Genomic DNA, 144,179 nt, shown 5'->3' on the forward strand with positions numbered 1-144,179 from the left:
AAATTACTAAATTTTTGGTGATATATTGTGATAACACAAGTGCTATAAAAATATCCAATAATAATGTGATGCACACAAAGACTAAGCACATTACAATTAAGTATCATTATTTATGGGAGATAGTGCAAGACAAAGAAGTAAGACTGGAATATGTGAATACAAAGGAATAGATAGATGATATATTCATAAAGGCACTACCTAAGGATTCATTTTTATATCTAAGAGGTAAGTTAGGGGTCAATCCCCTATTTGAAGAAAAAAAAGAACAGATGTAGCATTGCATCAATTTTTATGATCAGAATATCTTATAGATTGATGTAGGAGGTTGCACTTTAGGAACCACCAAAAGTTGTGAAAAGAAGGATAATAGTATGAGTTGATAAAATTGAAAGAAGACACGTGGTGATATAGCCAAAAAAAAAATAGTTCAAAGATCAATTATTACAAAAGATAAAGAGGGAAATGTGTACTAGGAAGGATGTCTTTGACATTGTTGTCAAAGAGAGCGAAGATGAATGTCAAGTTACCATCCAATGTCAAAGAGGGAGCTTATACAGTTGGTATCACAAAGAGAAGTATAGAGAAGAAAAGATGTATTACTAAGGATATTGATGAAGACCTAATAAAAAATTTACCATCACATGGTAACTAAAGGTGTTTCCATCAATGCTAAAGAGGTAGATAGTTGGAAACTACAATAGGAACAATTATTATGTCATCATTTTTGTCTAACCTTATTGGTAGGACTTTTTCTAATAGTATAGAGTGTTATATTAGTTGATTGATGATAAAAAGAGAGATAGTAAAGATGAACTACTAAAGTGTTGATTCAAGAGGAACAAGTATGATGGAACTATAAAGAGCACTTGATCAATTAGTATTTGACAAGATAAAGTGTTTTTTGACCATTGTATTAAGTAAAGAAGAAAAAAATGAGTTGAAGAGTAAATGAGATAATTGATAGAAGTCGAGAAGTTGAGTAAAATATGAGTTTGACTGAGTGGAAAGTTACTAGGCCAATGAAGAAGTTTAGCATTACTGAGCACAAGATTAAGGAACTTAAGTTATAGCTGAGAAAAATAGTATTAGCCAAGTGATGGTAATGACTGAGCAATATGAAGGTAAACTAAAGTAATGACTAAGGATAGTGATGGTTGAGAAAATCTAGTGTAAACTAAATGAGACAAATTAGTAGTGACCAAGCTACCTAGTGATGACTGAGTGTGAGAAAATTAATATTTTGTAAGAGAATCAATATTTGAAACATACACAATTAAATTTATGGATTGGTCAAAACATGTAAAATATAAGGACTAATGAGATGGATTATTTATTGCTAAATTGAGTTTGTCAAGCAATATAAGGCTAGGATTCAATGAGAAGTTTCTAGAAGTTTCAAGGAAGAAGGACAAAATGATGGACACATTCAATGAATGTGATCAATCTTAAGATCTATGGTTATGTTTAAGTGGAAAAGGTTTAAACCTAGCTATATAAGGAGACATGAGAGATTATGTACAAGGACTTTGGTTGGAAAAATTATGAAGAATTTGTGTAGAACAGAGTTAGAGAGGAAAAGTAATAAGTTGGTCAAAGAGGGATTGCTTGAAGAGTTGCCAAGTAGATCAGAAATCAGAGATGAAGAATGTGATCAAGTCCACTCAATGAACCAGGAATGACCTAAATGGAGATCTGAATATGAAAAGTGGGTTGTATTTTATTAAATCAACTTAGCTATAACTAAATAACCATTGTGGTAGTAAAATTCTTTAATCAAGGTTGACCTAATAGTCATATTATAAATCCTTTAATCAAGGTAGAATTTTGATGGAATTTTCTAAAGACTGGTAACAAGGCCACTCCTAATAGGTTGATTAAATACTTAAATGGGGTCACACCTAATAGTGTGTTTTGTAACCTTCAATAGGGTTGGCTCTTAACTGAGCTCACTTTAGAAGGGTGAAAAGTAGTAGCATGTTACTTGGTGGTTTTTTCCAATTTGGGTTTCCATGTTACATCCTAGTGTCGTACATGTTTGAATGTTGTTTTCATGTTTCATATTATTTATTGTTATATGTTTTTGTTATTTGACCTACACTAAAAAGAGAACTAAGTGTTGATATGAATAAGTTGGATTATTGATGAATTTTTATATTGGTCGAGTGGATTTATGAGTGTAATTTAATTGTTTGAAGTTGCTAAAAGTGGAACTAGTACATTTGGACCTTAGATAATTGATTCACCCCCCAGTTATTCTAATCATTGTAACATATCCCCACTAGTTTTTTTCCTTTTGATCAAGGGTTTCCCTAGTTGATACACGGGTATTATTGTGCATGGTTATATTTATATGGTTAAATCATCTTTTATTCATATATTTCATAATTAATAAAGATATCAATAATTGTTTTAGTTTCATAACGTATTCACCCTCCCCCCCCCCCTTCTTTTCCCCCCTCTTAGTTATCTTGTTGGACTTTTCTTTCTAACAAGTTCAACCCTATATTCTTATGTGGATGTATAAGTTTTGGCAAATTTTATTTCTCTTCATTTTGACCTTTGGTTCACAGGTCATATTTTTGTCATAACAAGTCTTCATGTTGTACTAGTATGTTTCTGGATTCGATTGTGTTAAGATTTTTACCATCAAAATCTTAACACAATCGAATCCAGAAACATACTAGTACAATATAATGGATTGTGGAAATTTGTTCTCTTTAATTAAGTCTTCATGTATAAAATTTAAAACTCTTCTTTTTTAGGTGGAGCTTAATGTTTAGCTTAAAATACTTGTTCAATAACTACAAATTACCTATGCCTAAGATTTTGAAAGATTGAAAAAATGAATGTAAAGGAGGAGGAGCTAAGGTCTTAAGGGTTCATGTATCAGAGGTAGAGGATTAAGTTGTGAACTATTGAAACTATTTTGGATTTTTGAGAAAGGAAAAAAAGAAGGTAGGTGTGGACAACCATTAATTTTTATTTATAGGGTTTGAATTGAGATTTTTAGAGATGTTTTAATTGCAATTGTCTTTTTCAATTCTATTTGTGTATCTATTAAATGTCTAAAGTTTGTACCGCATAGTGGTGAATTCCATACTTTTGATTCTAGAATTTTTGAGTTCAAGTTATAAATGGACTAGGGAGGGTTCTATAGTACTTGTTTTCTAACTTTACTTTGTAATTTGTCAAAAACAAAACCTTTTGTATTGATTATGGACAAATTTGTGGTTGAGCAAGAAATAGGTGCTTTGACATAATACTCCAAAAAATACTTAGTGCAACTATTGCCTTTAATTAGAAGATTAAATACCTAAATATTATGTTGAGAAAAAGCTCAACTTAGTTGTTGCTTCAGCTTTACACATGGAATAGAGGTCATTATCACTTGTTTTTTAACTTTTATGGATAATTTCCATGTAACACTATTCTAAGTTGGGATTATAAATAAATATAAAATTAATAGAAATTCTTCATCATCTTTATTGTTCCACTCATTGATATAATCCAATTGATTTGATGTATTTCCATATGTCTTATACTAACTATCTTCCTTGGGGCTTCAATATTATCTAAATTGTATGAGGATGACATGCCTAAATTTATGGAAGAATAATTTTTGGGATAATTCAAAAAACAAATTCGAAATCATCTATCATGAGTTTTTTGTGGACGTTTGAGAGAAGACTAGGAGTTATTGGAGGTCTAGTGTGGATTTTATATGATAAGTGAGGAGTTTCTCTAAGAAGGTTCTTGATAGATGTGGCTTCTGGAAGGTTGTCTTCTTAGATTCAAATGTTGGTGGCTACATCATTTTGTTTTTCTTGTATGATAGCTTATTTATTCTCTTAAGATGTTCTTTGTCAAAACAACATGGGTATGGATAGTATGGCAAGAGCATATTTTTGGATGGTATTGCCTAATAGTGATTTTTAAAATTACTGACAAGGTGAAAACTTGGCTTTCATTGGTTAACAAAAGGTGGGAAGTTTGGTCCAATTTTTTGACATGATGGTTTTTTACCTGATAGCCCTCCCTTATTGGTATGACAAGACAAAGACGCATTGATGCCACAATGAAGACTATTAGTGCCAAAACAGAGATTTTCGATGTTAGGATAGGGACTATTGATGACACTTTTGTGTGTAGTGTATTGGGAAGAAATAGTTGTTATTTCCATTTGTTTCTATTTAGGGGGGAGAATTTCTATTTGGCTTTTATGTGTATTGTGACTTGATTGAAATTAGTTCTTGTATTTATTTCACTTTTTATCTTGTACTCAGTAATGATTGGAATTTTTTTTAATGGATTTTCCCTCCATGAACTATGTTGGCTCTCAAAATTGATGCCATGATTTTGAGCACCATTGAGAAATTTGAGCCCTATAAAAGCTTTTTGATGAGACTGTACCTGACTATACTTTTGAGCCCCATTAGGTGTTTAATGTTTCTAACACCATCCATTCAGCCTTTCCACATGTTTCATGAAGTTAAATTGTGAGTCTGAGTCATTCTGTGAAGTCTCGTTTTGAGCAAATTTCAAATCTTCTTTTTCACCCTAGTGTCAAACAATGACAAGAGGTTGTGGTTGTCATTGAATATCTCATACCTAGAAATGTTTCATGACTTTATACTTTGGGAGTATTTAGTGTTCATATCCAAGAATCTATGTTTCATATTTTGAGTTGTTTCGAGTCCGTATGACTAGGTTTTGAATCCCTCAAAGTTGGTCATTTAATATTGTCATGCTGATGCAATTAGTTCAAAATTCTAGGAAGCCCTATTTGATGAGTTATAATTTTGACCTAGTTGACCCAAATGTTGAAATTCATGTTGTGTTGTATTGTAGGCATCAGAGAATTGTTATGTTTCAAGTTTCATCTCATGAAAAATCCATTTGATCAGTTTTCAAACGTGATTCCAAATGCAATTTCTATCTTTTTACTAGTGTCAAGTTTTGCAGAGTTGTCAGTAGCCCTGTTCATGGTGTTGTATCTCAAAATCCATGATAGGTGAGATTGAATGGATTGTACAACTATCTTGTACTCAAAAAATACTTTAAGTGTGCCAGTTTTCACATCTTGACGAATCTGTCTGCACACTTTCCTAGGCCATTTCCATTTGCAAAAAACATTTTTCTGCCATTGTTTCAATCTGCAAAATTTGAGTAGCCCACTTTGACCACTTGCCATTTTTTTCCTTGTTATTCGACATATTCCCAAATCACAGATTCATACTCTCCTCATGACAGTAAACCAACGTCCCAATTTTTGTGCCCATAAGTGTCAATTTTCCTAGTTTTCAAAGCCAAATTTGAACATTTTTTATTACTTTCTAACATGTTTTATTGCAAGCAGTTCTAAAAGGGAAACTTTGATAGTTGCTATCTTTCAACCGAGACTTCATCATAAGCAAAGATTCAATAGGGTAGGAGTATGCGGAACAAAGAATTAGTGTGCCAGTTTTCAGAGCCTGGTCAGGTGTTTTGGTTAGTTTTTAAGGCCAATCAAAGGACCTCCTCGCACAAAGTAGACAAGTTGCAGAAAGAGGTGAAAATGAGTTTTAAAAGTCGAACCAATGGTATAGATTATTTTCAATTAGAGTCAAGTGTTCAATGGATCAGTTTGATTGTTTGAGTGTTTGAAAATTAAAAAAAATTTAGCCAGGCCCACTTTGGAGCCTAGCTAAATTCATCACATTTGTGACAATATTGAGGATTGTGGAGATATCTTGTGTGTGTAAGGAATCTACACAAGCCAAATTTCAAGAAATTTATGGTTAGATCTTTAGAAACAAAGGAAAGAAAAGAACTCAAGAGTCTAATGATTGTTACATGGTAGCCGAACATCAAGAAGACTCCTAGGAGAGGTAAAAGAATGGCCAGAATAATGTCAATGAGATTTTTCCTCCTGATGTATCTCAAAACAATTCAGCAATACGAACTAAAAGGATAGCTCTAAATGGAGATCAAACCACACAGAAGGTCTGAGAGCTCTAATAGTTTGATAAAAACAATTCATTATTTTATACAATATTGTTGGTATTACGATTGCAACATTGAAGAATGCTACTAATATGCTTGTCACAAGGTGAAACTAGTACTTTTTAATTAGAATAAAAAATGGGGATTGCAAATATGCTTATTCAAACTCCCATAGGTGAAAGCACTATTGAGGAAAAGTTCAAGATTGATCTCATGACACCTCTCAAAGAGTCTTCTTTTGATACAGATGATGACAACTTACTAGTTGTTGTCAGCTATGTGCTATTGAAGTACTGTTACTACTATTTTAGAAGCCATGTCAATCAGGGTAAAGGAAGAAAGGCAATCGAAAAAGTCAGAAAATGAGTTAAGGATGGAAAAGATAGAAAAGAAATATGAAAAGAGAGAGGAAGGAGGAGAGAAAATCTTAGAGGATGTCGGCTTGGTAATGAAAGAGGAATGCAATTCTTTTTGTTCACAAACATTGTTTGTGAATAAGCAAGAGAGTTGAAACCTGAAGCGCCCTTCCATATCAAATAGGGTGTTCCACACATTAGAGTAGGTAGTAAGGAGGAAAATAAAGAAAGTGTTTTTGTTTGTTAGCATGGATGAGCAGTAGAAAGAATGCCCAATTTTTTAAGGTGTCAGTAATGAAGGCTCAACAACTATACTCTCCTCTGCCTATATTCTCCCAGCTCATGCCCATTCTCAATGTATTTCTCACTGCCCACCACTTTACCAACACCAGAGTTGACTTGATTTATGGTCGGTTTGCAATTGAAAATATGGTTTATTCTACTGGATGGCAGCAATAGACTTGGAGGCAAAGAAGCCAATGATAGGATGAAGGGGAAACTCACTTAATACATCACAAGGAAGCCACTTCCTAAACATTGGAACACCCATGACATAAATAAATGAATCCACCAGCTAAAGAGGGTCCACACATAAATAGGGGAGTCCAAGTCAAATTAGAGAAGACCCTATGCAAGTGTTAAAACAAGTCCACACATTTAGAAATAGGTGTTTAGCAATGAAAGGAAGCTCAAGCATCAGATAAATAGTGAAGATGCCATGTAGGGCACCCATATCTACAGACCCAAAGGAGCTTCAATAGCAGGATATCATCCAACCAAGCTACTAGTCAAATGTAGAGTTGTGCTAAGTATGTAGAGTTCCCATGTCCATCAAATAAAAGTCATGTCAATGAAAAATAGAAACGCCCATATGCAAAGCCATGCAGTTGAAGCTGTGATAGTTCTAAAAACTTAATCCTAGATTGATCGTGGGTGGGCATTTTTCATTGTTTAAATACTAAAAGACATAATAAGTTAAATTTCTTAAGATAAGGGCTTTTGTAAGCCACAAACTCGCTTGGGCCCTCACAGCTGACCTAGTGATGTTAGCATGACATTAGTGACAATTTTAAACAAAGATGCAAAAATGATGATGTGGTGACAAAAGCTCAGATTTTGACACATGGCAGGATCAACAATAGGCACATTCTCGCTTCAAGAAGTTGCAGGGTAGTTAAGAATTGTGGGAATGTGGGACGCCACCATGTGGCAAGTGGGTCTGGCTCAGAGATGGGGTGACGATCTGGTCAAAGTGACAGGTCAAAAAATGAAAACATGACATGTGGCATCTATTAGGAATATCGTAAAGTGACAAGTGGTAGCATGCAAGTCTACAGAACCCTGAAATGAAGCTGTCAGAATTTGCCATGTGGCGAGATCTGACAGCTGGCGCTTGCCAGCAAAACAAAGTTGCAGGATCGTTAAGAAATGTGAGCAAGCAGGTGAGCGCCACATGGTGATGAGGTGTTAGGTCAATCAATTAGAGGCTACCGTGTGGCACTCGATCAAAGAAGAGTTGATTTGGATAGGAAAAGGAGAGAAATTTGAAAAGGCATAATTGTTAATATTTTAATTGTTCTCCTAAACGTGCAGACCTCCAAAATCAAATTTGAAAATTTGATATAATTTTCTATAGTTCTAACCATAGGGTCTTTTAAATTTTTCAAATTGATCTTTTTAATGACTCTAGCATGAATGGGAACCCAATTTTCAGAGGGCCATAACCTGGCTATTTTTTTTTATCAAAAACTGGCACTCCAATATACCACCAGAACTAGGAAGAGATGAACTTTTTGAATATGAGGTCAGATTCTACATAGGTCTTCACTAGTTCATGCTATAGGTCAATTTTTGTTTCTTAGGGCATTGGCAATAGAATAGGCAAATTTGGTCATTGATCATCAGTAGTGGTTAAGAGGCAGATATAAGAGTTTGTTGGAGCTTGATGGTAAAGAAAATCGACTCTAAAAGGTTTTCTTGTTTTTTGGAGGCCATTTCAACTAGTTTTTACCTTTTACCTTGAGTTCACTTTTACTTCAGAATTAGTTATGATCTTTCATCATGACATTTCTGAGATATTTGATGCCTCTAAAAGAAAATTGAAAAAGGGATCTAATAGGTACTTGAGGAGAGATTGGAGAGAGTCTTTTTATGGCAAAAAGGGGGAATTTCATGTGGACAAATGTCGATGACAGATTCAATCCAAGAATCCATTTCTCTATATCAATCTCTTTCTTTGTTGTGAGACCATTGGTTCTAGTTTCTAGGAAGAAAAATTTCAGTGCTATGAGACCATTTTTCTAGTATTTTGACATGTTTCCTTGACTATGACACCATTTCTTTAGCATAATCCTCTCATGTGAATAGCAGTAGTGCAGATAATATAGCAAGTTCTGATATGTTAGGTGTTTTCATGTTTTAATTTTATGCATTTGAATGTATAGTTTCAAGGAAATGAATACATATGAGCAATAATCTCACTAGTTTCATTATAGTTCTTGTCTCCTATCTCAGTAATTTGTAAGTCTTATGTTGTCTTGGAACAAAGATCTAAGATCCATTTGCATCCCCTTCAGGTTGTATGTTTGATTTATTTTGCTATTGGACCAAAGGGCCAAGTAAATGCTTGATATGTTTAACAAGGTTACTGGTTACTTGAGAAGGATATTTTGTGAGAATGAGATCCGAATGAACACTGATGTCTGAATCACAAGGTGATTAGATAGATCTAATGTCTAGGTATACGAAATATGTCTTGATGTCACGGATGTATGTTTTGAATTCATGGAAATGCCCAATGGATTACGCACTAATCAGTTATAGGATCACTTGTTATACTTCTACATATTTGAGATTGTGTTGAATCAACATCATTAATCAAACATTTCCCCTTTCATGTTGAAAGTTATTCAATGTTAACCTGCACTTAGCTTTCCATTTTCATGAGTTATGTTCTTAGCTATTTCATGCTTGTGATTCCTGGTTAAGTATAGAAGATTTAGGGGTTTTCATCTGCTATTCTGGATTATGATTATGTTCATTGCACTGGTCACATAATTGGATCCTAAGAGGTTCACCCACCTAGGTTTTGTAGAGCTTGAAGTGTAGAACGAGTGTAGCCTTATAGTTGGCCCAGGTTCTTGGTAAATTGTGTCCATTATAAGTCTGATAGTGTTTTACAATGAATAAGTCTTAAGCTTGAAGAATGTCAAGTTTCATTTCATCTAGTATGCAACCTATTGTATATGCTACTTTAGTATGTTAGAAACACTACATTAAAACAATCAAAAAGCATTTGTATACTAATTTAACGTAACTTCATGAGAGACAAAGTGAAGTCCTCAAATCAGAATATGAGCCATGGATAGGCTCTCTCAATGAGGATGATCACTTGATGTAGAGGTGTATCTAATAGCTAAGATGACTTGATTATGTATGTATGCTCAAATGCTCAAATGGGCTTCGATGGAGGATTTTTGATAGATTTTGGTGAATGGATTTGATGTAAAAATGGCTTCTCAAAATGGCATTATGGCTTTACTTTCTAGATTGTGTTAAAATGGCTTGGGAGAGGATTCCTTAAATAGGCAAAGGGCTTGAGGGACCAAGGGCTAAGATGCAAGGATGGGAAAAAGCTTATGGAAGGTTTAGATTGAATGAGAGGAGAGCACATGGATTATACTTCCTTATAGTCAATTAGGGAGTGACACATGTCATAGGGTCATTGGTTAGAGCAAGAGGGGTTGAAGGGTCCACAAAGGAGGCTCAAAGCTCATAAAGACCCTCATAATGGCTTGTAAGAGCAATGAATGGGCTTGTAAGAGTCATTTATGGCTTTGTGGGCTTCATAAAGTTTTATGGTTGGGATATTTTGAGGGGATAGACTTTGGTTTGGCTTAGGAAAGTCTTAAGCTTGTTTAAGATTGTGCAAATGATTAAGGGTAGTATTAGAGATGGCTTAGGATTAGATTAGGGATGTTAGAGATGGGCAAGTGGATGGCATTTAATGAGGGTGGGTGAAGGAGGAGTCATTTGTTAACTTTGGCTTGGGTTAGTAAGTCTTAACCCATGTTTAAGGAATGTGACAAGGTTAGGAGGGGATTAGGATTAGGATTAAAGATAAGGATTAACATCTTCTAGAAGAGTCTAGGCTTAGGCTTTGGATGAGGATGAAGACTTTCTAGAAGAGTCTAGAACTTCCTAGGATGAGGATAAATAATGTTTTATTTATTTCAAGGGTTTGGGTTGAGGAGATATTTATTAAAATATTTTTAATAAACATGAGGATTAATATTTAATCTTAATTAAATATTTTGAGTTGGGATTAGGGGTAGGAAATGATGGGATTAGCCTTTAATCGAAATTAAAGAAGGATTAGAAGATTTTGGAAGAGGTTAGTGGTCTTAAGGAAATTGGCCAAGTTTTGGGCAAAAAATAAATAAATTATTTATTTTGGGATTTTTGGTCAATTTATTAATTAAATAATTAATAAATAAGGAAATAATGTTTAAATAAGATTTAAAAAATTTTGGGAGGGATTCCTTAATTAAATATTTTTAATTAAGATAAAGAGATTTAATGACATAAAAACAATTTAATTAATTAAATAATTAATTAATTAATTAATGATGATGTCATCAGAAACTTTTTCAAAAAATAAAAATACTTTATTTTTTAAAGGATTTTTAGGTGTCTACATTTTGCCCCTCTTTGATGTGATGCCGCAAGTGGCATGGCATCAAAGATAAAAAAAAATAAGATGCCCAAGTCTAGAGCAGAAGAGCAGAGAATGGACTACGAGATGCCCCCTCAAGAAGGCAGCGAGGAGAGAAAGTGAGGCTCGACAATTTCTTGAAAAATAAAAGAATCTGGGATGACCAAGGAGACTCAGATTGGCAAAGAGAAGGGGCTGAATTATCTCAAACTCTCACTACAGGAGAATGAGAAAGGGAGAATCAGAGGCACAAGAGTAAATAAGCTTAAGACTTCAAGGGAGATGGAGGATTAAGGAGCAGAGTGCCATAAAAAGGAATCTAGGATAAGGGAAGGGATGATGGGATGAGATAAAGTTGAAGCAACAGGATTTCAAAGAGTCAGATTGATGGAAGATGGGTGTCGGAGATCCCTAGGACTAGGATTGTGTATCTCAAAAGATGAGGCTTGGTGGATTGATTTGATGGGTGGATTCCTAAGACTAGGATTGTGGATCCCTAAAGCTAAGAGTGATGATTGATTCTGAGAGATACAATTGCATATGCTAGGGTAGGAGAGATGGATGTTGGATATGGATGGTGGATAATGGAGATGAAGGGAATCCATTGAAGCTTTTTGAGCAGGGGGGTACTTCAAAGAGAAGTACCACCATGTAGTTGATCACTAGATTTGCTATAGGACTTTTGGTTAATTGCCAAGGTTACCAAGAATGTCAAGGCTATGTCACCAAATTTTTAGAGTAATGACGAACTAACTCAAAACAAACACACAAGGATTGCCCTAGCATCACACATGAAACCCAGAGGAAACAGTGTGGAACTGACACTGGGTAACCCACAAGCAAAAAAAGAAACAAACGAAAGACTTGATCAAAATCATATGCTCAGAGTGCCCCATTCGCAGCATACCATGATATGGAAGATCATGGCAACCTTGAGGAAGAAACAAAAATATTGCTTGGAAAAGATATGTGAAGACCCAGAAGGGAAGATTCCAAATCAAAAGAAAGCAAAAATCCAAAAGAGAACCGTTTGCCAATGAGATGGGTAGGACGAGATACTAACGGACCAAGATCAAACATGAGGAAAGCTATATCCTGCAAGGATCTATCAGAGAGCACCTAAGCTAGTGGATTTGGACGAGTGATGCACTTGGAAAGTTGAACTAAGAAGGATAACACTTTGATGACAAGAGATCTAGCTAAAGGATGCAGTGGAATAGGTAAACAAGATTTGTGCAATGTGTACAAGATGTTGATCAAGGGTGAACTGACACGAAAGCTGGATAGATACAATGGTACTAAGCTAAAGAGGATGTACAAGCTAATAGACCAAGATATGTTACAAATGTTCAAGGTTGTTCATGTTGTAGTTTTTGTGAAATGGAAATGTTTGTGAAGGGTGGGATGTCTATAATAGTTGATAGGTAGATAGGTAGATGGTTTGCGAAAAGCTTAAGTGAAAATGGGGTTCTTTGTGTGCATGTGATAGGATACAAACTAGGATACAAGCTTTGGTATATAATACAAGCTAGAATATGGTACAAGCTTTGGACAAGAATTGGATATACAAGGTATGATACAAGGGATGATACAAGATTTACAAGCTGGGGTACAAGATTTACAAGCTATATAGGAGGTATTTACAAGCTTCATTATATTTTGGATATTTGGTTGGAACACCAAGGGAACAAGCAGGTGTTTTATGGGATGGTGGGTGAATGGATGAGGGATAGGATAGTGATAGATAATGGATTAGTCTTAGTATACAAGGTGCCTGAATTACCAGGTTTTCACCAAGGTACCTATCCAAGGTGCTTGAATTGTCAAGTTTTCACCATTGGACGCTTATTTCTGTTTACAATTTTTTTTTTTTTTTTGTATTCTCAAAAGCTGGGTATACCAAGGATCTTCAAGCATAAAACTTCTTCAGATGAATGATGTTAGTAGGATCATTCAAAAGTTCTCCTTCTAGTGTAGATAGCTAATAGGCTCCAGAGCCAAAGGAGGTAGTGACAACATAAGGACCAAGCCATGTAGGTTCAAACTTGCCTTTCTTTTCTCGATCAGCTTGGACTTTCATATTTTCTTTGAGGACCATGTCGCCCAGTTGAAAGTGTCATGGAAGCACCTTCTTGTTGAAATTCCTTTTGAGATGAGTTTGATAGACTATGAGATGATCATAGTCTTGTTGTCACTTCTCGTCCAAGAGATCTAGCTAGGTGAGCTGAGCTACTCTGTATTCCTCATCTGATATTTTCTCTTGAAAAGATATGCACAAGGAGAGAAGTTCAACCTCTATGGGTAGTACTGCTTCGGCACCATAGACTAAGGAGTATGGAGTTGTGCCTATGGATGTATGGAAGGAAGTTCAATAGGCCCATAGGGCTGGATTTATTTGTAGGTGCCAATCATGGATGAAATCATTGACAACTTTCTTTAGAATTTTAAGGAGGGTTTTGTTAGTTGTCTCTACCTGGCTGTTACCTTGTGGGAAATATGGGCTAAAAAAGTGGTAATGGATGTGGAGGGAAGTGCATAATTCTTCCATGTTGAGATTTTCAAAGTTACCTTTGTGGTCGGTGAAGATGGTGGATGGGATATTGAAGCAAAAAACAATGTGGTACAAGATGAAATTGGAGACCTGAACTCCTGTACCTGAGACTAGGGGGATTGCTTCCACCCATTTAGTGAAATAGTTTGTAGTTGTTATTATCCATTTATGTCCATCAAATGAGAGAGGTGTGGTAGTTCCAACTAGATCAAGGCCCCAACAAGAGAAAGGGAAAGGTGGTGCAATAGGTTGTAGATCCTGTGCTCAAGCATGCATAAGATTTGCATGCTATTGACATAGGAGACACTTTCTAACAAAGTCACAAGAGTCTTCTTCAATGGTAGGCCAATACTAGCCTGCTCTAAGGATGTGTCACACGAGGACAATACCACTTGTGTGGGCACTGCAAAGTCTGGAGCATACTTCTTTTAACACTATCATGGCCTCATTTTCATCTAAACATCGAGAGAGAGTATCATGATAACCCTGAAGATATAGGGTATTGGCTATGATAACATAGTGAGATGATTTTTGGATAAATTTTTGGTGTTGGGTACATGTGAGGTGAGGGGAGATGATACCATCTTTAAAGTAAGCATGAATCTCATGGTAACAAGGGGATTGGGGACCAACCAAGATACAAACACAGTTTGAGTCATCATTCGCATAGGTAGGTGTGAGGAGCTACTCGACTAAAAAATCATACTGCGTATTCACTTGGAGAATTTCCAAGAGCAAGCTGATAGTAGCCATAGTGTCTACTGCTTTGTTCGACATTCGAGGCACTTGTGTAAACTGAAGCTTTCTAAAATGTTGGGTTAGTTGATCAACTAACTCTTTTTAGGGTAATATCTTTTCATCTTTGGTTTGATATTCATTTAGGGCTTGCTTGATGATGAGCTGAGAATCACCAAAGATTTGTAACTTAGTGATGTTCCATTCTACAACTATCTTTAATCCTGCCATGAGAGCCTCATATTCAGCTATATTGTTGGTGCTAGGGAATTGTAGCTTGAAGGCTTTTGGAATGTAATCTCCTTCAAGTGTGACCAACAATATTCTTGCCCCTGATCCATGAGATGTATATGAGCCATCAAAATAAAGTTTTCATGGGGGATGTTCTTCAATTAGATAGATATGCTCATCTGGAAATTCTTTGATCAAAGGATATGTATCTACTAGAGGCGCATCAACTAGGTGATCTACTATAGCTTTCCCTTTGATTGCCTTTCTATCCATATACTAGATGTCAAATTTGCTAAGGAGCACAACCCATTTGGCCAAATGACCTGTAAGTGTTGTTCTAGAGAACATATACTTGAGAGGGTCGATCTTGGAGACTAGTTGGATGGTATGACTTAGCATGTAGTGGCAAAGCTTTTGAGTATAGAAAACAACTGCCAAACAAGCTTTTTCCATAGGAGTATAATTGAGTTCATAACCAAATAGGGTTCTACTGATGTAGTAGATGGCTCTTTCTCTGTCCTAGTCATCAAGCTATGCTAGAAGTGCCCCTAGAGCAGTAGGCATTGCTGATATGTACAAGATCAAGGGACAACCAGGAACTGGTGGAACCAAGATAGGGTGATTGATGAGATACTGCTTGAGATGATCGAAGCTACATTGACATAAAGGATCTGACTTGAAGTTTTCATCCTTCTTCAGTAAATGTGCAAATGGTGTACACTTATCTGTGGAGATGAAGCATTGAACGGATTGAAGCTTTCCCTGAAGAGTGCGAAGCTGTTGCAGTGTCTGGGGAGGAGGCATGTCTAAGATAGCCTTGACCTTCTTGGGGTCGATCTCTATACCTCATTTAGAAACTATAAAGCCTAGAAGCTTGGCAGATGTGACCCCAAAGACACATTTCTTGAGATTCAGCATGAGATGATATTTGGCTAACCTATCAAAGACTTTCTCCAGGTCAGCAAGATGATCCATGAACGTGTGAGATTTAACCAAGATATCATCTACATAATCCTCCAAAATGCTATTGATAAGATCATGGAAAATGGTTGTCATAGCTCTTTGATAGGTAGCCCCAGCATTCTTTAGGCCAAAAGGCATCATGTTGTAGCAAAAGGTTCCCCAAGGGGTAGTGAATGCTATCTTATGCTGATCCTCTTCTGCAATCTTGACTTGATTATACCCAGAAAATCAATCCATGAGGGATAGAATTTCATGTCCAACTGTAAGGTCTAGAATAATATCTATGTTGGGTAAGGGAAAATAATCTTTTGGACAAGCTTTGTTAAGATCTTTGATATCAGTGCAGATTTTGATGTCACTGGAAGGCTTAGTGACGGGGACCATGGTGGAGATCCACTCTAAGTAGTCGATAGGTTAGATAACCTTAGCAGCTAACATTCTTTCTAATTCAGCTTTGACCAGTAATGCCACATTGGGGTGCATTTTTCTAAGCTTTTGTCTGACAGGCTTGATCTTTGGATCGACTGCAAGATGATGAATTACAAGCTTCGAATCAAGTCCTGGCATGTCCTAATATGACCATGCAAATCAGCCAATGTTCTCTCTTAAGAACTCAAAGAGGAAGTCAGCTTGGTCTTGTGATAGGGATGCAGCAATGTGAACAAGTCTGGGGATCTCAGAAGAACCAATGTTGACTTCTCTAGTATCCTCAATTAGAATAGAAGACACCTCTGGTCAATTATCTTGAGGAGGCAATGCTAAATCCTCATGTTCTTCTTGTGACTCTAGATTTTCTTGCTAAGCGGTTCTCTTCACTACCTTAGCTAGTCCTAGATTCACCTTAGTTCCAGTTTTGGGTGTATCAAAACTAGGTTGGGGATTTTCTCCAAAATACCCCTTGGGATCTAGTTTATAGATATAGGTAGAATCTGGCTTTGTTTGCTTGTGAGGAGTTTACGCTCCCATGAATCTCAGAAGTGCTTCCTCTAATGTGAACTCATCAATGTGTATGATGGTTGGTTGGACCCAATCTATGAGTTGTGGATGGGCGATTGGTAGGTCAATGAAATGGATGGATAGTTCTTGGAGAATAGATTCTTTGAGGAAGATTTGGTATCGAATATCGTTATAGGCTCTCTTTTCAACTTCCTCGGGAATGTCTTCAATTTTGACAAGGTCGCGATGAATGTTTAAAAAAGTGTGGCCATTCTGATTGGTGCCCCTAGTTGTGGGTATGCCAAAGCCAAGACCTGACTTCGATTCCCACTTGTGTGCATTGATGGGGTACTGCATGCCTCTTTCTTCTAGTCCTAGACCACCACCTTGATAGTTCCATTTGTCAGTGATGAGCTTATGTTCTTAGGGATACTTCTGGCTGAAGTGATCAAGGCATGCTTGATTTCTTGGAGGTGCATCCTTATGTAACCAATTGTTGATATCTAGAGTGAGCTCCTCATGAAGAGGGATTTTTGAGGATACAAAGGTTGTTGGGCTAAACTATTTGTATCAAGGAGGTGGAATCTCCTTAGCTTTGTGATATGTAGATCATCCATGGGTGTGTAGATCAAGTGGGAGTGCCCTGATAGCAAATGCGTCTGACAGACTATACTCTCTATAGCCTTTGTTATTGATCTTCACGATAGATAGGGTGGAGGCAAGGATGGTTTCTTGGTCATTACAATGTGGGATGAGTTGTCAATGGTTGTTCCAATATCAATTCTAGGGCAATGGTATGTAAATGAAGCTTCAACCGCATTGTAATAAGAAAAGGGTTTTGGATTGGCATGGATGGTTACCTCAGTTCCCTAATGCAAAAATTTGATGCACTGATGGTAAGTGGATGGAATGACTTGCATGGCATGAATCCATGGGAAATTGAGGAGGATGTTAAATGGTAGGTTTAGATCAATAACATGGCAGAGTGTTTCTTGGATGATTGGCCCAACCTTGATTGGCAACAAAATAGTTCCTTATGTGGTTCTTTCCAAGTTGTCATAAGCTTTGATGGTGATAACCTCATTGATGATATTCGCCTCAGTATGCCTAGCTTGTTTTATGAAATTTAGGGTGCAAATATTCAAGGCTGATCCATTATCTATCATTACTCTTTTTACGAAAAAATTGGATACCATGATGGCTATGCGAAGTGGAAGGGTGTGATCTAGCTCGACCATGGGTATGTCAGTGGGTTTGAATGATAGGGCACATGAGGAAGATAGGTGTCCAATGAGATTACAAAAATCAGTAGCATTGATATCTGAAGGGACATGGTATTCTATGAGATCACTGTCAAGGATGTTTTTGTACATAGGACTAGTGCAAAGAAGGTCTAAAATGGAGATTTGGGCTGGCATGTTCCCAAGGTGTTCCAAGATATTGTATTGGCTTTTGGATGGAGCTGATGATACTACTGGGGTTGATAGTGCTGATGGGATTGATGGGGCTACGATGTTCAATATTGCTCTTCTAGTGGTGACTGCACACTCATTTTTTGGGCCTTGGATATTGATAACATTGATAGAAGGCTCTTTTTCAGATATACAACCGATGAAGCTACCATAGTCTATGTAGGATGAAGTGTGATCATTGTTCTTCCCATGCTGTTGGTTTGGCTGGCAGTTTTTGGCATTGTTGTTGTTGGTTTGGATAGGTGCTTTTCCAAGATTTTGGTTGTTGTGAGGAGGAAAAGTATTTTGATAGATCTGTAAGCTTGCATTGGGAGAGGTTTGGGCACCAACGGTGATTTCTTTCCAACCAATGAGGTCCTGGACATAATCTTTCAGTTTCATGCATTTGAGGGTGGTGTGACCTTTTACCCTATGAAATTTTCAGTACTCATTATCTTTGTACCATGTAGCTTTGGATTGGCTTTGGTCAATTTATTGGGTAGGAGGAAATTTGATGAGGTTTTCCCTAGTCAATTTCTCAAAAATGACATCCAATGGCTCACCAAGGGGTGTATAGTTTCTAGGTGTAGGTTGGAACTTAGGCTTTGGTCCTGTAGCTACATTGATGGCATTAGCTTGATTGCTAGACCCTTGAAAATTGGGTCTTGGATTGTGGCTTTGATACCTTTGGTGATTCTGCTATTGGTAGTTGATAGCTTATTGATTGTTTGATTGATACGGTGGGTTGGACTGATTTTGGGAAGGACCAACAATATTCACATGTCTCGTATTAGTAACCCCATCTATTGCAATGTGCTTGTTTTTGTTCCAATACCTAGACTTGTCATTTGAATGTGTTTGATTTTGGTTGGCTTCCTTGTAAATCTTGACCACACCATCTTTAATGAGTATTCCTTTCTCTTTGATATCTTTGTAGGTCTGCAAATAGTTCATGGTCATGTGGTGAGCCAACCTAGGATGGGCATTATCAATAAACATTTTCACCAAATGGTGCTCTGGCAAGGTGCAAGATATGCGGGTGGTAAGGGTTTTCCATCTTTGTAGATATTTAGGAAGGCTTTCTCCACCTTTTTGCTTAGTGTGGACAAGATCAACTACTGATAGTTCTATTTTGACAAGATGGGCATATTGGGCTACAAATGCCTCAAACAATTCAAAAAAGTTTTTAATTGTGCCATATGGGATTCTACAAAAAAATTCAAGAGCTGGTTCGACCAACCTTTTGGGAAAGAGATGCAAGAGGAAGATGTTACTGTATGTCACTTCTTGGCAGTGCATGTAAAATTCTTTGATATGTGTGACAGGGTCTCCTTTTCCTCTAAATTTGTCAAAATTGAGTATCTCAAAGTGTTTGGGAAATGGTGTCATGGTAATGGCTCTGTCAAATGGGTAAGGACACACATTCTCAAACTTGAAGGTTTTTGGATCATTTCCCTCCTAGATGTTCTTCAAAGTTGTCTTCATGGCTTCCCATTCTGAATTAATGGGTGATGGCTGGGGTGCCCCCAATGTAGGAGTGCCCTGAGGTAGGTATGTGCTAGATGGGGCAATGGAATATGGATGGCTTTGAGGTATGGGCTAGTAGGGATTTTACATGGCTTGGGCAACTGAATGGTGGATGATGGGTTGCTGAGGTGGAGGTGGCACATATTGTTGCATGTGTTGTGAGGCTTGTTGTTGATATTGGATTTGAGGTTAGGAACATAAGTTAGTTGTGGGATAAATGGATTTCTTTATGGAGGTAAGGTATAAGATGGTTGTGAAGCTTGGGGAAAGGATCAGGGAGCTTGTGGAACTTGACTTTGGATTTGAGGAGTTTGACCAATATATGTGGGTTGTGCCCCCATTTGGGAAGGTATCTGCATGGAAAAAGAGGCCAAGTAATTGGTGGTTGGTGGTGGTTGATTTCCTCCTAGAAGTGGCATAAAAAAATAGTTAGTAATAGGATGTGGTGGGAATTGAAAGCTTAGAAATGGAACTGATGGGGTTTGATAGCTTGGTGGATGGATTTGAAAGCTTGGTAGAGTGGTGGCAGGAGCTTGGGTCACTTGAGAGCTTGGCAGAACATTGGTAGTAGCTTGTGGGGTTTGATATCTTTTTGGAGTGAGGGTAGTAGCTTGTGGATTTGTGGATGATGGCACTGAGCTCCAAGGACCTAGTGGAAATGATGGAATTGTGCTTTGAGCTTAGGTAAACAAGCTAGGGGTGATGAAAGGTTGATTACTTGGCCCCATGGGTGGCATCCCGATTGTATATTGCTGAAGTTGGCCAAAGATGCTAGCACTAATTTGGGAGATGGGTGGATTTGGAAGGTTGGGTTGGAGAGTAGCAATAGCAATAGTGAAGGGAGTGAATGATGAGATTTTTTTGGTAAAGGGGGTTTGGGATGGAGTGGTATGGACCAATGGTGGAGTGGTGGTGGCTGGATTGGCTTGCGGAAGGGTGATTTCAACTTGAGTGGAGGCTGGTATGTTTGGGTATGTTGGATCATAAGGATTGGCTTGAGGCTCTTCTTTTGTCACATATTGAGGATAATCTAAATCATAAGAGGTTATTGGGAGTGGTAGTTGTCCAAATAATGGTTGAGATGGATCTAATAAGGGAGGAGGTCTTCCAAAGTCAAAGGCTCCTATATTGTCCCTTTGAAAGTTAGCAATGATTGTTTCTTTGTTCTTGTCTATAATGGCATTCACCAATACTGAATTTCCTAGTTGGTTCATGAAAGCTTCAATGTCAATAGGTGATGGTATAGTGTTCTCTGGGCTAAAGGATGGTTGAGTTCTCAAGGGGAGTGATGTTTTTTGATCCAAATGATAGGGTTCCATTGTTTGTTTCTTCTTCTTGGCTAAGCGAGTGACGGGTGGCATGAAAATGTTCCTAGGGATGAGATGCAACAATGATGATGGATGCAAAGGGGGAAGGCTTTTCTATGCAAATGATTTCCTAGTTTGAGACAAAGCTATATGACAAACCTAAAGAGGATTGGGTTGGGGATTCTAACTTCAAAGATATGTTGCCAAAGCATGAAAGGTTTGCTTTCCTATGTGCAAGCTTGGTGGTGATTGTGTCAACTTTAAGGATAGACTGATGATCCTTTAGGAAAAATACGAGATTGACCACTTGTGGATCCCAACCTTTGGCTCAAGGTGATGAGAGATAACAAGTGACAAAGCTAGATAACCCTAGACAAAGCTCTATCAGAGGGATAACCTCAGTGAGGCTGGTGGATTTGCAATATGGTAGGAATGGAAAACCTTTGGCAAGGTGACAATAATTTTGAAGGCTTGGATGTGAAAATTAGGCTTTTTGGGATGCTAGATAGGTTTGAGAGGATTGATTTGATTCTAAGGCAAAGACCTAGATGAGATGGATGAGCTAAAATGATTTAAAGGGATAACCTAGAATGGTTGGCTTTCCTACAAAGATAACTATAAAGTGAAACTTATGCAAGAAGATGTGGAAAAACAAGGGGGCCTAATCATAGAAATTATGCCTAGTTGGTAAGACATAAGTAGGGTTGACTCCTAGATGCTTGTTAAATCTGATAGTGTGATCTAACTAGGTGTCCTAATAGGTTTTGTCGGCCGCTTTATCTTCTGCCTTGTGGAGTTTGGCGATTCGAGGGCTTGGTGTTACTTCATTTCTCTTGGCTGAAATTTCTTGGTATGCCTGAGAGGGCTTGAATTTGGCTTTGTGAAACTTTTGTTTGGGTTTGGGTTGTTTTGACATAAATTCCTAAATCTGTTTGGCTTTGAGAGATTGTGGTTGTTTTGCTTCAACTTGTCCAACTTCTAAAATAGGCAGTGACTATACTAAGTGTGCCCTAAGCTAGGATTGACCAAGTTTGGAAAACATTCATTCAACAAGTAAAAGATCAAGCAATAGATAGGAACAACCAGACAGAATTTTTTGATTCTTAGAATGTGATACATGCATCAAGGAGTGTGTATATTCTACAAATGTTTCAATCAGTCTCTTCAAACACATTAACATCCTAGATAGTTGTCTAAAAGGTTGACAGTTGGTTTAGCTAGGGAGTCCTCAATATACCCAAGGTACATGAGGCCCAAATCCATAGATGAAACCAAAATAATGTCACATAGCCGAGAGGAGTGGTAACCCACTTCTCCTCTTTCACTTCTCAAGGGTATAAAGTTCCTTGAGGCTTAGCCCAAGTGATAGAATTTTGATCCCAAGAGAGGTGTCTTGGATTCACCTCCCGATCTTTATACTCTGCTGGAATGCTGGAGTTGAGGTCATCCCAAGGGGTGATGAAATCCCCAAGTAGGCCTCCTAAAAGCTAAGACAAGATTTTGGATCCTAATCTTATGCACCCAAGATGGCCTCGAAAGATGACAAGGGGAGAGAAGACTTGGATGATCTTGGGCTAAAAGACAGAGTTCTTTTCCAACTGACGTTTTAAGTTTTCTGATCTAGACCTTTTGAAAACACACGTGATTTAAGATGCAAAGGTTCAATTCCAATTTGAAATGCACCAACTAAAGAGATGTGATCGAAGAATGAATACACCAAGAAGATTTAGGGTTAACAAAAAGTAAACTCGCGTTCTTGAAGGCCCTCCATGTCAAGTATCGATTGATTTTCTTTAAGGCATTCAAGATTGAGTGTGAGTTTGTTTTAAGCCCAAAACAAATATGTGTGTAAAGCTCAATTTCAAGCGCATGCTCGAAGGCCCTCCACATCAAGATTTGTTCAATTTTTATGCCCAAATGACGTGTTAGCGAGACTAATGTGCATTCAAGAAATTTTTTATCTTAGAAAAACTAATAAAAACTCAAGTGAGTGGAATTTGATTTTTGTGGAGCACTTAACACCTTCTTAGGTATATCCATCCATCCCCATATATGGTGCTGATATTGCAACCAATGGTTAGAATGATGGGTGATTAAAGAGGGTGAGTCCAACAACAAATTCACTTAAAGTGTCTTTATTTGTTTTTATAACTTAGAAAGTTTCTAAAATGTAGATTCTTTTTATGCCCCAAAAGATGAAGTGTGAGATATTGTAATGATTAATTGACCTTTTGCATTCAAGATTGGAATTTTTTTTTAATCATGCATTTATAAAATAAAAACAAACTTGATTTTAATCCATGGAACTCAAGAGTGATTTTAGCAACATGCATTCAAAGACAAGTGATTAAACATTCAAGTTTTTTCCTTTGAGCATTCAAGATTGAGATTTTGTGTGTTGTTTTAAGAACTTTGAAGTGCTTTGTTTTTACCTTAGATCATTCAAGATTGTTTTGGACTCAAAAGTGAAAATGACTTTTTGGACTTTGGTTTTCATTCAAGATTTTGTGTTCTAGTTTGCATGTTTTAAGCCTAAAAAAATGATATTCCTAGATTGTTTTGATGCATGAAAAACCTAAGAAACATTCAAGATTTTGCAACAAGACATTTTTTTGGAACAAATAACAAAGATTTTTAGGACAATTTTGGCAACCATTTAGGACTCTTAGTTTTCATGAGATTTTTAAAAGAACTTTAAAATATTTGCAAATGAGTTTCATTTTATCCTTGATTGATGATTTGAGTTTGATTTTAGAGTTTAGTGTGCACTTAGTGTTGATTTTGAACCTTTTGAAATGAAAACTTGAAGTTCTTTTTAAATTCCCAAAAATTAAATGTTCCTAACTTTGCATGAATGCATCTAAAACCTTGATGTTGCAAGGATGAAAATGATTGGATTGGTTTAGTTTCACTTGTTAAAATTTTTATTTTTTTTTTGCAAATTTTTAGTTTTTAATGGATTTAAGTATGATTTGGGGGTTCATTTTTAAGCACTTAAAAAAAAGTGTGTATGATTTTGCTTCCTAAAAAAAAAGGCCAAGATCCCTCAAGAAGAAGAAGAAGAAGTAGATGGAATAGAAGAAGAATATAGACAAGAAGAGGAAGAAGAATTCCAAGTGCTTCATCCACCTATAAGCTTGAAAAATCTACAAACATTATGAGATAGACTATGAGTTCCTTTGTCTTCTTCATGCTCATGTGGACTTACAAAACCAATTTATACAATCCTACCAATCACAAAAATAAGAAAAATTAGCCAAAATCAAAAAATGACATACAAAACTTGACTAAAAAAGCTAATGAAGATGACCCATGCGGGGTCCCACCAGGCGTGCCAAAATGTATATGCTACTTTAGTATGTTAGAAACACTAAATTAAAACAATCAAAAATCATTTGCATACTAATTTAACATAACTTCATGAGAGACAAAGTGAAGTCCTCAAATGAGAATATGAGCCATGGATAGGCTCTCTCAATGAGAATGATCACTTGATGTAGAGGTGTGTCTAATAGCTAAGATGACTTGATTATGTATGTATGCTCAAATGCTCAAATGGGCTTCAATGGAGGATTTTTGATAGATTTTGGTGAATGGATTTGATGTAAAAATGGCTTCTCAAAATGGCATTATGGCTTTACTTTCTAGATTGTGTTAAAATGGCTTGGCAGAGGATTCCTTAAATAGGCAAAGGGCTTGCAGGACCAAGGGCTAGGATGCAAGGATGGGAAAAAGCTTATGGAAGGTTTAGATTGAATGAGAGGAGAGCACATGGATTATGCTTCCTTACAGTCAATCAGGGAGTGACACATGTCACAGGGTCATTGGTTAGAGAAGAGGGGTTGAGGGGTCAACAAAGGAGGCTCAAAGCTCATAAAGACCCTCATAATGGCTTGTAAGAGCAATGAATGGGCTTGTAAGAGTCATTTATGGCTTTGTGGGCTTCATAAAGTTTTATGGTTGGGATATTTTGAGGGGATAGACTTTGGCTTGGCTTACGAAAGTCTTAAGCTTGTTTAAGATTGTGCAAATGATTAAGGGTAGGATTAGAGATGGATTAGGATTAGATTAGGGATGTTAGAGATGGGCAAGTGGATGGCATTTAATGAGGGTGGGTGAAGGAGGAGATATTTGTTAACTTTGGCTTGGGTTAGCAAGTCTTAACCCATGTTTAGGGAATGTGACAAGGTTAGGAGGAGATTAAAATTAGGATTAAAGATAAGGATTGACATCTTCTAGAAGAGTCTAGGCTTTGGATGAGGATGAAGACTTTTTAGAAGAGTCTAGAACTTCGTAGGATGAGGATAAATAAGGTTTTTAGGAAATAAATAAAGTTTTATTTATTTCAAGGGTTTGGGTTGAGGAGATATTTATTAAAATATTTTTAATAAATATGAAGATTAATATTTAATCTTAATTAAATATTTTGGGTTGGGATTAGGGGTAGGAAATGATGGGATTAGCCTTTAATCAAAATTAAAGAAGGATTAGAAGATTTTGGAAGAGGTTAGTGGTCTTAAGGAAATTGGCCAAGTTTTGGGCAAAAAATAAATAAATTATTTATTTTGGAATTTTTGGTCAATTTATTAATTAAATAATTAATAAATAAGGAAATAATGTTTAAATAAGATTTAAACATTTTTGGGAGGGATTCCTTAATTAAATATTTTTAATTAAGATAAAGAGATTTAATGACATAAAAATAAATAAATTAATTAATTAATAAATGATGATGTCATCAGGAACTTTTTCAAAAAATAAAAATACTTTATTTTCTAAAGGATTTTTAGGTGTCTACACCTATTAGTGAAAGTTTTAGATCTGTTTCTACCAAGTAGTATATGCCATTAAATTTTAATGGTATTCATGGTTTCTTGAATACTATGCCCTATAATCACAAAAAGTATTTACCTAAGTTTAGTGGGAACCATGAAACTTTAGCCATTCATCATGTTCAGTTGTTTACTGACTTGGTTGGTGATTATGAAATTTCTCATGAAGACATTCATATGAAGTTGTTTGTTCAGACTTTGGAAGGGGATGCTAGGGATTGGTTTTCTTTTTTGCTAGCATGCTCAATTTCATCTTGGGATGAATTAATTTTAGCCTTCATGAAGTAGTTTGGGGAAAGAGTAAGCATCTCTGATCATTTTGATAGGTTCTTGAAAATCCAAATAAGGAATGGTGAGTTAGTTCCTAACTTTAATATCAGATATGCAAAGGTTATAAATGATATTCCTAAAAGTCATAAGTTGGATGATCAAGTGTGTCTAGTTGTTTATTTTGATGCATTTGATAAGAAGATGAGCTACCTATTGAGAGATAAGGAACCTAAGACTTTGCATCAGGCATTCATGACAGTGATAGAGATTGAAAACAATATAAAATATGGCTTAACCAAGAGTCACTTCTCTAGGAATGTTTGCTGACAAGATGAGGTACAAAGCACCAATCAATGTCATAAGGAGTGTTTGATATCAGATCAGCAAATAAGTACCCCTTCTGTTGTAAGTAATCTTGTTGAAAGTTTAGAATTAAAAACATGTGCAAATGAAGACTCTCTATTGCAAAGAGAATCTGATCCTTTTATTGTTGAAAATAGTGCATAAGTTGGTAATATTATAGCAGTAGAAGATAAAGTTAGTTCACTTGATGAGTTATATATGCTAGATTTAAATCCAATCATTCATTCTCCCATTGGTGATTCACTTTATGTTGAAAACATAATGAATCAGGAAGAGGAAAGGTATTCATCTCAGTATGAGGATGAAGAGGCTAGAGCTCATGTGTTTAGTGACAATAGTGAATTTGTTGATCCAATGTATTGTGAAGAAGCATCATGTGAAGATAATGATGAGAGTTGTTGTTCAAGTCAAGAAGAGGACAGTGCTAGTATATTTTTGTCTTCATGTGAATCGAATGTAAATTGGGAAGAAGAAAGCAATGATGAAAGTTGTAACTCTTATGCTAGTAGAGGTATGAGTTCTTTTCTTAAATTTGAAAGTGAATTTTCAGTTCAGAATTGTGCAAATCAGTTTGAGGTTGAAAGTTATGAAGAAGACTTGTCTACACAATATGAGGATAAAAGGATTATTTATAACAAAGAATTGATTAGTTGTGTCAACAAATGTCTTTAGGATACATGCAGTGATAATTAGTAGATGGATTATTCTAAGGCTAATGCATCTGCACCTATTGGTAAGATAAATGATAATTTGTTTGCAAGACATCTAAATCACCTTGATGGAGACTATGCAAATAATATTGATTCATATTTTGCATGCTTTGTTGATGGAGTTAATGGTTTTTCTTCGAGTGATGATTCTGATTTTTCTTCACATGCTGAAAGCCTTCGTGAAGATGAAATGGGTAATGAATTTAAAGTGTACACTAATGCTCTATATGATGAAAATCATGATGATGATCAGCCCATTTTTTGTCAAAATATTCAAAGAAGGTCATTACATGAAGTTATTAATCCTTTGTTTGAAGAAAATATGGACGGTTCAGATTTAGTTGAGGATTATTATGATGATGAAACCTTGTCTTAGTGCTGTAAGAGATCAAAATGTTCTTCTTTCAAGTTTGATAGTGAAACTGATGATTATGTTACATCTGATGAGGTAAATGACAAGGTGCTTGATGAAGGTGTTATTGAAAATCAGCATGCACTTTGTAATGAATTGTATGATGAATACTCTAATGCGAAGACTAATCTATTTGCTGATTATGAAGAACCATTTAAAGATTATGGATTAGCTTCATATTCTAATATGGATGACACGTGTGAATACCAGTTAAATTATTCCTCAAAATACCATCTGGATATGTGTAAGGAAACACAATTTCAAGGTATCTGTGACTCATTTCCCCAACTTGAGTATGAAGCCTTCATATTCAAAGTTGATAGCATGCATGAATTATTAAATGAAGAGGATTTTCAATTTCATTTTGATATGTTTGAGCATTTTGATTAGTACTTTCATAATAAGCAAGTGGTTGAAAATGAAGTAAGTTTTTACATGCATTATGGAAGTAAGGATGTAGGTTCAATTTTGCTAAGTTGTGAGATTCGAGATGTGTATCTAATTGGTGAAACTAATAGAAGTAATTTTAGTTTACCTCATGAAAGTTCATATGAGAATCATGTTTATGATAGAGGTAAACAACTTTGTTGAAGTTCAATGGCCCGAGGCCATCATTTGTACATAATCTTAGTGGTAGTTTCTTGCTTTCAATAAAGTTGTTCGAGAGAAGTTCTGCTATCAATTGTGTGGTTTGCTTCTCCCAAAGATCTGAAATCTTGCCATGCCCACAAGGGACATGCATCTCCAGATAGAGCCACTATTGGCGCTCAAAATTGTAGCCATGATTTTGAGCACCATTGAGAAATTTGAGCCCTATAAAAGCTTTTTGACAAGACTGTACCTGGCTATACTTTTGAGCCTCGTGAGGTGTTTAATATTTCTAACACCATCCATTCAGCGTGTCCACATGTTTCATGAAGCTAAATTGTGATTCAAAGTCATTATGTGAAGTCTCATTTTGAGCAAATTTCAAATATGCTTTTTCACCTTAGTGACAAACAATGACAAGAGGTTGTGTTTGTCATTGAATATCTCATACCTAGATATGTTTCATGACTTACTGCTTTGGAAGTATATAGTTTCCATATTTAAGAACCTATGTTTAATATTTTGAGTTGTTTTGAGTCTGTTTGACTAGGGCTTGAATCCCTCAAAGTTCGTGATTTAATATTGTCATGCTGATGCAATTAGTTCAAAATTCTAAGAAGCCCTGTTTGACGAGTTATAATTTTGACCCAGTTGACCCAAATGTTGAAATTCATGTTGTGTTGCATTGTAGGCATTAGATACTTGTTATGTTTCAAGTTTCATCTCATGAAAAATATGTTTGATCAGTTTTCAAACGTGATTCCAAACGTAATTTCTATCTTTTTACTGGTGTCAAGAAGTGCAGAGTTGTCAGTAGCCCTATTCATGATGTTGTATCTCAAAATCCATGATAGGTGAGATTGAATGGATTGTACAATTATCTTGTACTCAGAAAATATTTTAAGTGTGCCAATTTTCACATCTTGATGAATCTATTTGCACATTTTCCCAGGTCATTTCCATTTGCAAAAAACATTTTCTGCCATTGTTTCAATCTGCAAAATTTGGGTAGCCCACTTTGACCGCTCACCATTTTCGCACTGTTATTGGTCATGTTTCCAAATCATAGATTCATACTCTCCTCATGACAGTGAACCAAAGTCCCAATTTTTGTGTCCCCAAGTGTCAGTTTTCCCAGTTCTCAAAGCCAAATTTGAACGTGTTTTATTACTTTCTGACATGTTTTCTTGTAGGCAGTTCTAAAAGGGCAACTGCAACAGTCGATATCTTTTGACTAAGAATTTGTCATAAGACAAGATTTGATATGCTAGGACTATGCAGAACAAAGAATCAGTGTGCCAATTTTCAAAGCCTGGTCAAGTGTTTTGTTCAATTTTTAAGGCCAGTCAAAGGACCTCCTAGCACAAAGTAGACAAGTTGCAAAAAGAGGTGAAAATGAGTTTTAAAAGTTGAACCAATGGTATACATTATTTCTAATAAGAGTCAAGTGTTCAATGAATCAGTTTGACAGTTTGGGTGTTTGAAAATGGAATTTTTTTAGCCAGACCACTAGTACATTTGACCCTATTTTTTGACCAAAAATTTTGACCATCTATTAAAATGGGGTCAAATTGGTCAGAATAGGCAAGAAAAAATGTCTTTTTTTAAAAATTCATGCCCGTGTTGGTCGAAATTCCGACCAACACAGGCTTGTTATGTTAAAATCAAATTTTTTTTTATTTCACATAGGTTAACTTGCATGGGTTGCGAGTGGAACTGTAGTTCGTCTATTTGGAGGACGGGCTCATAAACTGCAGAGGGTGAGAAGTCCTTCGATTGGAGTGGCCGAAGAAAGGTAACATTCATTTCCCAGCCATACACTATAGAGAAACATGGATATGGGTGGGCTGGGAAGAAAATTTGGCCTTGCAGAAGATAACAAGGTTATCAAGAAAGCCGAGGATCTGAGACGTAATGTGCATTTTATTCTTCCACTTTTATTGTGTTATGTTTATCTAAGAAATGCGTCAAATTTAGTGCAATTTTTATCATCTAGAATACAATTTATTGGGAATATTCATCATTGAGCCCTTTTTTAACCCCTTTTCATCCACAAGGCGAGGTTTGCAAATCAGTTCTCTGCTTTGAACTCGTTGCTACAAAGTAATTTTTCTTGAACCTTATTCAGATGGGTTCATCTAATTTTACATTGAAAAGGATCGGGTCATTTCTCAAATTTATAGCATAATATTTACAACAAAGATCATACCACATGCTGACAGTGAGATAATATAACACTGGGTCAAATCTTATTAATGTCATCTATCCTCGCCATTACACTGCATTCCTCAGGACTGGATCTATGTTGTCTAGGAAGAAATAATTTAACAAGAGGAGAAATTTTTCCTTGAACATTAGATGATTCCCACTGCTTACCCTTCATGGATTTCCAGTTCTCATTCTTTATGATTTTATTAGAAAAATTGCAACAATGACATTTAATTTGCAATGATTGAATACATTGTTTGTATAGATTACAAGTTCCCTTTGACAAATAGAAGGCCATTAGGCTAAGTGGCATGCCTGAGAAGGCATATACCAGATCTTTGAATGCAATACAAAATGCACTTGGAGTCAAGTAGGTTAATTATCTAAATCAAATCAGTTGCTCAGGTAGGTTAATTATCTAAATCAAATCTAAATACAGGACTCTTTGGGCAGACCCAATCAATCTAAGACGTTTGAATGAATTAAATGATTTTCATATGACTTGAACGTGTAGACATGACATTTGGGGAAGGGGGCTAATAAGTGTAAACCTGAGATATATCATGTCTTCCATGAATGTGATGTGATTACAATGAATACTTTTCTGATCTTTAACAAATTGACTTTGTTTCTGCAAGTGACCATTCAGCGATCAAACTTGGTGAAGATGAAAAAAACCTTATCAAAAACAATAATAATGGGTCCTTTATCAAATGACTTTCTCTTCATGATATTTTAATGGTTTGTGATTCATCAAGGCTCGTGCTATCGTCCATTGTCTTACTATATTATAAGTGATGAAGATGATTGCTTGCATCCAAATTCATATAGGATGGTTTTGTTTTTTATTTAAAGTTGGTTATAATGCATATATTGGAGATACGCCTCTTTTGATCTTATAGTCAATATCATTGAGAAATATTTGGTTTTGCAATGGTAATGCATCCTGAGGATTTGTAAAAAGTTTTAACAAATATTCAGTAGGAAATTTTGAGTATAAATTGTATAAGTTAATAAAACAATTATATATATAATATCATTTTTTTCAATACGAATTATATATTTGTATTATGAGTTGTCTAATTTTTTGACCTACCTAACTCCAAGTTGAATGATTTTGAACAATCCTACTAGACTCAAGTTTTGTTTCAAGCCTTGGACCTCAATATCATAAGAGAACAGAAATCATGCTCTTCAAGACTTTTGGCAAATAGATACTTTTTAATCTTTGACTCTTAGAAAAAGAATTTCAACCTAAAACTCATGATCATATATCAAATAACTAAAAGAATTATGTGAATTTAATATAAAATCTTCCAACAACAAAAATAAATAAATAAATTAGTGATTAATTATTATAAAATATTATAATCAAATATATGTTTTAAACCATACTAAAATTCTAGGAAACCTAAAATAGACATTTAGATTGCCCAACAGAGGTACTTGTAAAATAAGAGTTATTGCTCAAGAAAGATTTCATTTCAACAATCTCGTATATAAAATATGAGGAGTCAATTGAAAACTATATACAATAAAGAAAGCATTGGCTTGATCAAAGCATCATCAGAGCCATTTCTTACTCTTACCAGTAACACTTTTTATAATTACAACATATAAAACATACTAGCTTTCCCAAATCTATTTGGGCAGTTGAAAGATTTATGAAATGCTAATTAATGTCACTTTTTGAAAATGGAGTAGAATAGCACAAGAGTGAATGTGATAGGAGTGACAAAAATAGTTGTGGGCACTTTGGCAATGAGAATGCTAGCCCATTTCACCATTATAGCCTCTACAGGCACTGTTACACTCATTACTATTGTTTTTGATAAGGTTTCTTTCATCTTCAATAAGTTCGATCCCTGAATGATAGCTTGTAGAAACATAGTCAATTTGTTAAAGATTAGAAAAGTATTCATTGTAATCAAATGTCACGTCTACACTTTCAAGTCATATGAAAATCATTTGATTCATTCAAACATCTTAGATTGATTGGGTCTGCCCAAAGAGTCTTGTCTTTAGATTCAATTTAGATAATTAACCTACTTGACTCCAGTTTGGATGTCTTAATTTGAATGCACGGCCAAAGCTAGACATCTGAGAACTTGGAATCTAGTTTGGATGTCTTAGATTGATTGGGTCTGCCCAAAGAGTCTTGTCTTTGTAAGTTCTATTTTCCTTGACTCAGTTTTCAGCTCTCAAATGGTCTGTTTACTTAAAATTCGGACCTTTTGCAACTTATTGGTCAAATATTTATATAGTGCTCTATGGAACTTGAGAAACTAGGTTTCCTTAGTTCAGATTTCAGGACCCAAATGGTTTGTTTTCTTGGATTTCCAATCTTTTGAAATTTATGGCTCAAAGGCTTATAGTATGCTCTGTGCTTGGGGAAATTATTAGGGTGGGTATAATGATTTCATTAGAGTAAGGCCTAAGGGCATACCAAATGAAATCTTATTCTCTTATACTTTGACCTTGAGCTCTTTGATAAGTGTGGGGTTAGCATATGATCTCTGAGTCTTGTCAGCCCAAAATCATGATCGAATATGCAATTCTAATATTAACCTTATACAAATACAAAGAAAGATTTATAGCTGCTCTACTAGAGTCTCGGAGATCAAGTGCTGATTTTGGTCATCCAGTGTTCACTGCAGTAGCTTTTTACCTATGTGCAAGAAGAAATAAGGTTTGTTTGTACTTGCATACTTCAAGCTTGTTATTAGGCCAATAATAACTTGATGCAGGAGCATCCAGAGGTATAAGGGCAATCCTGTGTCACCCAAAAAATGTACTTAGACTTAGTTTCCATTTTATGTGTTTTCATTTTTGGACACCCATTTGGGTCAAACAAAGGTTCCAACTCTCACAGTTCAACTATCAGTGTGCTAGAAAATCTTGAAAAAATAGGAGCATGCAATTTGGCTATCATTTTGGTGACCTAGAAGGTGTGAATTGGCCAGATGAATGTAATCATGATTTAGAGCATTCCAGAAAAAGAATCAGGTCAATAGGCCCCATGGTTTGAAAGTTATTGCAATTTTTCAGGTTTTGGGAACCTCCTAAGAATGCTTCAAAGTTAGGTTAGGGGCATTAAATGACCTTCAAAAGGGCCAAAATGGAGGATGAGAAAAGCTGGTCCATAGGGCTATAGAGTGCTTCAAGAGCTTTCCAAAAATGTAAACGGTTCGTCAATCAGAGCTACGGTTCAAAAGTTATGCCTCTCGGAAGTTCGGTTACCATTTCTGGATTCTTCTAGATTTGCGCTGACTTCTACCGCAGCTTCTAGAACCTTCTATTTGGTTGGTGGATGCCTACTAGCACTTTCTAGAATGTACTCCTAGTCCTTAACCCTCTGGGGTCTATTTAAGGAGATTTTTGGCATTGTAAAAGGCAGTTCGGAGTGGAGTTTGAGAAGAGGTACTGAAAGGAGAAATTATCTCTAGATTTATGCTATTGTAAGCCCTTAGGGCATGTTTTGAAGTTTATTTTCCTATACTATTGTACTAGATTATTTTCTCAGTTAATATAATTCTCCCTTTTCTGTTGTGTCCATTTTTTTCTTGGGTTGTGTCCCCATCAAGTGGTATTAGAGCAGGTTTTCCTGAGTGTGTAGATAGAGTGCTGACTGTGAGGTAGTTTGCACCAGGACTGTGTGGTTTTGGGTTTGAGTTAAGAAGATGCCTCCACGAAGAGAGCATGGTGGAAGAGCCAAAGCTATTAATCCTGAAGAGGTTAGATCCCTCCAAAGGCAGGTACAGGCATTGCAAGAGGAGCTCCGTAGAGGAGCAAATGTTGCCACAGGTGATGACAGTGAGGATGACAATGAAGAAGAAGTAATGGAACCAGAAGGGGAATTTGATGGCGAAGTTCTAAATCATGCAGAGGAAATGCTTTTTAGGGCCATTACTAAGTTTGGGAAAAGACCCACAATTGAAGTGGGTGTATTTTCAGGAAATCTAAAACCAGATGAGTTGATCGATTGGATCAATGAACTGGAAGAATACTTTGAGTATGAGAATATTAGGGACCCAGATAGGGTTAAGTTTGCAAAGGCCAAACTGAAAGGCCATGTCAAAATTTTGTGGCAAGAGGTTCAACTGGAAAGAAACAGAAGAGGAAAGGATAAGATCACAAGATGGGATCGCATGGTGGACGAATTGAAGAAGCAATTCATTCCTGTGAACTATGAGCTTGATTTGTTTAAGAAGATGCATGGGTTAAAACAAGCAGGAAGATCCGTCCAAGAATATACAAAGGAATTTTACCAACTCTTGATTAGAGCAGGACATGTAGAAGTAAATAAGGATAAGGTTGCTCGTTATATCAGTGGGTTGTGACCTAGCATCCAGGAGGAATTAAGTCTGGTAAGAATGACCAGCGTTGAAGAGGCATACCAGTTTTCCCTACGAGTTGAAGAGAAGCTAAATAAAAGGTTTGAAGGAAGACAAAGAGGGCGCGGTCAAGGAGGAAGGGGAAGTGGTAGATCATCTGGAGGCTGCAATGAAACCCAAAAGAAAAATGAAGATGAGGGTACTAGCAGGAACCAGAGGAATGAGGGTTTCAACCGCTCCTGTGACCAAGACTTTAGAAATTAGAGAGGAAGAGGTAGAGGACGTGGACAAGGAAGAGGAGGATTCTGTGGTACCTGTTTCCATTGCAATGAAGAAGGTCATCATGCCTTTGAATGCCCTCAATGACAAGGAAGGATAGGTAGGAGAACTGAGGGCCAAGCTAGGGTTGCTCATGTGGATGAGGATGCACAATCATCACATTCAGAGGATGCAAAAAGAGGAGAGACCTTGGTAAATGAAAGAGTCCTACTAAGTGGTGAGATTGAACTAGGACAATGGAGGAGTTTGTTCCATACCAGATGCAAGTGTGAGGATAAATGTTGTGATGTGATCATTGATGGTGGTAGCACTGATAACTTGGTATCAGAAGAGATGGTCTCTAAGCTGAAGCTCAAGAGGGAGAAACATCCCCAGCCCTATCGGATTGCTTGGGTAAAAGATGATCATAAGGTCCTGGTAAGTGAACAATGTTTAGTAAAATTCAAAATTGGGAGTTACCATGATGAAGTTCTCTGTGATGTTATTTCGATGGATGTTTGCCATCTATTGTTGGGTAGACCATGGCAGTTTGATAGACATGCAGTGCATGATGCACATGCAAACACATACTCTCTGACAAAGGATGGAGTTCTCCACAAATTGAAGCCCATGAAAAAGGAAGGTGAAAAGGCATGTAGCAGTGCTAGGATTTGTCTTGTTGATGGAAGGAAGTTTTTAGATGGCATGAAACATCAGCATATGTGCTATGCTTTGATTCCTAGGAAAGATAAAGAAGGTAGTAGAGAAATACCACTTGAAGTTTCAGATTTACTAAGGGAGTTTGGAGATATTATCTCTGATAATGTTCGAGATGGATTGCCACCAGTAAGGCAAATAAGTCATCAAATAGATCTGATTCCAGGAGCTAGTTTGCCTAACAAGGCTACTCACAGGATGACTCCTACTGAAACAGAGGAGCTAAATAGACAAGTTCCAGAGTTGTTGAGGAAGGGCTTGATTCGAGAGAGCCTGAGTCCATGTGTAGTACCTGTAGTACTTGCACCAAAGAAGGATGGAGAGTGGAGGATGTGTACAGATTCTCTAGCTATAAATAGGATCACCATCAAGTACCGATTTCCTTTGCCAAGGATGGATGATATTATGGACTACTTGAGCGGAGCTCAGTACTTCACAAAGATAGATCTGAAGAGTGGTTATCATCAAATATAGATTCGAGAAGGAGATGAGTGGAAAATAGCCTTCAAGAGCAAGGAGGGTCTTTATGAGTGGTTAGTCATGCCCTTTGGATTGACGAACACCCTAAGCACCTTCATGCGGCTCATGAATGAGGTACTTAAGAAGTTCTTGGGAAAATTTGTTATTTTCTATTCGGATGATATTTTAATTTTCAGCAAGATTTTGGAAGAACATTTACTGCATATTCGTAGTGTCCTTGAAAGGCAAAGGGAAGAGAAACTATTAATTAATCTAAAGAAATGTATCTTTGCAAAAAGGGAGTTAGTCTATTTGGGGTTTGTTATATCACCTGAAGGTCTCAAAATGGATCTGGAGAAGGTAAAAGACATCTTGGAATGGCCTACTCCAAGGTCTGCTACTGAGGTAAGATCATTTCATGGTCTGGTTAGTTTTTATAGGAAGTTTATTAGGAATTTTAGTGGCATATGTGCACCCCTAACTAATACAATAAGAGGGGATAGAAAAGAGTTCAAATGGACTGCAGCAGCTACGAGAAGTTTTGAATTGCTAAAGAAGAAGGTAACAGAACAACCTGTGTTGGCACTTCTAGATTTTAGAAAAGTGTTCCAGGTGGATTGTGATGCTAGTGGTAGCACTATTGGGGTTGTATTAAGCCAAGAAGGTAAGCCTATTGCATATTTTAGCGAAAAATTGAATGATGCAAAGAAGAAGTATTCTATTTATGATCAAGAGTTCTATGCAATAGTTCAGGCCTTAAAGAAATGGAGGCATTATTTATTGCCAAAGGAATTTGTTTTGTATACTAATCATTAGGAATTACAGTACCTAAATAGCCAAGGTAAATTGAATTAGAGGCATATGAAGTGGGTAGAGTTCTTGCAGAGTTATACATTTGTGTTGAAGCATAGAAGTGGAAAATCTAACAGGGTTGCAGATGCACTAAGTAGGAGACAGTTTTTGCTTATAGTAATGCAGGTTGAAGTAGTTGGGTTTGATGAACTCAAGAATTTGTACCCCAAGGATCCTGATTTTGCTGAAGCATGGAAAGCTTGTAAAGAACCTGTTGCTGTAGATAGAGCCAAGTGGTTAGACTATTTGATTCAGGATGGCATGTTGTTCAAGGGTAGTCAATTGTGCATTCCAAGAAGTTCCATGAGGGAAAATCTAATTAAGAAGAAACATAGTGGAGGGATGGCAGGACATTATGGTCGAGATAAGACCATTGCCATTCTTAGAGAACATTATTTTTGGCCTCAAATTTCACAGGATGTGAAGAAGTTTGTACAGAGTTGCCAGGTTTGTTAAGTTGCCAAGGGGTTTAGTCACAATACTAGCCTATATCAGCCATTTCCTGTTCCATCAAGGCCATGGGAGGACATAAGTATGGATTTTGTTCTTGGATTGCCAAGGACACAAAGGGGTAATGACTCAGTATTCGTGGTGGTTGATAGGTTCTCCAAAATGGCACATTTCATTCCATGCCACAAAACTCATGATGTTGTCCATATTGCAGACTTGTTTTTCAAAGAGGTGGTAAGACTACATGGTCTTCCAAGGAGCATAGTTTCTGATAGAGATACTAAATTTGTCGGGTATTTCTAGAGGACATTGTGGAAAAAGTTAAGAACCAACTTGAAATTTAGTTCCACGCATCACCCACAAACTGATGGCCAAACAGAAGTGGTAAACAGAAGTCTGGGCAATTTGTTGAGATGTTTAGTTGGGGATAAGCCCAAGGGATGGGATTTGATTCTACCATAGGTAGAGTTTTCTTATAATAACTCTATAAATAGGAGTACTAGAAAATCACCATTCCAAATTGTATATGGGAGTAGCCCAAGGACTGCACCAGAGCTGAGGAAGATAGAACAAGGGGAGAGGACAAGTGCTGAAGCTGAGGAATTTGTTGAACATATCAAGCGTCTACATGAGGAGGTTCAAGCACACATTACCAAGATGAATCAAGAGTATAAAGCTAGGGCTGATCAAAGGAGAAGACATAAGGAATTCCAAGTAGGGGATCTAATCATGGTGCACTTACAAAAAGAAAGATTTCCAGCCAGTACTTACAACAAGCTAAAGATGAAAAAATTTGGCCCTTGCAAAATTTTGAAGAAACATGACTCAGGAAATGCATATGAGGTGGAGCTGCCAGATGGTATTCACATTTCTCCCATTTTCAACATTGCAGATTTAATAGAGTATCATGATGATGGTGCAAATGAGGAGCTGGTGTTAGAGACATGCCCAATTCCTGCTTCTAAGAAGGAGGAGATAGAAGACATTCTAGATCATTGTGTGGGTAGGAGTACCAAAAATAGGTAGTATGAAGAGTATTTGGTGAAGTGGAAAGGACGATCGATCGAGGACTCAACTTGGATTTTAGCAACTGAGGTTTCCCATTTGAGACTTCCTCTACCATTCATATAGTGACAAGGTCACTTTTCAATCTACCCTGGGTGTCTAATGTAGGAGCATCCAGAGGTATAAGGGCAATCCTGTGTCACCCAAAAAATGTACTTAGACTTAGTTTATGTTTCATGTGTTTTCATTTTTGGACACCCATTTGGGTCAAATAAAGGTTCCAACTCTCACAGTTCAACTATCAGTGTGCTAGAAAATCCTAAAAAAATAGGAGCATGCAATTTGGCTATCATTTTGGTGACCTAGAAGGTGTGAATTGGCCAGATGAATGTAATCATGATTTAGAGAATTCTAGAAAAAGAATCAGGTCAATAGGCCCCATGGTTTGAAAGTTATTGCATTTTTTCAGGTTTTGGAGACCTCCTAAGAATGCTTCAAAGTTAGGTTATGGGAATTAAATGACCTCAAAAAGGGCCAAAAATGGGGGATTATTGTAGCTGGTCCATAGGGATATAGAGTGCTTCGAGAGCTTTCCAAAAATGTAAATGGTTCGTCAATCAAAGCTACGGTTCAAAAGTTATGCCTCCCGAAAGTTCGATTACCATTTCTGGATTCTTCTAGATTTGCGCCGACTTCTACTGCAGCTTCCGAAACCTTCTATTTGGTCGGTGGATGCCTACTAGCACTTTCTAGAATGTACTCCTAGTCCTTAACCCTTCGGGGTCTATTTAAGGAGATTTCTTGCATTGTAAAAGGCAGTTCGGAGTGGAGTTTGAGAAGAGGTACCGAAAGGAGAAATTATCTCCAGATTTATGCTATTGTAAGTCCTTAGGGCATGTTTTGAAGTTTATTTTCCTATACTATTGTACTAGCTTATTTTCTCAGTTAATATAATTTTCCCTTTTCTGTTGTGTCCATTTTGTTCTTGGGTTGTGTCCCCATCATAATCCTTTGATTCTGTAGTTAATATGAATGAAAGATATAACCTAGGAGCAGTTTTTTTCTCTTTTTCCTTTTTCTTTTAGGTGAACAACATAAAAAAAATTCAAACCCTTACTCTTGTGTTGCTTTTTATCATCACACATATGACAATGCTGCAGTAATGGCATCAAGTTAGTCTTCTCTAAACTTTTGTTTCTTGTTTATCCATATACCCACCCTAAGTTCTGGAACTTTCTATGCAAAAATCTAACTTATTTATTTGGATGTAGTTAAAAGTTGATAGGATGAAACTGATCAAGATATGTGGTACATCAGAGGTTGAGTTTTCAAATGTGAGTGTTCTTTTTGGGTGCATAGAAATCTTGAAGGTTTTGTAATATTATTCACATTGTCAATTTGTAGATGCTAACCAAATCAAACAAGGAAACCCTCTTGATGATTTATGTTTGTTCTTAACTATATATTTATTTATTTATTTATTATTTTTAATTTTTTCTAATTTTTTGGGCTAGGTTGCAACATCTATGAATGATCTCTGTTTTGATGCTGTGGGAATTGCCAAAGGAAAGAAGGATCTGAAATCTATGAAAAACAATAGAGGTGTGTTTTCTTTAGAGACTATTTTTTTTATGTGATGACATTGATTTTTTAACCTTTGCATATTTTTTATATATGGCAAGTTCTTTTCATTAATTATGGTCAAATTTAGACTTGGTTCATTCTTGTTACTTAATAGATACATTCTTATATTTTTGTGCTTGCTTGGTGCTGAAAAGTTTGAAAGATTATTTTGGGCTTGTTTACATTGTAGTGATTATGGCCTTTACAAATTTCTCCTATATAAAATTCATATGGGTTGGCATATCTCAGATCCTTATTGTTGAAGATTTCAAAGTGCATTGTACTCTTATGTCTTAAATTGGTTTGACAGACTAGCTGCATAATCATTTTTCTATTCTTTACATGGTTAAATTTATTTTCACACCATCTTTAACTGTTTCTTAGGTTCACATTGATTTAGTATGGAAAATTGGAACAAAAGCTTGGTCTAAATTCTGGTTTTATGATTTTTGTAGGCAACTAAGTGTATTGGGTGTGTATGGATAGAGCTTTTGGATGCGTTGCCAAGCAAGAGAATACATGAAGACGAGGTAGAATCTGACAATAGTGGTGAATCAATTGATGATGAATATGAACTTGAGGTAACTCAATTCATATATTATACCTAAAAGTTTACGAAGTTATTTTTATATATTAGATGTTATTCCAATGTGGATAGGCATGCAATGCATTTCTCATATAATAATTAATAACTAAGGATGTAATATCAACTTAGCTACATTGTTTTATATGAAAGAATGTGTTTCTTAGTTAAGCATTGGTACTTGAGTGTTTCTTTTATTGATGATTGGAAGCACAAGCTTATATTTCTGCATGGTTGAAGGATGTTGTAGTTAAACATAATAATATTTTATTGTAACTATAGTAACATTCCATTTGCATGGTAGTGAAATGGTGTAGGAAAAGTGTAAGTGGAATTCAAATATTGACATCCAATTAAAAAACAAGGCAAAAACTTGGGGGTTAACTAAAAAAAACACTAGCTCTTATAAAAAAGCTACATTATGTTTTGAGAACATGATAGAGCTGATCTGACTGTAGTGTTTGTATCCCTTGCCTAGTTTCCTAGTTTAAATTGCAATCTAGATTACTATGAGATTTTCATATGTTGCCTTTATTGTGAAAACCTTGCCCTTGGATGGTTTAGCCTTTTTGAAGATGACACCAAAATAGTCTAGTTCAATAGTTGATGCTGAAATAGTTTAAATGTCCGTTGTAAGCTAAAAGTTCTAAGCCTCCCTTGGATGTTAACCTTACTCTTGATTTTGATTATGTGAATACAAGAAAAAGAGATGGCTGAATTGTCGAGGATAGATTGGCTGGATTGGTTGTGATGGGGTAGAATCTAGCTCTCAACATTGCAGAAAAAGGCTTCCCCATCTCAGTTTACAATTGAAGCCCAGAAAAGGTAGATGAGATGGTAGATAGAGTCAAGCTGGAAGGCAATCTACCAGTAAAAGGCTTCCATGATGCCAAGGAATTTGTGCTCTCCATCTAGAATCCTAGAGTCATAATCCTTCTAATCAAAGTAGGGCCCCCCGTGGACAAATCAATTGAGACTCTGGCTGCCCACATGGAAGAAGGGGACTATATTGTGGATGGTGGGAATGAATGGTATGAAAACACAGAGAGAAGGAAAGAGGAGGCAAAGAAGAGGGGGCATCTATATTTGGGCATGGGGGTTTTAGGGGGTGAAGAGGGTGCCAGGAATGGCCCTTCTCTTATGCCTAGAGGGTCATATGAGTCTTACAAGTATATTGAGGATAAAATTATTAAGATCATTGCGCAGTGAATAGTGGCTCTTTTGTTACCTATATTGGAAAGGGTGGATCTGGAAATTTCATCAAGATGGTGCACAATCGGATCGAGTATGGTGACATACAGCTTATTATAGAGGCTTATGATGTGTTGAAGTCTGTAGGTAAGGAAATTCAAGATTCAATTATTTGTCACTTTCTATGAGTGCTTTTTTTTGGTGCGTGATATGATCTGCTAAAGTCTGTATGTAAAGAAAATTAAGAGTCAATTTGGTTTTAATTTTGCAATCCTCTCATCTATGGTCATTATTTCTGACAATTTGGAGTTGTAACTTTCCAACCCATCATCCTAGGTAGAAGATGATTAGGACCATCCTTCATATTTAGATGAATTTATAAAATGTAAATCCCAATTATCAAGGAAATCCTGTCTAAACTTTTGTCAAATTGAACTAATGCATGCAATTCCTCAAAAACAATAAAAAAAGTTACAAAAGCACCCAAGAATCTGAGTAGATTTGGATCAAACTCTGATATAGTTAAATTCAACATTCTGCCTTAACATTCACCACATTCTTCCCTTATTATAAGATCCAAAAAGGCATCCTTTGTGTGGTTGCAGATTTTTTGCATACAAGACAAGTGGAAGTTGCTTTATGATAGTAGCTATACAATCTCCATGAAATAAAAATTGTATTGCAATCTTATCAAAATAAAAATGTTATTCCAATCTCAATTATCAAGAAGCAGTTTTTACAACTTGAACCCAATTTCTAACTAAATCCATCTTTAGAAACACCATATTATGATCTTCAAAACTCTACATTAGATAACTGCTGCCAACCTTAATTGTGATCAAAAGGAGATCGATGCTTCTATATCGAATCCTCAAAATCTTGAAGTATTGAACTGCTTGGTTTAAGATAAAATTATTTTTTGTTTAAGATGTGCGAACTTGACTGCTTACTATTTCTTGAATCCATGCCAAGATAGCCAAACTTAGACTCTTTTATATTCTAGTATTTTTTCACTTTCTTTATTTTGAAATTTTTTGGACATTTGGGTGGTTCAACTTGAAGGTGGATTAGCTACCTTGCTGCACGATTGTATCAAGCTTTTGTCCTCTTTCTATTCATACATATCAATAGTTTTAAGATGTAGAAGATCTTTGGCAAATCCAGAGGAAATAAGTATCATTGATCAATTTCTGTGGAATCTTGTATTGACAAGCATTCTTCATTGTAATTTGTTACATTAGCCTTTTTCAAATCAATCCTTTTGCACATACACTATAGTAGATCACCAACTATGTTCTATCTTTTTTAGCATTTGAGCCTTCTCTTCACAGGTTTCAGTATTTGGTCACTTCTAAATATCCTTTTTCATGGTTTCAAAGAAATTCTTCATCCCTTAAAAAATAGTTCTGCTATGTGAACCCTTTACAAGAGTGGGTATACACCATTTTCAAAGGGACATACTTAGTGAAGCAATTAACTGAATTGTTAAAACAAATTATGCATACAACCATTGCCACAGTCTTCATTTGTATCTGAGGAAACAGTGCAACAACTTTCCTAGCATTCAATGAATCAGTTTTCATTGCTCTTAAGCTTGAGAATAACATCCACAACTGCATTGTGGTCATGCTCATGGTTTCTTCCATAAATTATACCAAGCATGACTCAGAATTTCATTTCTCCTTATAAGATGCATCTTTCTGGTATTCACAAGCTACAGTGTGAGCTTATGCTTGATAGCAATCCAAAGCTTAAATTGGCCTCCTTTGTGACAAAATGTATGGAACTTGAGTGTAATAAGCTGATAATAGAAGCCATCAATAAGAACTATGCTGATATGGATGAGCACCCTGTCACCACTAAGCTTTAGGTCATTGTTTGGTGTTTTCAATATAAGAAGGATATATTTTGCTTGATTATCAATTTACATCTACCAATTAATTTTTGATGACAATGGTTTCATCAATTGTTTGTAAAAACAAATTTGAAATGTGAGATTGATAGATCATTTTAAATATTTTCCTATTTTTAGAAAAGAAATGCTTTGCTTTATTGTATGTATCTTATGTAGAAATGTGATATAAAATCGTTAGATTGAGTGCATGAAGATATAGTTTTTGTGGAGATGTAATGGTGTTTAAAATTTTTTTGTGCATTGGGAATTTCATAACTGGTGTGTGAATATTAGTTCAATTCTCAGCAATACTAATCATTTTTTCAAAGTCAAAATGCATAAAATTTTTAAGGGGACACATGTCCAAGTTTTCTAATGTTGAAAGTAAGAACTTTTCTATTATGATGACAATCACGAGCATGATTCCAGGCTATAGGACATGACTATAGGTGTAATGGTGGCATCACAGATTGCCTCCAAATCAGGTGTAATTTTGGGAGCTTGAGTTATCAAATTTAGGTAGGAGAATGAGTATCCCAAGTCATTTGTAAGGGGAGGGGCAGCGTCAACTAGATGCCCCACCACTAATAGCTTCAAGAGGGTTCTTTTCCCTTCTAGTTAAGCTCCATACCTTTACCGGCTAGAACAAGCCATAGATGGAAGCCTGAAATAATAAGACCAAGCAAGAAGAAACCTACATGTTCTAAGGCAGTGCACAAAATAATCTTCTACTCTACAAAACTCAACCCCAAATTATATTGTATTTCTAAGATTTTGGAAAAAGAAATGGACAAGCCTTCATAAAGGGAGAAATACATTACTCAAGACTGCACTTGCTTCATTATATAAATAATGTGTGGCGAGAAGAGGAACATGTGAAAGCTAAGAAGAGTCTCCAAAATGAAATAAGCCCTTCACATATGATGATAAAACATTCTAAAATCTCAAAAAATTTCATACACGTTGTCCAAAGACAACTAGTAGACAATTAGATCAGGTTAGTTCCATAAGTATTATAGGAAAGGACTCAAAAGAAACTATGTGAAAGTCCTCCCAATCAATGGAGGAGAGTGCAAATGGGTGCACTACACATCTAATAATCATAACTGGCACAATCACAGAGAGTGCTACATGCCCACTACAAACATGCTTTTAGCTTTTAGAGTCATTGTAGTTGCAAGGTTGTGTCTATGTGATTGTGGGTTCAGCTTCATCTTTCATAACTTATCTTTAGGACTCATAAGAATGTGTGTTTCCAACCATTTTTATTGCCAATGATGAAAAAAGAGAATTGATATATGAATTACATAGTTGAGTCACGATTGGTAGAGATGTAGCAAATGATAACAAAAGATAATAGATTTCTGAATTGCATAGTTGCAAGCTAGGATTCACATAGATGCTTGTCTATAAACATTTTTCTTATAGAGGATAAGGAAATAGAATTAAATTGTAAATACTATATATAGTAGAAAGAAAATGCCACTAAAGGGACATATATAGTTATTCACATAATATAATTATATTTGTAGCTTTTGAATTTTTTTTACAGAAATTATTATTTGTTACATTTTAGGAGAAAATCATAATTGTGTTGAATGTAGATATTATTCATGTGAAGGATTTAGCTTTATATAAATGTGTATATTAATTATAATGTCTTTTTAAAAATCATAAATTAGAATTCCTTTCTTTATATGTATAAGATATATTTCATTAGAGATAATTTATGAGTGTGATTGTGTGTCCATTCATCCATCACACACAATCTAAGCCAAAAATTATTTCAAATCAACTAATATAAAGTACTAAATTAAAAACTAAGGTAATTAAATTCTTTTAAGTAAAAAATATATTTTTAACTTTTCAATATTCTAATTTATTATAGATCATAGATTAATTTTCATTTTTTATATGAAATATTCTATCAATTAATAACTCATATTTTTGCTTATATATTTTATTTAGGAATAAATTTAGAATAACCATGCTAGTAAATATTTTGTATTAAGAGCTTGAATAGCCTTTTTGTTGTAGATGGTGAAAACAAATACAATAAAGAGGTCTCTTGATCCATTTTGGAATGATGAATTAGCAATTGGTGTTTCGTCTTCAACTCCAAAATTTGAAGTGGTATTATCTCTCAAACATTGACTTTCCTACTAATAGTAGATAAGTTAAATGTTTATGTGTTTTGATTTTTTTAGTAAAACAATTATCCAAATAAGATTTACTTCTAAACCTCATATAATTGTTTTCCTTTCATTAGTTTATAGTTTAGTCTGATTCAAGTAGTGCTTTAAAGAGCTATCAGCAGCCATAGGACCTTGAAAATAACATATATATTAATAGTCTTAATTATGTAACAAGCACATATAACTACATTTCTACTATGCCTCTTGTTAATTCATAGATGCTTGTCTTGGACTGGACAAACCTATAATGAGATCTTTGTTTGAGAAAATATTTTCTCTTATCATGATCTAGCTCGCTTCCAAAATACCCTGGGATATAATTATCATTCAGTCTTCTTACAATCATAATTGATTCCTACTTTCAGTAGCCTATAAGCTATATGCTGATATGATTAGTATAGAAAAAAATAAGGCCTTAGAAAAAATATTTTCCTACTTGGCTTAGTTGTGGCTTGTGGTTGTACACTTATGATACTATTCAATTAAGTTTCACAACTTTCATGGAATCATGTCTGTATAATTGTATTGTTCCAGGAATAGTGGCGATGGATTTGTGGGGTTGTGATGTAGGCTAGTCCAATACTGAGATTCTTCTTTCAGATTTGAGTGTTGCATTATTTTATAGTCAACTCAAAGCTTAACATGCAATTTAATTGATCCCATTTGACATGAATTATTGTGGGAAGGACATATTTTATTGTTATAGCCTGCCATATGTTCTATATTTAATCATTACAGCCTGCTAAATTTCTTGACCTGTTGATACTAGTCATCTACACAGGTATGTTGTTAGATAGCAAAGCAGCTGAAACATATAAATAAAAGTCTCTAAAATTCATCCTGTGCAATTCATTTGAAAGTAGGAAGAATCAAACTAGAGGAATATTGTAACTGTAATATCCCCTTGTAAGGTGTCTTAGAAATTTGAGTCAATAAATATGAATTCTCTACCCTTACTAGCTTATACCCACTTACCTTTATATTCTGCTAAAAAATATATATCAGATTGAAAATCTGATTTTATATATATATTCCTTTATTGCACTCTTAATTTTGCAATTGTTGAGCACCAGGCTAAAAAGGAATATTTATACTATATGGCCATTTTATTCAATGCCCTGCTATCTATGTCACATGGGCATAGATATAAGAAGGGCATATAACATAGATAGAACAATCTTTTATAAAACCCTAGATACAATATAGCTGACATACAACATATGCCAAAAAATAGACGAGTGTAGACCATTTGATTAATTCAAATATAACCACTTTCTCCCCACCCCCCAACACACCAAATACACAAACAAGCATATCAGATATGAATTCGTATATGAATTAGCATAGATATCTACTTGCCTGACAATGAGCTCTCATCTGGGCCATATCACAATATCCTGATACAGGAACAAGTTGTCCATGTGTCAAACAAATAAAACATTAAAAGAAAGCAACTTTGTTGCAAACAAAATACATATAAAGCTTAAAAACCAAACAAATAAACAATAAATTGTTATATAATATAAGTCTCACTAACAACAACCCTAACTGGTAATACAAGAGTCTTACTAACTACAATCAAGCCACCAACCCCTACCCACTACTCAAAGAAGAATGACTAAAACATAGAGGGATACTCTATTTCATTTCAAAACAATAAATTTAATGTCTCATATTTGTAACAGTCTACATAATCTTCTTATATGTATTCAAAGATTGCAAAGAATGAAACTCTATAATTCACCTTGTAATTCACCAATCTTACACAAAAGCCAACAAAGTCTCTCGATGCAAAATTTACTATAACCTTCACAAACTTCTTTTTCCTTTAACATCAAACTCATTACATCATATCTGCAGAGATAAACATTGTAACAAATGCATATACCTTTTTATTCTATCCATAAAAAAAATTTTCTTATATTTGATGCATTCTCTCTCACAAACACACTTAGACCTTCATCATTTTCCATGCATTTCAAAAAATAGTAGGAAGAAACTATTATAGCAATAAATTTAACCAAAAACTGAGTTTTCAAATTCTTCTAACAATAGTTGACCACTGGAATCTGAAAAGAATGAACAAATATCCATTCAACTTCTGTCAATAAAAATTAATAGAGCTTCTATTGAAACCTTACATGACCATGAGACTCTTCAACTACTAATTGTTGGAATTTGAAAATAATCAATGGCTATCCATTCATCTTTTGTTGAGAACTATTGGTTTTGATTGAAGGAACACTAATTATGAAAGATAAATTGTGCAAGGTGATCACCGTACTTGTTATGATTGAAGGAACACTAATTATGAGGTTTGGTTACAACAGTGAGCAATCTGCCTGAACAATAGTATGTTTTTATGATTGGGATGAGTTTATTATGTTAATCTAATGCTAAAACATCTTTCATTTAGTTGAAACTTCATTGGAGAGTCATATAATGAGCAAGCCCTAGTTAGATGAGGGTTTGTAAGAGCAATTTGGGGCTTTCATAGTTATAGGGTATATGAGACCGAATTGATTGTAATTTCTTTTGATTGGGGTTAAACAACATTGTTGAAAGGTTGAGGGCTGGAAGCCACATATGTCACACACTTGTTCTATAAAAGTGGGGTCAAATAGGCCAAAAACTAGTGACAGTCATCTATTGGGGACAGTTGATCCAAAAATCAATATCTAATTTTGAGATATGTTGAAATATAGCCGACTGGGTATCAGAATATGTGATTATGAGAGTCTTTTGGGACATCTGGGAGGGAAAAAAAAATGCTCACTAGAGACTTAATTGCAAATTAGGCCTAGTAGGACAACAAGTTGGGTTTACCAATGAAATGAACACCTAGAACTTTGAAAATAGAACTTCACTTGAACCACAATGAGTGACAATTCCACTTCCACTAGCCATGTGTTGTACAAGTGTCTCATGTAAAGAGATTTCTAAAAAATTGTGCAACAATAACATCTATGTCAATACACTCAAAGGTCATATCCCAATTCCTTGTCACCTCTTCATTATAATCAAGTTTCATACATGATAGGAGATCCTAAAAGTAATGGGGGTCTAGTACTAGAAACCTTAATGGGGTTGAGGGGCAGTGCCCTAGTGGGTTCTATGTGGGGGGGGTGGGGGGTTGGGGTTGATGATGCAGGATAGGGTTGAGGGACATATGCCCTACCATAGAGTCCATATTAAGACTTCTGGAATTAGATTTTTTAACAAACATTCTGTAGTACCAATGTCATGCTCACATTTCCTTATGAAGGATGAGTTTGTGATGTGGTGAGCTTGACAAGAAACTTTGGTTGAAATGATAGTCTTCTAGCAAAAAATTGGTGGGATCAGTATGAGAATGGTTGCATTTGTCAGTTTTTGACTCTATCAGCAGCATGCAGTGAAGGATAAAGTGTCTGCATGGGTTATCAAAAGACCCTTGTGCTTACAAACTTGAATATTTATATTCACTAGAAATGGTTTCTTCGACTTTTTTGAACTCTTTAAGGATCCAAGCACAGGCTCAAGTCACAGCTCCCTAGAAATTTAATGCATTGAGCTTGAGTAGCATTTTTTTGAAATGATATTCTTGCTTTTAAGAAAAAATCTGAGATTGAACTAAATCTACCTAGTCTTGCAAATCCTTATCTGTTAACAAACTATATAGGGAAAGGCAGTTCCATGGCTACATGAGTTACTAAGAGACTGTGGGGCCTATAAACTTTGAATATTGATCTTCATTAGAAAGTCTCTGACTTGTAGCAATGGTTGAAAAAGATTAGAGGCTATAGTCTAAGAAATTAGAATCTATAGTACCCATAAGAACATATGCATTTATCAGTGATTCCATGATTCATAGTCATGCTGCGACTACATACCACCAATAAAGATATTTGGGCAATAAAATATGTCCCTTAAATTTAACGAAATGTTTTTTTTGCATGATTTTGTAAACATAATGCTACCATTCTAGGAAAACCTCACAGCCATGTTGCAGCTGTATAAGTACTTCTAAGACCCTGACTGTGTATTTAACCAAAAAAAAAAATCTTGGTTCAGAATTATTCCTGAGCCGACTCTAGCAAACATGATGCCCCATGAAAGAGGCCTTGAAAAGAAGTCTCCACGATTTTTTCTTTTCCCGAGACTTCAAAAAAAAATAGTAGAACAGATGTCCAATAACACCTCTTGTAAATAATGTAGAAGAGTAACCTACCTGTAATCAATATAGAACTACAGTACATATAACAGACATTAAGCAGATACTAAATTGTTTTCTCTCTAGATTTCTATCACATAAGGTACAATTGCCTATAGGTCCTTGCCTTGAGCTATCTATAGTCACCCTCTCATGGAGGAGCGATGGATTGTTACATATGAGCTTTCCGAAATTACTCTTTTCTAAAATTATTTTCAATAAATAATAAATTGATTACTAGGAGATATTTTCCAAGTAAGTCAACTTGGGATATTGCTATCAGGATTCACTTAGGAAGGCCCAATGCTTCTGCAAGCATCACTTAGATGCAATGATTGTTAAGTGTTCCATTTATTCTTGTGTAAGATGGATTCTTGTGAACCACAACTCTTGCAACATGGTCAATGATTTTAACTCAAAAAATATACAGTTAATAGCAATATCATAATTGTTTAAATATTTATTAGTTTACATAAATCATTATGCATCTATATCCATCTGAAATTCCTAATCTATTTGCATAGATGAGGCTTCAGGGACTTGAAATAGGTCATAAGGGGCATCTCTCTATAGCCATAGAGTTAAGTTAATTCTATTTTCTCATTTAAGATTCTTCAGTTCCCTAAAATTTGCTTTGATTCAGAAATATTGTAGTTAATGCCGAGAAATCTGAAATATCAGTTTTTTAAAGCATGTAACAAACTGAATGTGCACACAAACCCTGTTGCTTTTGCTTCTTATATAGTATTTAGTAACAAGTACAATAATGACTTAAAATACTACCACTGTTGTGATTTATGTTGCTCCTCAATGATTTGTTGCTACTTTTTGAGCTAGCAAGTGTTGGTTCTTTGGAGCACGTGATTTGCATAAGTAGCTATGAAGATGCTTTACAATTTGTTTAGCCCTTAAGCTTGAAGTTCAAGAAAAATGAATGATCTCGTGTAGGATGGCATCCATAAACTGAAATTGGTCATTCTCTACCCTATTTAAATTTGAATGAAGTCTTTTCAGTAGAATTACATAATGAATTATCCCAATTTTATTCTTTGATAGTTAAATTTGGCTTATTTCTGAATAGTGCTTAACATAAAAGTTACTTTGATAGGTTCCTTTCACAACGCATATTGATCATAGAACTGAAAAGCATGACTTGATTGAGAATTTGGAGATGATATGTTATATGTAATGGTATCACAAAAATTTTCAGATTTAAAACATCTCTCAGTATTTGAATAAATGATTCAATGACCTTATAGAAAGAAGCGAATCATATAGTAGCATGCTTGTGCTATCAACTGTTCCATGGTGAGATCATTATAGTTTTTGCATTTTTTTCTTACAATGTAATTATGTCCATCATAACTTTTGAAGGCTTTTGGAGGTATCAAAAATAAATCCTCACAGTACATTGAATGATTATCTCTGTATGTGCAAAAACATTCATAGACATGTTGTTGTGTATGTGATTGTTTATTAGGGTGTTGACTCTGTAATGGTGGATGGTTCACATCTATCTTTCAGTGAGAATATTTCATATACTAAATACATAACAACCATGGCCCATGCAAAGAACACTACAATGGAAGCTAAACTAGGGCGACTATAAGGTACAAAACATAATCTGATAGTTGAGGAGTATGAGGCAAAGCTTACAGATTTGATCCAAGTGAGATGATTAAAGGATTCATATTTTTATAATCCTTCATATAGCTTACTACTATGAGGAATCATGTAAAGCATGTTGTAACTGTTAGTCATTACATTTGAAAAGATTAAGTTCTGCTCAACCTCTAATTTCCTTCATGCATTTCAGGCTTTGTTAAAGACTTTTGTACATATTTTTGGTCACATATACCGAAAAAAGTGCTTCAAGCTCTTTAATAAGATAGTATAGCAACATCTATAATGTTTTTAATCTGAATGGATTCCAAAAATAATTTAAATAAGTTTCTAATTTGTTTTCTGTTAATGATTTTAATGATGCTACTCTAACTTTTAATTTGTTTTGTGCTCGTGATGTTATTTTTTATTATTTTTCCTTTTGTTTTTGTCAAAATCTCAATAAATTATTGAATGGTTTTGTAATTCAAAGTTGTGTGGTTTTGTATTTGACTAGGCTTTTTATGCTATTCTGTAGAGCTGGGTTTCAAAAAAGTTCATCAACGGATGGTAAGAAGGCATTTTTTCCATTTATTGCATTGCACTTTGAAACCTATTGATCTATAGACCATTTCATTTGTTTAAAATTTCAGTTCTAATAAGGATTGGGGCTTTGTTAATCTATGTTGAAATGTGTACTAAATGATTATGTGGGCTTGAAATGTTGAACACAATTTTGTAGTGTGGTTCTGTTTCCAGTTGCAATAACTTTCTATATCACCTAGTGGTTTATTCAATTTGTTGATGGTTTTTTTAAACTAGTATATGTGAGGTTGGGACTAAACATATTTGGTATGATTCTCAAATTCCTCTTCCCTAATTTCAGTTTTCAAGCCTAGAATTAATGAATAACTTTGTTGCAAGTAATGTTGTATTGATTTTTATATGGTATGTGCTTTGTGCTTGGAATATAAATTTGTGTGGGTAGATATAGCTTAAAACCCATGCAAGAATGGAATCATGCTTAACTCATTCCATGTCACTTGTTTAGTAGGCTTAATATGGTCGATCATTCAATTATTGTCTTTTGCAGAACAAGATGCATTTTCAACCATCTTAGACAGTGAAAACTATGCATATTCCTCCCAATGCCCTAATGTGTTCTCTTGTATGCATTTTCATATATTTGCAACATGTTAGTCATAAAAGAATGGAATTGGTCTTAAGCCATTCCATGTCACATCCTTTGTCAACTTAATACTGTGAGATTTCCTGGGCAACCCTTAGTTGATGACTAGGACTATCTCAAAACAATGGCGAGTCCTTAATCTCCACACCTACATTTCTCTTCATGGTTCCTAATAGTGAAAATAACTTAATTACAAGCACACAGGGTCCAGTTCATTCAATACAAGAACACAAGAGGACTCTTTGAGTATGATGCTATTATTGCTTGTTGATATTTGTTGAGATTATGTATTAAGCTCAAGTAGACTTGAACTTAAGACCTCCCAAATGAGAAGCTCACAATTTATTGTTTGGTAAATCCAAGATGGCCATGCAAAGACAAGGGTTTTGTGGATGATATTGTCAGTGAAGTGTTAATCTAAGCTCTTGACAATTGCCACATTTCCATCACCCAAGACATCCAAACCAGCAAATTGCTTAGTTTCTTTAGTAAACTTGCTATTATTATCTACAGGCATATTAATGAAGAAGAATATTAGTTATTGTTAGTGTTTACGACAGTTTGATTAGTTACTGTTGATATTTTTTAGGTATTATATAAAATAGTTCACATGCCTTGCATATGATATGACATTTTGCATGCATCCTGCACTCTCTCATTCGGTCGATGATGGATTGCAGAGAGTGATCTGAAACAATGACGCTAAAAAACAAACTCAAATCCAAAATGAACTTGCATTACAAATGGATTGTGAAAATCTGATATTGTTGATTTTGCATGCATGTCTACCAGGACAATCACAACTTAACAATCACAATTTATATGTTTAAGTTGTGATTGTCCTGGTAGACATGCATGCAAAATCAACAATATCAGATTTTCACAATCCATTTGTAATGCAAGTTCATTTTGGATTTGAGTGTGTTTTTTAGCGTCATTGTTTCAGATCACTCTTCGTAATCCATCATCGACCAGATGAAAGAGTGCAGGATGCATGCAAAATGTCATATCATAAACAAGGCATGTGAACTATTTTATAGAATGCCTAAAAAAAATTTACACCCAAGCATTGGTAGAAATTTCTACCTTCATTGGTCAAAATTTCTACCTTCATTGGTCAAAATTTTTGACCTTTATTGGTCAAAATTTCTACCTTCATTGGTCAAAATTTTTGACCTTCATTGGTCAAAATTTCTACCTTTCTTGGTCAACATTTCTACCTTTCTTGGTCAAGATTTTCTACCTTCTTTGGTCAAAATTTCTACCTTTATTGGTCAAAATTTCTACCTTTCTTGGTCAATATTTTCTACCTACATTGTCAAAATTTCTACCTTTATTGGTCAAAAATTTCCTCTTTTATTGGTCAAAATTTCTACCTTCATTGGTTGAAATTTTGACCAATTCCAGGCAAAACTTTCACTATGGCTATGGGAGTTTTTTGACCAAAGTATTGGTCAAAATTTTGACCATCCAGTAGGTTGGTCAAAATTTTGACCAATGAGTTGGTCAAAGTTGGTCGAAGTTTGGTCAAAAAATGGGTCAAAATTTTGACCAATAATGGTCGAAAAATGGCCTCAGATGTAGTAGTGGACCCACTTTGGGGCCTGGCTAAATTAATCACATTTGTGACAATATTGAGGATTGTGGAGATATCTATTGTGTGTAAGGAATCTACACAAGCCAAATTTCAAGAAATTTATGGTCAGATCTTTAGAAACAAAGGAAAGAAAAGAACTCAAGAGTCTAATGATTTTTACATGGTAGTCGAACATCAAGAAGACTCCTAGGGGACGTAAAAGAATGGCCAGAACAATGTCAATGAGATTTTTCCTCATGATGTATCTCAAAAAAAATTAGCAATATGAACTAAAAGGATAGCTCTAAATGGAGATCAAACCACATAGAAGGTCAAAGAGCTCTAATAGTTTGATAAAAAAGAATTCATTGTTTTATACAATATTGTTGGTATTGATGTTACAAAATTGAAGAATGCTACTAATATGCTTGTCACAAGTGAAAATAGTAGTTTTTAATTAGATGAAAAAATGGGGATTGCAAATATGCTTATTCAAACTCCCATAGTTGAAAGCACTATTGAGGAAAAGTTCAAGATTGATCTCATGGCACCTCTCGAAGACTCTTCTTTTGATACAGATGATGACACCTTACTAGTTGTTGTCCGCTATGTTGCTACTGAAGTACTAGAAGGAACTAGAGTTACTACTATTTTAGAAGTCATGTCAATTAGGGTAAAGGAAGAAAGGCAATCGAACAAGTCAAAAAATGAGTTCAAGGTGGAAAAGACAGAAAATAAATATGAAAAGAGAGAGGAGGAAGGAGAGAAAATCTTAGAGGATGCAGGCTTGATAATGAAAGAGCAATGCAATTCTTTTTGTTCACAAACATTGTTTGTGAATAAGGAAGAGAGTTGAAACCCGAAGAGCCCTCACATATCAAATAGGGTGTTCCACACATTAGATTAGGTAGTAAGGAGGAAAATAAAGGGAGTGTTTATGTTTGTTAGCATGGATGAGCAACGGAAAGAATACCCGATTTTTGAAGGCGTCAGTAATGAAGGCACAACAACTATACTCTCCTCTACCTGTATTCTCCCATCTCATGCCCATTCTCAATGTATTTCTCTCTACCTACCACTTTACCAACACTGGAGCTGACTTGATTTATGGTCAATTTACAATTGAAAATATGGTTTATTCTATTGGATGGCAAAAATAGACTTGGAGGCAAGGAAGCCAATGATAGGGTGAAGGGGCAACTCACTTAATACATCACAAGGAAGCCACTGCCTGAACATTGGAACACCCATGGCATAAATAAATAAATTCGCCAACTAAAGAGGGTCCACGCATAAACTTGGGAGTCCAAGTCAAATTAGAGAAGACCCTGTGCAAGTGTTAATACAAGTCCACCCATTCAAAAATAGGCATTTAGCAATGAAAGGAAGCTCATGCATTAGATAAAAGTGAAGATGCCATGCAGGGGACCCATATTCATAGACCCAAAGGAGCTTCAATAGTAGGAAAGCATCCAACCAAGCCGCTAGTCAAATGTAGAGTTGTGCTAAGTATGTAGAGTTCCCACATCCATCAAATAAAAGTCGTGTCAATGAAAAATAGAAACGCCCATATGCAAAGCGACCTAGTTGAAGCTATGATAGTTCTAAAACCTTTATCCCAGATTGCTCATGGGAGGGTATTTTTCATTGTTTAAATACTAAAAGCCATAATAAGTTAAATGTCTTAAGATAAGGGCTTTTGTAAGCCACAAACTTGCTTGGGCCCTCACAGCCAACTTGGTGATATCAGCGTGACATTAGTGACAATTTTAAACAAAGATGCAAAAATGATGATGTGGCAACAAAAGCTCAAATTTTGACAAGTGGTTGGATCAACGATAGGTGCATTCCCACTTCGAGAAATTGGAGGGTAGTTAAGAATTGTGGGAATGCGAGACACTGCCATGTGGCAAGTGGGTCTTGCTCAAAGATGAGGTGGTGATCCAATCAAAGTGATGAGTCATCAAATTAAAACATGACAGGTGGCATCTATCGCACAAATTGTAAAGTGACAAGTGGCAGCATGGAAGTCTATAGGAGCTTGAAATGAAGCTATCAGATTTTGCCATGTGGCAAGATCCGACGACTGGCGCTTGCCCGTAAAATAGAGTTACAAGGTTGTTAAGAAATGTAGGCAAGCTGGTGAGTACCACATGGTGATGAGGTGGTAGGTCGACCAATCAAAGGCCACCATGTGGCACCTAGTCAAAGAACAGGTGACCTAAATAGGAAAAGGAGAGAAATTTGAAAAGGCATAATTTTTAATATTTTAATTATTCTCCTAAACATACAGACCTCCAAAATCAAATTTGAAAATTTGATTATAATTTTCTATAGTTTTGACTATAGGGTCTTTTAAATTTTTCAAATTGATCTTTTTAATGACTCTGGCATGAATAGGAACCCAATTTTTAGAGGGCCATAACCTAGGTTTTTTTTATTGAAAACTAGCACTCCAATATATCATTGGAACTGGGAAGAGATGAACTTTCTAAATATGAGGCTAGATTCTACATAGGTCTTCACCAGTTTGTGCTATAGGTCAATTTGTGTTTCCTAGGGCATTGGTGATAGAATGGGAAAATTTGGTCATTGATCATCAGTAGTGGCTAAGAGGCAAATATAAGAGTTTTTTGGAGCTTAATGGTGACAAAAATTGACTCTAAAAGGTTTTCTTGTTTTTTGGAGGCCATTTCAACTAATTTTTACCATTTACCTTGAGTTCACTTTTACTTTAGAATCAGTTATGATCTTTCATCATGACATTTCTGAGATATTTGATACCTCTGAAAGAAAATTGAAAAAGGGATCTGATAGGTAGTTGAGGAGAGAGATTAGAGAGAGTCTTTTTATGGCAAAGAGGGGGAATTTCATGTGGATAGATTTTGATTGCAAATTCAATCTGAGAATTCCTTTCTCTATATCATTATCTTTCTTTCTCATTATACAGGTTCCAATTTCTTGGAAGAAAAATTTTATTGCTGTGAGACCATTGGTTATTGTATTTTGACATGTTTCCCTGACTATGACACCATTTCTTCAGCATAATCCTCTCATGTGAATAGCAAAGGTGCAGATAATACAAGTTTTGATATGTTAGGTGTTTTCATGTTTTAATTTTATGCATCTAAATGTATAGTTTCAAGGAAATGAATACATATGAGCAATAATTTCACTAGTTTCATTCTGGTTCTTGTCTCCTGTCTCAGCAATTTGTAAGCCTTGTGTGGTCTTGAAACAAAAATCTAAGATCCATTTGCATCCCCTTCAGGTTGTATGTTTGATGTATTTTTCTGTTGGACCAAAGGGCCAAGTAAATGCTTGATATGTTTAACAAGGTTACTGGTTACTTGAGAAGGATATTTTGTGAGAATGAGATCTGAATGAACACTGATGTCTGAATCACAAGGTGATTAGATAGATCTAATGTCTAGGTATACGAAATATTTCTTGATGTCACGGATGTATGTTTTGAATTCATGGAAATGCCCAATGGATTACGCTCTAATCAGTTATAGGATCACTTGTTATACTTCTACATATTTGAGATTGTGTTGAATCAACATCATTAATCAAACATTTCCCCTTTCATGTTGAAAGTTATTCAATGTTAACCCACACTTAGCTTGTCATTTTCATGAGTTATGTTCTTAGCTATTTCATGCTTGTGATTCCTGGTTAAGTATAGAAGATTTAGTGGTTTTCATCTGCTATTCTGGATTTTGATTATGTTCATTGCACTGGTCACATAATTGGATCCTAAGAGGTTCACCTGCCTAGGTTTTGCAGAGCCCAAAGTGTAGAAGGAGTGTAGCCTTATAGTTGGCCCAGGTTCTTGGTAAATTGTGTCCATTATTGGATATAGCTACCCATAGATGGATTCTTTCCTTGCCTACTTGGTTGTTTAAATTTTGTTAAATCGGGAACCAATAGTCTCACAGTGAAAACTACCAATAATGTGGCATTATGAGTGTTGGAGTGTATAAACTTGTAGTTTAATTCAAGTTTAATTTAGGTATCTAGTATCAAACTGGTCCTTTTTAATATTTAGTATTATGAGTTTTGGAGTATATAAACTTGTAAATATCCCTTTTCATAGCTAATGTGGGATTTAAAACTTTTACCTCTTCTTCCATTTTCACCCTTTACTTCAAACTAGGTGATTTTCCTTATGAATATTTTTCTCGTTTTACCCTAGAACCCATTATTTCTTTAGGCTAGAATTGGATGGATCACATGGCAATCTAAAGTAGAATTCTAATCTATAGTTTCTTTACTCTGATTACAAGATGAGAAAGAAAAGAGATTGGGGTGCATATAGAAATAAAGAACTATGTGATCAAAGGCCAAAGAACTTTTTGTCACTAAGGTTCTCTCTTCTTGCTTGATGAGATTCAGTACTTTAATATGCTTACTTTGGGAATAAGGGGCACTATACTCTAGTTAATGTTCTACGGCTACCCATATCTAGTTGGCTAGTGGGCCTCTATTTTAATATGTTGACTCTTCACTACCTCCACTTCGCGCCTCTACATGTTATCCCCTCCTTTATATTTCTTCTAATGGCATCTCCCTTTCAAACATAGATCTCTCCAAAAATTCCAGATGTGGCATCAATTTATACTTGGAAAAGGATGCTTTCCCTTTCACTTATGCCACTATCTTGCACTCTTTCTTAGGGAATTCTACCAATATAATAGGGACTTCTATGTTTGTAGCAAGGACTTCCACATCTACTATTACTTCATGTAATATGGTCTTTATGTTTTCCTTAGTAGTATCCCCTTACTATTGATTTCTCTATTGGGTAGATTCCTTACAAGCTTAGTGCTTTCTATATCTTATACTGGTTGAGTGATTTGATAACCATGTGATATCTTGCTCCCACATCTATTACCTCCAGCTGTCTCATTTGGCATTTCTCAGTAGCTTTTATGTACATTTCTCCCCTACTACTTCAAACATGGTATCTCCTTCCAAATGCTTCAACCTCTTGTTTGCAAGTGCACATCAATCATGGTAGGACATTTTTTTATCAAAATAGATAGACACTTCTCCCACTATCTAGTATTGCACATGTTTTGGAATTTTGTATTCTATGCATTAAATCCTTTTTTAAGTTGCCAGGATTGAAGGATCATTGAAATTCTTGTGTGATCCACAAATTAGCAGCCACCTTAAGGAAGCTGGAGAATATGCATAAGGAGGAATAAATGTGCATGAGACCAAACACCAAAATTCCCATGTCTTTCCCTAACTTTCAATGGCTTTTTCCAATGAATTATCCATTCTATTTCATCCATTATATTGTCATGCATTAATAACGTGTTCCCCTTTGTAACTATGAAAGGGAGCTCTAGCATTTATATCAGATTATTGCAATGTGCTATCACTATTTATTTACCAAGTCCTCATGCCATTTGATCTTGGTGTTAGTGATTTACCCTCAACCCAACTTATGTAGCATAAATATGGGGAAATAAAATGACACTCACTTGTGAGAAAAAAGAATGTTTTCGATACTCACTTTGTAATGTTTTTAAACTAACTAGATATATGGCATATTTCAATGTCACATTTGGAGTGAAAGGATAATTGCTATAGCTATAGAAACCTCCATTTTTTCTACCACCAAGATTCACAAGCAAGGCAAGGATTGGTTTTAGGAGAATACATGTATTCAAAGGCTTCTTAAGTGTACCTTTTTTTCATTTCATTTGATTTCACATACCACTTGTAAATTGAAAAGTCACATTGGCATCCACAACTCCAAACTTCTTATAGGATCAAGGATAACCTCTTATAATCTTTGGAATTACAAAGTGGAAAATGGTTTTCAAATTGATCCTTAATGTCATTCTCAACCAAAAATCCTCTTTGTAATGATTTTAAAACATTATGACTACCCCATTTTTCAAAAAAAAATCCTTTATATCCCAATGCCTTATCAATTTGGAGAGATTAGTCGGGCCCCAATGTAGATCCAGCTAAAAAAAAAATTGAATTCAAACACATGAACTCTCAAACTGATCCACTAATTTCCTAATACTAATTGGAAACAAATTCGACCACTAGAAACAATTTTAAAAATCATTTGACATCTTTCTGCAACTTGTCAACTTTGTGCCAAGAAGTCCTTTGACCAGCTTTTAAAACTAACAAAAATGCCTAACCAGGCTTTGAGATCTAACATGTTGACTCTTTGTTCCACATTCTTGCACCCTATTAAATCTCATTTCATGATGAATTCAGGGTCAAAAGATATTGATTGCCAAATTTTCACTCTCAAAACTGCCTACAAGAAAACATGCCAAAAAACCATAAAATGCATTTGGATTTGGCTTTGAAAAATTTTGCAAACTAACACTTGGTAAAATAAAAACTGGGGCATTGGTTCACTATAATGAGGAGAATATAAATCTATGATTAGGGCTCATGACAAATAATTGGACATATTTGGTGAGTGGTCAAAGTAGGCTACACAAATTTGTAGACTGAAAACATTGGCAAAAGGTGGTTTTTACAAATGGAATGGAACTGGGAAAGTGTATAGATAGATTCATCAAGACTTGCAAATTAGCACACTTTAAATATTTTTAAGGTATAATAGAATGGTACAATCCATTTGATCTCACCTATCATGGATTCAAAGTTATGACATCATTAATAGGGGTATGAACTAATTTGCATTTATTGACACTAATAGAACATCATAAATTGCATTTAGAATTGCATTTGAAAACTGCTTAAATAGATTCATCATAAACTCAAAATTGAAACATAAAAAGTTTCTAACGTCTGGAATGTAATTCAAAAGGAATTTTCTCATTTTGGTCAACTTGGTCAAAGTTATAACAAGTCAACAAGGCCTCTTAGATTCTGAACAATTGACTTTGAGGGATTCAAAACCTAGTCAAAACATATCAAGATGACTCAAAATCTTAAAAATAGGTTCTTCGGTATGGATAGTAAACACTCCCAAAGTGGTGAGTCCTAAAACATTAATGGGTGTGAGATATTCAATTGCAAACTAGGCCTCCTTTCGCTATTTGACACTTTGGCAAAAATGCAAGTCTAGACATTGCTCAAAATAGAACTACACAGAATGACTCAGAATGGCAATTTATCATCATGGGATGAGTGGATATACTAAATTCAAGGTGTTAGAAGCATTGAACACCTATTAGGCCTTGAGTAGATAGCCAAGTACCTTGCATCAAAAAGTGCATAGAGGGCATGATATTTAGGATGCTACTCAAAATTAGGGCTTCAATTTTGAGTCCCAACACACCAATGCATGGTTCTTCTAAACATGGATGCATTGTAGAAATACATTGTACATGCCAAGATGCTCATCCATGAAAATAACTTCTCCATAGCTGATCACATGGTGGAGTTATCAATAGAAGTATAGATTGCATTTCATGTAAGAAAAAGTTATGAGAAAATTGGGACAAGATAGTTGCATTGAATTTGACAGTAAATTATGATTTCTTGTCATATTTTGGCATTTCTATGTAGTATACAGCTTTGGCATTTATGTCAAAAGGTGGGAGAAGTATGATATGAGATATATATAAGGGAGAGAAGTATAATATTGAATGTATATATGAAGAGTATTGGGGAGAATTATAATATAAGATATATGTATAGGGGAGTAGCATAGTATGGTACAAATACATGTACAAAGAATCAAAAAACATCTTTTACAAAAGTAATTTTGAAAAATCTCAAAACAAAGTATGTTATTGAGTTGTAGACATAGAAAGGAGACAAAGAATGTTTTGGACTTGAAATTATGAGCATTCAATTTTTGATTGATAAGTGTTTTGACACCAATGCCAAAGGGGGAGATTGTTTCCATTAAGGTTAAAGTTTATTTATTAGTGACTCACACTTAGTCAATTGGTTAAACTACTACCAAGCTTATCTTTTAGTTTGTAGTGTTAACTGAGTAAATCTAGTTACTACCAAGTAATATAGTTGTTACCAAGTAAATATAATTGCTACCAAGTTCCAAAATCTTTATAAAATTCATGATGAGTAGTATCTATTGAGTTGATCAATGACAGCACGCTAACCAAGCTTCACAATATTAACCAAGTTGCATGGTGTCAACCATGGTCTTTGATATTTACCAAGCATGCAGTATCAATGATGTGAATCTAGTGTTGACCTAGCCAAGGTGTGTCAACCAATTAATTTAGTTTATACTGATCTCACAGTGTTAGTGTTGACCAAGACATGGAGCGTCAACCAAGTGATTCAATTTATATGATGAGTTTTATAATGCTCACTGAGTTACACAAGTGTTGACCAAGTTCAAGATTCTTGGAAGTCATTAGTATGAACTGAGTTTCTACATCTATTAAGTGCATGATGATGATGAGTGTTGACAATGGTTGTGTAGTATTAGAACTCACTGAGTTTGTCTTTGTTAGAAACAATTGTCCACCAAGATAACTGGGGGGGTGAATCAGTTATCCAACAATTGAAACATTTATCTTCTTTAAAAAAAATTATCCATTCAACCAAAGTAAACAACAACCATAATAAGATGCACGTAGACAATTACACTAGGAAAACCCTTGATTGGAGGGAAAACCTCAATGAGAATGATGCCCAAAAGATGATGCATTAATATAAATATTCCTTGTTAGAGGATGAACCCTATTCTAGGAGTGTGTTACAACATTTAGTACATATGAGTCCCTATTGGGAGACCTTCAATCCATGTTAGGAGATTCCAACCCTATTAGGAGTTGTAGTACAACCCACTACCCAAACATGCAATTTCAACCAAGAAGAGCTCTCTACCCAAAAAAGTAATTTACTATTATGTTCTTCTTTCCTTTGTTCTATCAATTGAACCAATAATTGTAAGACCTTGTAGACTAGGTCATGAACCTTAGATCCAAATATCAAAACTCAAATCACTCAAAAAAACTTTGGTAATGTAGTTTCCTTCACTTCCACTCTACTCTACTCAGCTTCATATTCTGCTCTTGTGTTGCTTACAAAAATCATCCTCATCCATATCATGATAAAGGAAAATTTCCTTCCTTTATACCAAGTCCATAAAATAATTCCCTAAGCCAGTTGTTAGACCTTCTCAATTAACCATTATAAGACCACATTAAGAACACATTATACTTAGTGATAAAATTAATCTTCCACCTTGCAACTTGAATATCTTTTTGTACATGAAATATTATGACATGAAAACTTAGCCATGTCATCACCAATGTGTCTTCTTCACATCCTCAACCTTGATTCTCAAAATAACAATTCTGCTAAGAGATATAACAAGTTTACTAGAATATGCCTCTATAAACTCTATCTCAGAATAGACATCACCAAAACTTACATAACTTCTTCTAGACTTATCATTTCTTCTTTCAATGTTAAATACATATACTAGATACTTAAAAGTATCTATCATATCCTTAGATAGTTATAATACTCAACTAATCATCTATACCAACTTGATCTTTATCCTTTTCTTCTATCAAATATCACAAAAAATTGCTATATTGAAATCAATAACAAACTCATTCATGAATGTAATATATCATCATAATAAAATTTCTACAATACTCCCCCATAGGAATATCATCAGCATTCATGCTTCCAATAATCTCTCAAAAATCTCCCCCTTTGGCATGTATGGCAACATAGATGAAAAACATCTAGTTCCAAGAATACCATCAAAAGACTACCCATCTTACTTTTCAAAATCCTCCTCATCAATCATTCTCCCCTATTGATATACTTCAATGTTCTTTCTGTCAAATTGTCATTCCATGTTGTACTTATTTTGAACATTCTATTCTTCCTCATGATCTTCTCATGATGTTTTTCTCATGATGTTTTTCATGCTGAACTTCTCCCCCATTGACATCAATGTCAAAGGTTTTAGCAACCATCAAACTCTGCAAAACTTGATTCTTACTAGCTCAAGTGTCCAAAGAAACTCTTCAAAATAACATCCAACAAGAGTCCTAGATGACTCTATCCATCAATGATACTCCCCCATACAAGAAGAATCATCATTCAATCTAGACAATAATGGTGCTCTATTACATTGCACTGATGCACTCTTGCATCACTTACTCTGATGTAGGAAGGGGCATAACCCCTAGAATACCTCACAAATACTCAAAAGTCTCTTTTGGAAGAAGCTTAGTGAATATTTCTACAATTTACTCTTCCATGCTCACATACACCAATCTAATTTCCTTTTTCGCAACTTTTTCTCTCAACATGTGATACTTAATAGAAATGTGTTTGATCTTCAAATGCAACACTAGATTCTTAGACATATTTATTGTGCTTGTGTTGTCATAATGTATCACTAATTTCTATCCTTATATTCTTTAGCATATGCTTCATCCAAAAAACTTGATTGTAATTGTTTACTACTGCAACATATTCTACTTCCACTATAATTTGTGATGTACAATCCTACTTCTTTCTTATCCAAGAAAACAATCTTCCTCCAATAAAAAAGATCCACCACTAGTGCTCTTTCTATCATCCATACTACCTGCATTATTAGCATCAGTATAAGCACTTAGGGTAAAATCATTACATCTATCATACCACGATCTAAATTCTAATGTTCCTTTTAGATATCTAAATATTGTTTTGACTATTGCATAATGTGATTCTCTAGGATTACCTTGGAATATTGCAACAATTCCAACTGCATTTTCTATATCCAACCTTGTGTGTCAAATATTACAATCCTCCAATCATAGATCTATACTTCTTTTACTCAATAGTAGGTGTCTCATCTTTTGTAGATAACTTGTGTCTAGTTACTATAGGTGTTCCAATGGATTTTCATGTTTCCAAACCAAACCTTTTTAGTAAATCCTTCAAATACTTAGTCTGAGAAATAAATATTCTTTCTTTATTCTGTGCAATCTGCAATCCTAGAAAATATTTCATTTCTCCTATCATACTCATCTCAAATTCTTTCTTCATTTCTTCTCCAAACTTCTTACTTTCCTCATTATTTCCTCCAAATATGATATCATCAACAAATGTTACCAAAATCATCAAACCATCATCAATTTCTTTCCAATAGAGATTATTATCAGCCATACCTTTGCTATATCCAAGCTTTGTCAAATGCTTTTCCAACCTCACATACTAGGTTTTGGGTGCTTGCTTCAAGCCATATAATGCTTTCTTCAATTTTCATACTATGTCCTTATCATCTATCAAAGGACACACTTTAGGCTACTCAATGTATACCTCTTCTTCAAGTTCTCCATTCAAAAATGCTGACTTGACATCCATCTAATACACTTTGAATTTTGTGTGTGCTACATAGGCTAAGAATAATCTTACTACTTCTATTCTAGCCACTAGAGCATAGGTCTCATCATAGTCTATTCATTCTTGTTGTGAGTAACCTGTACATTCCAATCTTTCCTTATTCCTTACAACATCACCTTGCTCATTCATCTTGTTCCTGAATACCCATTTATTTCCTATCACATTCTTATCTACTCGTCTAGGAACCAATTCTCATGTCTCATTATTTACTATTTGATCTAATTCCTCTTTTATAGGTTGTTTTCAATAATCATCTTTACAGGCTTCATCTGCATTCTTAGGTTCAACTTGAGATATCAAACATAGTTCTTTATTGACTCTACTTCTTGTCATCGCACCTTTACCTATGCTTCTGAAGATCTACTCAGATGGGTGATATTTTATTATATTCTTTCCCAAAGTAGGAGTTGCTATCTTAACTCTTGGTTCCAGTAAAGGTTTTGAGCTTTGTTCCTACCGTAGCTCTCCTTCATTCTACAAATCATTGTTAGTGATAGCTTCCATATTTTCATGGTTAGCTTTCAGATCAACAATAGTTACCAAAGCTATTCCTTCTACTACTTTCTTTTCCCTAACCAATTCAAACTCATTATCACAAACATTCAAGAATATTTCTATACTTGCCTTAAATTATTTATCTTCATCAAAAAGTGAACTCTTTCTAGTTTTCCTTACTCTCTTAGGGCATGTAGATGGAAATTGACCAAACTCATTACATGTCCAACAAACAAAAATTTCCATACCTTCTTTCTCTCTTTTCATAAGAAGATCAACACCTTCCTTGATCTTCATGTCTTCTTCAAATAACTCACCAAGAGTTTCTATCTTCTATGTCAAAAGATCCACTATCTAACTTAGGACTACCTTCTCTCACCATGATCTCCCAAAATTATTAAACTTTATCTTCAAGGACATGATGCTCTAATACCAATTGTTAGAAACAATAGTCGACCAAGATAATAGGGGGGGTGATGAATCAGTTATCCAAAAATTAAAACATTTATCCTCTTTAAAAAAACTTATCCCTTTAACCAAAGTAAACAACAACCATAATAAGATGCACATTGACAGTTACACCAGATATGTTAACTAGGGAAACCCTTCATTAGAGGAAAAAACCTAGTGGGAATGATGCCCACAAGATGATGTACTAATATAAATATTCCTTGTTAGAGGAGGACCCTATTAGGAGTCTATTACAACATTTAATACATACGAGTCTCTATTAGGAGACTTTAAATCTCTACTAGGAGATTCCAACCCTGTTAGGAGTTGTAGTACAGTGTATGTAAGATGAGCCCACTACCCAAACCTACAATTTCAACTACAAGAAGAGCTTTCTACCTAAACAGGTACTTTACTATTATGTTCTTTCCTTTTTTTTTCAACCAAATCAATCACTATTAGACATTATAGACTAGGTCATGAACCTTAGATCACTTAGCAAAACCTCGATAATGAATTTTCCTTCACTTTTTCTCTACTCTGCTCAACTTCTCATTTCACTCTTGTGCTAGTTAGGAAATCATCCTCATCCATATCATGATAAAGGAAAATTTCCTTCCTTTGTATTGTGTCCATAAAAAATTTCTTTGGTTTGACTATTAGACCTTCTCAATTAATCATTATAGGACCACATTAAGAACATGTTACACTTATCGATGACCTTAATCTTTCAACTTGCAACTTGAATTGATAGTTATAATCATGAGTTTCACACTTTGAATGAGTCTTGTATGGAACACATTAGAACCATCACATTTTTTAATTGCTTCATCATCTAGTTTAGAATATTGTGAGAGTAGTTAGAAAAACCACTATAATGAAAATATGTGTATAACTAAAGACTACCCAAATCCCACCATAGAAAGACTATGGTGGACGGACGATGCACAATGGGTTTCAAATGCCAATTCTATCAACAAAAAATTATCTTATGAAACTCGGACTGTGGATCTTGGAATTATTTAGTTTGTTGTTCATCCAAATACCAACCCTTATAGGAAAGACATATTAGTAATGAAACAATAAAATGTAAGCTCAGGATATAGGAAAGAGATTCTTGTGTATGAACTAGAAGATAAATCATCTTCTAAAAAATGATAGAGACTTCATGTTAAAGATTTGAGGTATGTTGATTCATTTTTTTCAACTTTCTCTTTGATTTTTATCATGTAGGAAAATTTGATAATGGGACTTTGTGTGTATGTCAATAATAGGAGGAAGAAGGGTCTAAAATTGATCCAAGGGTGAATTACCATGACAAATAAGGGAACCTACAATAATATTCTTCTTGAATGGCTAGTACAATTATTGGAGCAATTTTTGAGATGAAAGAGAATTTGATGCTTGACATTGATAGCCAATTTAGTATAGATCTTGAGACAATGAAATATGTTGGTAAGCACTCTCATGAATGTATGGATATAATTGTAGAGGTTCCTCTCTCTCTCTCTCTCTCTCTCTCTCTCTCTCTCTCTCTCTCTCTCTCTCAATTTAAAACAAGAGAGATAAAATTTTCCATGAAAGTCTAGTAGTTACAAGTGTCACCTTCATCACAAGTTTACCATGATTGTATAGTAGTTGGAGTTGTCATTGTCATCACAAGTTTTCCATGACATTCTAGTATTTTTAGATTTCATCTTCATCAAAAAAAAATTGTTAGGATTAACCATAGATAGGAAGAATTATTAAATACAAATATAACCAATATATAAAAATAATAAATCACATAGAAGAGAACATAAAACACAAATATTTAACATGGTTCACCCAATTCCTAGTCTACATCCACCAAATAGTGTGTCCAATATTATTATTATCTAGTGATTAGAAACTAATTACAATCTATAATCCCTTACATCTCAATAGTGTTGCAAGAAGAACTTATCATGTAACACCTTATGAAATCCCTAATCCTAAGCCATTTTATACAAGTATTTTTCCACTTTAGGGTTGAAATTAGTTACAACATGTACATTACTTCCTTGATTAGTCATCATAAACTAATAATCTCCCACTTGGGGACTAATTAGGCTCAACACTAGACAACAATCTCCACTTGGAAACTGCTCTCATAGAAATGTCATTACTCCATGAGGCTCCCACTAGATCAAACAACCCTGAACTTAGCTATACTTTTATTTTGTTCAATCTAGAAAATGAACTAAAGTTGAAGAGGATTTCAACTTCTATCCTATCAATACCTTTGTAAACATATATGTTGGATTTTCATCTATTTGATATGTATCTTTTCCATCTTTAATTGTCCATCATCCAAAACTAACCAAATGAAATGGTATCACAACAATATGTGTTTTGTCTTTGAATGTAGAGCATAATTATTTACAAGATAATTGGCACTCTGGCTATCTGTACACAAATAATTATCACTCTTTGGGTGTCCTAATTCTTCCAAGAAGAATTAAATCCATATGATCTCCTTGGCTACATATGTAGTGGATAAAGCATTCACCTTCTATAATTGAGAAACCCATTATTGCCCCACCACTATTAAACATATAACCTATAGTACTTCACTTGGTATTAATATCCCCTACCAAATCTAAGTCAACATGGCCCTATATTTTAGTAGCAGAGCCCCCAAAGTGTAAACACTTATTGGATGTTGCTCTCAAATATTTGAGAATCCATTTGACTACATTCCAAAGGTCAATTCTAGTATGACTCATATAACTGTTAACAACTCCCACTATATGTGCAATATCTGACCTTGTACATACCATAGCATACATCAAGATTCCTAAAGGTAAAATATAAGGTACCTTGGACATCTTATCCTCCTCATCCTATTTATTTGGACACATCTCCTTAGTCAACTTTAAATGACTAGGTAAAGGTGTGCTAGCAGCTTTAGCATTCTCCATAGAGAAATGTCACAACACTTTCACAATATAATCAGCCTGAGATAAATTAAATTTTATGTTCTTCCTATCTCTGCAAATTTTCATGCCAAGGATTTTTTTTTCTACCTCCAAATCCTTCAAAGCAAATGAATGTACTAATTTTTGTTTTAATCCCTTTATGTGATCCATGTTAAACCCAACTACAAGTATATCATCAACATATAAACATAAAATAATGTAGTTTTCATCATCCAACCTCCTAAAATAAACACAATGATCTAAATGACACCTACTATATCCATGATCATGCATAAAACTATCAAATTTCAAATACCATTGTTGAGATGCTTTCTTCAAGCTGTATAAACTTTTGTTCAATCTACACAATAAGTTCTCCTTACCTTCAACCTCAAATCCTAGTGGATTTTCCATATATATCTCTTCATCCATATCACCATGAAGAAATATTGTTTTAACATAAAATTGCTCCAAATGTAAATCTTTAGTAGCCACAATACTTAAAATAGTGGAAATAGAAGTCATGTTAACAATATGAGAGAATATCTCATCAAAATCAATGCCCTTTTTCTATGCAAATCCTTTTACATATAACCTTGTTTTAAATGTTTTCTTACCTCCAGCTTCTTCTTTCAACCTATAAACCCATTTATTCTATAAATTCCTTTTACCTATAGGTAACTTGCATAAATCTCAAGTCTAATTTTTTAGTAATGAGTTCATTTCTTCTGTCATTGTAGACTCCTACTGAATCTTAGTATCCACCTATACAAGTTCATCATAACATTCAAGTTCATCAGCATAAATTAGTAAAATAGATTATAAAGAGGGAGAAAATATTTCTGGAGGTCTACTTAGCCTTGTTGCTTGTCTAACATTCACTGGGGTGTGTGGTTTTTTTTTTTGTGGTTGTTGCAGAGCATGAAGAACTATTGGAACATCATCTTTTGGAGTATTATCCAACACTACATAATCATTTATTTTCTTCCTATGTTGTTTTAATAGATCTTTATACAATACTTTTTCATTGAATATGACATTACTACATACAATTTTATGATTTTCAAGATCCCAAATCCTATAACCAAATTCAACAATGTCATATCGAACAAATACCCATTTCTTTGACTTAGTTTGTAGCTTGGTTCTATTTTCAAAATCTATATCTACAAATGCTTCACAACCAAAGGTTTTAAGAAAAGAATAACTCGTATTCTTACCATTCCATGCTTCCTCTAGAATACCATAACCCAAAGAAGTAGAGGGATCTCTATTAATCAAATATATAGTAGTATTGACAAAATCTGGCCACATGTTTAAGGGTAGCCTAATATGCAACATCGTGCTCCTTGCATTCTCCATTATTGTCATATTTATGTGTTCAACCACTCCATTTTCCTATGGAGTACTCCTTGGAATAGTTTTTTGTCTGTGAATACCATTAGTGAAGCAATAATCTTCAAATTCATGACTGCAATACTCAACACCATTATCAGAATTGAGACATTTTAATCTCTTACTAGTCTAATTTTCAACCAAGCATTTCTATTTCTTAAAAGTTTGAAATACATCATATTTATGTCTAAGGAAATAAATTCATACTTTTCTAGTGGTATCATTAATAAATGTAACATAATAATGAGAGTCGCAAAGGGAAGATACCTGAGCTAATCCCCATACATCTATATGCACAAGCTCTAATTTCTCATTTTTTCTTTTCCTTCCCACTCTTCACAAAACTTGCTCTCTTTTGTTTTCCATACACACAACTCTCACATTAATCCATATTGAAGCATTTCATGCCTAGTAAAAATTTCTTTAAATGAAGTAATTTCATATCTTTCTCACTCATGTTCCCAAGTCTATTGTGCCATAGCATTGTATCATAATCTACAACAATTTTTTGTTCTCCCTACTCAACTACAACAATTATTCCTAAACATTCATTTTTCTCTAAAAAAATTAAAGTAGAAGGAATGGTATGACCTATATAAAGATATAAGTTTCCTACTTTCACACCTTTTTCTATTATTAGGAAACCTTTTGAAACCTTCCATTTTTTATCATTAAAAGTAACTATGCAACCCTTGTCACCAAGTTTCCCTATTGAAATTAAATCCTTACTCAACCTTGGAACATGTCTTACCTTATGTAGTAGCCAATGATTCCCATTCTACAACTTAATCTTAACTTTTCCCTTTCCAATAATCTGATAGTGTTCATTATTCTCCAAATAAACAAGTCCAAAATTCCCATGGACATAATCAATAAAATAACCTCTATGAAGTATAGCATGAAATGAATCCCTAAAACCCAAAAATCATCAACACTTTCCAAAGAAAGAATTAAAGCATCCTCTTTGGAATTGTTTACCATATTTACCTCCTTGTTCCCTTCTAGTTTATCTCCTTCATTTTTCTTTCGATTCCACTAATATTTCTTCTTATGCCCTAGTTTTCCATAGTACCAACAATCTCAAGGTGCTCTAGATTGAGACCTCTTCCCCTTTTATTTTCCACTTGATTTTCCATAGTTTCTAGAACTACTTCCTCTCTCAGTCATTTTTCCTCTTGTTTGTGCATTTATGCACTTCTTGATGTAGATACACCTGAGGTTTTCCTACAAGTTTCCTCACTCAGAATAACACCAATCACATCATCAAATTTTAGGAATTAGATCTAGAAACAAAATTACTCACATCCATTACCAAGTCATTCTAGCTTTTAGGCAAAGAGAAAAAAATCAAGAGAGCCCCAATTTCTTCATCAAAATTGGCAATCACAAAAGATAACTGACTATTAACTATATTAAACTCATTTAAATGATCTACAACATATCCACCTTTTGACATCTATATATTAAATAAACACTTCATGAGACATACCTTATTTGAAGTAGAAGAATTTTCATACAATTTGTTGAAAATAACAATGGGAAAGTAAGTTCTAAGAGGGGTCTGTGAATCAACACTTAAAATTTTTGCCTCTTAAAATATATCACCAACATCCATCTCATATCTTAACATGTAAACTAAAATAACATAGCATGCATCACATCCATAGCATAAAGTAATTAATAGATAATACAATAAATTTGGTTACCTAGAAATCCTCCAATGACAAGGTAAAATTGGGGTGGGGGTGACACTCACAAATCTTCACTACTCCATTTGTAAAGTGTGGCCTAGTATGGCTACAATGTGTTTGATCATAATCTATGATCTACCCTATGAAAGTTTTGCCCTCTTAAATGCTTACAAAGACTGTTAGGTCTCACCTTTTTAGAGGATTTAAACTTACAATAAATCAAGCACTTAGTTAAGAGATTCACAACATCCTATTAGGACTACTCGGCTAAGATATTTTCTTTGTATCACTTATTAGAATGATTCAACATCATGATCCTTTGGTTAACACCTTTCTTCTTGATGTCAAATCTTCTCCTTACTGTTTAAACCTTGATCCTCTTGATAAAATATATCTCCTCTGTCCTTTCACTTCTTTAATTTATTCTTCTCAAACTAATTATGTAACGCATAGCTCTATCATAGCCATCTTAGCCACCATGAATACCCTCTAAAATTTTTGCATTCATCTCCTCACACACTCATAAACCTTTTAAGGTTTACCTTCTTTTATAAAAATTGGTAGTGAAGATTAGGTAAGAATCAATGGCTGAGGTTGGTCCTTACTGCCACCTAATGCTTCCCTCAATCTAATTGATTTCATTCATTACACAAGGATTAATACTATGACTCCATATTTATCTTTCATAATCGTAAAATATAATTATGTCAGCCCAAAAATTGTTTACATATAAGTTTGTGTCATTACAAAAATATATGTCATAAACTATTCACTCAACATCCAAAGGCTCTAATGATCATCCTTCATTGTGCTCTTAATGTTGTAACTTGGCTTCTGAATAGATTAGCACAATCTATTTTCTCAGCACCTGAATTACTCATCACATATTATTTACTTGGATTCTTTAATTGGCTCAGCACCTAAATGACTCGATATGCACTAACTACTCGACACCTACTAGTGCTTAGTACTAACTGTCATATTGATTAGCATGTACAATCTAAACAATTATTCTTAACATGCACTTTTCTCTTGCTAGATAATGACTAAGTGTTTTGTCACTACTTTGTCATAACCAATCTAATATTGAAAATCTCCCCCTTTGACATGAGTGGAAAAAATACTTTTTCATGGTATATACATTCTTATCTAATGCATAAGTTAGATAATGTTTCTTCGTTGCTCAACTTCAGTACAAAACTTCAAATTTTCAAATTTTGAAAAATTGATGTATATCCTTCATACCTTATTTATCCATTACTCCCCTTGAGTAAATTTTTTATTTATATTTATGTATTTATTACTCCTACTAAGTAGATATCTAGAACTTCTTAATCCCCCTTTTCTGACACTTATGTCATTTGGGTTGTACACTAATAGTGTGTTTATCTAGGAATAGTTTTTGTAGATCCATGATAATATTCAATGTTGCATCCCAGTTATCACATGTTGCATCTAATGAGTGAATATATATTTCAAGATTAGCAGCTATGTCAACTAAGACTTCATGAGTTGAAATTTATGGATCTTTCTTCATTAAAGTACTAGCAATGGCTAGTTTCTTGTGTAACATTTCAATGTGAGAAGTTAGCATTGACTAGATATTGATCAGAGAAGATCTTATATTAGCATTTGTTTCTTGCAACTTAGAAAGCCTACTCTAAATTGTCAAGAACCTTTGAAAGTGTATCTGACTATTGCTAGGAGATAGTTTTAAAGTACTAACCGTGAGTTGTAGATATCCTTGCAATTGGTCAATTTCCTATTTATTTTCTTTAGTGAATACATCAACATTGCATAGCTTTGTGTAGAGAGTGAAAATCTTCTCTAACACCTTCACACTTTCCATCTTGGTTGCTAAATCAACCTATCCTAGTGTAATAATACTAGATATCTTCTCTAAAACCTTGGTATGGAATGTTCTTTCTAACCATTCTAATAATTTGACATTAGAATCTAGGTCTTCATCCTTTATCTTGTCTATAATAATGACAAGTTTCACTAGTATAGACTTGTCTTCATTCATTTCTAGGAGACTAAAAGCATCAAAGAATATGTCTTTAATTTTGTGCAAAAATTTCTTTTTCTTATGCTCTCTCCTTAAGATTTCTTGCCTCTTTTTCCTTTGGAGAGTTTCCAATAGAATTCTCATCTCTTCAAATGTTTCTATTTGGATCAAACTTTTGTAATTCAATCACTTCATCTAAAATTACATCCTCAAATGATATAACTTTAGTACTCTTGGGTGTGCTAGAACTTGACCTTGAGATTTGTAATGGTGTAACATTTGTACTCAGCCTCTGAAGAGTGTGATTACTAAGAGGAGATGTAGAAACTAGCATTGTAACTAGATTTTGTATTTCAATTTTCTCCTTAGGCTCAATAGTCAAATTTAACTCTTTAGTCTTGTCTTCCTTTCCTGTGGGCTTCACCCTGTAGTGGTGGTATAGGTATAGGACTTGCTTCTTGACCCTTATGAACTTTAGTTCCATCCTTCTCAATGGTCACTATAGCTTATAATCCTAAACTATTTAGGCTTATCACCGATATTTTTGAAGGTTGTGCTTCTACCTCTTTCATCTAAATGACAATAGTTGGTATGACAGATGATGTCTAATTTGTATCATCCTTCTATTCCAAGTTTACATTATGATCTCTTTGAAGATCATGTGATTCCTTTTCTTTTATCTCTATAGTTGGTGGGGGCACATTTGATGTATCTTTTTGTATCTTCCCTATAGATGCAACTCTTGTGTGTTGAATTTCATCTACTCTCACCAATATAGGATTACTGCATAATAGTGCTACATTGATGGAGTCTTGCAGAATTTTCTTCAATTCATCTTTTGTCAAAGGATTTACATTATGTGCTATCTTATCAAGAGTATCCTTGATGCTCACTAAGTCCTATTGACCTTAATGGTCCTAATGTGGGGGACTAGCACTCAACATCTCTGTTTCATGCACATCTTGTTGCTCTTCTTTAGCTTTTTCTACCTCTTTTGTTTCTTTAGTACCCTCCACATTACCTTATTTGACTAGGTTCACCTCTTTGTCTATCTCTTCCTCATTCTTCCTAGGTTCTTTCTCTTCTTTCTCACCTTTCTCTGTAATTGCTTGAGTGGATAACCCATATATTAATTTCCAAATTAATGTACTTTTGGTTACCATGTCTTCTATATTCTTTTCCATTCAATTCATTGTTTACAAGCATTAATTGATTCATTGTATCCAATTACATGTTAGCAAGATTTTGCACATCTTATGTCTTTTCTTCAAGTATGTTAGTTAGTATTCTTTTGTCTTCTTCAATCATGCCCTTTTCTTCCTCAACTTAATTTTTCTTTTCAATTGTCTCACATAGCAATATTGATTGTATGTCTTTCTATCTTTTGATATTTTTGACTTCTTCAGTTAGGGAATTATTTATTTCCATTAATTATGCAACTATTGCATTAGTTTCATGTGAGTTTCTATCCCCAAACAATCATGTTGAGTTTTCTTCTTGGTATTGAGTATCATTTTGTTGAATAGCCAATTCCTCTCTTCTCTTTAATGAACATTGCAATTCATCTCTTACCTCCTTGAGTTGATGTAGGGCAAGTTGTATTTCAATCTTTTGGTTCTCAATAGTCTTTCCCAACTTGTAGACTTCTATATTCAAGATCTTACCTCCAAAGTTGTAAAAATTTCTTTTCTAGGGAACAAATCTCTAATACCAATTGTTGGAAATAAAAATGGGAAAGTAAGTTCTGAGAGGGGGGGTGTGAATCAACACTTAAAACATTTTCCTCTTAAAAAAATATCACCAACCATCTCATACTTAACATGTAAACAGAAATAACATAACATACATCACATCCATAGTATAATGTAAATAAAACATAACATAATAAATTTGGTTACCTAGAAACCCTCCAATGAGAAGGTAAAATTGGGGTGGGGATGGCACCCACAAATCTTGACTACTAGAGTTGTAAACTATGACCTATTATGAATAAAATGTGTTTGATCATAATCTATGATCTACCCTATGAAAAGGCTTGTCCTATTAAAGGATTAAAAATATTGTTTGGTCTTACCTTGTTAGAGGATTTAAACTTACAATAAAGAAAAAGCTCAGTTACGAGATTTACAATAGACTATTAGGACTACTCAATTCAAAGATTTTCTCTATATCACCTATTAGAATGATTCAACACTATGATCCTTTGGTTAGAACCTTTCTTCTTAATGTCATATCTTCCCCTTATTGTTTAAACCTTGATCCTCCTGATCAGATATGGCTCCTCTATCCTTTCACTTCTTTGCTTTGGTCTTCTCAAATTGATTCTCTAATGCATAGATCTATCATAGTCATCTCAGCCACCATGAATTCCCTCTAAACTCTTAGCATTCATCTCCTTGCACACTTATAAACATTTTAGGGTTTACCTTCTTTTATAAATATTGGTGGTGATGGATTAGGTAAGAATCAATGGCTGAGGTTGATCCTTGTTACCACCTAATGCTTCCCTAAATCTAATTGGTTGCATGTATTACATAGGGATTCATATTATGACTCCATATTTATCTTTCATAATCACAAAATATGATTATGTAAGCCCAAAAATGATTTAAATAGAATTTTATGCCATTACAAACATCTATGTCATAAACTGTACACTTTGCATCCAAAAGCTCTGATGCTTAGCCTTCACTATGCTCTTAATGTTATAACTCGACTTCTAAATATCTTGACACACACTATTTACTTAGCTTCCTCTGCTGACTTGGCACCTAAATTACTCGACACACTAAATGCTACACACCTACTAGTGCTTGACACTAACTGTCATATTTTTTAGTAGGTACTATTTGAAGAGTTATGCTTGGCATGCACTCTTCTTTTTCTAGATAATGATTAAGTGTTTTGTTACTACTTTGTCAAAACCAATCTAAGATTAACACAACTTTTCTAGAGTTTTCATCAACTTTTCCTTCATCTTCACATTTATAATGTTAAATGTCACCAATGGTGCCAGGCATAATCAAATTCTTCCAAGTGCCTTTCTTTCTAAAATCTTTCAGTCCTTATATGTCATAGTTCCTTGTTTCTTGGCTTTTCCTTCCAATGGCTTCCATAAATCCTTCTAATAAAGGTAGTCTTCTATTTTCATTTTCCATAACTAAAAGTTCTTCCCATTAAACTTCTCAACCTTCAACTTACCCCCATCTACCATTTCTCCCACTCAAATTTGAGACTTTCCTATAGACGATAACTGAAAAAGAAAAATTAACTAGGCTTTAATACCACTTGTTATTATCCCATGATTATCCCATGAATACAATGAGTCCAATATTGTTATTATCTAATGATTACAACCTAATTACAATCTGTAATCCCTTTATAGCTCAATACTACAAGAAGAAATCATCACATTACACCAAATGAAATCCTTGACCCTAAGCCATTTGATACAAGTATTTTAGGGTTGAAATTAGTAAGTATAATATTTCTTTGATGAATCACCACAAACTAACATTTTCCATGATAGTCTAGTTGCTGGAGGTGTCATCTTCGTCACAAGATTTCCCTTTCTTCTATCTCACTCACTATCTCCCTCTCCCACTCCCCTTATACCCCTATCCCCCATTTTATCTCTCTCCTTTCGTACCCATATCATCTCTCTCTCTCTCTCTCTCTCTCTCTCTCTCTCTCTCTCTATATATATATATATATATATATATATATATATATATATATATATATATATATATATATATATATATATATATATATATATATATATATATATATATATATTTTTTTTTTTTTTTTTTTAAATTTATTTATTTATTTATTTATTTATTAATGGGTGTATCTCCTCCATTGATAAATATAAGTTCCTTGAGAGACTTGTTGTCTCTAATGTGACAAAAGGGGTCATCAAGGGTCCCAGTGTATTGAAAGGGACATTAGGACCCCTTAAGATCCCAAAAGATCTCTTAAAATGTTATTTCTAATTACATGTGCATTGAAAACCTTTTGTCACTACTTAAGCTACTAGTATATGGTGAGTATTCATCATCATCATCATTTAATTTAGGCTCACATGCATATCATGTGCTTAGTGCAACCAAGGTGAATGTTAACTAGTTCTTCCCAGTCTCAACAATCTCAAGAATCATCAGAGCCTATCAACATGCTACCATCACCATGGAATTGTAGCCATTAGTATCCTATGTGGTACACTTAATTTCATATGTTTCAATAATTTTTTCACTTGTATACATGAGCTTGTTTCCATCATAATAGATGTCTATATAATTATTTGGATTCAAGTATGTAATTATGACTCTACATGTTAATGGGCTATGTAGTTTTTTCTTTGGTGCTAGATTGATATAAATATTGTTGGTTTTGTGAAATAAATATTTCTTTTGGATTTCTCATGAATCTTATTTATAAACATTGAATCCTAATTCACAAAATTCTTCAGACTGGAAAGAGAAAGAACAAGAACAAACTGGTAGAGGTGGATACAAGTATCAATTCAAGATGAAAATAAAATTTTTCAATCAAGATGGGTTCGATATGATTTTTAACAACTAGAATTTTTTATATGTTGCTATCCCTCCTATATCTTTTTATAAGATTATGTTAAGTTGTGTTTTAGTGCACCTACATTTTCAATGTATCTGTAGAACTTATCACTAAACTTTATATTTATTTTTCATGTAGGTAATATAAAAGGATAAGGAGGTCTAGTTGGGAGAAAGCTTTAGAACTGGTGACATCAATTGAGGTGAGATATCTAAGATTATTGCAGATACAATGGGTGTATCTCCTCCATTTACAAATATAAGTGCTTTCTAGAGACTTGTTGGCTCTAATATATCAAAAGGGGTTATGAGGTGTCTTAGTATGTCAAAAGGGACATTAGGACCCTTTAAGAGCTCTTAATATCCCATAAGATTCCTTAAAATTGTGTTCCTAAGTACATGTTCACTAAAGACATTCTATCACTACTTGAGATACTAGTAGATGGAAAGTTTTAATCATCGTCATCATCTAACATAGGCTCATATTTAATAGTTTCATTATTAAGAGAATTCATAACTAGATTATGCATAGCTAGTTTTCTTCTTGATCACTGAAATATTTTCTCCTTAACTAAACATTTTGTGAATAGTTGATATACAGTCACATTTTTTTCTTCACCAATCATTTAGGCATGTGATTGAGCCTCTAGATCCACAAGAGGTTTGAAATCTATATCTAGTAGAAGAATGGTATTAGATCCACTTAGGGAACACTAATGTCTGTAATGAGTCAAAAGGGGCCATAAGGGGTTCTAAAACTTCTTGAAAGAACCATTAGCTAACCCCTTATGACCCCATATGACCCCTTGGGACACGTTAAAACTATCGAGTGTTCTATAAGGGGTCTTGCAACCCCTTAGGACACAATTGATAGATATAATACTATTCTTCCACTAGATCTAGATTTCAAATCTTTTGTGCATCTATAGGCTCAATTAGGAGCTAAAAGGATTATTCAAGAGAAAACTATGACTATATATCAACTAATTACCAAAATTTCAATTTAGGAGAAATTATTATAGAAATCAAGAAGAAAAATAGCTATGGAGAGTCTAGGAATCTGGTAATGAATTAAATTGTTAAAAATAAAACTAGTAATGAATTACTTAGGATTAAGAGAAAAAGTCCACATGGTTAATGGAAAAGAGTGGGAAGAACTTCTTGGACTCATAATATATGAGTTATAGATAAGGAGCTAAAGAGCTAGAAATGGGAAAGCAACTCAAATGAAAGAAGTAAGATATGCATGTGAGCCTATGTTTGATGATTATGTATACTCAGGTCATCTACTATTATCTCAAGTAGTTACAAAAGGTCTTCAGTGCACATGCACTCAAAAAAAAATTAAGATAGAGAAGTGACAAGTGTTGTGGAATTATCCATAGAGAAATGTGAACTCTCTCTCTCTCTCTCTCTCCTCCCTTGCATATCCTTCATTGCCCCTCTCTCTATATATTTCACTCTCATTTCTTTTGGTTCTTCATTATGTGATGGCATTATTGATACCTAAAAGAAATGCTTCTAGTTCTTCATAACCCAATAGGGTTATGGAGAACTAGAAGCACATTTTGTTAAGCATAACATGATTGCATTATTGCCAAGTTCAAATTTTTTAAAGTTATTTTCTTGGCTTGCTAATGAGCCAATACCCATTTTCCAATTTGATGAAAAGTACACAAACACAAACAATTGTGCTATGGGTACTTTTGTCTTTTTTTCATGGTGTCCATTTATTTCCACACCATCTTGGTGCATATACCCAAATTGCCATAATTTGAGTAGAAAATTGTGTATAGATTTATTTGTATTGAAATTTTTAATATAAGGTGGGATGGACCTATCTTGAGGTGGAAAAAGAATATACCAAAATCTTAAGAGACGAGTATATGTCTTACAGGCCCTCAAATGGCTTCCTTGACAAGAACAAAATTAATGGTTGCTCCCCTTTGTTGAAAAGAATCTTCAAAACTAGACCAATTTTAAGAAGAGGTGATCAAATTCTTATTGGAAATGGAGGTAAGTCCCTCTTTGGGTTGAAATTATGGAAGGAGAAGGTCCCTTTTAAGGAGTGTTAGAAATATTAGAATAATTTTGAGGGGGAGTGAATCAATTATCCTCAGGTTCAAATGTACCAATTTAACTTTTAACAACTTCAAATAACTTAATCAAAATCATAAATCAACTTAGCCAATATAGAAAATCATCACTAATGTTACTTGTTCATACCAACACTTAGCTCTCTATTTAGTGTTAGCTGAATTGTAGAAACATATAACAGTAAATAGCATGAAACATGAAAATAGAATTCACACTAGGATTTATTGCGAAAACCCAATTTGGAAATATGTTCATCAATTTGTCCCTTTTCTTCTTCTCTTGAAACTTCTAAAAACTTCTCATTAAATCTTTTCCTTAGATCACTTAACAAATTCAATTTATGCATTAAATAGGCCATCTCATAAATCCTTATATTTTTTGTTTTGACCAATCCATAAATTTAACTATGTCGGCCTCAAATCTTGATTCTTTCTCAAATTGTTAAAATGATGACACTCAGTCATCACTAGGAAGCTCAATGACTAATGATCTATCTCACTCAACTTACATTGGCTTTCTCATCCATAACTATCCTCAAGCATTACTTTTTTTACCTTCACCTTGCTCATCCATTACCATGACTCAACTAATACTAGTTTTTTTGGTTGATTCTTAAGCTTCTTAATATTTTGCATAGTAATGCTTAACTTCTTCATTGAACTATTATCCTATCACTTGGTCAAACTCTTGTTTTACTCAACTTCTTGACTTCTATCAATCATCTCTTCTACACTTCAACTCATATTTCTTCTTCACTTAATAAAATGATCAAGCAATACATTATCTTGTCAAATACTAACTGATCAAGTTCCCTTTGCAATTCCATCATACTTACTCCTCTTTATTCACCCACTTTACTTGTTCATCTCGTTATCTTTCTCTTTTCATATCCTCTTCATCAATTAAATAATATGGCACTTTACACTATTAGACAATGTCTTACTAGTAACGTTTGACATCAATGACAACATAATAATTGTTTCAATTGTAGTTTCCAAAAAACTCTCTCTTTGGCATTAATGACAACCCCTTTAGTTACCATGCAATGGAAAAAGTGTTCTCGGAATTTCCACTATCAACTTCCTATGTGTTTGGTATTAGATCTTCATTAATATCCTTATACATTCTCTGATATTCTCCCTCTTTGCTTCTTTACATAATTATTCTTGATACCAACTATATTGGCTACCTCTTTGGTATTGGTTTCCAAATACATCATCCTCTATACATATTCACAGAGCCAACTCTTAAAGTGTAACCTCCTGCATCAATTTTTAAGATATTATGATCATAACAATTGATGCAATATTGCATCTCTTCTTAGTTTTCCTCAAATAGGGGAATGAACCCTTAGTTTTCTTCAGATATGTTGCCTCACTTTTTAGTCCTGTAGTAATTTGGCAAAGTAGATGTTTCATCATATTTGGTCTTGTGAAGTCAATAAGTCTTTCCTCTTTAGGTGATGATTGTCTCCATCGGGTTTCCCTCTTTCCCCCTTCTCGCACATTGTATAGCCGGGTGGGTTTTCCTCATGGTCATAGTTCATTTGGGTAGTCTACATCCTTACTCGATGGAGATTCTCAAAGGATACTACTTCAAACAAATTTACTTGCAGATTATATGAACTGAATATGAAGAAAGATGAAGGGGCAAAAATTTCAGTTTTGCCTTCTCCTTTTGTGGACTTTCACACCTTGAAGGTAAAATTCCACAATGAGTTTTAAATATGATTTGTAGATATCAAGATAGAAAGGTGAGTGAAGTTATAGAAAAGTCAATTGATTATCATCATATTCTAGCACGGGAATCATTCAAAAATTGCCAAAGTGATCAGAAAAGGCATTGGTGAAAAACTCGAAACTGACTTCTCCTCCTGCGAACTTTCGTAGTCGAAAGGTGAAACTTCACCAAAAATGTAAATGCAGTCTACAGGATGAATTTAGAAAGAAGAGTTATGTTTTGCTTAAGATCATCTAAAGTCCAAGATGTTTCAATGACGTGAATGATTTAAAACCTGTTGAGATGAGTAAAAGGAATATTTGAGAAAAATTGAAAAATAGCTTCTCCTTTTACAAGCTTTCGCACCAAGAAGTCAATTTTTCAAACAGGCATAACTAAAGAAAGTAGAGGAAGTCAGTGGGCCCCACTTCCATTGGCGAAGTACTTTTTCTATTTTCCAAAGGCTTAAAGTGAAATAGTTAAGACAGAAAAGACTAAACGGAGGCTTCGCGAAAAATTAGAAATTGCCTTCTCCTTTGTGGAGTTTCTACCTTCAGAGGCGATTTTCCGCATTGTCCAAAAAATTAATCTTGCAGGCTTGGTTATGTAACAAATTAATCACAAGAAGCCTAAAGGATACAAGGGAAGTGAATACTCACATCTAAAAAGGATTCTAAATGTAGAATCAAGCTGAGCAGATTTCACCCTAGGGAGTACTCCGTTTTGGCTTTTTCGAAATAGGGTTAAAACGGGAAAGTAAGTCAGTAATAAAGGAAGTTACCGTTAAGCCAATGAAAAAGTGAAAAGACATGGAGGAACCCATTATAATCTGTAGTCTAATAGATTGATCATTTATTTTGCTTGTGTGGCATGGATCCTCAAAACATAATGGGTAAATTGAGGTTTCTATATAAAGAATAGTGTAACTAATTTTCAAATTACCATTTTCTTGCTTTGAATCGTTACGCTATTGAATTGAACATTGCTAATACAGTACTTGCAAAGCTATTTCTCACCATCATTTACATTCTCAAGTTTCATAGTCTACATCTGTTTGATTAAATGGCTCATTTCTCTGGATTTGATGGTTTGGATGGAGTTTGATCAACATGGCAGAACATCACAGATACTTCACTCCACTTTTATGATATTCTAGATTTTTAGAGAAGGATAAGGACTGAACCAATTCATCCTATTACTGAGAAGCTCTGCGGGAGTGGACTGGTGGAGGTAGCTAGATTTCCTATGGCAGTTCAAGCTCAGGAGTTGATTGTAGAGTGTATCAATCATTACAATCCAGACACTAAACAGATTCTGTTGCCTGATCAAAGTGTATTAATTTTAGTTGATAGGCAAGCAGTGGTGAACTGTTTGCGAATCCCAGAACATGAGGAGTTCTCCACACTGACAGTTGGAGGAGCCATATCAGAATTCTCTTTGAAAAAGATGGTATGGAGGAAAGAAATCATGAAGTCTTGGTTCTAGAAACCAAGGGGAGTCAAGAGTAAGGTCCCTAAAACCCTTTTTGGCACTGATCTCAAGCTAGACATTGTGGATATTATGGTTCTTTTACATTGACTCAAAGGTGAGGTAGATGCCTTTAATTTTGTAGAGCAATATTTTTTCTTGGTGCAAATTATTTGCTCGGATTCGCAGTATATTGACTGGGCATTTGAGGTCAGTGAGCAATTATGTAGGGCTCTCAGTGCAGCCAAGTTTTATAATTCATTTTATATGTCTTCCTTCCTAATATATATGTTGGCTTCCTTACAATTATGGCCAGGCCTCCTTAGAATTGAGGATGCACCAGAAAATGTTAAAAGTTATGAATTTTATCCGTGCTTGCAGCTACAAAATAGCTATGCAAATTTTATCAGAGTTAATGATGCATTCACTATGAGAATTTGCAGGCAACTCCAAGGGTGTCCGAAGCGGAGATTCAGCCCAGAAGAAATGGTGGTAATCAGTTAGTTTGGTTGCTTCTTTATACAATTCTCATCCTTCTCCTATTTGCATCTTGCAGCATTCGATGGTTTTCCCTTGAAGATGACCAGATACCTAGATGACATGATCATGTTGATGGACATCATGAGACAGGCTCTCCAGGTGAACGCGTTAAGTGCCAGACTGTGAAAGAAGGGATATGAATTCCCTATGAAGGTTGGAGCTTATAGTTGTGAATCTAGATTGGAGGCACAATCAAACATATCACCACCATAGAAGACTACTGGGAAAATTGTAAAGATGAGCTGGAGAGTAGAGATCGTGCCTTTGCTAGATTCATGATGGATCAAGTAAGAACTTATGGTATCAATTTAGATGTAGAAGGGCTAGAGGATGATGACCAGAATATGTATAGCAATACATATTTAACAAGGTTGAGAAATACCCTAGTCATCTCAGAGCCCTACACTAATATAGATGAAGATCTTGATGTTATGGTGGCTAGGATCATCAAAAGAATAGGAAAATGGGTAGAGTGGACAACCAAGAAGGGCCGAAGTAAGGGAAAAGCTTCTCAACAATCTCTAGCTGCTGCCACTCCCACTTCTCATAGCGCCACACCCAATGTATCAATATCAGCTACTCAAGGACCAGCTATGCTGGATGGAGGAGGAGATCAACCACCTGAAAAGAACATTCCCATATCTCTGACATGCCAAGGTAGCTCTCTGCTAGTTATGGGGACCCAGTCTACTACTGAAGAAAAAGAGACTGGTAAGGAAAAAGATAGTGGTGCTCCTCCAATCTTCATCCCTTACGTTTCCCCATCTCCATCTCCACAGAATACACCTATTCCTTCTCCTCATACTACACCACTTCCATCTCCTCATCATAGTCCTATTCTATCTTAGAAGACTCCCATTTTGCAGCCATCTAGTTCTCCAATTTAGGTAGTAGAGGTTGCAGATGAAGACTCTAGTAGCAGTGAATCCACTAAATTGGACAAGGTTGAAGGAGGAACACAAGGAGAGGAAAAAGCTCCAAGCTCATCTAGACTTCTTTCAAGAGATTCAAAGAATCCTTTCTCTACGAAAACAATGATGAAGACTCCAGTGAAGAAGAAGATGTTTAGCATCAAATCATTAGGAGCAGCTTCTAAGGTAATTGGAACAGAGTCCTGGCTTGAAGACTCACTGGAAAGAAAAAGGAAAAGGAAAGATGAACATTTTCCTACAAAGGACATTGTATCTGAGGCAGTTCACTCTGGTTCTGCCATGGTGAAGGTCAAGAAGTAGAAAACTTTGTCAATTTTGGGGCAAGATTCAGAAATAGGACATCTGACCATGGAGATTGCCAAACCCAGTAAGGTAGGACAAATTGAAGACCTGACTCCTGGAGATTTTACTCTACATTCTATTGATCTTGGAGAAGCTAGGCATGATACAAAGGTGGGCCTATGGAGATCGGGTAATGAGATCATAGAAAATCAATTGGAGGATCTCAAGTTGTCAAAGATCAGAATGAAATCTGAGATAGAAGAGCTTAAGAGGTTCATTAGGAAATTAGTTGTCCCATTGGAAACTATTACTGGTGTACCTTCTACTGAAAATCCCATGGCAGAGGAAGTACAAGCCTTCATCTCCCAGCTGCAAAAAGATTGACATTTTGGTCAGATCGGGAAGGAATGGATTGACAAGCTCAATTCGAATGGGGTTATGTTGATTGATCAAATTGGAAATGTTATCATTCAACTAGAGACTGAGAAAGATAACCTCATATCTAACCAACATACTTTGGCCACAGAGAGAGGAAGATGTGAAGAGTGTGTTTCCCTTCTAAAGATGATTATTCAGATGAAGGCGAAAGAAGCAATTGAAGTGAAGATTCTGAAGAAAGGTAATGAGCCCCTATTTGAATGGCTTCAAGGTATGCAATTCAAATAGGAGATGATTCAAGAAGCAGAAAAGGGGCTTAAGGAAATGAAAGATAAAGTAAAGAAGACTCAGGACAGAGCTTTCGAGTTGATGAATGGACTTCATTTTTAACCGCAGACTAGTGGTCAAGGAAAGGCTTTGATTGGAATAGAAGTGATGAAAAATAACTTCTCTGTATATTTGAGTAACCTATCAAGCATCGCTCCTAATAGTCAAAATAGAATAACATATTTATAGACATTGAGTGGATGCATACATGTGGTAGCTAAAGAATTAAAAAGTCAGATGAATTCTATAAAAGAATTAGCTCAAGAGCATTCAAAATGGCTCTTAAGATTCACCAATGTACATGTGTCTAGCAATGATGAGCTAATTCCTATTATAGTTGCTGCCAGGGCATATAGAGCGAAAATAGAAAAGGGGAAGAGGTCAAAATAATGTCTCTTTTTCATTTTTTTTGATTTTGTAAATGAAAAATTAACTTCTTGTCATTTGTCTTCTGAGGAGATGAACCGATTGGTATTCCTATTGTAACGGTCATCTCTCATCTCTATATGTATAGGGCTAAATGATTAATGAAGGGTCGGAAAATTTTTGGTGTGAATCTTGTTGCAGAGACAATTGAGTTTTTTGCCATTTCTTTACTGTCCGCTTTCTTCTTTTGTATGTTATATTTCCATAAAGGTTAAGTTGAAGTAATTAAGTGAACAGATTTTCATTTTTTTATTTCATTTGAATGGGACTAGTAAATCAATTAGAGAGTTGACACTAGTTGTGGGAAATATTTTCGTTAAGTGTTTTGTTTGTATGCATTCCATCCTGCTTCTTCTTAATCATTGTAATATTCTGTTGTGCGTCAGAAGTCATAAGGTTGTGAGGGTTCGAACACAACAAGTATCTATTAGTTGTTTCATCTGCATAGTTAAGCTTGCATTACATTTCATATTTGCATCTATCATGATTGCTTTGTTGATAAATTCATAAGAGTGTGAAGATCACAACACAACATTTTGCATCTAAATTCTACCTAAGATTTCACTTGCCTGGGTGGAACTCAATTTTCCTCTGCTATTCTCTGATTAAGAACATACCCCGCAGTAGGAATTAGAGATAAAACAAATTCATTGCATATCAGTTCATAAGGGAGCTATACCTTCCAATTCAGAGGAAATCTATCAATCTCATGATAGACTATCCAACTTATGGCATCTAATTGTTCTTTCAGATCTGGGCATTTGGAGAGTTTATTTAAAAGGACAATCTATTTACCAATAGATTTTTCATGACTCTACTGGGGAGACGAACAGTCACTTGATCAGAAAAACCTATGTCATGAGGAAAAATGGTACTACCTCACAAAAACATAGTTCTAGTGCTCCACCCTAACCTTGGTTTTCAAGACGACCAAGAGGATATTATTTCATCCCTAAATACTTTTGTTTGGAGACACAAAAGGAATATTGAACACTATCAGAATGCTAGCCAGGTATTAGAGGAAGAAGAAAGAAGAGCTGAAGACTTGGAACGAGCTGTTCAAAGGAGAGAGATTTGGAGAGTAGAAAGACAACTCAGACAATAGGCTCAGAGATAAACTAAACCCAGCATCCTGGAAAGGTTCTTAAGATGTACCAAGGAACAAGGTGGGCAAGACCCCATTTTTGATAAGCTTACAAAACTTGGCTTTCCCATCCTAGAAGTTCCAAAGAGAAAAGGTGAACAGAAGAGTCGAAGTAGACCACCTTCCCCTATTCGAAATCAAAATACTAGTGCTTCTCAATCTACCTGTCAGGTATTGGCCTTACATGGAATCACCACTCCCTCTGTGATTAATTTTCATCCGTTCTTTGCCATAACAATCATGGCTGCTCCATGCACCATAGCGACAGGACCATTAGAATTAAATGCTTATCACCCACTTCCATTGGGTTCAAGGAAGAATTTTCCTAAATTCTTGGGTGATGAGAAAGTTACTATAGATGAACACATTAAATCCTTCTTTACAACTACCCATATATTAGGGGTGGGACATGAAGATGTTGTTGTGAGATTATTCGTAGAGACCCTTATAGAGGATGCAGCAAACTAGTTCTACCATTTACCTGATAGTTCCATAACTGACTGGGACTCGATGAGAACCAAATTTGAGGCAAGATTCAAAACTGTAGAAGATGAACATGCCTTACTAACACAATTGACTTCGATTAAGAAGCAGCCAGCTATAAGCATGAGGGATTTTGTGGCTAAATTTAATAAGATTAATAGTAGAATTCCCACTGTTGATAGACCCATGGCTGGTAACCTGAAGACTTTCTTCATTAGTGCTATGCCTCTGAATATCAATTATGATCTAAGGAGAGCTCATCCCATAGATTTAGCAGATGTGTAAAGGAAGGCCATCGAATTCGAAGATGATCTTATTTTCGCGAGAAAATGGAAGCAAGAAATTCAAACGAAAAGAAGCTCTAGCAATACTACTTCATCTGAGGAAATGATACAAAAATTATCAAATGAATTGACAGCTATGAAGAGACAATTTCCTGGGTTTAATCAGTCTTATCAGAGGAATTATCAAAATCCACTAGGAAGGAACAACGATGGAAAATTCCCACAGCTTCAAGGTGCACAACCTAGGTTACAAATTGAGGCCGCGGCCAAAAAGGGAAATATGTGTGTTTTTCATCTGACTACAGACCATGATAGTACTAGTTGTCCAAAAACTGCACGCATGATGCAGATGTTATCCACTGAGGAATTGAATAGTGCAAGTCCTAGTTCAGAGCCTGATCCATACTCAAATGGTGACTCTAGAAATTTACTTTTAGAATATGAATCGGATTTTGAATGTAAGGCTGAGTGTTATGCAACCATTGATGGGACTTCATACATAGTGTTGACTCGTGAGCAAAGGATGAAGAATCAGTCCTCTATTCACCCTCACAAAGATAATTCCAATCCTTCTTTGAGAAAGGCACATACTGATCAAGGGACGTCCTCTGCTTTAAGGAGTAAAGACAAGACATCTTTTGATTTTATTCAATTCTATGAAGAATCAAAGGTTCAAATTTCTACTGTTGATTATTTGAAATCTCACCCTGCTGAGTTAAAAAAGCTAGTAGATAGATGTAAAAATGATGTCCCAAATCTTAGTCATAATGTGACAGTTGAGAAAGAAGAGGAGAACTTAACATCTAACCTATTCAATTAGGAAGATTCTACCATCTTAGCAACATTTTCAGGACAAAAACCAGAACCTTTTTATATCTCACTGTCTATCAATGGGTGCAAGCTAAGTAACTGCATAATAGATTCAGGTGCCTCAGATAACGTTATGCCTCAGTCTGTAGCCAAAGCCTTAGGACTTAATCTCACTAAGGTACATGGTAGGTGTTACTCCATGGATGCCAAATAGGTCCCCTTAGTTGGGCAAATTAAAGATGCTTAAGTAGCCTTAGCTGCACATCTTGAGAAGAAGCTCTTATTGACTATCTTGGTAGCTGATATCCCAGCTAGTTATGGACTATTATTGAGTAGAAGTTTCTATTGAGATTTAGGGGGTGAAATAAAGCTAGACTGGTCTCAAGCTGTGATACCCATTGGAAACAAGAAAATCAAATTGGAACCTGAAGAAAAGGCTAAATTCACAATTTTAAAGTCAGACGATCCTTGGTCATATAGTTTCTCAAGAAGGTATTAAGATTGACCCTGAAAGAGTGAAAGCTATTAAGAGATTAAGCGTACCTTCAAGTAAAATAGGGGTTAAATCTTTCTTTGGTCAGGTGAATTTTCTCAGAAGATTCGTACCTGATTTCACGGAAACCACTAAACACATAGTGGATATGATGAAAGGAAGTTCAAACTTCAAATGGAATGAGGCGAGAAAATAGGCATTTCAAGATAGAAAAACTACTATTTCCAGTGCCCCTGTATTGTGTCATCCAAGTTATAAAAGAGACCTTATTATTTATTGCTATGCTTCTAAACATACATTGTTAGCTATCCTTGTACCGGAAAATGAGGAAGGAATACAAGCTCCCATTGCTTTCATTAGAATTCCCCTAAAGAATCATGAACTCAAATATTCCTAGATCAAAAAACATGCTTTTTCAGTGGTTAAAGCCCTTAAAAAATTTTGGTTCTATATCCTGCATTCACGTTCAATAGTTTTTGTCCTAGACATAGTAGTTAAGAGTGTATTGACTCAACAAGATATAGGTTGCAATCTCAGGGGAGCATGGATAGCAAAGATACAAGAATATGACATAGAGATTAAGCCTACTAAGCTAGTAAGAGGGAATGCTTTATGTAAAGCAATTGCAGAGAATAAAATTGTTGGTGAGTCAGAGGAACCAAGTGAAAAACAACTAGTGTTAGCTGTAAGTCTCTATGACCCATGGTTTGAAAACATCTCCTATTTCTTAACATATGGTGAATGTCCCGAAGGCCTCAATGCAAAACAAAGGAGAGACCTTAAACTGAAGGCAGCCAAATATGTAATCTGGGATGGTAGACTCTTCAAAAGAGCTATTGATGGCACCTTTCTTAGATGCATGGATAAAAAACAACAACAAAAGTTGTTGAAGACCTTTCATGATGAGGCTTGTGGTAGACATTTTTCTTCTTCAGTCACAGCTTTTAAAATATTAAGACAATGTTACTATTGGCCTAAAATCTTTAAAGATGCATATGCTTGGGTTTCAAAGTGTGAAAAAAGTAAAATGTTCTCTGGGAATCCTCAGCTAGCAGCCCTACCGTTGAGGCCTGTTGTAATTGAAGGACCTTTTCAGAAATGGGGTCTTGATTTTATTGGTCCTATCAATCCAGTATCCAATGCTGGTCACCAATACATAATAACTGCAACTGACTACTTCACTAAGTGGGTGGAGGCAAAAGCTACAAAGAACACCACTTTCGAAGTTGTATGTGAATTCATAAAGGAGAATATTTTAGTTAGGTTTGGGGTTCCTATCAAATTAGTAATGGATAATGCTTCCTATTTTTCTTCAATTGAAATTATGGATTTCTGTTTTAAGTATGGAATAAGTGTTGTTCATTCATCAGATTATTTTCCTCAAGGGAATGGCTAGGCTAAGTCTAGCAACAAAAACTTAGTAACTATTGTTAAGAAGCTAGTTTCAAATAATCAAAAGAACTGGCATAAGAAAATTTTTGAAGCACTTTGGGTGGATAGGGTGACACCCAAGAGAGCAATTAGTGTATCTCCTTTCGAATTAGTGTATGGAACTGAAGCAAGTTTACCTCTACCTCTAGAGTTGGCCACAAACAAACTCAGAATAGTGATTGAAGATGATATTTATAAAGATGGTTTGGAAAAGAGAATGTTGTATTTAAGTAAACTTGAAGAGGAAAGAGAAGAAATTGTTGACCATATTATGCAACACCAGAGGTGAGTGAAAGAACTATTTGATAAAAGAACAAGACCATGAAAATTTATGGTGGGAGATAGCGTATTTCTCTGGGATAAGAGAAATTCTCCTAAAGGAATGCATAAAAAGTTTGACACTCTATGGAAAGGTCCTTTCACAATTCATCAAGCATTTGAGAACAATTCTTTCAAATTGGCCTATGAAGATGGTGACGTACTACCCCTGACCTACAATGGTCAGGATTTGAAGCTCTATCAAATTTTGAATTGAAAATAGGTAGCCCCTGTAGTCTAATATAGTAGGTTTAGTGTTTTGTATGTGCTTTAGTTAGTCTTCCCCTTTTCTTCTTTTTCTTTCTTGTTTCGTTGTTTCCTTTGTTAAGTTTTGTTATGCTGCCGCCTTTTATTTCCTTTTGCAAAACCAGAGATTTTGAGTCCCTCGCTTGGGTATTCTCTACCCAAGTCCCCAGTTAGAGTCAACTGTTGCCTCACTTTTTAGTCTTGTAGTAATTTGGAAAAGTAGATGTCTCATCATATTTGGTCTTGTCAAGTCAATAAGTCTTTCCTCTTTAGGTGATGATTGTCTCCATCGGGTTTTCCTCTTTCCCCCTTCTCATACATTGTATAGCCGGGTGGGTTTTCCTCATGGTCATAGTTCATTTGGGTAGTCTACATCCTTACTCGATGGAGATTCTCAAAGGATACTACTTTAGACAAATTTACTTGTAGATTATACGAACTGAATATGAATAAAGATGAAGGGGCAAAATTTTCAATTTTGCCTTCTCCTTTTGTGGACTTTCGCACCTTGAAGGTAAAATTCCACAGTGAGTTTTAAATACGATTTGTAGATTTTAAGATAGAAAGGTGAGTGAAGTTATAGACAAGTCAGCTGATTATCATCATATTCTAGCATGGGAATCATTCAGAAATTGCCAAAGTGATCAAAAAAGGCATTGGCAGAAAACTCGAAACTGACTTCTCCTCCTGCGGACTTTTGTAGTCGAAAGGTGAAACTCTGCCAGAAATGTAAATGCAGTCTACAGGATGAATTCAGAAAGAAGAGTTATGTTTTTCTTAAGATCATCTAAAGTTCAGGATGTTTCAATGATGTGAATTATTTAAAACCTATTGAGATGAGTAAAAGGAATATTTGTGGAAAACTGAAAAATAGCTTCTCCTTTTACAAGCTTTCGCACCAAGAAGTCAATTTTTCGAACAGGCATAACTAAAGAAAGTAGAGGAAGTCAGTGGGCCCCACTTCCATTGGCAAAGTACTTTTTCTATTTTCTGAAGGCTTAAAGTGAAATAGTTAAGATAGAAAAGACTAAACGGAGGCTTCGTGGAAAATTAGAAATTGCCTTCTCCTTTGCAAAGTTTCTACCTTCAGAGGCAATTTTCCGCATTGTCCAAAAAATTAATTTTGCAGGCTTGGTTATGTAAATAATTAATCACAAGAAGCCTAAAGGATACAAGGGAAGTGAATACTCACATCTAAAAAGGATTCTAAATGCAGAATCGAGTTGAGCGGATTTCACCCTAGGGAGTACTCTGTTTTGGTTTTTCTAAAACAGGGTTAAAACGGGAAAGTAAGTCAGTAATAAAGGAAGTTACCGCTAAGCCAAAGGAAAAGTGAAAAGACATGGAGGAACCCGTTATAATCATCAGTCTAATGGATTGATCATTTATTTTGCTTGTGTGGTGCGGATCTTGAAAACCTAACGAGTAAATTGAGGTTTCTATATAAAGAACAGTATAACCGATTTTCAAATTACCATTTTCTTGCTTTGAATCATTACGCTGTTGAATTGAACATTGCTAATACAGTTCTTGCAAAGCTATTTCTCACCATCATTTACATTCTCAAGTTTCATAGTCTACATCCGTTTGATTAAATGGCTTGTTTCTCTAGATTTGATGGTTTGGGTGGAGTCTGATCAACATGGCAGAACATCACAGATACTTCACTCCGCTTTTATGATATTCTAGATTTTCAAAGAAGGATAAGGATAGAACCAATTCATCCTATTACTGAGAAGCTCCGTAGGAGTGGACTGGTGGAGGCAGTTGGATTTCCTGTGGCAGTTCAAGCTTAGGAGTTGATTGTAGAGTGTTCAATCATTACAATCCAAACACTAAGCAGATTCTGTTGCCTGATCAGAGTGTATTAATTTTAGTTGATAGGCAAGCAGTGGTGAACTGTCTACAAATCCCAGAACATGAGGAGTTCTCCACACTGACAATTGGAGGAGCCATATCAGAATTCTCTTTGAAAAAGATGGTATGGAGGAAAGAAATCATGAAGTCTTGGTTCCAGAAACCAAGGGGGGTCAAGAGTAAGGTCCCTAAATCCCTTTTTGGCACTGATCTCAAGCCAGAGATTGTGGATATTATGGTTCTTTTGCATTGACTCAAAGGTGAGGTAGATGCCTTTAATTTTGTAGAGCAATATTTTTTCTTGGTGCAAATTATTTGCTCGAATTTGCAGTATATTGACTAGGCATTTGAGGTCAGTGAGCAATTATCTAGGGCTCTCAGTGCAGCCAAGTTTTATAATTCATTTTATATGTCTTCCTTCCTGATATATATGTTGGCTTCCTTACAGTTATGGCCAGGCCTCCCTAGGATTGAGGATGTGCTAGAAAATGTTAAAAGTTATGAATTTTATCCGTGCTTGCAGCGACAAAATAGCTATGCAAATTTTATCAGAGTTCATGATGCATTCACTATGAGAATTTGTAGGGAACTCCAAGGGTGTCCGGAGTAGAGATTCAACCCAGAAGCAATGGCAGTAATCAGTTAGTTTGGTTGCTTCTTTATACAATTCTCATCCTTCTCCTATTTGCGTCTTGCAGCATTCGATGGTTTTCCCTTGAAGATGCCCAGATACCTGAATGACATGATCGTGTCGATGGAGATCGTGAGACAGGCTCTCTAGGTGAACGCGTTAACTACTAGACTTTGAAAGAAGGGATATGATTTCCCTATGAAGGTTGGAGCTTACAGTTGCGAATCTAGATTGGAGGCACAATCAAACATATCACCACCATAGAAGACTACTGGGCAAATTGTAAAGATGAGATAGAGAGTAGAGATCGTGCCTTTGCTAGATTCATGGTGGATCAAGTAAGAACTTATGGTATCAATTTAGATGTAGAAGGGCTAGAGGATGATGACCAGAATATTTATAGCAATACATATTTAACAAGGTTGAGAAATACCCCAGTCAGCTCAGAGCCCTACACTAATATAGATTAAGATCTCGATGTTATGGTGGCTAGGATCGTCAAAAGAACAGGAAAATGGGTAGAGTGGATAGCCAAGAAGGGCCAAAGTAAGGGAAAATCTTCTCAACAATCTCCAGCTACTGCCACTCCCACTTCTTCTCATAGCGCCACACCCAATGTATCAATATCAGCTACTCAAGGACCATCTATTCCTATAGGAGGAGGAGATCAACCACCTGAAAAGAACATTCCCATATCTTTGACATGTCAAGGTGGCTCTCTGCCAGTTATCGGGACCCAGTCTACTATTGAAGAAAAAGAGACTGGTAAGGAAAAAGATAGTGGTTCTCCTCCAATCTTCATCCCTCATTTTTCCCCATCTCCATCTCCACAGAATACACTTGTTCCTTTTCCTCATACTACACCACTTCCATCTCCTCATCATAGTCCTATTCTATCTTAGAAGACTCCCATTTTGTAGCCATCTGGTTCTCCAATTCAGGTAGTAGAGGTTGGAGATGAAGACTCTAGTAGTAGTGAATCCACTAAATTGGACAAGGCTAAAGGAGGAACACAAGGAGAGGAAAATGCTCCAAGCTCATCTACACTTCTTTCAAGAGATTCAAAGAATCCTTTCTCTGTGAAAACAATGGTGAAGACTCCAGTGAAGAAGAAGATGTTTAGCATCGAATCATTAGGAGCAGATTCTAAGGTAATTTCAATAGAGTCCTAGCTTGAAGTCTCACTGGAAAGAAAAAGGAAAATGAAAGATGAACATGTTCCTGCAAAGGACATTGTATCTCAGGCAGTTCGCTCTGGTTCTGCCATGGTGAAGGTCAAGAAGCAGAAAACTGTGTTAATTCTAGGGCAAGATCCAGAAATAGGACATCTGACCATGGAGATTGCCAAACCTAGTAAGACAAGGTGAATTGAAGACCTAACTCCTAGAGATTTTACTTTGCATTCTATTGATCTTGGAGAAGCCAAGCATGATACAAAGGTTGGCCTATGGAGATCGGGTAATGAGATCATAGAAAATCAATTGGAGGATCTCAAGTTGTCAAAGATCAGAATGAAATCTGAGATAGAAGAGCTTAAGAGGTTCATTAGGCAGTTAGTTGTCCCATTGGCAACTATTACTGGTGTACCTGCTACTAAAAATCCCACGACAGAGGAAGTACAAGCCTTCATCTCCCAGCTGCAAAAAGATCGACATTTCGGTCAGATCAAGAAGGAATGGATTGACAAGCTCAATTTGGATGGGGTTATGTTGATTGATCAAATTGGAAATGTTATCATTCAACTAGAGACTGAGAAAGATAACCTCATATCTAACCAACATACTCTGGCCACAGAGAGAGGAAGATGTGAAGAGTGTGTTTCCCTTCTGAAGATGATTATTCAAATGAAGTTGAAAGAAGGAGTTGAAGCGAAGATTCTGAAGAAAGGTAATGAGCCCCTATTTTAATGGCTTCAAGGTATGCAATTCAAACAAGAGATGATTCAAGAAGCAGAAAAGGGGCGTAAGGAAACAGAAGATAAAGTAAAGAAGACTTAGGACAGAGCTTTTGAGTTGATGAAAGGACTGCATTCTGAACTGTAGACTAGTGGTCAAGGAAAAGCTTTGATTAGAATAGAAGTGATGAAAAATAACTTCTTTGTATATTTGAGTAACCTGTCAAGCATCGCTCCTAATAGTCAAAATAGAATAACAGATTTACAGACATTGAGCGGATGCATACATGTGGCAACTGAAGAATTAAAAAGTCAGATGAATTCTGTAAAAGAATTAGCTCGAGAACATTCAAAATGGCTCTTAAGATTCACCAATGTATACGTGTCTAGAAATGATGAGCTAATTCCTATTATAGTTGCTGCCAGGGCATCTAGAGCGAAAATGGAAAAGGGGAAGAGATCAAAATAATGTCTCTTTTTCATTTTTTCTATTTTGTAAATGACAAATTAACTTCTTGTCATTTATCTTCTGAGGAGATGAACCGATTGGTATTCCTATTTTAACAGTCATCTCTCATCTCTATATGTATAGGGCTAAATGATTAATGAAGGGTCGACAAATTTTTGGTGTGAATCTTGTTGCAGAGACAACTGAGTTTTGTGTCATTTCTTTACTGTCTGCTTTCTTCTTCTGTATGTTATATTTCCATAAAGGTTAAGTTGAATTAATTAAGTGAACAGAGTTTCATTTTGTTATTTCATTTTAATGGGACTGGTAAATCAATCAGAGATTTGACACTAGTTGTGGGAAATATTTCCGTTAAGTGTTTCGTTTGTATGCATTCCATCCTGCTTGTTCTTAATCATAGTAATATTCTATTGTGCATCAAAAGTCATAAGATTGTGAGGGTTCGAACACAACAAGTATCTATTAGTTGTTTCATCTGCATAGTTAAGCTTGCATTGCATTTCATATTTGCATCTATCATGATTGCTTTGTTGAGAAATTCATAAGAGTGTGAAGATCACAGCACAGCATTTTTCATCTAAATTTTGCCTGAGATTTCACTTGCCTGGGTGGAACTCGGTTTTCCTCTGCTATTCTCTGGTTAAGAACATACCTCGCAGTAGGAATTAGAGATAAAAAAAATTCATTACATATCAGTTCATAAGGGAGCTATACCTTCCAATTCAGAGGAAATCTATCAATCTCATGATAGATTATCCAACTGTTGGCATCTAATTGTTCTTTCAGATCTGGGCATTTGGAGAGTTTATTTAAAAGGACAATTTGTTTACCAACAAGATACACAAGTGAATCCTTGGGTAGTGTCTTAATGAATATATCATCTATTTGTTCCTTAGTATTTTCATATTCTAGTCTTACTTCTTTATCTTGCACTAATTCCCTTAAGTAATAACACCTGATTGCAATGTGGTTAGTCTTTGTGTGCATTATAAGGTTCTTAGATATGTTAATATCACTTGTGCTATCACCATATATCACCATGGGTTTAGTACTATCTTCCTTCATACCTTTCAATAATTTCTTGATCCACACTATGTTTGAGAAATTAATTGTTTCTACAACATATTAATTAATCCTCTATTGTAGATTGTGAAATATATTTTTCCTTCTTACTTTTCCATGAAATCAATCTCTTTCCTAGAAAGAAAGATCCTCCACTTTTACTCTTTCTATCATATTGTTTCCAGCCCAATTTGCATCTATGTAATCTATTAGCTCAAACTTATCATTCTTCTTACATGATAAACCATAATATTTTGTTCCTTTCAAATATCTCAATATCCTCTTCATGGCCATCATATAACTCACCTTAGGATTAGAAAAAAATATTTTAATAATATGAATAACTAATGCAATGTTTGGTCTACTATGAATAACATATTCCAATTTCCAATTATTGACATATAAAATGTCTAATTTACTTTAGTAGAATCATTATTCTTTGAAATTTTATGTCTAGTAGCCATAGGTTTTCCAACTAGTTTTGAATCTTCTATTCCAAAGGTTTTCAATATCTTCTTAATATATTTTGATTCTATAATATATATACCACATTTCATTTCATATACTTTCAAACCAACAAATAATTTAATCTCTCCAAACATTGACATCTCAAATTCTTTCTTCATCTCATTAGAAAATGATTTGCACAATAAATCATGTCCTCCAAATATGATATCATTAAAAAATATTTCAGCTAGCAATATCTTATCCTTAGATTCACCTTTCAAATACATATTTTTGTATCATTAGTTCTTGCAAAACTAATTTTCACCAAATATGTATGTAAACCTTTCACACCATGCTCTAGAAGCTTGTTTCAAAGCATACAATTTTTTGTGCTACTTACATACAATGTTCTTATTTCTAGGTTCAACACATACTTGTGGTTGTTCAATGTAGACTTCTTTTCTAAGATTCCATTCAAGAATATAGATTTGACATCCATTTGATATATCTTGAAACCTTTGTAATAAGAAGATGCAAGTAATGGTTTTACTCCTTCCAACCTTACAACTAGGGAAAATACCGCTCCATATTCAATTCCTTCCTTATGTGCATATCCATTGGAAAGTAATATTTCTTTGTTCCTTGATACTTCACCTTCCTTGTTCATCTTGTTTCTGAATACCCACTTGGTACCAAGGTCCATGTTTTATTCTTCTCTATTTGATCAATCTCTTTATTCATTACTCTAACCCAATCTTCATTCTCCAGTACATATCAATTGTTATTGGTTCAAACTCACATAGTAAAAATGTATCATTATTCAAATTTTTTCTTGTTATGGCTCTTGAATCTTTGTCTCCAATAATTTGACTGATGTATGATGTCTTCTCACATATTTTGCTAAAATAGTTTCAGATCTTCTTTCTCCATGTTGTATCTCACTTGGTCCAACTTTCTCATCTTTTCTAGGTATTTCCTATTGTAACTCAGCTTCATATATTTGGTTCTCTATATAAAAAAAATTGTAATATTTTTTGTTATATCTAACCATTATTTTCTATTAGAGTCAACCACTTAGTCATTTACAAGGCAGAGTTAGATGCTCATCATTGTGACTGACCTACTACACCTCGATTTGAAGGATACTGCTATAACTATCAAAAATATGGGCATGGATCATTTGAATGTAGATCAAAGATAAAACCCTACTAACCAAATTAGAAGAAGAAAAATCATCATGCATCTAACAATACATGTTTCAAATGTCACAAGTTAGGACATCAAAGCAAGAGTTATAGGACTCAAGTATATTAAAAAAATCAGATAAAGGACAAAGGAAAAGGTAAAGGAAAATTGAACATTGAGAAAGTGAGAAATGAAATGAACCAAAAGTGGAAAAATAAAATAGAAGATGGAAATAGTGGAGCTAATGGATCTTAGGTCACTCAATCCAATAGAGAAGGTGATCATTTCATCTCTAACTGAGCTAAAGAGGTATGTATGGAATTGTATACCTAAATGATATATCATACATTATTTCCTTACATAAATGTGTACCAAAAGTTCATATTTGTATATATAAGATGCATGAGAAAAAAATTTGTGAAAGGTTTTTGATATCAATAAATTGTCTGTGTTGACTAAACATTGCAACATAGACTGAGCACTTCAATAGAGATTGAAGGTTATGGAAGAGATCAAGTTGTTGTGCTAGATGGATTCCACTCAATGAAGTATGCAACATTAATGGTGAACCTAATTGATAAAAAGAGAGGTATATAAAAAAAAAATTGAATGCATGACTTCATACCTTGCATCCATATTTTTGAAGAACTCTGAGTGATTAAGCAATTTCAAGCAACCAATAGAGATTTCAAGAAACTGGTCAAGAAGATCAAACAAGTAAAGAGTGTGAAAGAGTTTTGAGTATCTAGAGAAGGAAGAACATAAAACCCTAGTTATGATCATGGTAGATTCATTGACTGCTAGAACTAGTCAAAAGGATAGTAAAGTTCAATAGGTGAAGAGTTACACTTGTCCTCCACTTAAATTTTTTGCTATTCCATAGATTGTTGTAAAAGGAGACTCAATGGGTGTGTTATCTTTGATACCACCTAAAGTCATTATGATTGATGATGTTATAAGTTGTTATATGTGAAAAAATGGACAAGTGACATATTTTGAAATTAGGTAAGCTTATTAAAAGTTGTGTTACGAAGGAACTTTGAAGGATGAGTTCCAAATAGTTGAGAGGAAAGGGTTAACTCAGGGCCTAGAATTTTTGAGAAATTTTAGAATTGAATGGATCGAAGTTATTTTGAGCAGAGTTTGTGATATGAAGTACTAGTTATAGAATGGACTAGTAGAGATCATGAAGAAAATAATACATAGGGTTACAGGTTATCCAACCCTAGATAAGAAGAAATCCATATGATGCTCGAGCCAAGGATAAATTGAGGTGAATATAGGAGCCAAGTGGAATGGATGTGATATGTCCATTACAATCATATTTTATCCACTCATAGAATTTTTAGTGAGTCATTGCTCACAAATTCTATCAATTGACCAGATTGAATAGTGTGTCATGTATGGCTATGGACCAAGCATGGAAGATTATGATGAAAGATCATGAGTATGATCTTGTCAAGCTATAAATGTTAAACTAGCAAAAAATCTACCATCAATAAGGAAAAGAATTCAAAATGTAAGTTTGGTTCCTTAATTTTTTTTAATTCTTTTATATCTAGAAGTATTTTCCTGGTATAGGTAATGTCATATGGGAACAAGATAAATTAGTGACATGGAAAATCAATGAGTTTATTACTCAATTAGGAGACAATTTTGAAAATGCAATGAATACATATTTCGATGAATTCAAGTCAAGGATGAAAATGAGAATAATAATTCTAGAGGAATTAGTCACAAAATATTGCAATGACATATGTTTCCTTGTTGATATGGACAACACATTTGTACAAGTAGTGAAGCCAAGGAATGTGTCGTTACAAAGCTTTGAATATGAGATAGATAGTGATGTTGTAAGTGCAAACATTGATGCATTATTAAAAGAATAAATATATGTTGAGGGTAAACCATTTGGAACATATGAAGAAGCAAAGGAAAGGATAATAGTGAACATCAAAAATAGCTTCCAAGGAGAAGAAAATAAAGAAGATGAATGAAGACCTAGAAGTTAAACTGTGCACCTTAGGCAAGGAAAAAGAACCATTAAAAATTACACAAGGTCTTGATGATGGTGAAGAACAAGATAGTGGTGATGAGGAAGATGAAGTAGAAGAAGCTAAGAAGGGTAAATCCCTATTTATTGTCATGCCACCAACAAAGAAGGCCCAAAGAATAGAGAAGAAGAAGGCAATGATACCTCCACCACCAAATAAGCAAGGACCAAGGCAATTGTTATTATTGAGTAGTCTATGAATCATAAAGTAGAAAATTCTAGTGAACCAAGTGAACCTCAAACCAAAAGAAGGAGATTGGTCAAAAGGACTACCTATCAGAAAGATCAAGACTATTGAAGAGGTATGTGACAACTTAAGAAGATATGTAGGTTTATCTAGTTTCAAATATGTGAGATATGATAGACTAGATAACAATGATAGAAATAAAGTTGATGAAGCTATGGTAGAAATGATTTCAAATCAAAAACTAGACCCTATTGTAATAGAGAATAAGATACCCAAGGATCTATATGATAGATTAGAGAGGAGATGGTAGTAGGCAGAGGAAGTAGAAAATCAAATAAGAACTAACACACTAGTCAGAGTTATGCTTGATCTGTCACAAGAGCAAAAGGAAGCATTTTTGAAATAGCATAAGAGCATATTTGTTCCTAAATACATAATGTTCTTGATAGTACAAAATATAGAGGAATTTGTATGACAAAAAGTGGGTTGTTGTAGAAGAGCATTTTTGGGTTAACTACAAAGAAGATAGAGACTGTGAACATTGATAATGAACACAATAGTGGAGAAATCTTAGATGTGTTGAGTCCATAAGGCAGCACATCTCCTATACATGACAACACTCCTAATACTCCAAAATCCAAGAAAGAAAGTCTTACAAGTAAAGAAGAAGATGGTGAAGATAGATAAACTAATGAAAATGAAAAGATTGTTTCAGCACCTTAGATGGAGGGAAAAAAAGAACTAAATAAGGTTGAACCAAGTATGACTATTTCTATCTTAATCACAAATTCACAAGAAAGATTGAGTGGTGACACCCCCTCACCTACTCCTAAGGCAGTGTCAAGAAGTAGGACCCCTTCACTAAATAGGAAGAGAAAAGAAATGAAAGACATTTCACCAAATATTGAGGGTAGTTTGGATGAGATCATTGAGATGCCACAATTTGATCTAGAAAATCTCACCTTGTAGAAAAAAATTTGCTACAAGAAATTTTGAAGAAGAAGAAAAGAAAAGAAGAGCTAAGGAGAGAGAAAAAGTAGAAATAGACATTATGGGATGTAAAGAAGCTTTTTGTTGATGTTTACAAAATTTAGATGGAGAGACACCAATCATTGACCAACTTATAAATATAATTGATCAAGTGCTAAAAAATTTGAATCAAATGAGAAGCTAATGGAATGGTCAGCAAGAAGAATTGAGACCAAGGTTGTGGACAAAGTTTTCATAATTATAGATGAGCCAAGAGTGATATTGCAAGAGAAAGAAAAGATAATGATGAATCATATACAAAGAGTACAACATGTGTATAGAATTTGTGAAATGTGCTAAGGTTTACATATAATATGTAGGCAGACATAGATAAGACTAGGTTGAGATGAAGACATCCAAGAGTATTATTTTAGAGTTAGTAGGATCTAGCATTGACCGCTACAATATTCTATTGAATGCTCAAGGAAAATTGGCTGAGCTTTAGGTAGCTTACTACACCATGAGATCCAAATTGATCTCAATTTAGCAATGATGATACCTCATTTGGAGTTCATGCAAAGAGAATAAAGATATCTCATGATCTTATCATAGAAGATCATAACTTACCAATGGCTGAGAGTTTAATTGATTTAGCTACAAACCTACAACTGCATAATAAAATTTTGGAGGCAGAAAGAACCACATGGAATCATGCATGGCCATGATTACAAAATTTCACATAGAATTCATTGGAACATGTGGATTACTTTAGCTCTTTCAACCCTAGTAGTAGTGGCATAAAGTGTTCAAAAGCAAGGGGGAAATGTATACAATAGAGAAATGTATATGTAAGAGGGAGTGTATTGAAGAAAAGAGGATATACAAGTATCGTATAAAGACTGTAATAAATTTATTCATAATTCATAAGTCATAAGACTTAGGGGGAGAGCTCATTTTATCACATTGTATTGATATGAAAAAGTGATGTAAATATGACATAGTGTTTTTACCACTAATACTAAAGGGGGAGATTGTTGGTATCTCTAACCATTGTTATCTATTAGAGTCCACCACTTAGTCATTTACAAGGTAGAGTCAGATGGTTATAACTGTGACCAAGCTACTCTACATAGGCTGAGTCATGTACATTAGATAGTATGTACCAAGAAAGTTCTTTAGAATCTGAGTAAATGTATGGTCATAGAGTAATTTTCTATATGTACTAAGCTCATTAGTGACCAAGAAAGTTATCAGTGACCAAGTAAATTCCAAGTAAATAAGTATTGAGTGATTTAGTATGTGTCAAGAACAATATATGCCAAGCATCAAAAGGTTAACAAAGGTCAAGAAACAAAAATGTTGAGCATCATAAATAGTAAAGGATGAGCAATGCATATTTTACATTAAAGTCAGGAATGGAAAAAATTTTTAGGAAAAATGATTATCAAGCTGACTTGGAAGATTTATTTAATATTTGAAGAGGGTGTTACAAAAAATTTACATGATGTAGATCACATATCCCTATGTATATTTTCAACAATTAGGATGAAGAGGTAAAAACTAGAACCATCTAGAAAACTCTTTATGAAAATCTTTAAATGGTGATGATCTTAACCTAGATCATATGGTGTGATATGTGAAGAGAAGAGAAGAGTATAGGTGTGACAAATGAAGCATTATACTATGAAGAATTGAGAAGATCATAAGTCATTCAAAGGTTTTGTTATCATCTAGAAAAGCAAGTGATCTATTCATAAGCAGTGGATGTCAAAGTGAAAGACAAGTGTTATCAAATTAGATGAAAGGGTTAGTTAGTAAGGAGGAGACTCAAAATCATCTTGTAGAGAAAATTGAGAGTTAGGTACTGAATCATTTTAAACACACTTAAATCAAGGTAAAACTCTTAATAGAGTGGTCTTAATAGATCTATGTAAATCTCCTAAAATAGTCCTTAATTCTAAGTGTCAAATCCTTTAACAAGGTGAATCCTAATAGTTTCTTAAGTATTTAATAGGATAGACTCCTCAAAGAGTAGATTATATTTTATGGTCAAACATTATAACCTTAATTGGTTAATTTTATTACAGTAGTAGTGAATATGTGTGGGTGTCATCCCCACCCCATTTTTATCTTCACCTTGGAGGGTTTCTAGGTAAAAAATAGTGTGTTATGTTTTATTAGTTTCATACATGTGATTGAACTAATTTACATGTTACAAACAAGTTTACATTTATATTTTTGCATGCATAAGTTATTAATAGATGTGGATGAATCTATGAAAAGTGAAAAGTGTTATAAATTTTGATGCATGCCCCCCCCCCCCCCCCCTCCCCTCTTAGTATCTAGTTTACTCCTCCATAAATAAACAATATTTAGGCTACTTCTTGCATTCTTCTTCACTATTTCTACAAATCCATCAACTTGAACAATTGCACTTTCCATAATTTTGTTAGTTTTAGAATTCAAGCACTTGCATACCTTTCATTTAGTGGGATATGTTGGATACAATTTTTCAATTGTGTGTTTTCTTTGATGTCACACAAATGTCATATCAGTCATCAGATAGATTCTATCGAGCTCAGAAGGTCAGCAAGGCAAAAGGACAGAATCTACCAAGCCTAGGAGGTTAGTAAAGAAAACTTGCAGTATCTATCGAGTAAAAAGTTCTTACAGAGCTCACTTGATCATCAAAGGAAATGTGGTAGAAACAGTTCTTACCGAGCTCACTCATTCATCAAAGGAAATCTGGCAGAAACAATTCTTACTAAGCTCACTTGGTCATCAAAGGAAATGTGGCAAAAATAGTTCTTACCAAGCTCACTCAATCATCAAAGGAAATGTGGCAGAAGCAGTTCTTACCAAGCTCTCGTGAAGGAATTCAGTTCTTACCAAGTAAATTTGGCAGCCAAAGAATTTTATGGATATTGCAATGTTAATCGAGTTAAGAAGGTTAACTTAGGAAATTTTTGGAAGCAGTATTTACTGAGTAGGGTCGGCCAGTAAAGGATTTCATTATTTTATGAAATAACATTTATTTGTTTAAAGTAATATTTGTAGCCAACTAATGTATATTTTATTGGTAAATGTAACATGTAAATGGGCCAACTTGAAAATTTGAATGGTATAATTAAGAGGTCAAGTTGTGAATTCTAGGTATGAAGTGGAAGTGTGTGGAACTAATGTAATATGAAGACTGATTAATATGGAAGCGAATTGAAAGGATAATCAGAGATCATTGAGGAGCAACAAAGCTATACTTGATCAAGGAGGACCTAATAATGTTGAATAGAGACCTATAGTCAGCAAATTCATTTGCATCTTGCTCAGGTCAATTCATTGTTTCTTTCTAACCATTGTAGCAATGATTTCAAATCTCTTAACTAAGTTGGTTTAATAGCCATTTTGTAAATCCTCTAACAAGGTGACAGTTCTGTTGAATTGTTCTACAAACCTCTAGCAAGGCCACTCCTAATAGGGTGATTAAATCCTCTAACAGGGTCACACCTAATAGTGTGTATTGTAACCTTTAATAGGGTTGGCTCCTAATAGGGCTCACTTCAGAAGAGTGAAAAATTGGTGACTAGTTACTTGGTGGTTTTTCCCATATTGGGTTTCCACGTTAAATCTAGTGTCTCTTGTGTTCTTTTTGTTTTCAATTGCATGCATGTTTGCTTGAAAATAAGTAACAGTTTAATTTATTGAGCTACAACATTTTTGTTATGTTTACCAAGTATCAGCAGTAACTAGATCTTTAAGACATCTAAGGGATCTATGGATTAATTTTTGTGAGTAACTGATTCACCCCCCCTCTCAGTTACTCTACCTTTAATTCCAATAGGATATCCTAAGAATATACCTTGATCTCTCTTTTCTAAAAGTTTTCCTTTCCATTAATATTTCACTATATAACAATTTCTTTCAAATACTTCGAAATATTTGGCATTAGGTGCATAACCATACCACAGTTCAAAAGGGGTTTTCTTTGTACCTTTCTAACTTGAACTCAGTTTAATGTATAAATAGAAGTACTCATAACTTTTCTCCAATACCTCTTTTAAACATTCTTCTCCATCATCACTGCTCTTGCACTGTCCATGATTGATCTATTTTGTGTTTTAGTTATCTCAATTTGTGGTGGAGTCCTTGGTGCTAACATTTGTCTTTTATTCCTTTATCATTGCACAATATAATCAACTCCTTAGATATGAATTCATAATTTTACTATTTCATTTTCAACTCTATCCAAATACCACTTAAACATTTGAAAAGTATCATATTTTTCTTTAAGCAACATCATAGTCATCATTCTAGAGAAATCATCAACAAATAGGATAAAGTACTTTTCACTATAATAACTTTTCACTCTAATAGGACCACATAAATCAATATGAAACAACTCCAAAATATCATTAGAAGAATAGATCTTTCTCTTGAAACTAGACCTTGTCATTTTTTCCATTTGACATTGTTTGCATATCACTTTATCAGGTTTTCTCAATCTTGGTAACCCTCTTACCATCTTACTAATTCTCACCAAATTATCAAAGTTCACATGACACAACCTCTTATGCCATAACCAAACATTTTCAAATTGTGCAAATAAACATGTATTTTCAAATAGGTCTACAAAGAAAAAATTTCTTCATGTTTTCTCTCTACTTCCAATTATTTCATCAGTGGTATCATATATTTTTACCTTATTGTTTTGAAAATCAAATTGTTAGCCTAAACTATTTAGATATGCCACACATAATAGATTATATTTCAGTCTATCAAGATAATATGTATTATCATATATGATATTTTCATTCAATATAATAGATCATTTACCTTTCACATAACATGGTACAACATTTCCAAACTTAACACAACTTCCATTATAATGTTCTCTATTTTCAAACTTAGTACAACATTTCCAAACTTAACACAACTTCCATTATAGTGTTCTCTATTTTCAAACTTACTTGTATCACAAGTCATATGATGTGTGAAACTACTATCAATTATCCATTTATAATTTTACTCACATGTGAAATAAGAGAAGTTTTTCCAAAAAATTTGTCTTCATCAGATTCATCTTTCATTACAACATAAACAACTTCTTCAACAATGTAACAAGATTTCTTACATTTTTCCTTGTAGTCTTTGTTACCTCAATTGTTTATGTTTTCTATTGTTCCTCAATATTTTTTTCCTTTCATTTCCTCATTTTCATCCATGTTAGGACACCTTTCAATAATATGACTAACTTTATTGCATGTAAAACATATTATAGGAAGTTTTCCTTTGTATTTGACTTTTTCTCTTGGTAGCCTTCTTGCCAATAATGCTTCTAGATCATCAAGATCATCATATGATTCACTATAACAATCTACAGGATTAATCTTTGAACTTCTCTTTCTTTCAGATATGCCATGGTTTAGTTGAGACTTGAAAGAACATTCAACACTAAAAGGTGTATAATTATCAAAGTTTGATAATTCAAATGCAGCGAGTCTACCAATTAGACTATCTAGGGTCACATCATTACCAGGTGTACATCCTCATTCTTTTATTGCAAATCCTCTAATGGAATAAAAAGGAAGTAAAGTTCTTAATACCTTGTTGATTATAGTCTCTTCAAATATGTCTTCTCCAACACCTTTAATTAAATTCACCACTTCTTTGATTCAACCACAATACTGGGAAATAGTTTCTCCTTCTTTCATTATCATACCATCAAACTTGCTTCTCAAAATTTTAGCTTTAGCCCTTAACACATTTTTGTCTCCTCCATGAATTTGTGCCAATTTATCCCACATCTTCTTTGCAGTAGTGCAATCCTTCACATCATCTATTTCAACATAAATTAGGGAAGATGCTAGATCTATCATCATTTGATTGTGCTCCTTCTTCTCTTTGATTCTCTTGATTGTCATTGGTGTAGGTACTTCTATGTATTCATTATCTAAGTAGTATAGTGTAGAATCTCCAAATCCATACATATGCAATCTCATCAGATGTTTCCATGCTAAAAGAATTCTTTGTTCAACTCAGGTACCTCTCTCTTGTACATGTTGATCTTATAGCTTAAGTCCCTTCAAACTTTCCTTACAAGCACCAAAGCTCTAATACCAATTGTTAGAAATATTAGAATAACTAAGAGATGGTGGTGAATTAGTTATCCTTGGGTCTAGATGTATTGATTCAACTTTTAACAACTTCAAACAACTTACTCAAACTCATAAATCCACTCATCCAATATAGAAAATCATTAGTAATTTAACTTGTTCATATCAACACTTAGATCTATGTTTAGTGTTAGCAAAATTATAGAAAAAGTTTACAATAAATATAATGAAACATGGAAACAACATTCACACATGTATAACACTATGATTTAATGTGGAAGCCAATTTGAGAAAAAATGGCAAGCAACATGCTACCACTTTTAACTATTATGAAGTAAGCTCAATTAAGATCCAACCTTGTTAAAGGTTACAAAACACACTGTTATGTGTGACCCTATTAAAGTATTTAATCATTTTTTTAGGAGTGGCCTTGTTATAGATCTTCAAAACATCTCATTTAAGTGTCACCTTGATAAAAGGATTTACAACATGAATTTTCAATCAACCTTGATTAAAGAATTTTACTTCGATAATGGTTAGAATGTAATAGCTAGGCTGATCTGATAAAATACAACTCACTTTTCATGTTCATATCTCCATTTGGTTCATTTTTGGTTCATTGATTAGACTTCATCACATTCTCCATCTCTAATATCTGGTCTACTTGGAAACTCTTCAAGCAAATCCTCTTTCACCAACTTCTCACTTTTCCTCTACAACTCTATAACTCACTTTTTCTTCACAAATTCACCAGCCAATAACCTTTGTAAAACACCTTATATGCCTCCTTAAATAGATAGGTTTAATGTTTCTTAAGAATAACCATAGATCTTAGGGTTTGATCAGATTCATTGAATATGTTCATTATTTTGTCCTTCTTCTCTCTTGAAACTTTAGGAAACTTCTAATTAAATTTTTTCTTTAAATCTCTTAAAAAACTCAATTCATGCATTAAATATGGAATCTCATAGATCATTATTTTTTACGTGTTTTAAGTAATCTAGAAATTCAACTATATCAGCCTCAAAACTTGATTCTTTCTCAAACTGTTAAAATGCTAACACTTGACCATCACTATGCTCTTCGGCTTGATCATCAATAGGTATCTCTATCACTATTGATCTATCTCTCTTGGCTTACACTATCTTTCTTGGTCATTATTTTCCTCAGTCAATACTTATTTTTACCTTCACCTTTCTCAGTCATTACCATCACTTGGCTAATAATAATTTTTGGCTAATACTTAATTTTCTTAATCTTTTTCCTAGTTTTTCTTAGCTTCTTCATTGACCTAGTAACCTTTCACTTAGTCAAACTCATGTTTTACTCAACTTCTTGACTTCTATAAATTATGTCTTCTATTGGTGTTTTAAAATGCACTGAAACTACTAAGTGACAAAATGCTTAATACTAGGATGACAGTACATACACAATCTAAAGACTAGCCAATTCTTATTAACAATTGCATATGCAAAGTATTTGGACCCAACTTCAACAAAACCACAGCTGGTTTTCTACTCTTCTGGCTCTGCAAAACCAGGGTGGGTATACCCAAGGATGATTCAAGACTAGGAAAACTATATGAGGATTATTTTTAGTTTCATTATAATTCTCATTTAAAAATCCTCACACACATACATAATTCTCAATAACTTGATAAACACATCCCATATAACAGATATGGCCAAAATTTCTTCTATAGATCTACAGATGTTCTTAACAATAGTGGCTAACTGAATTTAAAACATTCCATGTAGAAAAGTGCTGGCCATCTTTGAAGATCTATAGGAAACAAAAGTAAAGTTGATTTAATTTTGCATTTTTGACAACCATTTGTGACATACTTCTCCTTCAGCTGAATCAATTTGATCAGTACCTAATCCATTGGGGTTGAGGGTCTGTAGGAAATTCTTAGATCTAACTTGTTGCCTTACAAAAAATTCTATCAGCAATTCTTATCAGAATTTATCATTCAAAACCCTTTCCATTACTAAAGAAACTTTATCACATTCATCAAAGCTTTTATTGAATCCATTGAATTAACTGCAGTGATAAACAGATATACAACCTAACTATATTGCATTCAATTGCACAAGCCTTTACTTATACAATATCAAGACAACCAAGTAATTAAAAGGAGACAAGATTTAGAAAGAACTAATCTGGGGACAGTTCACAATTTGTATTCATTTTCTTTGAAAATGGTATATCATTTACAATAGACTCAGAATGACCTTTAGAAAGAAACATAGCTCATTCTATATTCATGTATTCTCAGAGAATTGATAGAGAAAATACATCATAAACTTTCTTTTTAAAATTTGGACCAAAGACAGACTAAGTATATCACTTAGAAAATTAGAATTCGAACCATTCTTTAGCCTTGAAATCTCACTTAAATAGTGTGGGATGCAACAAGCTTCAGGCTAAAAGAAAAAGGATAGGTGTCCTTTTACAAAATTGGGTATATTACCCCTTTTCAAAAGAAACCGAACACCTTAACTCAAAAAGGAAAAAATAAAACAGTAGCAGATGACAGCTGGAGCATAAAATCTTCAATTTTGTCTTTTTCTCTAACTGCTCCCTGTTGGTAATGCTTTAATCTCTGTGATTGCTTCCCAAAAAAATACTTCTCTTTTGGTGGGCCATTCACATTCCTTAACTGTCATTAGTTCATCAACAATTTTCTGCCACCTGGCATCAGTAATCACCCTTCCTTCTATGGTAAACCTATTCATTTCAGTTTCAATCTTGAAAAGGGTATCAATTAGTTTATTGAAGAGACATTCATCAATACCATATTGGAAAATAGATACCACTTGTGGCAAGTCTATAATGTGATCAAAAGAACTAGACCAATCATTAAAATCTTTTAGCCTACCATCAGAATTAATAACAGAAAGAATTAAAGAATAGAAACCATTTTTCAGCACTTTCAATTTGCTTTGAATTACTGCCAGCTTCCCTGTGAAGGTTTCTAATAAGTCTTTCACTATATCCATGCCTTCCTTCACAGTAATAACTTTATCTAGGAGATCTGGCTTTTTAGCTAACAAGGGTATCAACCTGTCAAAGAATTGCATATATGGCCCCCATTATTGAAAAATAGGCTCAAGCCATCTAATTGCATCCTTGCATACCTATTCTACAAATTGAAGATTGATGAATGTATTATAAGCATCTTGAAATATTCTTTTCAGAATGCTTATTCTATGATTTAATACATTCATCAAGGCATTTTTCTTGGTGTCACTGTTAGATTGGGACACTTCTATTTCCACACTAATCATAGGCACTGGCATTGTTACCCCTATAGGTATTTCTTTTGTTTGGGCCTTTGCTTCTACAATGTACCTTCTTTCTTCCTCTTGCCTTGGTGCATGTTCTGCCTCTACTACTACCTTGAGTTGTTCTTTGAGGGATTTTGTTTCTATTTCTAGAATTTTAATTTTTTTCTCCAACTCTTATATTCTTTGTTTCTGTACATGGCTCATTTTGAGCTCTTCTTCATATGTTCTTCTAATATCAAGACATCCATTGCACATTGCAGCTAACTTATCCTCAATTTCATCAACCTTTTCTTCATTCATGAGAGAAAAATGTTTGACCAAGCTGGAGATCTCCTTCCCAGTAGTGCTCTCCAATGTCCACACAATCACATTGCCCTGAGCAGTTTCTTCTATATCCATCATCTTGGGCTTCTTAGTGTTAGGGACCACACTCCATACTGCTAAGGTTTTTGTGTCCATATTAAAACTTGACCCTCTTTTAAAGCCTTCACTGGTAGTGGCTTCATAACTAATGGCCTTGTCTTGTCTTCTCATTTGATCCAACACAAAGGCCTTCTCAATATCCCAATGTGGTATTAGAATCATACCACTCCTATGTACAAATTCTCTGGCTTCTGCAGCAGTCATTGTTTCACTCTCAGGATCATAAGCCAATAATTTTTCAACTAACTCCTTATTTTTCTCTAGATCTTCTCCTGGCATGAGACTCAATGTGAGTTCATTTTGTTTGATCTTATAAAGAAAACTTTTAAACTCTAATGATTTAATGAAATCATCATCTTCCATGAACTTTTCAGATTGAATGAGCCTTTCATCCAATCTTGATGCTGCAATTTGTAAATCAGTAGAAGCCTTCCCTGCTTCAGTAGCCCTTTGGTGAAAATAATTTTTCCTAATATCAGTAAAATACTCACTATTTCTAGACATGATTTGTATAGCTCTGCTTACCACCTTTTCAGGGATGTGCATTGTCTTTTGTCTCTTATTTCCTTGTGGTACCCAGGCTGAAGTTGATGGTTGCTCCTCTTCTAACTCAATTTCGAATTGTGTATCTGGCTCAAGGGATTCTCTATTTACAGTGGCTTCCTCTCCCTCTGGCTCATGAGGCATTTGTGACATAATATGGTCAAAATTTTCAACCATCTTTCTCAGATTATTAGGATATGGAAATTCTATATAGAAACCCTTAAAATTAGGGTTGGTCCTCTTCAAAGCATTCTCCACTCTCCTTATTTCCTCATATTTCCTTAATAACTCACCTGCCTCCCCTGTTGCTACTATGTTCGCAATTAGGTCCTCTATAGGGATTGGCTTGCTTGGAGGCAGAATAAAACCCCTAATGGCCTTAACCTCATTTGCAATATAACTGTCAGGGTCATACATCCTATAGGGCCCAGTAGCAAATTTGTATTGACCTAAAAACTCACTTAATTCCTCAAATTCATTTTTTCTTATCTCAAAATCTCCTACTTTAAAAGTTCTACACACAAAAGTAGGCTTATGCAAAGAGAGAGGGATCATTTCTCTATTCATCAATAAGAATTGCCAAAAGAATTCAAAAATAGCCAGTCTGGGGGGTAAATATTTAGGCAATAGATGAGGAGGTTGTGGGCATGCAAATACTCTGAATAACGTACATTCTTTAAACAAAAATATACTCCCCCAGTTATGATCTAATTTTTTTTTTCATCTAAGAAAAAGGTCCTAAGAAGAGTCTTCAAAACATTAGGTGCCCTAAAGAAAGTATGATCTAGTTGCCTCATGATTAACAAAATTGAACAAATTAAAAAACACTAGGGAATTTGAATAAAAGAAATCCTTATACCAAATACAAGTCTAGAGTTGCACAGGTAACTCACCAAATTCATCAAAAGTTTGATCAATGAAGTGTCCACTGATATACCCAATGTTGTTATATAGGAAAGGTGCATCAATAATGAATAATGGTGGAACTTGAAGTCTTTCATCTCTCCTTTCTTAGCATCACAAATCTGCATGTGCATACTATCAATGATAAAGGCCACATAATCATACTCCTTATGATGAAAAGGATCCTGTATATCACATGCCATTAGAAAAAGAGAACCATATACACAATCCTCTGCACCATCACTTCCCAACACTTTGTGCAACCCATACACTATGTTTTTGAAATAATTCTTGAACCTACTCAAAGGTAAAAAGTCTCCCACCTTTCTTGGAATTAACCCTTCCTTCTTAACTCTATAAGGAATATGTGGCAATATGACATTGTTTACAAAATAGGTTTTATTCCTGTCAAATTTTCCTTGTAAATTTGCAATGTCAATAGGTACATCCATTTGTCCCATCATTCCAAAAGCCTCAACAAAAGAAGTTCTTTCCAATGTACATAATACACTCCCATTATGCCTATGGAAAGTCCTAGTTACTGGATTGTAGGAGTTTATTAGGGCTTTTATCAAATCAACATCAATGAATACTTCTGGAAAAATCAATTTTGCCATATTTATGTTCCAAGGGTTACACACTAGTACATTTTCTGTTCTATTTTGATAGAAGTACATAAAAAGATCATAACCAGTCATTCTAGGGCATTCAGCATCTCGAACAAAAACATAAGGGTCTCTAAATATATGATCATTTGCAAAAATTGCATTTGATGACCCTGGAAGGAGTTTTAGCCAGTCTTCTGCATGCTTGTTTGGTTTTCTGACCCCTGTCCTCTTTTCTATCTTAAGAGTAGATTTCTTTCTTTTTCCTTCTAGTGTGACTTCTACAACATCATCACCCTCATCTTCGATTTCAACTTCTTCTTCATGTATCTCTTCAACTTCTTTGTCAGCCATGTTTGCCTTCAAACTATATTTTGGATTCTTTGGCAGTAGCACAGAATACACAGAGCTCTAAAACTTTCAAATTCCAGAATGGGATAGAAAATAATCTACTTCATAGTAGTAAATATGCTAACAGTTAATCAATCTTCAATGTTTTAATCATACATCTATCAACCTTTTCAATAAATTTAGCATGCATGAGCTTTAAAACTATGAATGCAAGTTGTCATTAGGGTATATCAGCCACAAAATTTGATTCTAATGTACTTTTCAAAGCTTTATTTTACTTGGCTACAATAATTTTGTCTTTTTTTCTTACCTATCGTGACACATCAGCTATTTTCTCTTTAAATGACTATCTTCCGTTCTTACGCTGAGTCAAACCTTCAATCTTCATAATGTCAAAAGTGCCCTCGATGGATCTCTACGTTCACTTGAAGATGCTTTAGTATGCCCTAATCGTAAGAACGTAATGACACCTTGGCACTTTTCTGAAAATCCCTTTTACATTCTTACAACGTCTTTTACTCTGGAGGATCTCAAACCTGTTCACTGCATTCTTCCATTTTTATGAGTTAGACCTGTGATGTCCCCTTCTAGCTAGAGACATCACTTTAGCTGGTGATTAGCCTATCAGAGACCCTCGTAGGCTAATAAGATTGGATAGAGGGTCACCTTGGTGTGGAGATCCTCCAAGGACCAAAGAAGAGTACTCTTATGGGTTGCCAGAGTTTGTTTATGATGAGTTTTCCTTTGAGTTTGGCTTGGTCAAGCTATTTTTAGCAGTTTTGGAGTTATAAAGATAGACCCCTGCTATTTTTAGAAAAGGGGTATGGTCATATGCAGTTCTATCATGTTAGCTCCCAGTCCAAACGACATTCAAAAAATGTTGAGTAATAATGGAGATATTAATGTTTATTTAGTTAAAATAAACATTATTGGTTTTGAGCCTATATTGTTAAGTTATAATATATAACTTAAGTGAGGGTCATGATATCATAAAAGGGGCCATTGTTTCAATTAATTGTGGGTCCAAGCTTATGGAAAAATTAAAAGGGATTTTCTAAGTTTTAATTTAATAACATTTTTTATGTTATTATTATATATTTTATCCCACATTGAGCGTGGAGACTCATTCTAGAGACGAGGAGTCCTTATAAACAAACCTTGTCTTCCTTCAAGAGCAGGTTATGAGAAGTGCTTAAAAACTTTGCCTTGTGAAATTTCTTGAAGTTGTGGCAACAAGGGTTTCTACAAGTTTGAGAAGAATTTAGACTGTGGAGGACATAGTATCTTCAGAGTTGATGCAATTTGAGGGTGTGAAATATCACTTGAATTTTGCCTGTGAGTTGACTTCATTTTGGAGTCAATATTGTGTTTAGTAGGAAAGAATTGGATGAATCTGTTACAGGTTGGAAGGGGTTATAACAGCAGCTACAGTGCTGTGAATAGTACAGCGCTACAGTGAATTAAAAATTAGAGATTTAATATTGCAGTTTTTGATAAGCGCTGCCCAAGGAGGAAGCAACTAGCAGCGTGGTTGCATATCAGAGACAAAAATCAGGTTTTTTTTAACTATTAATGATGATGTTTTTAATGTATGCTTCCAGCAATAAATATTGTACAAATATTAGGAGCCATCTGAATAAATGAATTTGATTAGCATTATAATCATATTTGAGTTATAATTTGAGGTAGATTAGTTTTCAATATTTGTATTTTCTTTTCATCAACTCAAAAACCCAAAAATAGCTTAAAACATTCAAAAACAAACCAAAAACAATTATTACACCCAGGGAAACAAACAGTGATCAGCGTAGAGCCTATTTGGGGTTCTTACAAGACCTTTGTCATATAAGCGTCAAACCATTATCTTAGTCCTTCTTCACCTTTTACGCTTATACGTAGCCCTTCACACCGCAGGATCAGAATCCCTTTGACTATCACCTTCGATCTCATGATTCAACAATTCTTCATATGAGCGTAAAGCTCTTACCTCTTCTTTCCTTTTTTCCTTTTATGCTCACACATCCTCGTATCAACAAATAACCTAAAAATCTCTTCTACGTTGCTCTGCTTACTTCATTTCCCAAGACACCATAAGACTTCAAAACTTACCTTCTATTCTTATGATTTAGCTTTTCCCATAGCATAGAAATACCTTATGGCTCTCTTTGAACAATCCTTTACGCCTCTACAAAATCCATTTATTCGTATGCTCGGAGAGCCTTCCAAACTGACATCCCGCTCTTATGTTTACCTTTTATTGTAAAAATGTAAAGCCTTCTCTTTTATCTCCCACGCTTACCGACACGCTGAGACTAAACTTGTGACTACGGAGAGAAGACAAAACAACCCTTTGTTCATACACTTTCCTGGCAAGTGTAAGGGCGTAATGACAAAAATTGCCCCTCTCAAATATCAACAACCCAGATTTGATCTTAGAAATTTTTTAAAATAACATCACCATTAATTTTTTGCACATGCAAAATTCATACTTTAAGTCCTATGCCATGCGGGCTAGGCCCATCTGACATAAATGTCGTGCCTTCATCTGATTTGCTGCAACTGGGCCCTTCTAACACTTCAACAGGTCCCACTCGATGCCTTTACTGCTAGAACAAGGCTTTACGATTGTTGGTAAACTCAAGAACATATGCACGTAATCACATTTGAACCTTACTTTCACTCTTACATTTACCCTTTTACTCATAGAATCGTAAAACTTTTTCATGCACCTTTCAAATAAAGCTTTACACCATGCTAGGGTATTACGCCTTTACGCTATTCATTGAAACGTATATGCACAGATCACAACTCAATACCTCTCTGCCCCTTCGCTCAAACTACTTACTCATAGCCCCATAACAAGATCATTCAAAGTGCAATAAACCTTTATGCTTCTTAGCTTACAAAACCATTTGTATGATCAGGAAGCCTCTGGCCAAGCAATTCCACTACTACGAAAAATAAGAGCGTATCCCCATAGAACATGAAATCCTTTATGCTTCTTCGTTGCACTATAAAATGTGACCACGGAAACAAAAGAGAAAGGTATTCCACTCTTATGTGAAACCTTACACCGTAAGATCGTAAAGGATGAACTTAAAGCATTTTATAACTCCTCTTCAAAAATTCAAAGGGGAACCTAGGGTTTTTAGATTTAGGGAAATTTCATGGCTGAGTTAAGAGACCAACCTTCAAAAGTTAATAGAATCTACCATCACACGAAGCAAGACACAACTAGGGAAACCTAAAAACTTTCAAAAATATGAGGAGTGAAAAACCTAATCTGCTTAAAACAAAAGACCTAAATGATTTTTCACCAGAATTTCTAGAAAATTTTCATAACTTCTACAAATGTAAAAAATCATACCAACATCTTCTACACTTCAACTTATCTTTATTCTCCACTTAATATAATGATCAAACAACACATTATCTTGTCAAATACTAACTAATCAAGTGCCCTTTGTAGTTCCATCATACTTACTCATTTTTACTCATCCACTTTGGGTCATCCCACAATACTAGATGCTACTTTTGTGGCACAAACAAAATAGGAAACGGATGGAAATTTCTAATTTCCTTTTTTCAATTGTTTGTACGAACATTAAGGAAATGTTCGCGCAAACATTCCCTACATTTATGTTCACACGAACATAAATAAATATAAATGGGCATGTTCATGTGCACATAAGTGCTATACATGTTTGTGAAAATGTACAAAAGTTTAGTATTTTTTTAGTGGTGAATCTTTGCCAATTGGCTATTTTGTCTCTTTGAGAAATCACAATTTGGCTAATAAAACCTACATATGGGGTCAACCATGTTGCCAAGATATTAAATAATTTGGGTTAAAATACAAGGCTAATTGCTCATTAGTTTACACATAATTGGTCCAAATCTCGGTCCAATCACCAATGTAATCTACATTTAGAACACATTTATTTTTTTTAAAATTCTAGTGTTTCCCTAATGTTTTCTTATTGGACAATGTTATTTCACCCTTAAAATAAAATAATATTTTCCCTCAGGTTGAGCATCGCCTACTATTTTACTAATGTGTGTCTCTAACTATCCCTGTTTAGCCAACTACTTTATGTTTTGGTCTTTGGGACATGTGTACTAATTCTGAGAAGATTTAGACTTTATGGTATGTCATTTAAAATTAGACCCAAAATAGAGTTGAAGCCTTTGATCTATATTACATCAATGGTCCAAATCAATTCCTTTCACCATAAAAATGATAACATTAAACGTAATGACAACCAAGTTGGCAATAAAAAAGGGCACATTATTAGTTAAATATTAATGGATTGGTATACTACAAGTACATTGTACAGTGTACACTTGGCATGTGGGCCATGGATCACCTGTGACTCTATAAATTCACCAAAAGTTTACATAATCTCTCTTTGGAAAATGACATATTATCAAACTATATTAATATTTTGTGTTATATGAAATAATTAATTCGCCTCTTATATTACAAAAATGTTTATGACTAACAAAATAAATTGCCTACATTTTTTTGCATACCAAAAATAATAATTTTAATTCACCATAGTTATTATTAAATTTTGATATGAAAAGGAAAATTTTACCAATAGAAAATAATTTTCTCCCTTGCCTCGAATGAAAAAATTTCCCTTAATTAGAAATTTTTCTTGCATATTTAATGCTGAATTTACCAGCATTTTACATATTTTTCTTAGGAGAAGTTTCTTAAAGTTATCTCTACAAAATTTACTATTCTCATCGTAAAATTTCCATTTTTTGAAAACATATGTTTGTGTGAACATATGTTCATGCGAACATATGTTTTTTTTAAAACTTTGCTATTCTCTTTTTAAAAAGAAAAAAAAGGTGTTTTGATGCTCAAAATTGGGATCAAATGATCTCCTACTATAAATCAATGAATGTCAAATTGTGCCTTTTGGAGTAAGCTTTCCAACGACTATAATTTTAATAGGTATTATGTTCATTAAGAATTTCAAAAATGAGTTTAACTCATTATAGGTCTATTAATGATTGAACATCAACTAACTTTGACACTTTGGGAAAAATTGTGAATTAGGTCAAAAAAAAGTTTGAAAAATATCTAGGAAATATGTTACTAAGATAACTTTCTATTAAAAAAAGAAATTTTGATTTATGATATATTGAGTTCTAGTTATCGTAGTCAAAATGAACCTATGTTTGAACTATGATTGATGTCACTTAAAACCTTCATAAACTATACAAAACTCAACCAAATTGAATCAAACCAAATGCATCCTCTAGATATTGATGTTAGAAATTCAACATCGAAAGAAGTACTTCATTATAATTTATAGAAAAAAAGTTATGCTTGTCAAACGGAGTGTCGCTCTTCAAAATTTTTAATTTTTATATGTACCACTTTTCGAAGGAGAAGAAAAAATTGAATTAAATAATTTTTTTAAATTAAAAAATATTATTTCAAAGTAGAAACAAATTACTAAAAATCACTATTTTACATCATCTTCAAATTATTCATATTTTTAGAGATATAGTCACTCGAATGTGAGGTTTGTTTCAAAAATATTGATTTCAGTGTCAAAATTGTTTTAAAAGAGGAACCCATTTACTAGTTCTTCTTGTTATCTTTCTCTTTTGAAATTCTCTTCATCAATTAACTAATATGGCACTCTACACTATTATAAAATATCTTTCTAGTAAGGTTTGACATCAATGACAACATAACAAGTGTTCCAATTGTAGTTTCCAACAAGGAGGTCTTTTCCAACTCCCTTCTTTAAAATTATCTCATTATTACTATGTGGGACAAGGTGGATAACTTTTTGGAATGGTTTTATGGAAAATCTAATAGAATTAACTTTATGAGCATTTAGGAGAGGTATGAGGGTACATGAAGAATTCCCAACATTAAGAGAGAGGATGGATGCATGATACATACCTTTGTTTCATAGACTAGTAGAGGATAAATGGGTTTAGAGACATAATAACAATGACACTTTCTTGATTAGATCATATTTTTAATCCCAAGGAACCAATGATGGTAAAAATCCTTTCTAGAAGATGGTCTAGACGCTGACCTCTCTCATAAGATCAATTTCTTTTTGTGGGTTGTGACTCATTTGAAAATACTCAATCTAGACAGCTAAGAAAAAAATAGGGTTTATGATCTCTAACAGATGTGTTATGTGTGAAAGAGAAGATGAGTCCATAGAATATTTGTTTATACATTTTTCCTTTGTAAGGGGGTTGTAGAGTCTTGTGTGTTACTCTTTACAAACCACTTGGGTTATGTTGAGATCCTTAAGATAATTGGTATCTCTCTAGAATATATTCCCTCCACCCATTCTAGCCTATAAAACCTTTGGCTTATGGTTTCCCCTATGGTGGCTTGGAATCTTTGGAAAGAGTGAAACAATAGAGCTTTTAGAGAGGAATGTAAGTTGGTCCTTTCTCTTTTTCATGGTGTTAAAAGGATGATAAGGGAGAACATCAATGTTGCTCATTTCTGCAAAGGAACTTCATTTACTAGGCTATAGGATTTAAGAGTTAAATAGAATTGGAACATTAACCAAAGTCTCATTAATTTGAATTTGAGAAATATTTGGAGAATAAAATCAACTAAATGGAATGTCCACCAAAAATGTATTAGTTTAAATGAAAGTTTGATGGTTTCTCAAAACGTAATCCAAGGATTGTTGGAGTAGGGGCTTGATAAAGGATTGTAAGGGAAAGCTAATTATGGGCTTTGCAAAATTCCTAAGCACCAATACTAACAAATTTGTTGAAGATATTTTTATGTGATATGGTATTAAATATAATACAAGATTGTGGAGTTGTCAACATTATTTTGGAAGGAGATTTTAAACTCATAATTGATATCCTTCAAAACAAGGTTAGGTTTCCTTGGATACTTTTAAGATTGATGGAGGATTATAGTAGACATATTGCTTCCTTAAAATATGTTACAATATAGTACACTCTAAAGAAAGGGAATAAAGAAGTAGATTATTTGGCTAGTTGGTTCTTGATCTATAATGAATAGAAATAGGTTAATGTTGGTGATTGTACTCAAGATCCAAACAATATTAATTTTAATGATATTAAAGTTGTACATATGCTCAATGTTAGGGGAATCTCAAGACAACTTTCATTTTCTCTTTGACCTTTAACTATTGTGTCTTCCTATAGTATTATATTTCATCTAGACAAATCTACTATGAAAATAATGCAAAAAAAAAAATCTAAAATCCAAAGAAGTCTATGGTAGGAAAACCTTTTGTTGAAGGACCCTATTTCTTTTCACAAATGGATCTTTTTGGGAATTCTAATTTTAGAGAGGTAATTTTAAAAGGCATAAAATTTAGCAACTCTCACTTTCCACTATCCATTTTCCACATTTTGGCTAATCATTTTAGTAATTTTTATGAGTTAAGAGATCAATAATAGAGGAGATTGAAATATTGTTAAATTGATGAGAAGTACTTGATTATTTATTGTTCTATTTTAATATATCATTTTCCAAAATGTACCAGTGGGATTCCAACAAGGATAATAGTGAGATCTTGAGAAATGGTGATGAACTTTGAAGCTAGACTATTATTTTCATTATTAATTTCATAAGCATTAACCCTCACCCTAAATATTTCAGTATGTATTTTTTATTTTGTTAAGGTTTATGGGTTATATTGGTTTTGTTGTTGGAAGAGGTGTGACGTATATCATGCAAAAGAGTATTAATTGGGAGAATAAAATTGTAAAGTAAATACTTTTTAAAAAAATTGATTGCACAATATTTTGATAAGGTGGATGACATGGGAGGCCCTCTGAAGAATTTGGAACCAAGAGAATATAGGGACCTTGTCCATAATAAGGAAATATAGAAATACTTCAAGAAGGAAGATCTAGATAGTTACATTTTGGCATGTGTGGGGATTCAATATCCTTCTTCCTACCAATTTTTCCAATTCCTAGCATAAGGGTTGAGTTTTTATTAGTAGTAATAATTTTGTGGTTACTCTAGAGCTAATTGGAAAAGAAACTAGATTGAAATGTGAAGGGGACTATGTGGAAATAAAAAGCATGGGAGATTACATAAATTTAAGAATTTTTTTGAATAAAATTGGAACCTTGTACTAGTTAAATCAAAAAATGAGTATATGCCTTTTTTTTACCTTGTCCTTTTGTTGTTCTATGAATGTGGGTCATGACATATTTTATGCTTGAAGTTCATTTCACTACCTACCATGGCATCACTTTCATATGTTGAATCTTTTGAGGAATGGTGAAAAAATAAATGTTCCTTTCTTTCTATATACTTTGCTCAAAAATGACATTTCTAATGGGGATAACCCTCCTCTCCATCAGGGCCTTATCTTTATCCTCTATCAAGATGTATTTTCCCACTAAAAAATCTTGATTCCTCTATGAAATTTGAGGATATTTTCTCTTCTCTAGTGGCTGAGAAAAATCCCTACTCTTCTAAGAAAAAGTGAAAAATCAAAAGAACCCTCAACCCACAAAAGCCAAAACCCTTTTGTTAGAGGAATATTTCCTTGGTAATACCAGACCAAAAAAAATATAGCTTCTATGAGAAACAACCCTAACAACACCCCTAAGTGTATAAATATTGATAAGGAGGTTATTGATGTTGAAAAATAGGATTTTGAGGGAAATTATGAGTTTGTGGATGGGAAAATTAACTCTACATCCACTAAAAAGAGACATGATTGTAGTTTTTGAGAAAGAAGGTTTGCTAGATTAAGTAACAAGAAGGGGAAAAGTTCTAAAGAGGACAACAAGGAGGAAACCTAGGGGACCTATGAGGAGGAGGTCATCTATGAAATGGAAAATGAGTTCTCTCCTAAAAATTGGGGGATTCCTACTCAGACGACGAAGATTATGAGGAAAAATATGTGGTAGAAATAAACAAGGAGATGTAGGACATGTAAGAGGCTTAAATTGAGGTGGAACTAGGGTTATAGGAGAAAGCTCCTGAGAAAAACCAAAGTAAGGATGTCGAAATGAGATGAAAAAGGATCCCCCTAATACATAACAAACATTTCTTGAAGATATGGAAACTAAATTTAAGGAGAAAATAAGAGATCTTTAAAGAGATGTTGATGCCTTGAATCATATATTTTTGGAGGCTAATGCTAACATTCAATTTGGCCTCATAGTCACCACTCTCTAAAAAATTCAAAGAGATGTGATAAATAAGGAAGTATTTGGTATTATCATAAGGAAATTTAATTTGAAGAAACAAAGGATGATAGGGGATGACAAGATGGAGGATGAGAAGGGCTTCAAAGACCCTAAGGACTAGACTAAAGAACTCAACAACCTCATACTAGGAAGCTATTGAGAAGGCCTAATAGTTTAGGCCCTATGTTTTTCTTTTCCATATTTTTTTTATGACTTTGTTCATTGATACTACTAGTGGTAACTAGTTTAATTTTGTTCTTTAAATATTGTTTTGGACAATATGGGTTGTTACTATTTTCTTAGAAGAATGGACTTTGGAACTAACATTTTATTAGGTTGGTTTGCTTTCATGTGTTATGTTAATAGTTTATGTAGGAATTTTCATAATAATGGTAGTAGAAACTCTAGAAACTTGGTAGTTTTTTATTAAGTTTGTTGCAAGGTTTGGCATTTGGTTGTAATTGATGGTATTCTACTAACTCAATTCTTAGTTATAATGGCCCAAAATGATGCTAGTTTGTGTTTTTTCTTGTTGTTCTATAGGTTTGGGTCCCTTCCCTACCTTCTCATTCAAAAACATTTTGGATCAAACTCTGTGAATTATCCCAAAATGTTGATGCAAATAAACAAAAAGTAGTAGATAGTACTCTACCAAAAGATTAGCAAAATTTCTTAATGCTTTTAAAATTATAAGAATAAATTTCATAAACTACAAATATTTTCATTAAATATCATTTAGTATTCATATCTTGTAAGTAGTAGGTTTGTAGGGAAGTTTTAATCAGATCTATGCTTGGGTGTGTGCATGTATTGATTACATGTTGCCCAGTTTTCTTTAAAAAATTGGTCCTTTTTCTCAAGCTTTCTTTGTCCCCTATGTAAATTCTTTCTTATTTACAAGAATGTTTTATTTTGTCCAAATTTTTACCTTATAGCAATGAATTCATAAGCAGTGTGTCATACCTCTATTTAAATTTGTCTTCTTGTTTCTCCAATGGTACTTCCTATTTGTTGTCTAGTGTGGAGCCTGATTATCTCCCAAGTGAGAGATAGTTAGTTTTTGGTGACTGATTAAGGAAGTACTATACATACTTCATAATTATTTGGGGTTTGGGGGCCTATTTTATTACTAATATTTTAGCAATTATTTTGGTCTGACATATTGTAATTAACTTTAACCCCAAAGTGGCAAAAACACTTGTATAAAAGGGCTTAGGGTTAGGCATTTTTCCATAAGGTGTGATGCAAAATTACTTCTTGCAGCAGTATTGAGTTGTAAGGGTTTACAAATTGTAATCAAGTTCTAATCACTAAAACATAATAATATTGAACTTGTTGTTTGGTGGATGTATCCTAGGGATTGGGTGAACCACATTAAATCTTGGTGTCTTGTGTTCTTCTCTATGTGATTTATTATTTCCTGATATTATTTATATTTGTATGTAATTGTCATTTATATCTAAGGTTAGTCCTAACAAGTGGTATCAAAGGGATCTTTTGTTTAGTTATCCTATGCAAAAAAGTCTCACAATTGAGTCAGATCGATGGTAGACAAGGGTAAATTGAAGGTTGACAAGTTTAATGGATAGAACTTTCAGTTATGGAAGATGCAAATGGAGGACTATCTTTATCAGAAGGATTTATGGAAGTCATTAGAAAGAAAAATTAAGAACCAGGGAACTATGACAAATGAGGACTAGGATCTTTTAGATAGAAAGGCACTTGAAAGCATTAGATTATGCTTGGCACCATCAATGACATTTAACATTAAAAAATCAAAGATGATAGAAGAGTTGATGAAAACCCTAGCGATACTATATGAAAAGCCCTCCACTTCAAATAAGGTATTTATCATGAAGTGTTTATTTAATATGAAAAATTATAGAAGGTGGATCTATTGTGGATCATTTAAATGAGTTTAATATTGTTCCTAGTTAGTTATCTTTTGTGGCTATTAATTTTGATCAAGAAATTAGGGCTCTCTTGATTTTTTGTTCTTTTCCTGAACTTTGGAATGTCTTGATAATGGTTGTGAGTATTTCTATCTTTGGATCTAATACCCTACAATATGATGAGGTGATCAGTTTTATTTTGAGTGAGGAAACTCATAGAAAAATCTCAAGTGGATCTACATCAAGAAGTGCTTTCAACATACAAAGATAAAGTAGAATAACTGAGAGAGGAAATAATTCCAGAAATCATGGGAAATCAAGAGGAAAGTCAAAGGGAAAGAGGTCTTAATCTAGAGGACCAAAGAGATTTTTGGTACTATGGGAAATAAGGGCATAAGAAGAAAGATTGTTGGACTCAAAAGAACAATGAAGGAGATATACCAAAAGAGAACAAGGAAGCAAAAGTGGTAAGTAACAAATCTAAAGAGGATGCTTTGCTTCTATCTTTAGAAAGTGATGATGATTTATGGGTTTTAGATTTCGGTGCTTCATTTCATGCTACACCTCATAGAGGTTATTTCATTGATTATGTCCAAGGGGATTTTGGGCTTGTTTATTTGGGGAATAATGAACCCTATCAAATTTTTGGAAAGGAAAAAGTTTAGATTAAGTTGTAGAATAGGAATCATTGGCTACTACATGAGGTAAGACATGTTCCAAGGCTGAGTAGGAATTTAATTTTAGTAGGGAAACTCGGTGATGAGGGTTGTGTATTTAATTTTAATGATAAAAATTAGAAGGTTTCTAAAGGTTCTCTTGTAGTCATAAAAGGTGTGAAAGTGGGCACATTATATCTTTTTATAGGTCGGATTGTTTCTTTTAATTTAATTGTTTTAGAGAAAAATAAATGTTTAGGAACAGTTGCTATGGTTGAGCGGGGAGAACAATTGTCTATTGTAGATTCTAATACAGTGTTTTGGCACAACAGACTTGGGCATGTGAGTGAGAAAGGTATGAAATTAATTCATTCAAAGAAAGTTTTACTAGGTCTAAAATGTGTTAATATGGATTTCTATGAAACTTGTGTGTATGGAAAACAAAGAGTGAGTTTTGTGAAGACTAGGAAGGAAAATAAAAGTGAGAGATTAGAGTTTGTGTATACAGATGTATGGGGACTAGCTCAAGTATCTCTCCTTGGTGGCTCTCATTATTATGTTATATTTATTGATGATGCAACTAGAAAAGTATACGTTTATTTTCTTAGACAGAAATCTAATGTGTTTCAAACTTTTAAGAAATGGAAATGCTTGGTCAAAAATAAGATTGGTAAGAAATTAAAATATCTCAAATCTGGTAATGGTTGTGAGTATTGCAATCATGAATTTGAAGATTATTACTCCACTAATGGTATTCATAGATAGAAAACTATTGCAAGGAATCCACAAGAAAATGGAGTGGTTGAATGCATGAACCTGAGGTTACATGTAGGGTTTCCCTTAAACATGTGGGTGAAGGTTGTCAATATTGTTGTATATTTGATTAATAGAGTTTCCTCTACTCCTTTGGGCTATGGTATTCTAGAGGAACCATGGACTGGTAAGAAGGTGAGTTATTATTTTCTCAAAACCTTTGGTTCTGAAGCATTTTCTTATATAGATTCTAAAAATAGAACCAAGCTGAAAGCTAACTCAAAGAAATGTGTTTTTTTTTTATATGGCATTGATGAATTTGGTTATGGGCTTTGGAATTTTGAAAATCACAAAAATGTAACAGGTAGGGATGTTATATTCAATGAGAAAGTGTTGTATAAAGATCTATTGCAGCAATATGAGAAGAAAGAAGATAATTATGTAGTGTTGGATGATACTCCAAAAGATGTGTTCCAGCACCTCCTCATGACGTGCAACAACCACAACAACAAATACCCCACACACCAATGAAAGTTAGATGGTCAAAAAGGTTAAGAATACCTCCAAAAAAAATTCTCCTTCTTTGTACTCTATTTTACTAATAGATGTTGGTGAACCTAAATGTTATGATGAAGTTGTGCAGGTGGATACTAAGATTCGGCGAGAGTCTACTATCGTAGACAAAATGGAATCCTTGCTAAAAAATAAGACTTGGGATTTATCCAAGTTGCCTATAGGTAAACATGCTTTATAGAATAAATGGGTTTATAGGTTGAAAGAAGAGGATGGAGGTAAGAAAATATTTAAATACAAGTAAGTGGTAAAAAGATTTGCATAGAAAAAGGGCATTGATTTTGATGAGATATTCTCTCATGTTGTAAAAATGACTACTATATGTATTGTTTTAAGTATTGTGGGTACTGAAGATTTCCATTTGGAGTAGCTTGATGTTAAAATAGCCTTCCTTCATGGTGATTTAAATGAAGAGATATCTATGGCACGGCCATAAGGATTTGAGGTTAAAGGTAAGAAAAACCTAGTATGTAGATTGAAGAAAAGTTTATATGGCTTGAAGTAAGCACCTCGGCAATGGTATCTAAAATTGACAGTTCTATGCATGAGCATGGATATAGTAGGTTTCATTCATATCATTATGTTTACTTAAGATGTTAGATGATGATAGCTACATTATTTATGTTTATATGTTGATGATATGTTTGTAGCTGGGTCTAACATGGATTACATTAAGGGGCTGAAACACCAGTTAGCACATGCATTTGCTATGAAGGATTTAGGGGTAGAAAAATAAATCCTTGGTATGAATATTTGTAGAGATAGAAAGAATAGGAAATTGACATTATCTTAGGCTGATTATATTGCGAAAGTGTTACAATATTTTTCTATGGAGAATGCTAAAGCTATCAACACACCTTTACCTGGTCATTTGAAGTTGACTAAGGATATGTGTCCAAAGACACAAGAAGAGGAGGATAAGATGTCCAAGGTACCTTATTCTTTAGCTATGGGAAGCTTGATGTATGCTATGGTATGTACAAGGCTGGATATTGAACATGAAGTGAGATTCATTAGCAAGTATATGAGTCATCCAAGAATTGAGCATTGGAATGTTGTTAAATGGATTCTCAAATATTTGAGAGGAACATCTAGTAAGTGTTTACATTTTAGGGGATTTACTACTAATTTATAGGGATATGTTGACTTAGATTTGACAAGGGATATTGATACCAAGTGGAGTACTACAAGTTATGTATTTACTATTGGGGGGCAGCAAGGAGATGGGTTTTTAGGTTATAGAAGGAAAATTCTTTATCCACTACAGAGGCAAAGTATGTTGCTTCTATAGAGGCTGCCAAGGAGATGATATGGATTCAATTCTTCTTGGAAGAATTGGGGCACCTATAGAGGGATACTTATTTGTTTATATATAGCTAGAGTGTCATTCATCTTGCGAAGAATTTAGCTCTACATTAAAAGACAAAACACATACAGTTGTGGTACAATTTCATTTGGTCAATTTTGGATGATGGACAGTTAAAGTTGGACAAGATATATACAAATGATAATCCAAGAGATATGTTCACAAAGGTAGTGACGAGGGAGAAGTTGAACTCCTCTTCAGCTTTGATTGGTCTTCTAGACTGAATAGAATAAAAGAATAATTGAGACCAGGGTGGTTTGATCCGATGGGAGCCCCATGTGGTAGTGGTACTGCTACAAGATTAGTCTTCAAGTGGGAGATTGTTGTCTAGTGTGGATCCCGGTTAGTCCTCAAGTGAGATATTGTTAGTTTATGGCAATTGATCAAGGAAGTACCATACATACTTCATACTTCATAAAAATTTTGTGCCCTATTTTATTACTAAGATTTTATCAATTATTTTGGGCCAACATATTGTAATTAACTTTAACCCTAAAGTGGAAAAAATACTTGTATAAAAGGGCTTAGAGTTATGGATTTTTCCATAAGGTATGATGTGAAATTGCTTCTTGCAGTGTTATCGAGTTGTAAGGGATTACAAATTGTAATTAGGTTGTAATCACTGGATCATAATAATCTTGGACTTTTTTTTTTGTGGACATAGCCCAAGGATTGGGTGAACTACATTAAATCTTAGTGTCTTGTGTTCTTCTCTATGTGATTCATTATTTTCCAAATATTGTTTATATTTGCATGTAATTGTTATTTCTGTCTGAGGTTAACCATAACACTATTTTCTCACCTTTGCACAATTATTTGGATATTCTCATGACTTACTCTAATATATTCTTCCATTTTTTATATTGATAATTTTAAGCTTCATTTACAAATAAATTGCAATATTTTGAAAAGTGGTGATCTCATATTAAGACAATTACTAATGTATTTTCCTATGTGTTTTTTTTAAATAACAATTCACTCCAATAGTGTAATATATTATATTTCTTGGCATTTATTAGTATATTCTTCCATTTTTCATATTGAAGATTTTAAGCTTCCTTTACAAATAAATTGCAATATTCTAAAAATGGTGATCTCATTTTGAGACAATTACTAATGTCTTTTCCTATGTATTTTTCAAAATAAAAATTTAATCTAATAGTGTAATATATTAGATTTCTTGGTTTTTGTTAGTAGTAGAATAACATTTGTGCTTATCATAGTATATATGTTTGCAACACATCGTTCATACCTAAAAGAATGAAACATAAGTGTTTTTTTTTTTTGTTAATGTGGTTAATTTTAAAATCATTTTTTTCTCTGTAAAATCCAAGGAAAGTTACTAATAAGAAATCACAAGCTCATTATTCTGCACATGAACATAAATACATTCTTTTTGTTTCCAATTATTTTTTAGCTCTGATATATAGAGGATGGTAGATTTAATTATATTTAATGTTTCTTTTAATATGGACTTTTTAGGCCAAAATATGTAGTATTGTAGGATAATGTTAGTATTTTACTAGATCGGGATAATATATTCTTGTTCTTTGTAAAGAAAAATTAATTCTAAACTTATTCTTACATCACAAGGCATACATTTTGATCAATTTCTTGTTTGAGGAGAGACTTGAGTGCTATTCCATTTATCTTAAGAGCTCAATTAATCCATTATAGAATCTAAAATCTTTTTTACTTTAAAAGTATTTATCATTTATTCATATTTGATTGAAGATTTCTGAAGTATTCCCACATAATAGTATTGAAAATTTTCATTGAGCTCCCTTATGTATTCTCCTATTTTTGTGATCATTGGTCTATACTTGGACTATAGAACTTGATCTCTACCTAGAAAATAATTTTGGATGTTGATGAATATACAAATCATTAGGGATCAATATTTTAGTGATATTTTATTGTCTATCATTATCCACTTCATGTTCTCCATGTGTTGGGTCTTGATCATTTCTAATAGATCATACACTATGTCATTCTTGATAATCTAGTAAGTTGTGTGGATAACATCACTTGAATATTATTTGTTTTGGTCAATTAGTACACTCTATAGCCTATCACCATTGAGATAAAATAAAATTCATTTTCTTCTATTACCTTTTTTTTTGTCTCTTATCTTATATCTGAATTTGGTTAATTTGGTGACCAAAGAAGCTGGTGATTTCCTCAATGTGCAGTCTTCTCCTTTTGCTTGAAACCTTCCACTCTATGCATTATAGTCTTTTATATCCTATGTGGTACCACATATCACATTTATTTATCATGTACTCTTCTCAGCATGTACCAAACACAATCTAGATGATATTTGATAGGAATATCTACCACAAAGTGTGAACCTTTTATTGTAGATGCTTGTGCTCATCTTTTAATGTTCCATCTACACAAATATATTTATGTTCTTTCTTGATTGATTCTCATATCTCTTCAATTTTAAAATGAATGTATGGGTGAACATGTTCCAATATCAATACTCCTTTTGGAATACAAGATAAATAACTAGAGATATATTCTTAAGCCATTTTGGTTGCTTCGGGCTTATATTCTAGTTGTGGTTTCTTGATATTGCTGACTAGGGAAAGTGTTTCATCATTCTTTGGATTTTTTCTTGACTAGAATGATGTAAAAATTTAGAAATAAACTAAACTAGTATCTCATGATATATTAGTTCTCACAAAAATATGATTTTAATTCTTTGCACAAAACTCTATTGACCCCATAAATCTAAATGAATTAATGATTGTGTAATTGTGTTTTCAAAGAGAAAGATGATACAAGTTAGCATGGTAACTGGTAGAAGAGTTAATTGGTACACCCACATATGTTACATCACCATCATCAAAGAAGTGGTAAAAGGAACTTTATCTCAAATCATCTAAAAAGTGAGTCACTATGAACATGACAAGTCAGGAAAATAGTTAGAATGGATGTAACAGATGCAAGAGTGAAATGATAGAAGCAAGAAAGGATAAAGGTTACAAAAATGCACATTGATGGGAGGGTAGGGCTACTAGTCTATACCCTAGGATTAGGGGTCATGGATTTTCTATAAATAGGCTAGAAATGGAATTTAAATTTTGAATCAAAAATTGAGTGGAATTCTCATCATGGGAAATTATTCTCTAACACCACAAAGTACATTAAGGCCCTTGAATTTCAATTTGAAAGAAAGGATGAAAGAGAAGAGAAGAGAAGGTGTTACAAAGATAATAGTAAAGGAAGATATATTACCAGAAGAGTAGAAGAAGAGATTTTCTAGAAGTGCAAGATAGTGGAAGAACTAGTTATAGGGGAGAGCGATACACTGGTAGCATGTTGTGAACAAATAAGAGAAGAGGTGAGATTGAAGTACTCATGAAGCAAGAAAGAAGATTAGAGAAACTTCATGGAAATGCAGTGAGATCTACAAGGTAAGACAATGTTATCTTTAGATCACATACATTATTTTTATTTTTTATAGTGCCTCTTTTTGTAGTTCTTAATAGGGGGAGCTTCATTAGTCAGCTTTTGCAAATCCTCTTAAAAGGTTTCTCTCAAAAGAAAACTTGTAAATCCTCTAACTAGGTAGCTTTTACTGGCTTGATTAGCTATAATAGGTAATATACATTTCTAATAAGATGTGTTTCTAGAAGAAATAGTTGTATCTATTGTTGATATTGTAGCCAAATTTGTTATTAGTGACACACACTTATTTAGATAATAAGTATTTGCTAAGCTTATTGTATAGTTAACAGCATTAACCATGTATTTCAAACTCTACTAAGTTCTATAGTTGCTATCGAGTTCAAGGAATAGTATTCAATTTGCATCGAGTAGTTTGTACTAGGTTGATGATTATCAATGTAAACCAAGCTTCATAAGGTTTATTGAGTCTCTCAGTGCAAATTGAGTTGTGTAGTGGTTACTAAATTTGTAGTTTTTATGATATGAATCTAGTGTTAACCAAGTGATTCAATTTATACTAAGCTTTTAGTAGTAGCATTGACTGGGCTATGTAGTGCGAATCAAGTGATTTAATTTATATGCCAAGTTTTGTAGTATTCATCAATTCAATGGTGCAGACCGAGTTTAGACTACTTGGAAAAGATCAGTATGGATCAAGCTTCTATGTCTACGAAATGTATGATGATGCTAGACATTGATAATGGATGTCGAGTATCATAACCTTACTGAGCTACTCTTAAGAACTTGAGTTCCTGCAATTGGGCTGACTTTTTTTATTTTTTTTAAACTTGTATTGTAGCCAACTTTGTTGATTTTCAAATTGGATTGGTATATATGTAATGTATTGTATCACATCCAAAAAAAGTTTTAATGACATGAGTATAATGCAAATTTGAAGGGCAGAAGTGTGAAGTAAAAAGGCTATAGGAGTATAAGGAGAAACAAAGATTTATCTATCATAGTAAGGTGATCATTACACTCAAAGGAATCTCATTTAGTAAATCAAGTTTCATATTAGAGATCGGCCACTATTTCATCCTAATAGGTGGATCAATTAAATTCTTTCAGAATGTAGACTTAACATTCTTTTGTAAATCTCTTTACCGAGTGCATACTTCATTGTATGTTGTAAATCCTTTTGTAAAGTGAACCTAGAAGTCCTTATTGTTCCTAATAGGGAAGATCATTAGAAGTCATCATTATAAGCCTTAACAAGGAAACTTTATACTGTAGTACTGAAGCTTGTGGGTATCATCCCCACCCTAGTTTTATTTTCTATTTGGAAGGTTTTGGGTCACCATATTGTGTGTCAAAGTGTTATGAATATTTTAATGCTTTAAATTTTTCTTGTATGCAATTAGATCAGAATACACATGAAGGATTAATTGGTAAATAAAGGATTAAGTTTTATTGGTTACTGATTCACCCCTCACCTCTTAGTAACTTAGCCTATCATATATATTTCCAACAATTGGTATTAGAGCTTTTTGGTTCTTAGAGAAAAGCTTAATAGCTTGAGTAAAGATCAAGAAGCTACGAAGGTATTCAAACTTGACAAGGCTATTGACAATGAAAAGATGGTTTTGGAAATGGCTATTGGGTAACTCAAGAAAGTGAAAGAGAAACTCTCTCAATCCTTGAAAATAAAAAATGATCTTGCAATCTAGATGAATGGCACACTCTACATTGAAGAAAGAATTGAAGACATCCATTCAACAAGCAATTCTGATGAAGCAAATGAAGTAATCAAATAACTATTAGAAAAGAATGGTACACTTCAAGAAGGAGTAAGAAAGCTAAGAAGAGAGTAAGAAATCTAGTCAGTAAGATTCTGTGAAGTCATTAAAGAGAAAAATAAGATAAAAGAAGAGATAGAAGGAAAGAATAATGAAATTTAGCACCTATCCCTTCAACAAAAAGACTTCATTAATCAGCTTACTAATGCAAACAAAGAAATCATGAATTTAAGATCAAAGAATGAAAGATTTAAAAATGATCTAAATGTTGAAAGGAAAACTAATGAGAGGATGATGAAATCTAAAGTAGACATGGATCAACTAAATGAGAAAATCCAATTTAGACAAAAAGGAAAAGTAGGAATTGGATACACAAAAGAAGGTGAATCATCCAAGAAAGGAGCTTAAATGAATCAAAGACCTACTTGTAGTTACTATGGTAAGTTAGGCCATACATCAAACAAATTTTGGAGCAATGTGAAAGCTAAATCCAATGGAAAATTCTACAATTGCAATCAACATGGTCATAGAGCTAATGAATATAAGGAGAAACCTAAATTTGAAGGAAAATGTCACAAATACAAGAAGCATGGGCATCAATCTTCAGAGTGTAAAACTAAGATATTAAATCTAGTAGAATAGATTCTAAATGCTATATTTGGTTGGGACTACAAAAATTGATGTAGATGTCACTACTATGGAGAATTCAGACACATTGGAGTGAGTTGTGTAAAACATCACATGAGGACAAGAGACGACACTAGGAGATGTTTCATTTGTACAAAACTTGGTCATCTTCCCAAGAACTATATGAATATTGGAAAAGTTGAAGATGAAAAAAATGCCAAAGATGATAACATTAGATTACAGATGAGATAGCAATGGATTCCAAAATCTTCTAAGAATGCAAGTCCAAGAAGTGAAACACATGTCACTCAAGAATTGGGTGACTCAAGCATTTTCCACTTGATCTCCCACAAGGAAAACTGGAACTAGGATTCTAAAGTAGAAATTATACATCAGTTCCAATCAATAGAATGGAAAGATCCATATCAGCATTCAAGATGCAAAAGGATCATCGAGCTTTCAAGAAAATGTTAGACATTACTAAGTGAGGTCAAGTTGCAAATCCTACCAAGCAAGGTCAAGAGTAACTCAATATTATGTGGACACCAAGTCATGAAGGTTCCTAATGAGAATTTATTGCAAGCCAAGTAGAAGACAATATGTCATTATTGAAGCAATTGTACTAGGAATTTATGGTGATTGAAAGGTGAAATTTGATAAAAAGGTAAAAATCAAATTCATTTATCACGATGAATTTTCAAGAGGTATTTGTGCAAAGTGATTTTAATATATCTAAGAAATCTATATGAATTACTATTGAGGATTTATGTGTCTTTGAAAACCCTACTAAGTGATGGCATCCACCTACAGCAAATCAAAGAAAGGATCTGAGATGTTGGTTCAAGGTCTAGAATGTAAGCATCAAATTTCAAGCTTAGTCCAATGGTTATAGAAACCCTAGATCCAACTGGAGCACAATATCATATTCCATCAAGGTACTAGTGATTAATGATATTCATTCTCATTTTTGATGTGCTATCCAAGACATAGGAACTCTAGAAATGGATGAATATTTGAAAGAATTATGTGTGAATGGTGTATTAAAACCAAATCAACACTTGGAAGCAAAGGGTTTGACTCACATTCCACACATACTACAAGATTTTTAAATTAAGTGAATAATATTTATCCTCACTCATGTGCATAATGGATAGTTTTTTTTGGAGCAACCTATTGTGATAATAAAGAAAATGAACCATAGGATCACAGGTCTTCCAATGCTAGCAAAGGATAAAACAACTAAAACCCTAAGTCAGGTAGAATTAGAGAAAAAAACCCTTGCTAAGTGGGATGGAAGGGGAATGAAGATTAGTTGTGTTATGGATATGGAACTAAAGTTTAGAATAATGTCATTGCACATAAGATATACAGCTCGAGTCATCTAAATAGTGTATTCTATGAAGCAATGGATCTCGCACTCAAAGTGGTCAAAAACAATATGTTATTTGACCTAGTTGAGTTAATGTTGAATCAGTTGAACAAAAACATAGAAGGCATCAAAACTTCAAAGAACAACCCTTGTAAGTTCATTTCACTCTTAACTTGTCTATTTTTCTTTGTGCAAAAGTTCTTCCCATCAAAAGGTACAGTTGTGTAGAGAAAAGATGTATCATTCTTCACCACATTAATAAGTATATAGCAAAAATGGGAGAAAACTATGTTAGTATCATGGATAACTATTTTGATGCATTTAAGTACAAGATGAATAAAAAATTATCCCTAAGAAACTAGTAGAAGACTACAAAGATGATAGTTGTTTCATGGTTGATTGTGATAAAGTGTATATACAAGCAGTCAAACCAAGAATTGTATGGGTCAAGCCTCTAGGTTATGAGGTTAGTATTGATGAAACTAAGGATATTATTGAAGCATTGTTAAATGAACCTATTGATCCATATCTACATACTTTGGCACCTATGAGGAAGCAAAAGAAAGAATATAATTTGAATTAAAACTCCCTCAAGTAGTTAACCAAGGGAAGAAAAGGATTGTAAAACTAAAACAAACCAGCTCCACTCTCCTATTGATAGAAGTAAAAGGAGATGATGTAGAAGAAGATGAATTAGAAGAAGAAGAGAAGTCTAAAGAAGAAGAGCCAGTAAAGAAAAAGGTTAAGGTTATTATAACTAAACCTACCAAACCATCTACTATAGTATTCACAAGGAGGACATCTAGGAAGAAACAAGGAGAAGATGTAATCTTCAAATGGCCTCCACCCTCAATCCAAGAAAAGTTGAAGGAAATTGACACTAGAACCCTTATGGAATTTTTCAAATCAATAAGGTATGAGACAAGAATTGTAGAGGAACAGAATAAAATTGAAGACATGGTTATGTCTAAGATGGGCAAATGGAAATATTCTCTAGACCATCTTGTACAATAGATTTCAAATGATTTATTGGAGAAAATTAACCCAAGATGGGAATATGCTATGAAAACCACTAAAGACATATATGAGTAGACCCTGAGGAAAATTATGCTGAGCTTGAATGATAAGGAGGTGAAAGAATCCATCAAGAAAAATGAAGAGAAACTTACCTTGAAGTTTAACACTTGCTTGATATTGATAAATGACATTGAACATGTGGTAAGGAATGCCAACAACACATGGAAAAATATTTTCAATCTTCATAAGAAAAGTGATTTTTTTGTTAATGTTAGTGAAAAGGATGATGATTATGAAGATGAAAAGGAACAAGAAGGAAATAATGAAGAAGAAATACATTTTGAAAATATAGATGATGAGGAACATGAATAGGAAGCTATTGAGGAGAATCTACCTGAGGTTCAAACATTGACGAGATTGACCCTAAAAAGATTGTGATAGTAGTCATAGCCTCAATTCTTCATTAGCTGACTGAAGCATTGAAGACATCAAGCTCTCAGAAAGCTACTATAGAATTGGTTGTGTCAAACATTGCAAGTTCAAGCACTCAGTCAATATTTGCACCTATTCAGCTCATTACTTCACTAATAGAAGTGACCAGCACTTCATCTACTGAGCAATCAACACTTCCTCTTCCATCAAGTTTGGTCACTATGAGGCCTCACCTCAACACATCATAGCATAGATACTATATTTTTATTTTGTGACTTAGGATGGGATATCTCAACACATATATTTTGATACTTGATGAACAATAAATTTTGCTACTTATCTGACGATATTTACCTTGTGACTTTCCATTATGATCTGTATCAGGACTTAATTGGCATAATCAATGAATTAATGGATATTTATTCAGTACTTCACTACTATGATAGAAAATGAAATTATGTTGTGATTCAAAATGCTTAAATTGATCTTGTTAGGAAAGTCAGTAATATACAATTTTTGAGGTTTAATGATTAAATGTATGTAAGAAAATGATGGAGAATAGGAAGTTAATTATGAAATGCATTATATGTAAATTGTAGAATAATGAAATTATCATGTATCTTTACTTTCATATGTATTTTATATGTGACTTTTCATCGGATTACTGATGCTCAAGTTTAGTGTGCAGGAAAGGAACCATGGAAACATAACGGGGAAACAAGGTATAAACAAATGTTAATATGACACTACTAAGGTGAATCTTTAGAAGATTTTTAAACCTTGTTGTGCTGTATTTATTTTGTAAATGTGAGATGTATGTGTGTAGTATGTATTTCATGAGTAGATTCAGAACATGTCATGTGTGATGTATAGTGGATTTTGTGTGTGTCACTTAACACTTGTACTTGTTATGTGAAAACGACATGTTCTCTAAAGATGGATCATGTAGCCACCTTATCTCAAGTTGAATTCCTTAATTAAGAATTAGACTTAATTGCCTTAATTTAGTAAGGGAAACAAGGGTTACCCCATAAAAGATTTGAAATTTGACTTTACCTAGCATTGTGAGGGCCAAAAAGTAGCTCTAAGGAAAATTTGTGATGGAAATAAACCCTATCCATGAAAATACTTTAAGTTAGGGGGATAATAGTGACCACTAGGATACCTAGAAGAACTAGGAGACCCCAAAAAGAATGCATTTTATATTGAATCCGAAAATGGGAGTCATATATAGAGGCATGGCCAACTTAGAAATCCACTTACCCACTCTCTAACTTTAGAGACATTTAGGGTTTGGAGGAAGAGGATAAGGAGCTCTATTACAACTTTCATTTGTCATTTCTTGGAGTGAGGTTGGTATCCATGATCCATGGTGTCTCTTCATTGCATTATAGATTTGATATGGTGTTTCTTCATTGCATTCTAGGATTGATATGGTGTTTCTTCATTGCATTGTAGATTTGTAATGGTGTAGATGTGGTTTTGTGAAGAATCTTCTTGTATGTGTGTTGAATGTGATAAGTTTTATGAGATTTCTTTCTTGAATCTTGTTTTTTTCATGTTGATTATTTGTGTAAAATGGGTGTGAAGCATCACTCACCCTTGGGAGGGAAGAGATGCTTGGGTGAAGGGGATAGTTGGGCTCACCCATGTAGTTGAGAAACTCTCCCATGTGTGGAGATGATTTTGATTTGCTTTAATGGAGTATAGACTTCATGATTACTTGCATTTTTTGGAGGTATAAGAAGGTGTATAAAGGGGGAAGATATTGATAAGCCTTGAAATTGTGAGATTCATGGATTTGAAATTCCCCTCATGGAGAGAGCCCACCTTCACCCTATATCTTGATTCTATTGTTGAATCAATGTGCAAGCCTTTGAATGGGGTGTATTGTGTAGTGTTGAGTTGTGTTGTTATGGTTATGCATAATATGTGAATGTGAAGGTGTGAAACCATTTGTACCTCATTTCCCCAAGCTTAGTGGGTGGCCTCTTTGAGGCCTAGGATGGGAGGTGAGCCTCCATGGTTTCCCATTTTGTCTCTCTTTTGCAGGATTTACTTGATAATTTTGGAAACTTGGAGATCATATAATCCTTTCCTTTGTATGGGAGAAGAAGACACTATTGTATTTGTATTGAATAGAGAGGAACTCCATCTTGTTATGTGATCATATTGTATTGTAAGAGTATTACCTTTGTCCTATTTCATTTTTCAATAGAGAGGTTGTGAGACACCTATGCTTTGTGAGGAAGTGTTTCCATTGTGCAAATTTTGATATATTGGTTTCACCACGCTATGTACATGTTTGATGAATGTGTTGTATGTAAGCTTGTGAGGGACATGAAAGAGGATTTCATCATGTTGATATTGTTGTTTATTTTTTGAATATGATTGTAGAGAAATAAAGAATTGAGTATCATTGATGGCACTACTACAATGAAAGAAAAATTATCTCTTGTATACTCATTATCCTCAAATCACATAGATATGATAAATGCATTTTATGTTCAAACTTGATTCATACATATGGATGTAGAATAGGAAATTCATTAGTTAATGTATTCATATTTAGTTTTAGTCATGAAATGGATGTCAAAAATGTAAAATGAATACTTGATGTTCATGGATTTACAAGAAAAAAAATATTGTATTTATGTTCATATTAGAGTATCTTGAAATTAAATTTTGTTGGTATTATGTTAGTTGTTTTCTGTAATACTTTAGATTGCTAGATTTAATAGGTATTATAATGCATTATACAATATTTAATTTTATCAACTAAAGTATAAACAATTATAGAGAATGCATGAAGAAGCTAGACAAAAGTTTATCTTCAAAGAAGCTTGTAGGTGCACATTTACTTGCTAGAAAATGTATGGCAACTCAAACTAAATCTATTCCCAAAAATTACAGTCAATAGAATAATAATTTTACAATAAAATAAGCATATTTTACCCCTATCAATATAAAATTATATATGCCAACTATCATAATAATGAAGGCTACCCAAGTAGTAAACAAAATAATAATAATAATATATTGACATATGGATGCATGAAAGTACAATGTTAGCCAACAATAATAAAATATCTAAATGAATAATAATAAAATTATATAACTCCCCCATCCTAGGAGGTGACCTAGACATCAATCAAGTCATGGGGTGCTTGAAAACAATTTTTTTTTATAAAAAGCAAGTTGAAGGGGGAAAAGGTCAAACCTTTCCCCCCCTTTCCTTACATGGAAGCCATACTCATTCATGGGGAAACATTTAAGGTGGGCGGCTTGGAAGCATGTCTCCCTCCCTCCTCCTTCCCATGTGGGAAGAGAGAGGGAAAGGGAGGGCGTTGAGAAGTGGGTAGGGTGTAGGTTAGGGTATGGGGAAAAGGGCTTAGGGTAGTTAGGAATAGACTTAGGAATTAATGGAATTTAGTTAGTTGGGTTACTTAGAGTATTTTAATTTTAATTTTTTTTTATATGTGTTAATTAAAGTTAATTGTTAAGGGGTGGTCTTTTAGTATGGACTTAGGGATAGTTCTAAATAAGCATATTTATTTTTTATATCATTTGGGTAAAGAACTAAATAAGGGAATAGTCTTAGAAAAAGATGAGGTAAATATATAGGGCATAAAATTAGTATTTAGGGGATAAGTTAGTAAATTAAAAGAATTATAATAATAATATTAATAATAAATAAATAAAAATAATCAATTCAAATAAATAATAACAAAGACCTAGTTAGTAGTGCATAATCAAATGATCAAAGTAAAGAAAAGAAAAAGATAGGTAGTAAGAAGTTCATCAAAGAGTAACATATTTATGCAACTAAATGAAGTGGAAGACATAGGGGTAGATGTGTATATATTTTGTGGTAGGGCAACATGTGTTTGAAAAACTATTAGGAAAATCATAAAACATCTTCACATTGCTATACCCTAGAACCATTGACTCAAAAATTGAATCTTCACAAGTGTCTTAATCAAGAGTATTGAAGGTGAAGGGCTTATAACCAAAAATATCATTTTAACTTAGTATTTAAAAGATTGATAGACAATTAGGAAACCCATCATAGAAAACTTAAATTTAGAACAGTCGAGCAATGTCCAAATCTTCATCATAACTCGTAACCTTAGAAGCAACTTATACACATTTAGTTATAATAGTGTACCATTCAAGAATAACCACAACCTAATATGGGTGTAAACTCTTTCAAATTAAACATCAAGTCATTTTACTAAATTATAAACATTAACATATATTTTTTTTAAAAAATTAGTTGTGTTTTTGCCATGTTAATTTTGGGCATGACAGTCACACGAGGCATTTCTTCAATAACTATAGTATCTACTTTTTCTACCAATCCTACTATTTCTACCATTGTTTCTATTCCTAAAATGAAAATAATAAGTACAAAGATAGTTGAGACCAAGTCTCAACTAAGTACAAAATTTTTTAGCAAAAGTAAAGGTAAGGAAGAAGAAATTGATCTTGATGAGGAGATAGTTATCCTGAATTTGAATATCTCCAATCTTAACCCTGATCAAATACACATTATAGGAGAGCTACTTCAAAAGAAGGCTAAGCAATAGAGGATTAGAGAAGAAAGAAATAAATAATTTCAAGTTCTTGAAGGTGCAAAGAATATTCTTGTAGAGGCACTAAACACTAAGGTTGACACTTCTCAACCAATTTTGGCTTAGTTAGCAAAAGTAGTCCAAAAATTCAATAAAGATTTGAATGGACAAGGGAAACTATTGTAGAGATCAGAGAAGAAATTTGAGAATAAATTTTTGGAGCTAATAGCAAAAAAGATTGCAATACATCAAGTAGACTTGTCTACTATTCTAGGCTCTTTGGAAATCTCTTGCAACAATGTAACTTCCTTATTCGGTAAACTCCATGACACATCAATTTTCACCAAGAAAATCAAAGATAAACTTTCAAAGATTGATGAAGATCTAAAGGAAAGTGCACAATAGTTGCAACTTGACCTGTGTTACAGCTTTTCCCACTATACAAAGATTAGATTTCTATCTGATATACAAGTAGAATTGCTAAGAGAAGAAGCCAAGATAAGAGTTAAACTTGTAGACATACAGAGCATGATTCTCCTAAACATGGATGCATTGCAGAAACATATTGCACATGCTAAAACCCTCATCCATGATAAAAACTTCTTTATTATAGACCACATAATAGAATTATCAGTAGAAGTTCAGATTGCATTGCAAAAAAGCAAGGTGTTGCAAGAAAATTGGGACAAGACAATGGCACTAATTCTAAAGGTACATTCTGCTTTCTTGTCACATTTTGGTATTACTATATAGATTACACCTTTGGCATTAATGTCAAAAAAGGGGGAGAAGATGTAGATAATATATTGTAAAGGGGGAGAAGATATAATATAAGATGTAATATACAAAGAGGGAGAAGATATGATATAAAGGGGAAAAGATGAGAAGATGTAAATATGTATGGGGGAATATCATAATATCATACTATCATATATAGATGTACAAATATTTAGAGAAACATCTCTTACAAAAGAAATTATGAGAAATTAAAAAACAAAGTACTCTATCAAGTTGGAGACA

General features: G+C 34.2%; 1 pseudogene; it reads left to right on the top strand.

The window, feature by feature from the left end:
• The first annotated feature begins 29,760 nt into the window (after nt 1-29,760).
• LOC149533540 (origin of replication complex subunit 6-like) lies at nt 29,761-84,944 on the top strand (annotated as a pseudogene).
• Nucleotides 84,945-144,179: the final 59,235 nt, after the last annotated feature.

The sequence above is a fragment of the Cupressus sempervirens genome, chromosome 10, assembly GCF_028749045.1.
Source record: "Cupressus sempervirens isolate cs-2001-9-10 chromosome 10, ASM2874904v1, whole genome shotgun sequence".
Classification (NCBI taxonomy): Eukaryota; Viridiplantae; Streptophyta; class Pinopsida; order Cupressales; family Cupressaceae; genus Cupressus; species Cupressus sempervirens.